This window comes from Schistocerca piceifrons, chromosome 3, assembly GCF_021461385.2.
Source record: "Schistocerca piceifrons isolate TAMUIC-IGC-003096 chromosome 3, iqSchPice1.1, whole genome shotgun sequence".
Classification (NCBI taxonomy): Eukaryota; Metazoa; Arthropoda; class Insecta; order Orthoptera; family Acrididae; genus Schistocerca; species Schistocerca piceifrons.
In genome coordinates this window covers 885,343,919-885,488,097 of record NC_060140.1, presented here as the reverse complement: position 1 = coordinate 885,488,097, position 144,179 = coordinate 885,343,919, and the positions used below count along the sequence as shown (strand labels likewise).

The following is a 144,179-nucleotide window of genomic DNA, read 5'->3' as shown; positions in this document are numbered from 1 at the left end:
TACAACTCTAAAATAATCATTCTTCAAAATACTTCGCAAATAGTGGAACAAGCATCAATCAGTAATGTTAAACTATTGTCCAGAAATACCTTTCTCAGTCCGGAACCACTCATAAACAGGCTCTCATTCAAAGTAAAGTCAGCAGTTATATCTCTACAATTCATGACCTACTTCACATAATATTTAATTACAAAAAAAAGTCATCTCATGCACTTTCCTCAAAAATAACACAGTATTCTGTAAAGATAAAGTAAAATGTTCATCTCAAGCAACTACAAGACACAAGAAACTTCGTTGTAAGTGCAAATTTCCTCAAGAAAAAAATGAGTATCTGAGAACCTCAAAACAAAGTCTACTCTGCTATACCAAGATCTCAAAAGGAAAATTCCAGATCCATGAAATAAGATAATAGTATTACATTTCAATCAAATACTTCAGCAGTAAAGTTAGAATAATACCCACTGAATTCACATTGTTCACAAATGGCTTACCATTCCATATTGTCAAAGTGCAAATATAGATGCAAAACAATTGTCTGACTCCAATGTATTATCAGCTTGTCAGACTATGCTTAGCAAATAGAAAGTGCTCTTCTTCACACAATACAAATCATAGGTCATCAGGATTCTTTAAAATTCCGTAATAAGTAAATTGCCAGTAAGAGATACATTAACAGATACACAGATTAGTTCAATAGTATGAAACACTGCTGAAAGCTAAAGTAAAAAAATGCACTGGAACACCTGGGGCACCTATTTTCGCCACTGTGTATATTTACCAAACTACAGTAAACCACCTAGGGTACTACTGTTTGTACACTTTGATGTGCGATATATGATGAAGACTTCGTGATTTATGTGTGGCTTGACCGTCTGATACAATTAGCTTTCGCTAGTCCATGTTGGTGAAGCAACCTGTATCCCGTAATTTAGCTGCGAAAAATGATTGTGACCAAAACAATAAATTTTCTGAACAGATGAGTTTTCTCTCTACCATAACTCGCATTAGAGTTATTGTGTCCTGCACACATATCTCGTTCACGACGGAAGTCATCAGCATTTCCAAAATTTGTGCGATCATTGTGATTTCGCAAATGCTAATTATTGAAACTACTGGTATCGTTATCGCAACCGAATTTTTCTTCGATACTGGAAAATTGTTCCCGTATCTTTCTTACGTTTATTTTGCTGATTAGTCGTCATCCGACCTTCTTTAAAAAGTTGCAGAGACTGAAATTCTTCGATAACAGTGAACGGAGCCGGCTGAGTACCGTCTGACATTTTATCTGAATCATTGCGTCACTCTCTTGAGTAATTGTGTGACACGTTTTTCAACAGTCATCAACTGATTTTGCGTCTTTGAAACTTCAGTGTTAGACTGTAACTGTAATGACTCGAACTTTTGTGCTAGTTCCTTTATTTGTAATTCCTGTTGTGGCGTCTGTTATCTCAACATTATCAACAGACTGTACATGATCTAGTCTGGAATCCTCACGTACCTGAATTTTAAACCGTTCCGCCATTTTCTTGAATTTACAATATAAATTGTATTTAATCTCATCACAAAACAATTTGAAGTACTCTTCTTGTAGCTTGAAATGTTATTCCTGTCTGCTACTAGATTCTTTGATCTCGACAAGTTGAGCTGCTATTAATTGTATAACATTATTACTGAAAGAGGGGAAAATGAAATTGCTTTGCTCTGTAGAAGTAGAAGCAATACCTGAATCTCTCATAACAAAATCGGATTTGTTAGGGTATTTTGATCGCCTGAATTGCGTGTAGTTCTCTGCACTTCATCACGCATGATCGTAAATAATACCTTATACTCTGATTACCCACAGTATTATTCGAAAGTTCCCTGACTTCATTACTCTGAGAAGCATTTCTTACACCAATGTCTCAAATTCTCCGTGACGTCGTTTGGAGCTACTTCTACTGTCTTGTCCATTCCTTGCTGTGCTCTAGTGTTCATTGCCGTTGCAGCAATAAAGAAAATGCCACAAAGTGCAAAATAGACATCTTAACAAAAACTGTCACCTTCACTGTTACAAAATAAATACTGAACTAGAAAACTGCTGAAATAAATGTTCTGAAGGAACGCGAAGCAGCACGCACGTAACAAAAAAATGCTATGCAACTACTGTCTAAGTACTAATGCATAAAATTTTGCAAATACACTAGAAAGACAAAGCATTCTAACTACGAAATCGTCCAATGAACGAAATCCTGTCAGGCAGGTCGACAGGTGAAACGTGTTCGTGATTATTTTTAAGTTATTGTTATTATTAGTTTTGCTGAAAGATGTATGGAAATGTGTGACGTTGCATCTGACAATACTAGCAATCTCATTGAGAACAAAAAGAAATAGGAACAGAAAATTCATTACTCCTCCCACGAATTATAAAGAAATCAATTCTGAACTACCGGACTGCGAGCTTTAAAAAAATTCTCTAACGTCTCCTAACAACTGTTCTGCAATGCTCCTGTACGTAACAGACAACGTACCTCGTCTTGCCGTTGCAGTTGCGTGATCGGCAACATGCCTAAATATTTTAAATCAAAACTCCAATCCATACCAAATCCAATGCACGGGCTAATTGCAGCAACTACAGTCATATTTTTTATACATTGAAACTAAATGATCAGGAGGGGTTTGGTCAACTAGCCTTAAACGATGTAGACAAAAATGAAAGAAACCAATAAAGACTATTATATTCGCAATATATTATTTAAACACTGACAAACTTTACACAGACTTTTAATTATTCCACAATGTCTATACTCAACTAACACGTTTCTGGCCACAACAAAGATACGAGTATTCCTCTGAATGTATGCCTGCAAAAATCTGACCAAATCCCTCTCGTGCGGTAGCGTTCTCGCTTCCCACGCCCGGGTTCCCGGGTTCGATTCCCGGCGGGGTCAGGGATTTTCTCTGCCTCGTGATGGCTGGGTGTTGTGTGCTGTCCTTAGGTTAGTTAGGTTTAAGTAGTTCTAAGTTCTAGGGGACTTATGACCACAGCAGTTGAGTCCCATAGTGCTCAGAGCCATTTGAACCAAATCCCTCCAGTGCACAAGCAATCAACAGTTACGAGCGGCAGAAAGGCAAATTATCAAAACTCCTCAATTAATACTGAAGTCCCCTCCGGTGTTACAAGCACAATCATGGCAGGCTGCGACTACTCATGTCGCGCGGCCTCTCTCTACCTCACGCTGCGTAGAACCACTTCCGCCTCCCCTCGACAACTGTTCGCTCGACGCTACACGAGATAATAATATCTGAGACTCAGAATTTGTTTATGCACACAGCAGAAACATAGAGTCCAACTTTCAGGGTGAGTGGACTAACTGTCTTTCTTCTTCTTCTTCTTCTTATTCTCGCTCCCATGCTTCGTATGTAAGGTTTATGACTGGGAGACAAGATTGCTGAAGGAATTTGATGGTGAAGTTTGATAACAAACGTGAAGAAGCCGTAGACATTTCACAATTTTGAGGTAACTGCCGAGGAGCACGCAGCTAGATCACATGCACCATGTGCATGGTCAGCAACAGTCAAGTGTTACATTTGATACAGTCATGGACATTATGCTAGACAGCGCACCAAGTCAAGATGGCTCACGATTAGTTGTAAGAATTAGAGGTATTGTTTTAATGCTACAGTTGTCTATGTTGTTGTGCCTTCCATTTTTTTCTCCATTTTAATTCCTGGCGTTGTACAGAGGTTACATAAGGTCTGAGTCAAGCACACTAATAGTTACCACGAAGGTGCTATGACAGGTACCTCAGTTGGGAACTGATGAAACGAAAATACACAGAAAACTGAATGACAGGGCAGAGTTTCGTTCAGTTTGACTGCTACCTGATTAGATTCAGCTTCCATTAGTCCCGTAAGTCGGTTCCCGGCAACGTAGAATGTGTTAGTGTCCATAGATGACGTTCTGTCAGCCGCAAGGTTGGGTTTGCCGATGGAAGTGCAACTGTTGCAGATGACCAAGTTGCGCTTGGCAGTGAAAGCAAAACTATACTTTATGTATCACGAAGGCTCACATTCGAGTAACTCAGTGAACGTATGGTGCACCGTTACAAGAAGCACTTTCTTTAGTGAACAACTAAGCGGGATATCATAGACGAATAAAGAGTCTGTAGAAAATTTTGTGGAGTAAGAACGTTCAACGTCCATCACCTATTGGCTAACGAGGAATGATGAACCGAAAAGAAATGCTTCTTGGTGCCAGAAATAAGCAATACTTTGGTAGGACGACTGAAGGATGTCATTAAGGAAACTTTAAAATAAGAATACTATTTTTATTTATATTTTATTTTCGTTCACCAGCACACGAAAACACACGTGATAAAGCTCACGACAAAACCAAGTGTGATTCCGACCTCATCGACAACAGCTTGCCAACTGTTCTTTTTTCGTTATGCGATCCTTGTTTCCATTACTTCCGATGTCCCATAGATCAGGTAGTAAATGAATCGCATTTAAAATATTTATAGTTCTCTCACTTCTCCATTGCTGTGCACGAGAAACTCACAACAGCAAACAATTAACAAAATAGAAGCCTTTATGTAAGCGCGCAAACTTTCGAACGAAAGCGAAACGATGTTTTTTTTTTTCAGATACGTGACAGAGGAGGTATTGAATAGAATTGGGGAGAAGACAAATTTGTGGCACAACATGACTAGAAGAAGGGATCGGTTGGTAGGACATGTTCTGAGGCATCAAGGGATCACCAATTTAGTATTGGAGGGCAGCGTGGAGGGTAAAAATCGTAGAGGGAGACCAAGAGATGAATACACTAAACAGATTCAGAAAGATGTAGGTTGCAGTAACTACTGGGAGATGAAGAACCTTTCACAGGATAGAGTAACATGGAGAGCTGCATCAAACCAGTATCTGAACTGAAGACCACAACAATAACAACATACGCGCGCAAACTTTCGAACAAAAGCGAAACGATGTTGTTTTGTTCAGATACGTGACAGCAGCGCTGTGCTGAAGAGAAGCAGGAAACAGAGATGACAGCAAGACGAGAAGCAATTAGAGACAACGACAGAGATAGATGTTGTCCGACAATACGAAATATTCTCCACCTTTGGTGGACAACACTGGCAGTTCTGCGGAGGTACGTCAGCACTTACCTGCAATACCAGCAATATTGTCTGGCCATATCTCGAAAACCGTGTATTGCAACCACAGTACAGCAATGTCGACGGCAACGCTATACGGGTCAAATACAGCCCGAGTAAACTAACCTTTTGGAGAGGCAGCTCTCAAAACCTACTGGGTGGATGTAATAAAACTGCAGGTACTCACAGAGAGAGATACAGCGTGGGCTGTTACTACCATATAGCTGAGAAACTTAGTAGATATTCCAATGCCTTAATGTGGAACCGATTTACACTGGAAAAGATTAATTCCGTTTTCGGCCATAAGGTGCAAGTCTAGCGCTGTGAATGCAGGAAAGACGTATAGAAATGTTTGCGTATGTAATGGATTTGGGACCGGACGTGGGCAGGAAAGGTCAAACAAGTGAGAAAGGCGCAATGTTCACGTCCTTATCAACCGCTGCTTACACAACTTTTTCACCTGAGCACCGGAAACATCTACGAGACGTTATACAGCGCCAGGTTTGCACCTGGTAGCTGTAACTGGAACAAATTTTTTTCCAGCATAAATCTATTCCGCATTAACGCATTAGAATATCTATCAAGTTTCCCTGCCTAATTACAGCGCACACTGGCCTCTGTGAGTAGTTGCACTTTAACTACCTAGTGCCATCAGTTCGTCAAGTATAACATTTTAGAAATGTTACATCTACATCTACATTTATACTCCGCAAGCCACCCAACGGTGTGTAGCTGAGGGCACTTTACGTGCCACTGTCATTACCTCCCTTTTCTGTTCCAGTCGCGTATGGTTCGCGGGAAGAACGACTGTCTGAAAACCTCCGTGCGCGCTCGAATCTCTATAATTTTACATTCGTGATCTGCTGGGGAGGTATAAGTAGGGGGAAGCAATATATTCGATACCTCATCCAGAAACGCACCCTCTCGAAACATGGCGAGCAAGCTACACCGCGATGCAGAGCGCCTCTCTTGCAGAGTCTGCCACTTGAGTTTGCTAAACATCTCCGTAACGCTATCACGATTACCAAATAACCCTGTGACGAAACGCGCCGCTCTTCTTTGTATCTTCTCTGTCTCTTCCGTCAACCCGATCTGGTACGGATCCCACACTGATGAGCAATACTCAAGTATAGGTCGAACGAGTGTTTTGTAAGCCACCTCCTTTGTTGATGGACTACATTTTCTAAGGACTCACCCAATGAATCTCAACCTGGTACCCGCCTTACCAACAATTAATTTTATATGATCATTCCACTTCAAATCGTTCCGCACGCATACTCCCAGATATTTTACAGAAGTAACTGTTACCAGTGTTTGTTCCGCTATCATGTAATCATACAATAAACGATCCTTCTTTCTATGTATTCGCTATACATTACATTTGTCTATGTTAAGGGTCAGTTGCCACTCCCTGCACCAAGTGCCTATCCGCTGCAGGTCTTCCTGCATTTCGCTACAATTTTCAAATGCTGCAACTTCTCTGTATACTACAGTATCATCCGCGAAAAGCCGCATGGAACTTCCGACACTATCTACTAGGTCATTTATATATATTGTGAAAAGTAATGGTCCCATAACCTTCCTCTGTGGCACGCCAGAGGTTACTTTAACGTCTGTAGACGTCACTCCATTGATAACAACATGCTGTGTTCTGTTTGTTAAAAATTCTTCAATCCAGCCACACAGCTGGTCTGATATTCCGTAGGCTCTTACTTTGTTTATCAGGCGACAGTGCGGAACTGTATCGAACGCCTTCCGGAAGTCAAGGAAAATAGCATCTACCTGGAAGCCTGTATCTAATATATTCTGGGTCTCATGAACAAATAAAGCGAGTTGGGTCTCACACGATCGCTGTTTCCGGCATCCATGTTGATTCCTACATAGTAGATTCTGGGTTTCCAGAAATGACATGATACGCGAGTAAAAAACATGTTCTTAAATTCTACAACAGTTTCATGTCAGAGATGTAGGCCTATAGTTTTCCGCATCTGCTCGACGACCCTTCTTGAGGACTGGGACTACCTGTGCTCTTTTCCAATCATTTGGAACCTTCCGTTCCTCTAGAGACTTGCGATACACGGCTGTTAAAAGGGGGGCAAGTTCTTTCGCGTACTCTGTGTAGAATCGAATTGATATCCCGTCAGGTCCAGTGGACTTTCCTCTGTTTAATGATTCCAGTTGCTTTTCTATTCCTTGGACACTTATTTCGATGTCAGCCATTTTTTCGTTTGTGCGAGGATTTAGGGAAGGAACTGCAGTGTGGCCTTCCTCTGTGAAACAGCTTTGGAAAAAGGTGTTTAGTATTTCAGCTTTACGTGTGTCATCCTCTGTTTCAATGCCATCATCATCCCGAAGTGTCTGGATATGCTGTTTCGAGCCACTTACTGATTTAACGTAAGACCAGAACTTCCTAGGATTTTCTGTCAAGTAGGTACATAGAATTTTACTTTCGAATTCACTGAACGCTTCACGCATAGCCCTCCTTACGCTAACTTTGACATCGTTTAGCTTCAGTTTGTCTGAGAGGTTTAGGCTGCGTTTAAACTTGCAGTGAAGCTCTCGTTGCTTTCGCAGTAGTTTCCTAGCTTTGTTGTTGAACCACGGTGGGTTTTTCCCGTCCCTCACAGTTTTACTCGGCACGTACCTGTCTAAAACGCATTTTATGATTGCCTTCAACTTTTTCCATAAACACTCAACATTGTCAGTGTCGGAACAGATATTTTCGTTTTGATCTGTTAGGTAGTCTGAAATCTGCCTTCTATTACTCATGTTAAACAGATAAACCTTCCACCCTTTTTTTATATTCCTATTAACGTCAATATTCAGAGTTGCTGCAACGGCCTTATGATCACTGATTCCCTGTTCTGCACTTACAGAGTCGAAAAGTTCGGGTCTGTTTGTTATCAGTAGGTCCAAGATATTATCTCCACGAGTCTGTTCTCCGTTTAATTGCTCGAGGTAATTTTCGGATAGTGCACTCAGTATAATGTCACTCGATGCTCTGTCCCTACCACCCGTCCTAAACATCTGAGTGTCCCAGTCTATATCTGGTAAATCGAAATATACACCTAAGACTATAACATGCTGAGAAAATTTATGTGAAATGTATTCCAAATTTTCTCTCAGTTGTTCTGCCACTAATGCTGCTGAGTCGGGAGGTCGGTAAAAGGAGCCAATTATTAACCTAGCTCGGTTGTTGAGTGTAGCCTACAGCCATAATAATTCACAGGAACTATCCACTTCTACTTCACTACAGGATAAACTACTACTAACAGCAACAAACACGCCACCACCGGTCGCATGCAATCTATCCTTTCTAAACACCGCCTGTGCCTTTGTAAAAATTTCAGCAGAATTTATCTCTTGCTTCAGCCAGCTTTCTGTACCTATAACGATTTCAGCTTCGGTGCTTTCTATCAGCGCTTGAAGTTCCGGTACTTTACCAATGCAGCTTCGACAGTTTACAATTAAAATACCGATTGCTGCTTGATCCCCGTATGTCCTGACTTTGCCCCGCACCCTTTGAGGTTGTTGCCCTTTCTGTACTTGCCCGAGGCCATCTAACCTAAAAAACCACCCAGTCCACGCCACACAACCCCTGCTACCCGTGTAGCCGCTTGCTGCGTGTAGTGGACTCCTGACCTATCCAGCGGTACCCGAAATCCCACCACCCTATGGCGCAAGTCGAGGAATCTGCAGCCCACACGGTCGCAGAACCGTCTCAGCCTCTGATTCATCCCCTCCACTCGGCTCTGTACCAAAGGTCCTCAGTCAGTCCTGTCGACGATGCTGCAGATGGTGAGCTCTGCTTTCATCCCGTTAGCGAGACTGGCAGTCTTCACCAAATCAGATAGCCGCCGGAAGCCAGAGAGGATTTCCTCCGATCCATAGCGACACACATCATTGGTGGCGACATGAGAGGCCACCTGCAGATGGGTGCACCCTGTACCCTTCATGGCATCCAGAAGGACCCTTTCCACATCTGGAATGACTCCCCCCGGTATGCACACGGAGTGCACATTGGTTTTCTTCCCCTCTCTTGCTGCCATATCCCTAAGGGGCATATGTTAAACGTCTCCCACGCGTAAAACAAGAGCAGCACTGCAGTTCTCTTGATTTTTACGCAATACTTAAGCTGTCTACGATTTCACCACTATCTACCATAGAGAATACCCAACGAGACCCACTCCCATTCTCAATTGCCATTCTCATTGCCATCACCACAAGTATACTTGAATTTTCTTGACAAAATGCAGAGCGGCTACTGGTATCGACATAAGCAAACTACGTTATCGTATTTTAACCAAGAGTTCACACGGCAAAAGGCGGTGTCATGCTGACTTGAAATTTACTATCTGTATCAGTCGACAGCTTGATTTCCATTAATAGAGCTGACAAAATACGGTGAGTATGAGATCACCCCACTACACAGAATCTGTAAACGTGCCACCTGACAGAGAAGTGTAATGTCACGTTGAGCACAACTCTGCCGTATCAGTGACGAATCTCGTGATCACGTACAGATATAAAAATATTGATTACGAGTAGCTACTACGTTTATCTCTTCTGGAATTCCGATTTTCTGAAGTACAGGTCGCGTCATCGTAACCATGTTGTCAGCTTTTTCATCTTCCTACAGCTGTGCACTTTCCTCAGCATCGTAAACGACTCTGCCGTATCAGTAACGAATCTCGCGATCACGTGGAGATACAGAAATATTGATTACGAATAGCTACTTCGTTTATCTTTTCTGGAATTCCGATTTTCTGAAGTATAGGTCGCGTCATCGTAACCATGTTGTCAGCTTTTTCATCTTCCTACAGCAGTGCACTTTCCTCAGCATCGTAAACGACACTGCCGTATCAGTAACGAATCTCGCGATCGCGTGGAGATACAAAAATATTGATTACGAATAGCTACTTCGTTTATCGTTTCTGGAATTCCGATTTTCTGAAGTATAGGTCGCGTCATCGTAACCATGTTGTCAGCTGTTTCTTAACTTACACATTGTATCCCTTCTGTGTACCTCTGTGGCTGCTCTTACTCTTCTCAACTGTGGTGGTGATATTGGAGGCCCGACTCCTGTAGCCATGGAGAATCACTTGATGGAACTGAACATAACAAATGGTTACTGTTTGTTGAGCGGTGGAGGACGAGTCTTGGGAGATTCCAAAGACTGCAGTGAAACGTAACAGAGAGTTAAGTGGGTTTTGAGTCTGAGTAAACATTGAGAAAGAGCTAGAAGCTTGAAAATGATTTCCACTAAACCACTGTGGAAAGGGCCTATGGACAATGACGAGATTAGTGCGAACGAGCTACCGGATTTTACCAGCAGGGCAATCACAGGCTGCCGCAGGTCAGCCGCGATGGACTGCAGTAGTTGGACACTAAGGTATAGGGCTGGCTAACGGCAGACACTGAACACACTTTAATAACATGACATGAGGCTAGAAAGACTGGCGCAGTAAATGCAAGAGAATCAGGTCAATCAACAGAGTGCATTACAAACCGCATAAAAAAGTTGCCAACTGAAATCATAAATATATTTACAATTAAATCATTCATTTCATCACAGATGTTTACAGTTAGTGATAAATAATTTTATGATATACAACAAATCATATGGCTAACTTTAGCTCAGAAGGGGGTAAAATTGTTGCCAAAAAAGTCTTTGGTCACTTACCTAATAGCATCAAAAGTCTGACAGATAGCCATATAGCATTTAAAAGGAAATCAAAAGAATTTCTTAATGGCAACTCCTTCTACTCATTAGATGAATTTTTGGATATAGTAAGTGGGTAATTTCCCTTCCCCACAAAAAAATTAAAAATATTGAGTGTTATGTAATATTTTGTGTAATTTAATATCTTGTACAGACGCCTTTTATTAACCAGACACTTCCACATCATTACGAAGTGTCGTATTCATGATCTATGGAACAAGTACTAATCTAATCTAATCTAATCTCTAATTGGCTGAAGTATCATGACGTTGGTGGGTGTTGGTGGTGAAAGAGGTACTCTTTGGAGCATGATAGATGAAGAGAAGCGATAACACCACAGTGTGGGGACGGGAGACTCTGGTTTTCTACCAACGGGGTGCATACAGCGTGACGTGATTGAATGTATGTGGAGACACTTTGGATCAGTTATCGGATATAAGTTACAGGCATATAAGAACGCAGATGAAGAAACTTATGTATACAGTACACCTCGTGGCTAAATCTATGAGGTCACTCTGTCATACTTCGTGGCGCACAGCATAACTGAACGACTGTGATACATTTCAATAGTTATCTTTATTTATGAGTAAAAGTAGTTGTAGGACAACCATTCAGTAGGAGACTGAACCATCCGTTCTTAAAAGTTAAATCTGCAGTGCTGCCTAATTACAAATTTCCTTTTTTTGTTTATGTTCACTAATTTATAATTCTCCAAACTCATCTGCCCTCAACTCTCTAACACCAGGTTCATCTTTTAATAAAATATTTCGTTAAAGCAGACGATGTACCGCTCCTTCCTAAGACATTTACGAGCCAAGCTTAGTTCAGAGCCATACATCTGCCCCACAATCTCACTAGAAGCAGATCAGTAACGTCGCACCCCGTACGTGCTGTCCGGCGTATGCGCATTCTAGCCACCCCTGAGTCAGGTCTGCTAGGGTCACTTAGTTTAATAGTTAAATATCACCATTCTGTTACGCTGTTTTTATCAGTTTTATTACAATAAAATTCTACATCAATTAACATGTTTTCTTGTGGATTACGTTTCTTAATTATCATTCTTAATGGTTGAAATTGTAGATGATAAACTTGAGTATGTGCAGTGTTATGACAGCATATTGCCACGTCTCGAGGTACTAGGAAGGTAACTGCGAACAAGCATTGAGTAACAACAGAAATACTTCAATTTATAGGTGAAGGAAGGAAGTACAATAATATTCATTGAAAGACAGGAATATAGCACTATCAGTCACTTAGTAATGAAATAAGTAAGATGTGCAGGGAAGCCAAGACGAAATGGCTGCAGGAAATATGTGTAGAAATCGAAATAGAAACGATCATGGGAAGGACTGAATCAGCTAGCAGAAAACGCGGAACCGCCTTCAGTGAAATTAAAACCTAGGTTGGGAACATTAAAAGTATGATGGGAATTCCACGAACGCAGGAGAGAACGCATAGTGAAAGCTTCTATTGGGAGGGGGGGGGGGGGGGGGGGGGAGGAAATATCTGAAGACGTGAGAGAAGAGTAAACTTCAGTGATTACGGAAGTGGTAGGGGATCTACGATCAGAGTCAGAATTGAAAAGAACTTTGGAAGACCTGAGATCAAATAAGGCTCTTGGTATAGACAGCCTTACATCAAAATTATTGGGGGTTGTGGCAACGAAACATCTATTCAAGTTGCTGTGCAAAATTTATGTAGAAAAACAACCCATGACGGATAAAGCAAGGCGGACAAAGAAAGCAGACTACAACAGACAAAAACGGCATTTCTGGCCAAGAAAAGAATACTAGTATCAAACGTAACTGTAATTCGAGGAAGACATTTCTAAAAAAGTACGTTTGGAACACAGCATTGTATGGTGGTGAATCATGGACTATGGGAGAGCCGGAGCAGAAGACAATAAAAGCCTTTGAGATGTGATGTTACGGAATAACGATGAAACTCTGGTGGACTGATAACGTAATAAATAGAAATGAGTATGTTTGCCGTAGAATCGGAGGAGAAACGAACATATGGAAAACACTGACAACAAGAATAGATACGATGATACTACATCAGGATATCGCATTGTACTAGCGGGAGCTGTTGAGGGTAAAAACTGTATGGGAAGACAGAAATTGAAATACATCCAACAAATAATTGAGGTTTTGCAAGTAGTTCTCTGAGATGAGGAGAACGTAAAAAAAAGAACAGAAAAATGAGAGGAAGAGATGCTATTAATGGTGAATTGCTAAAATCTGCAGAAATGAGGCTACACCTACGATTGCTACATCTATTAAACACGCTAAAATTTCAAACACAAGCCGTCAGCCCAAATCGGGCACAGTGTCTACACAAAAAGATGAAGTCAATTTTCGACACTGAATAAATATCTACTTTCACTTACTACGGTCACTTGGCAGTAAGTTCTATTAATCCCACTTTCTGTTACTACACATATGTTTCAACAAGGATGCAAAAAAAAATTAAACTTATAGCTATCATTCATATGACCAAAACTATAATTTAACACGACTAAATTTCATTTCTTTAGGACTGTTATTTGTTAACGTTTTACTGACACTAATATTTGTCTGTCTTTCCTTGATGTGGATAAGCAACACGAACAATTACTGTTAAAATTCAGAATGAGATTTTCACCCTGCAGCGGAATGTGCGCTGATATGAAACTTCCTGGCAGATTAAAACTGTATGCCGGGCCGAGACTCTAACTCGGGTTCAAAAAGGGTGGTTCAAATGGCTCTGAGCACTATGGGACTCAACTGCTGAGGTCATTAGTCCCCTAGAACTTAGAACTAGTTAAACCTAACTAACCTAAGGACATCACACACATCCATGCCCGAGGCAGGATTCGAACCTGCGACCGTAGCGGTCTCGCGGTTCCAGACTGCAGCGCCAGAACCGCGCGGCCACTTCGGCCGGCTCGAACTCGGGACCTTTGCCTTTCGCGAGTTCGAGTCTTGGCCTGGCACACAGTTTTAATCTGCCAGGAAGTTTCAATTACTGTTAAAATTGTTGCAGTTAAACAATTATATCACTTTACTTTCAGAAATACTATTGAAAACTTATCCTCATGGTCACTCAAAGCGGTGGCCCTTAAACTGATACGTGCAAACTTTAGTATTTAATAACGATTTTCAGAATTTACTACCAAAACAGTACTCTTGCCAGTAATTTACTATTATTCGAGCCTCAATAAACATCAAGATTCTCGGAATAAATTCGTTTAGGTAATGACCCTACTGAGGTAAATGACATAGGAAAATCACGCTTAAACACAAATGTACATTTAACACATATATTCCACTGATTGAAGATGGATGGGTCACACTGTGATACACTTCTAAATAAAGTACTTTGCATGTTACTGATGTCGAAGGTGGTGTGAGGCGGTGCTGCGTAGTAACATTGCGCAGGTGCGGCTCTTGATGTACATAGCTCTGTCTTGCAAATTTCTGAGCTATTAATTTATTGCCGTACTGCGCCAATCATCTAGAACACGTCCAAGGCCAAAAACCCAGTCTTGCAGGTAAATTCGGGGCCTCTAGTGCTTGACCAACGTAATGCGTGTTCATCACTTGCAGGGCAGCTACTGACTGTGTAAGCCACACTTTCGCGTCAAATCTCACTCGCGCGCCCCACCACCTTTTCCATTCCACCACAGAACGGAGTTCCGTTCTACCTATGATCCCTACACCTTTTCAATTTACACTTCTGCTTACAAAAACCCTAAGTATGAACCATCTACAATTGCATGACAGCATATACATACAAAATTGTCATAATTAATTACAGTTGTACTTGAAATATTACATAATTATTTACAAAATATGTTTTAATACGTTTATTCCACCTATGTCAAAGAGGTTATTGTAAACAGATAAACTACACTTAACAAAAACTTACTCTCGTTATCGTATTTTCTTAATTTTTCAAAATTATTACGGAACAATGGTAGCATTATATTTACAATAGCATTACAAGCTCTCCTGATCGACCCATTCTGGTGTCAGTTCTTCTCTACTAACAGCACAGTACTACCCACCTCCATCTACAGGGTGGTCCATTGATAGTGACCGGGCCAAATATCTCACGAACTAAGCATCAAACGAAAAAACTCAAAGAACGAAACTTGTCTAGCTTGAAGGGGGAAACCAGATGGCGCTATGGTTAGCCCGCTAGATGGCGCTGCCATAGGTCAAACGGATATCAACTGCGTGTTTCTAAAATAGGAACCCCCATTTCTTATTACATATATGTGTAATATGTAAAGAAATATGAATGTTTTAGTTGGACCACTCTTTTCGCTTTGTGGTAGATGGCGCTGTAGTAGTCACAAATGTACAAGTACGTGGTATCACGTAACATTCCGCCAGTGCGGACGGTATTTGCTTCGTGATACATTACCCATGTTAAAATGGACCGTTTACCAATTGCGGAAAAGGTCGATATCGTGTTGATGTATGGTTGTTGTGATCGAAATGCCCAACGGCCTATACTATGTATGCTGCTCGGTATCCTGGGCGACGTCATCAAAGTGTCCTGACCGTTCGCCGGATAGTTACTTTATTTAAGGAAACAGGAAGTGTTCAGTCACATGTGAAACGTCAGCCACGACCTGCAACAAATGATGATGCCCAAGTAGGTCTTTTAGCTGCTGTCGAGGCTAATCCGCACATCAGTAGCAGACAAATTGCGCGAGACTCTGGCATCTCAAAAACATCGGTGCTCAGAATGATACATCAACATAGATTGCACCCGTGCCTTATTTCTATGCACCAATAATTGCATGGCGACGACTTTCAATGTCGTGTACAGTTGTGCCACTGGGCACGAGAAAAATTACGGGACGATGACAGATTTTTTGCACGCGTTCTATTTAGCGACGAAGCGTCATTCACCAACAGCGGTAACATAAACCGGCGTAATATGCACTATTGGGCAACGGAAAATCCACGATGGCTGCGACAAGTGGAACATCAGCGACCTTGGCGGGTTAATGTATGGTGTGGCATTATGGATGGTGGTGCTGGTGGTTAGTGTTTAACGTCCCGTCGACAACGAGGTCATTAGAGACGGAGCGCAAGCTCGGGTTAGGGAAGGATTGGGAAGGAAATCGGCCGTGCCCTTTCAAAGGAACCATCCCGGAATTTGCCTGAAACGATTTAGAGAAATCACAGAAAACCTAAATCAGGATGGCTGGAGACGGGATTGAACCGTCGTCCTCCCGAATCGAGTCCAGTGTGCTAACCACGGCGCCACCTCGCTCGGTGGCGTTATGGGAGGAAGAATAATTGGCCCCCATTTTATCGATGGCAATCTAAATGGTGCATTGTATGCTGATTTCTTACGTAATGTTCTACCGATGTTACTACAAGATGTTTCACTGCATGACAGAGTGGCGATGTACTTCCAGCATGATGGATGTCCGGCACATAGCTCGCCTGCGGTTGAAGCGGTATTGAGAGGTGGATTGGTCGTCGAAGCACCATACCATGGCCGGAACGTTCACCAGATCTGACATCCCCGGATTTCTTTCTGCGAGGAAAGTTGAAGGATATTTGCTATCGTGATCTACCGACAACGCCTGACAACATGCGTCAGCGCATTGCCAATGCATGTGCCAACATTATGGAAGGCCAACTACTCGATCTTGAGAGGAATGTCGTAACACGTATTGCCAAATGCATTGAGGTTGACGGACATAATTTTGAGCATTTATTGTATTAATGTGGTATTTCCAGGTAATCACGCTGTAATAGCATGCGTTCTCAGAAAAAAGTGGCCCAACTAAAATATTCATATTTCTGTACGTACTACACGAATATGTAATAAAATGGGGGTTCCTATTTAAAAAAACGCAGTTGATATCCTATGGCAGCGTCATCTAGCGGGCCAATCACAGCGCCTTCTGCTTTCCCACTTCAAGCTAGACAAGTTTCGTTCTTTGTAGTTTTTTCGTTTGACGCTTATTTCGTGAGATATTTGGCCCGGTCACGATCAATGGACCACGCTGTATACTGGCGGTCCCGCCTCTCTTGACATCTAGTGATCAGTTACGCTTTAGATAGGGGTGTCCGGATACTTTTGAACAAACAGTGTGTGTGCTTTAGTTTCTCCTGAAATAATGAAATGTGAATTTCTATTTTTCTACTTCTATAACGTTAGTTACATTCTGTAACTCCCCCAGTTTTTAAACAGGCACTAGTGATATTTATCATCTTGCTTTGCAGCTCCTTGTGTTGCCCATGTTTGCAGTTAAAATTGTTGGATGTGAGGTCCGCCAGTTATGAAAAACACCGATTTTTCTCAGTACCCACCACTGTGGGTATTTGTTTTTATTTATTCTGTAATGTGAACATTTTTGTTAAATGATTATTATGAAATTTTGTGAATGTTCGTTTAAACACACAACGAGTAGGCAAACATCTACCGTAGGTGGATCATCACAAATGGTGGCTGCAAGGAACCCCAACTTTCAAGCACGGCCTGGAAAATCTCCTAAAATTGCCACCGGTTATGCATGCAGTCTACAAAAATAAAGCCACTATAGGATATTAGGTGGAAATCACAGGTTAAACCAAAGTTGAACTAAATAATGACCCAGCGCTGCAAAAAGCAAATCTACATAATTGTATAAAGAAGAGTATCCGTTTGTTTGTAATTCGTACAAATCTATAGTTTTATTCAGATTCGGATGAAATTTTGTGCACTTAACCTTGAAGACAAGAGGAAGATCACTGTATACATAAGAGTTTATAGTCTGTGTTAAAACGTATGACTATAAAATGTATAAAGGGGAAAGATTGTTACCAAAAGTCTCTAAAGATTCTTGGGCAATTTACTTCGTATTACTAGACGATGCTTTAATGGACATTGGGGCAGACATAGACTACATTTTTAAACATACAAAATATATAAATATGTACATAAAATATAGAGAGGAGACACGTTGATACCAAACACTCGAGAAGTACTTGACCGATTTACTTCAAGTTCTTGGTCGATTTACTTCAAATTTCTACATCCAGTTCAAACAACGAAGAACACTAATCAAAAATTAAAATCCTAACAAACAAAATATATCTTCGAAAACTGACCGTAATTACTATCGGGAGAATAAATTACAGAGGAAATACCTATCTTACAGATAGTACCATGAGATGTCACTAGATCACAGGGCGAGCGAAAGCTCGAGAATTTGACAGAAACGTGAATCCAGACTCTTATCTATTGATGGTTACCGTTGTCACATATGACACATACCCTAGAAGATACTTTAGTGCGTGTTTCACAGTTAAATCCACTGAGTCATACAAACGCTGAGGTAGGTCGTGGGTACAGGACCAACAAAAATCATTACATCGCTGGTCGATCAAAAGAACTCGAGAATTGCTGAACTGTGACGTAAACTGTTCGAACAATTGGAGACATGCTCAACCACAGCCCTACTTGTAACAGTGAAAACAGAGCTGAAACAATAGAAGACTAATTCTCCATAAACACAATGAAATACTTGTCGCAAAATGTAACAGCATATGGTGCTACTAATCATCTTTTCACACAGGTGGAGACGTATTCTTTGCATTCCATTGACACACAGTTTTTCAAATATGCCTTTCGATTTAAAGCGATTACAATTTCCCGTGCAGCATGCTTTCGCTGTAAGTATCAACAAGGCATAGGGCCACCCACTTTGTGTGGTAATTATTAAACGTCCCGGCAACACTGGGTACTGCAGCTAGTCAACTATAAACCTGATATGGTGAACCACGAGGAAAAGGCGGAAACATTGGAAGCCAACAGATTCTGATACCCGTGTAGTTACGACAAGAGGAATGAGCAGGGACTCTGCGGGTTGTATTTGTGGTAAAAACCGTGAAGAGGCCGCATAACACAACCGCTTGGTACAACTGCTCGACAGAAGATATCGTCGATGCTGCAGCGTCACGCCCAGAGTTTGCTGACTACATGGACCGCCGACCTCCGTCACGAGAAGGCGACTTACAAGGAAAATGAAGAAAAATCCATCGTCCGACCAGGATTCAATATCACGACCTTTCGATCTCCAGATACGCTTTATTGCTAGACCATGTAACACTCCGGTTTATTCTTCTGACTTATCCCGCTCGATCGGGATCTGATTAGCAGCCCAAATAGATATTAATTAATGTGACCGTGTGCCTAATGGGGCTGGCAATCGGATTGGACTGCTACGGAGTTGTTACATTCCATTTTGTCCTTCGCAAATACTGTAATAATGTACTGTTTGGTGGCAAGAAGAACAACAAACACAGCTTCACTAAACAAAACCTATATTCTTGTCAAAAACCACAAGATAAGGAGACAGCCACTGCCTTCGTCAATACACTGTTAATAACGGCTAATCTCAGCACAGGCTTCCTCGCTATTCATAATCGTCACACGCAACATACAATCACTGTATCCAACACTGCAATCCAACACTGCAATCCAAATGATGCCGGCGCGGTAGACGCGTAGTTACAAATATCGGCACAAAAATATCACTGATCACTCTATTAATTATACTTTCTCACTTTCCCGTATAATACTAACACAAAGGGGTTGAACCGTGGCGATGGCCACTCCGTTTGTCGGTAATTTCTACCAATTGCTGGCTTCTGCTCAGCTCTGCCCGCCACGCGGGAACCTACAACTCGCACTGACTTGACTCAACTCTCGCTCTCGCGACCCGATACACTAATCGATAGTTGCCCTGTCGACCTGTGTGAGTGCAAACCTAGTAGTAAGGACCTGCGGACCCCTTACAACCACCAGGCACAACATAAATTCTGGTCACGTTTTGCAGCTCTCTGGAGTTGCGGCGGTTGTTTATCTTAGTGGTTTTCCAGCCAGATACTGCCTTCTCTGTTGCTGTCCAGCTCTTACCTCTCATCTTTGCCACGAGATGTCACTCCAAATGCCAATTAAATGAGGAACGGTAGACAATACACACACTCGTCATTACTTAACGGTAATCAATTATATACATAGTGCTAAATCCGTCTGTCTATCGCTGAAAATCATATCAAAATCCCTAAAGTAGTTCTTGAGGGTAGCGTGAGCATAAAGGCAGAACATCTACATCTACGTGCTTACTGTGCTATTCACAATAAAGTGCCTGGCAGAGGGTTCAATAAACCACCCTCATGCTGTCTCTCTACCGTTCCACTCTCGAACGGCACGCGGGAAAAACTAGCACTCAAATTTATCCGTGAGAGCCCTGATTTCTCTTATTTTATCGTGATGATCATTTCTTCCTATGTAGGTGGGTGCCAACAGAATGTTTTTGCAATCGGAGGAGAAAACTGGTGACTGAAATTTCATGAGAAGATCCCGTCCCAACGAAAAACGCCTTTGTTTTAATGATTGCCACTCCAATTCACGTACCATGTCTGTGACACTATCTCCCCTATTTCGCGATAATACAAAACGAGCTGCGATTCTTTGTACTTTTTCGATGTCATCTGTCAGTCCCACTTGATGCGTATCCCACACCGTACAGCAGTACTCCAGAATAGGGCGGACAAGCGTAGTGTAAGCAGTCTCTTTGGTAGACCTATTGCACCTTCTAAGTGTTCTGCCAATGAATCGCAGTCTTTGGTTTGCTCTACCCAAAGTATTATCTATTTGATCGTTCCAATTTAGGTAATTTGTAATTGTAATCCCTAAGTATTTAGTTGAATTTACATCCCTCAGATCTGTGTGACTTATCGCGTAATAGAAATTTAGCTGATTTCATTTAGTACTCATGTGAATAACTTCACACTTTTCCTTATTCAGGGTCAATTGCCACTTTTCGCACCATACAGATATCTTGTCTAAATCATTTTGCAAGTCGTTTTGATCATCTGAAGACTTTACAAGACGGTAAATGACAGCGTCATCTGCAAACAATCTAAGACGGCTACTCAGATTGTCTCCTATGTCGTTAATACAAATCATGAACAATAGAGGGCCTATAATACTTCCTTGGGGAACTCCGGATGTTACTTCTGTTTTACTCGCTGACTTTCCGTCTGTTACTACGAATTGTGACCTTTCTGACCGGAAAGCAGTGATGGAGGATTATAATTTATACTATGTACAGATAAAAGCACATTAAACGCTAAAATGTCGGCTCAACCACCTATTTACAATGCCGAAAAGACTCAAATTTATGTGTATCGAATGTCAAGTCACTACCATCAAAACTATGATATTATAATATCTAAAACCGATCAAGACTAAATATAATAAGAATAGTAAAATAGTATGGTCATCCCTGTGCAATGATGTCTTCTTAAGATGTACCTCCACATCACTGGAAACTGACAGAACAGACTAAAATGAAATGGCGTCTGCTGACCTGCGTATTGGCAGCGCCATACTAACAACCATCCGTGTGCATGGCCCGTACATCTCCAAGAAAGCCACGCTCTGAAGGCAAAAACTGACTTATGTTTTTATAGATGTGAGTGCTGTCTCATGCCACTCACGATGAGCCATCTGGGACATATTACATGAATAATTCGGGTGAAAGGAATGGAAAGAGTACTGGGTGGGAAAGGGATGGGAAGGAAATAAGGATTTCCGGCTGCACAAGGCACTGCAGCAAAGCAACGGCGAGAGTTGAAAATTTGTGGTAAACTAGTGTAACCTCCCCGTTAAATTTGTTTTGGTATGAAATTTATCCCAACTTTACCTACCATTCTATAAAAGTCTACGTATTACCAAAACTATGTATTCACAAACTGTTATCCAGCTTACACTCGTATGCTAACCTTTGATTAAAAAGAACCTAATTTGAAGTGAACTGTAATGCAGCTTGCCTTCGTATTAAATGCACAACAGAAATAAAGCAATTATCTAGTCCTAATCAAAATTTCCACTTATCTCTCGTCTTGACAACAATGTTGCAGATTTCTCGAAAGCAGGCAGCGACTAAGCTACGTTTCTCTTTCTAAATACATACCAGAACTGTTGTATGAGGTAATGCATAATGATAAACAGTGGGTTGGTGAGAGTAACTATTGTTCCTGAATGATATTCCAAGACAACGATTTTAGATGAAAGTATATAATCAAAAAAAAGATAGTGTAAAAGTTCGCGTGACCTTCCCACACAACGTTTTTGTGAACAATACTATGCTTAACAAAGTGAACAGTGATTTAAAAAGAATACATTGTTAACAGATAATTTCTATAAAAAAACAAGTAACTTAATCAGTTAATATGTTATTAATATGTTACTGCATGCCTCAGGGAAGCGAAGCGGAGGAGGAGGGGGGGGGGGGGATGTATTTCTCTCAGCTCTGAGAAAGTTAACTGAGTGACAGTAATCAAAAATGGTTCAAATGGCTCTGAGCACTATGGGACTCAACTGCTGTGGTCATAAGTCCCCTAGAACTTAGAACTACTTAAACCTAACTATCCTAAGGACATCACACACATCCATGCCCGAGGCAGGATTCGAACCTGCGACCGTAGCGGTCGTGCGGTTCCAGACTGAAGCGCCTTTAACCGCGCGGCCACTCTGGCCGGCTAACAGTAATCATTCCGACAAATTAGATAGGCAGTGCTGCAGTCTTACCTCGTACTTCGTCTCTTTAAAATCAGTCACATTACTCAAAATATAGTTTCCATTCGCTTTCGTTGTATATATCATATTCATCCTTGCTCATTTCTTCAACTAACAGATACAATCACAAGTCCACACAGCTGCTACTAAATACGTCCATCACCTACCACAGTACAACTAATAAAGAATCACACTGCTCAGACGCAAAGACTATGCCACAGCAAGACAAAAGATTGTTTAACAGTAACATCACTTGCTCTGTCTCTAATGTGCACATCGGTGACATGCAAAAACCAAATGACATGACCACCTTACACTATGACTCGAAACCAGATGCTCCGCTTCTTTAGAAAGGTTGTCTTAACCACTTCGGTCATCCAGACACGCTTTCCATCAGATCCAAATACCGAGCTACCCGGCGCGCCGCACCACAACGACCCTCGCCCGTTAAACCCCTACTCACCGATTTCTGATTCCCTTAGGAGTTCGGAAGTTGGTGGTGCATCAGCTGTGAAACTTTTTCATCAAAGAGCACAGTATGTTACATTGAGGCGAGAAACGTCATGGGATAGCGCTATGCACATATACAGATGACGGTAATATCGTGTACGCAAGGCACAAAAGGACAGAGCATTGTCGGAGTTGTCATTTGCACTCACATCTTTCATGGGGAAAGGTTCCTGACGTGATGATGGTCGCACGTGGATAATTAACAGACTTTGAACAAGAATGGTAGTTGGGGCTAGACGAGTTGGACATTCCATTTCGGAAATCGTTAGGGAATTAAACATTCCAAGATCTACAGTGTCAAGACATGCTGAGAATATCAAATTTCAGACATTATCTCTCAGCACGGACAACGCGGTGACCGACGGCCTTCGATTAACGACCGAAAGCAGCAGCGTTTAAGTAGAGTTGTCAGTGCTAACAGACAAGCAACATTGAATGAAATAATGTGGAGCATACGACGAACGTATCTGTTCGGAGAGTACGGCGAAATCTGGCGTTGACGGGAAAGGGCAGCAGACGACCGATTCGGGTGCCGTCGCTAATAGCACGACGTCGCCTGCAGCGCATCTCCTGGCCTCGTGACCATATCGGTTGGACCCTACATGGAAAACCGTGGCCTGGTCACATGAGTCCTGATTTCAGCTGGTAAGGGCAGACGATAAGATTGGAATGAGGCGCAGACCCACGAAGCTATGGACGCAAGATGTCAACAAGACACTGTGCAAGCTGGTGATTGCTCCATATGATGTGAGTTATGTTTACATGCAATAGACTGTGTCCCCTGGTCCAACTGAAACGATCATTGGCTGGAAATGGCTATGTTCGGCGACATCGAGACCATTTGCAGCCATCCATTTCCTTTATGTTCCCAAACAAACATGAAATTTTTATGGATGACAGTGCGTCATGTCACCGAACCACAGTTGTTCGCGATTTGTTTGAGGAACATTCTCAACAACTGAAGAGAATAATTTGCCCATTCAGATCGTCAGACATGATTCTATCGACCATTTATGGGACATAATCGGGAGGTCAGTTCGTGCACAAAATTCTGCATTGGCAACATTTTCGCCATTATTGACGGCTATAGAGGCAGCGTGGCTTAATATTTCTGCAGGGAACATACAACGACTTGTTGAATCCATGTCACGTATAATTGCTGCATTACTCCAGGCAAATGTTGGACTGGCACGATATTAAGAGACAACCCATCAAGAACATTTTAAATCAAAGGGAAATGCTTGCGAATACGCTCAGCGCTCTTAGACTCGCAGCATTACTAGTATTCTGAAAATTACCAATGTTAATAGCAAGCTGGAATGCAGCGGACGCATTTCTGCGAGAACTAAAATGCAGAGAACTGAGTTGATTTGTTACAGAGAGAGTCTTTGTCAAATCAAGGCCATGGCGAAAATTTTTATCTCAGGGAAGTTTAAGTCATTAATACTAACGAATCACTGTTAGATTTATTCGAATTTATGTTGGGATTGTCTGAAGAATAAAACTGATTTATATCCAAAAAGGAACGTGTTGATGATTTTTTTTATCTAAACCTTAATTCCTTTTTACGAAGCACTGCGATGTCCTATAGATCGCCCGGATTAATGCAAATTGGATTGGTAGCATGCACCTGCAGACATGGTCAATTTTATTTGGAAGAAGACTGTTGTTCTTTTCTGAGTGGATTAATGAACTCTTCTTGAGGACCTAGAATCCAATTTTCATTAACTACGCTATCATACCAATCGACGGATTCCGGGAGATTCATAGCGAGAGATTAATGACTGTAACGAGGTTTCAGCTTTTGCCGAAAAGTTGCAGTTCCATCGACGAATCAACTAGATTCTCCAGCAAGCTGTATATCCACTGTATTATTCAAACTAGAGCAGAGAATTTTACCCGTTCAGGATACTAAACTCAAGAAGAAAAAATTACTACGGCAACTACAAGCATTCTGAATGTTCCAAGGCTTCTTACGTCCCTGAATACAGTTGAATCCTTATGCAGAGAACTTCAAGTATGAGTCTATATCTGGCAGTTAATACTTTTCGTGAGATTGTTGTCGATCAGTATAAAGTTATTTCAAGTTAGCGTCCATTTCTTTACTTTCATTCCTTTTGACAGGGTGGTGTAGGTCGTATAATTAATGAAGGACACCAGCTGAACTGGAAAGAAAACAAAATTTAGGACACAACTTGACTATAAGAAGGGGTCTGTTGAAATGACACATCCTGAAGCATCAATGAATAGTTTGCTGAGAGAGGGAGGTGTAGGGGGAAAATCCTAGATGCGACCAAGGTTTCACTACAGCTAGAATGTTGAAATGAATGTAAGTTGTCTGCGCAGCGGTTCTAGATGCTTCAGTCCGGAACCGCGCTGCTGCTGTGGCCGCAAGTTCGAATCCTGCCTCGGGCATGGATGTGTGTGATGCCCTTAGGTTAGTTAGGTTTAAGTAGTTCTAAGTCTAGGGGACTGATGACCTCAGATGTTAAGTCCCATAGTGCTCAAAGCCATTTTTTTGTCTGTGCATAGGCTTCGACTGTCGTAGTTTGCTAGTAAATACACTCCTGGAAATTGAAATAAGAACACCGTGAATTCATTGTCCCAGGAAGGGGAAACTTTATTGACACATTCCTGGGGTCAGATACATCACATGATCACACTGACAGAACCACAGGCACATAGACACAGGCAACAGAGCATGCACAATGTCGGCACTAGTACAGTGTATATCCACCTTTCGCAGCAATGCAGGCTGCTATTCTCCCATGGAGACAATCGTAGAGATGCTGGATGTAGTCCTGTAGAACGGCTTGCCATGCCATTTCCACCTGGCGCCTCAGTTGGACCAGCGTTCGTGCTGGACGTGCAGACCGCGTGAGACGACGCTTCATCCAGTCCCAAACATGCTCAATGGGGGACAGATCCGGAGATCTTGCTGGCCAGGGTAGTTGACTTACACCTTCTAGAGCACGTTGGGTGGCACGGGATACATGCGGACGTGCATTGTCCTGTTGGAACAGCAAGTTCCCTTGCCGGTCTAGGAATGGTAGAACGATGGGTTCGATGACGGTTTGGATGTACCGTGCACTATTCAGTGTCCCCACGACGATCACCAGTGGTGTACAGCCAGTGTAGGAGATCGCTCCCCACACCATGATGCCGGGTGTTGGCCCTGTGTGCCTCGGTCGTATGCAGTCCTGATTGTGGCGCTCACCTGCACGGCGCCAAACACGCATACGACCATCATTGGCACCAAGGCAGAAGCGACTCTCATCGCTGAAGACGACACGTCTCCATTCGTCCCTCCATTCACGCCTGTCGCGACACCACTGGAGGCGGGCTGCACGATGTTGGGGCGTGAGCGGAAGACGGCCTAACGGTGTGCGGGACCGTAGCCCAGCTTCATGGAGACGGTTGCGAATGGTCCTCGCCGATACCCCAGGAGCAACAGTGTCCCTAATTTGCTGGGAAGTGGCGGTGCGGTCCCCTACGGCACTGCGTAGGATCCTACGGTCTTGGCGTGCATCCGTGCGTCGCTGCGGTCCGGTCCCAGGTCGACGGGCACGTGCACCTTCCGCCGACCACTGGCGACAACATCGATGTACTGTGGAGACCTCACGCCCCACGTGTTGAGCAATTCGGCGGTACGTCCACCCGGCCTCCCGCATGCCCACTATACGCCCTCGCTCAAAGTCAGTCAACTGCACATACGGTTCACGTCCACGCTGTCGCGGGATGCTACCAGTGTTAAAGACTGCGATGGAGCTCCGTATGCCACGGCAAACTGGCTGACACTGACGGCGGCGGTGCACAAATGCTGCGCAGCTAGCGCCATTCGACGGCCAACACCGCGGTTCCTGGTGTGTCCGCTGTGCCGTGCGTGTGATCATTGCTTGTACAGCCCTCTCGCAGTGTCCGGAGCAAGTATGGTGGGTCTGACACACCGGTGTCAATGTGTTCTTTTTTCCATTTCCAGGAGTGTAGTTTTTCTGAGTCTGGTTCCGTGTCATGTTTGAAAGTAACTGTCAGTGAATAAAACCGATATTTTGGCCAGATCTGCAGTCGAGGAGTCTTCCACTGGATAGAACTGCATCATGTCAGACTCCAAGCTGAAGGCAGTAATAGTAATGACGCAACGAAATGTGAGATAATGCGTTTACCGCAGATTCTCCTTGTTGACCAGAGATGAGTTGTGTAGGAAGCTGACCTGGGTGTGCCGCCTTTATCTCAGTGTGCGTCTGACGTGCCACACAGCCTGCGACGCGTCCTGAGAGGCTTAAATACGGCGTCGTAGCGACGCGGCTGCAGTTTCACCGTACACCGGCTCCTGATAGCTCCGGAAGCAGTTCGGGTCCTGACGAGTGCAGCCTACTAGCTACCTGTGGTAGAAGCTGCTTTCCTTCTGGCTTTGCGTAGGGGCAAACACCGAGGAACCTTGGCGTTACAGGTCAGCAGTTTCTTTTACTGTCCTTCACGCTTTATTTCAGTATGTTACTTGTGTCGCCTGTGCTGCCATTTTCATTCTGTTTACACCTTATTTTCATTAGTCTACTGACTGGTTTGATACAGCTTGCCATTATTTTCTCTCCTTGGCAAACCTCAATTATTTGTTGTACATTAATTTCTGGCATTTGCTACATTTGTTTTCCATCTTCGAGTACCCCTTGTAATGTGGTAGCTATTCCCGAATGTCTCAAAACATATCCCATCATCCTCTTCCTTCTCAAAGTTTATTTTCCACATATATTCCGTTCCTCGTCAACTCCTCATTTTCCATCTTATTTTTCAGCACCCTTCTGCAACATCTCACCTCAAACGCCTTATCTACATCTGTATCTACATACACACTCCACAAGCCACCGTACGGTGCTTGGCGGAGGGTACCCTTTACTTTAATTTCTCGTATCTTATCTTCGTGGTCCTTACGCGAAATATATGTTGCTGTAGGGTCGCTCTCCAGGCAGCTTCAAATACCTGTGCTCTATATTTTCTCAGTAGGGTTCCTCGAAAAGAACGTTGCCTTCGTTCCAGGGATTTCCATCTGGGATCCCAAAGCATCTCTGTAACACTTGCGTGTTGTTCTAACCCACGGCGTGTTATTCGGACCTAACGCTAACAAATCTAGCAGCCCGCCTCTGAATTGCTTCGACCTGGCGTGGAGTCCAAACACTCAAGCAGCACCCAAGAATAGGTCGCACAAGCACCTTACATGCGGTCTCCTTTACAGATGAACTACACTTTTCTAAAATTCTCCCAATAAACCGTAATCGGCCACTCGCCTTCGTATCACAATTCTCACATCCATCTTCTTCGTTTCAAGTACTATAACTAAGATGCAAGATTGTTAAAATTTGCCGTATTACTGGCGGAGACCATCAGTGATTTATTATTTTTAGTGGCATAACAATAAGACCATCAGCCGTATTTACTGGCTCGTTTATATTGACCCGGTTTTAGTAATACAATACACCATCTTCGAGCCCGTCTATGATTCTGGATGATCACGGTGATATCGGAACTCATCACCATACTTTCTGTAGAAAGTCCAGAAGACATCGCCGTCCGCAAAATTCCATATAACTTGTTTTCGTCAGTGGTGTGTATGGCGGCAGCACATCACCTCAATAACTGAGAACCGTAAATGCCCAAGGAAAACCGTCACCGATTTTGAAATTGTTACATATACGCATGTACCTGACATTTGTTGAACTTATGCCGAACCAGCTTTATCTATACATGAACATTCACGAAAATCTGTCTCACCGAATTCTCGGATATTCATTTCTATATGGGCCCATGGCACAAAGCATAATTTTGTAGCTCTGCAGTGCTCCATTGTTATCTGGGATTTGCAACATAGTTTAGTGTCCACATCGTGTACGATGTCCATACTTTACAATGTATCGTCAGTTTAATCTGTTCCTCAAGCCACAGAACGACCTTCATGAAAATTATTGTAACGAAGACTGTGAACTCTTGATATAGGTTATAATTGCATGTCTGGTCCATTTTTTGGTTCTTTTTTATGTTCTAATTCTAGCTTCACATTAATTACAAGCTTTACAACCACACTATATACGGAAATTTTGTGAATTAACGTTGATAATAAATATATTCTTAAATATTAGTTACTTTTTCATAACATAATGCGGATACATTATTTTTTCATAGGAATTATAGCATGTTAAGACTTGATTAAAAACAGTTCAGATCTACGACACTGGCGTTTGGTCTACAAATTTGATTTTCATTGACGACAATTTTTAATCATTGTGCCTATTATCCTGTTTTAGAAGTATGAGGATGGTCTGCTGTTTCACTGGAAGTCGGAGTTTCACTAAAATGACGTACAGTTATTGTGCAAAATCATGGTTCTCCAGACGTAATGAAAAGCTTTATATGCGTTGGTTCAAATGGCTCTGAGCACTATGCGACTTAACTTCTGAGGTCATCAGTCGCCTAGAACTTAGAACTAATTAAACCTAACTAACCTAAGGACATCACACATATCCATGCCCGAGGCAGGATTCGAACCTGCGACCGTAGCGGTCACGCGGTTCCAGACTGAAGCGCCTTTAACCGCACGGCCACACCGGCCGGCTTTATATGCGTTGCCACATCATAGTATTGCAAATTCAGATTTAGGTTCCATGAAGTTTTCCTAAATCATGTGAAGTAAGAGTCCTCATTCTGAGCCAGTGTTCCTTCATTGATGACTTCGACGTTGAGGTGAAGTTCAACCGTAATTAATCCTCAATCCCTCTTTCCGTCCCACGTTACAAACCAACGACGTAACCATTCAAGATCGCAGTAGATGTTCTCTTACTGTGAAAGAACCTAGTAAACAAGATGATAGAGGGTACAGTTCCGTATTCCGCCAGACCGCTCGTTACATAAAACGCACTGGAAGCAATAGCGTTACTGAGGAATTAAATTATTGACTCCTTGGGCTCATAGTTGACGAGAGAAGGATGATTCAGTTGGCTTTGTTTTTAAACTCTAATAACAGCCGTGTTTGGAGGCTACATTATAGGAATTCAGATTTGCCTACCAAGCAAAGTTTATAAATGACATAATCACCGTGTTATGTGATGTTCAAAAGTGTAATTTGCGAGAGCAGTTCCCTATGCAGATGACAAGCTACAATTATACAATAATGTAAAGAGAGTTCAGCAGAACCCAATAGTCCAGAAAATAAGAACTGAGTAAAGGTACCCAGTGACAGTGGTACAAAAGTGCTGAAATCCCTTCGGGCATTTGTAAGTAACAGCTGTTTGCTTAACGGGTAGCCTGAATTCCTATAAACGGATCAGTCAGATTCGTCATTATTTTTGTTAACTGCGCACATCTAGTCATGACAGACGTCTTCCAACTTCGTTAAGGAATTATTTAACAGGATTTAGTACATTTTCAATAACGAAATAGGCTCCTGAGACTGTAGGTGACGCTCCAGTTCCTATTTTAGTTCACAAATTGGCCATATTCACAGCAGGTGCATATCTGGAATGCTGAAATGACATTGACTACCTTGAACAACTATAGCTGTTTAGCGCGACGGAACTATATTAACAGCCATGCATAATATCCCAACTGATAAATCTGTGAAAAGAATATGGAGGCAAAACATAAAGTTCTCTGAAGCTGAGACACATATTTTTTTGAGGAGCGATCTGTTTCTTCTGAGAAGAATACAGAGATACTATAAATGATACATTCGTTTTCAAAGCTGTTTATTTTCCAAAGTATTACGTTTACAGATACACTATGTGATCAAAAGTATCCGAACACCTGGCTCAAAATTACTTACAAGTTCGTGGCGCCCTCCATCGGTAATGCTTGAATTCAAGATGGTGTTGGCCCACCATTAGCCTTGATGACAACTTCCACTCTCGCAGGCATACGTTCAATCAAGTGCTGGAAGGTTTCTTGGGGAATGGCAGCCCATTGTTCAGGGAATGCTGCACTGAGGAGAGGTGTCGATGATGGTCGGTGAGGCCTGGTACGAAGTCGGCGTTCCAAAACATTCAGATCGGATCTCTGTTCAGGCCAGTCGATTACAGGGACGTTATTGTCGCATAACCACTCCGCCACAGTTCGTGCATTACGAACAGGTGCTCGATCGTGTTGAAAGATGCAATCGCCATCCCCGAATTCCTCTTCAACAGTGGGAAGCAAAAAGGTGCTTGAAACATCACTTTAGGCCTGTGCTGTGATAGTGGCATGAAAAACAAGGGGTGCAAGCCCCCTCCATGAAAAACACTACCACACCATAACACCACCGCCTCCGAATTTTACTGTTGGCATTATACACGCTGGCAGATGGCGTTCACCGGGCATTCACCGTATCCACACCCTGCCATCGGATCGCCACATTGTGTACCGTGATTCGTCACTCCACACAACGTTCTTCCACTGTTTAATCGTCGAATGTTTACTCTCCTTACACCAAGCTAGATGTCGTTTGGCATTTACCGGCGTGATGTGTGGCTTATGAGCAGCCACACGACTTTAACATTCAAGTTTTCTCGCCTCTCGTCTAGCTGTCATAGTACTTGCAGTGGGTTTTGACGCAGTTTGGAATTCCTGTGTGGTGGTCTGGACAGATGTCTGCCTGTAACACATAACAACCCTCCTCAACTGTTGACTCTTTATGTCAGTCAACAAACGAGGTCGGCCTGTACGCTTTTGTGCTGTGCGTGTCTTTTCACGTTTCCATTTCACTATCACATCGGAAACAGTGAACCTAGGGATGTTTAGGAGTGTGGAAATCTCACGTACAGACGTATGACACAAGTGACACCCAATCGTCTGACCACGTTCGAAGCCTGTGACATCCGCAAAGTGCCCCATTCTGCTCTCTCACGATATGTAATGACTTTTGAGGTCCCTGATATGGGGTACCTGGCAGTAGGTGGCAGCACAATGCACCTAATATGAAAAACGTATGTTTTTGGGGGTATCCGGATACTTTTGATAACATAGTATATGACTGATGCATGAATAGAACCGTAAACTTACTGAGTCTGTATTGTGCCCACTATTTGGCGTTACGATGTAATGGCTTTAAAAAATGGCATCAGAGCAAGAAAAAAGCTTTTGTGTGTTGAAAATATGAGATGTTTAACTGTTACAACAGAGCAGTTTACTTTCACGAGGAATTATGGAAAAACGCCATATAAACAGAGCGCTTTGTGTTCGTATCGACAGTTTAGGGGAACTGTTGTCTCTATAAACATATGGGGCACGGAACATCATCGTGAAACTGTGGCACATGAACGAGAATCGGCCGAAGGTTGATGTTTGCTGTGAAATGTCACAAACGAAGCTGTATGAGCCGATTTTCAATCAGAAGACTGTGACAGATACCTCTTATCTTGATATGCTGCAGTTGTGGCTGTTTACACAACCGGCTGCTGAATACGAGAATTTCAAAAAATGGCTCTGAGCACTGTGGGACTCAACTTCTGAGGTCATTAGTCCCCTAGAACTTAGAACTAACTGAACCTAACTAACCTAAGGACATGAGCTATGGAAAGGACTTGCCTATTTCTTGGACGAGTGTCGTGTGAGTTGAGGGGCACTCATAGACAATTTGTGAAGTCCAAAATGCAGACACGGTGAGTTCTATTAATGCATCGATCATATCTGCACATGTAATAGTTGGGAAAATATGTAGCTATGAAAATGTATGAATCATTTATAATAGCTCTGAATCTGTGCACCTAAACAGCAGCATCTCCGGCACTGAAATAAACATTTTACACGACACATTTTAAACACATTAGCAGTAAAAAGAGTTTAACACATTATATGTAATTATTGTGAGATAGACCGATTCGGCGTATGTTTTTTTATCGCTCATATCATTTTCGGCTTTCCCTTCCACTCCTGATAAAGACAGTGCTTGAAGTTTTTAGATCGCTGTAGATAAGTAAAGCGTGCTTGTCGTACGAGGACAACACGAAAAAAATATCCAGTGCCAGTTACTTTCTAACTTTTATTTGGCTATCGTTAAACAGAACGATGTGTTTCCCTGTTTCAGCAATGCGTATCACGAATCTTCAATGGGTTCCTCGCAGTGCCTTTGAAATTACGGATAATTACTTATAGACACCCGTGGCCGAACGTAAAAACATCCTCGCACTCATAGAAAGGGGTAGTAGCAGTGCGAGCTCTTTCGGACTCCGCAACGAGGTCGCACGGTTCGCTTGCGGCAATGGTCGGTGGCTGTCGTGTTTATATTCCACCCAGCCGAAGTTCGTGGCCAACTGTACGCTTCGTATCCTCCTGTAAAGTGTTTTGTGGTTATGCAAGCGTTCGCCCGAAAGTCCTATCTTTCTTTCGGTTTTCCTTACGGTCAGGGAAAATCCAAGATTGCAAGTACAGACAGTTGGTTGGTAGAGATGATCAATTTATGAGAGCGATGACGAGACATTTCATCTACAGTACGATTATTTTTATTTATTTATTTATTGTAGATTCTGCTTTTAGCAATGAAATTTGCCCAAGATCTTTTGACACACAGAGAGTACGGATTCAGAAAGTATCGTTCTTGCAAAACACAACTACCGCTTTATTCACACGATGTAATGAGTGCTGTGAACAAAGGAACTAAAATTGATTCCATATTTCTAGTTTTCCAGAAGGCTTTTGAATGGAGTATTATTTCAGTTCTGTGAATGTATTCGTGATTTCCCCCATTCATAGTAAGTGACGAAAAAACATCGAATTAGTAATGTAGGGCAGCTCGTTTTGTGTAATCGCGAAATAGTGGAGAAAGTGGCACGGATCTGATAGGCGAGATGGAATAGCAATCATTAAAACAAGACGTATTTCGTTGCGGCGAGATCTTTTCACGAAATTTAAATCGCCATCTTTCTCCACCGAATGCGAAAACATTTTTTTGCCGCCCTCCTGGATATAAAAAGTTATCATCGCAATAAAATAAGAGAAATCGGAATTCGCACGAAAAGGTGTTTGTTTCTCCTGCGCATTCTTCGAGAGTGGAACGGTAGAGAAATAGTCTGGAGATCGTTCAATGAACCCTCTGCCAAGCACTTAAGTGTGAATTACAGACAACTTTTGTAGACAATGATGTAGATGTAGATAAAAATTTATATTTAAATTGGGCATGTAAGACTCTCTCATAGTTTCTGGTTTCTTTTTGAACACCAGAGCATGCAGCGGAATAATTTATAACCAAGGTATATCTAGCTATAGTGCCTCGAAAAGAGCTATAATGACGAGGAAAATCAACGACCCACGTTTACGATGAGCTGCTGCAACATCCACCTCACATAAAAGTCCCCAAGTTCCCGTCCGACTTGTGGGGCGGCGGGTAAAATATATATAACTTTTACTTGTTAGTTTATGTAGTTAGTGTTTGCAGTTCGCCGTCTTTCTCACTCGAGCCTGGCAACTATTTTTGCCGTCAGCCAGAAAGCGATGGAGAACATGCTGACAATAGTTCCCAGTCTGCACGTCCACATTCTTGTCCAACCAACTGAAAGAAATGTTTCTATTCTCTTTCTGCTTAGCGGGATCAGGGCTATGATAATAAATGAGGGTATATGGTCCAAATGGTTCTGAGCACTATGGGACTTAACATCTGTGGTCAACAGTCCCCTAGAACTTAGAACTACTTAAACCCAACTAACCCAAGGACACCACACACATCCATGCCCGAGGCAGGACTCGAACCTGCGACCGTAGCAGTCCCGCGGTTCCGGACTGAGCGCCTGAACCGCTAGACCACCGCGGCCGGCTAAATGAGGGTATAAAGTTCCAGTTCATACACATATTTAGTAAAGTATCTCACGCACAACATTTTGAAAGCCAAAATGTTCAACTAACAGTAAGTCTTTATATCCTAAACAGCATTGTTATCACTTCAGAGGCGACCTCTACAGTACGTTCCCACCAAATTCTCTTTCGTCCTGACTACTAATACTCGAATAAATGTTCGAAATAAACACTCGCCACACAAGTGGAAGTAATAGCCACCACTTGCCACGCCAATTTGTAGAATTCACGGACGGCGCACTAACAGAGTGCACTATCAGTTAGTACAGAAAATATGCGTTTTGTCACAGTCCTTCTCTGACGTCATCCAAGGCAAAGCGCAATCCGGCGTTTGACAGACGCGGATCTTACAGTGGCTGAGTCCGAAGTGAACTTCTTCCTTTCTTTTTTTGTCTTCCTTTATTACATTTCGATTCCCCCCCCCCCCCCTCCGCGGAGGGGGCGGCGGGGGGGGGGGGCGGGCTGACAGCAGCGTAATAGGTCGCTCTACAGCCTACAGAAAAGTTGAAAAACATAATGAGAATATAAACAAAACAATAAAAACAGGTGATAAAACAGTGGCATTGTAAGAAACTATAAACTGTCGGTATGTTGTGGAATTTAAAATATAAAAACACGTCGTTGGCGCTGCGGACGAAGACACACAGTAAGTAGACAGGTACAATTAAAAAAACACGGCGACAGCCTGGTTTCTTTTCGCACGAGATAAAAAACACAACTAGCAACAGTATGGTGGTTGTTCGCAACATTGACAGGGAACACACAGCGCTGAACATTCACTATAGAGGTGACACAGCACTATAGAGGTGACACGGCTGCAGATGGGGGCAGGGCGGAAGACACGGGAGGGGGGAGGGGAGAGAAAGGAGTCAGAGAGAGGGTAGATGGGGAAAAACAGGATAGAAAGGGGGGTAGAGAGAGCCCGGGAAAAGGACACAGGGAGGGAGGGGGAGGTGAGGATCAGAGTTGATAGGAGGGATAAATGGAAGGAGAGAGGGCATCATCTGGGAGGGGGAATTGATGGAAGGAGTTGAAGGTTGTAGAGCTGTAGAGGTGGACCTCTTCCTGCCTCTCGGACTGTACTTATATATGTGCCGCAGCAGACGGCCAAGGGAACATCTGCTGTCATCTGCCTTATGCACACAGCAGCAGTCCCTGAAAGACCGCTTTCTCGGACACATAATCTGTAATATCAAAGTTATGAATTAATTTAGGATCTTCTTAATTGTCACCTGCATTCAGGTAAGTTGGTAGAAACAAAAGAAAAAGTTTCAGCTCGTTTGAATAAAAAATTTGCCTTCTAGAATTTATAGAGTGGGACTGACAGTAGATCATTACCTCTGAATTCTAACTTTAAAAGCCCTTGTATTGGTTGTTATTAATATTTCGGTTCTAAAATTTGTTGTAGCTCTACTACTTAATAAGTTTTCTAGCATTAAAATTACAGGTACTTAATCTACTACAAATGGGTCTGTTTCAGTTACAAATTTGGTTTTCATTAAATTACTCGAAAACTATTAGAGGTAGCTTAACGTGGTCTCTTAGTTTCTTATTTTATTTTGAACTGAAGCATCATACATATTTTTACATTTCTAAGTCTAATATTTAGCGCCTTCACTTTTTCTTAAAAATGTGGATTCTGAAGATAATTTTTATTCTATCCTATTGAAACTTGCACCATTTATTTCTGACATGCATCGGAACATTATGACCAAATTCTGGCTTTCTGTCTTTATTATTTAGCGCCACTTATTTTTTCTTAAAACGGTATTTTTTATGAAAACTATTGATTTAATTACTTTAAGACTTGACATTTAAAATGTTATTACATTAAAGTATATGTTAACAAAGTGTGATAAAGAAATTTTGACTTTTAATTTTATAATTAATTACTGTGCAATATTTGCGCGCTACGCGCAGACGCATTAAGGTGACGTGGCGCTACTAGCAATAAACTGGGGTAAGTCCCGGCACACCCGCCCGCCTCTGTTACGCTTCAGACTGATCGCTGACCAGGGAAAACGTGCTTCACGCGGAGCTGCCATCTTCCGTGCGCTCCGTCTGGTACGATGCAGTTACGGAAACGATCTCGAAAAAGTGGAAAATATACAAGATCAATCACACGCCTGGCTCACTCTGCGACTACTGCCACGTTAATGAGTCAACGGCATTTAGGATTCCGTCGTCGCATGGAACTGGAGAAGGAAGGGACTGGTGCCATGAACCGCACGGCACCGTTTATCATTGAAATAGCGTGCATTTTAAAGCAGAGTTTTCGATATTTCATGAAATGAAAAAAATCTAAAAGGCAGAATGAAAGTAAAGAAACACGAAGAAGCAGCACTGCACTTTGACTAAAACATGAAGTAACTGCTCTAGTGGAAACATATTTGGGTGACAGAAACATTAGATGTAGGATATCCGTATAGGTTTAGAGGTCCGTTGGACTGTAACTGTAGAGATGAGAGTTTTTTTGGGTGGATTGAGGGGAGGCCAGCCGTAGGCGGCCGAACGGTTCTAGGCGCTTCAATCTGGAACCGCGCGACCGCTACGGTCGCAGGTTCGAATCCTGTCTCGAGTATGGATGTGTGTGATGTCGTTAGGTTAGTTCAGTTTGAGTAGTTCTTAGTTCTAGGGGACTGATGACCTAAGATGTTAAGTCCCATAGTGCTCAGAGCCATTTCGAGCCATTGAAGGGAGACAGAAAAGAAGTAGGAGATTTACCTATGAGGAAGACAGTAGAATGAAGAGGAGAGTGGTAGCGTAAGATGGAAATAGAAGGGGTAGGCTTGATGAAGTGTGAGAGAGGTGGGTTCAAAAATGTTTCAGATGTCTCTGAGCACAATGGGACTTAACATCTGAGGCCATCAGTACCCAAGATCTTAGCACTACTTAAACCTAACTAACCTAAGGACATCACACACATGCATGCCCGAGGCAAGATTCGAACCTGCGACCGTAGCGGTCGTTCGGTTCCACACTGAACCGCCTAGAACCGCTCGGCCACACCGGCCGGCAGAGAGGTGGGAAAGATGGCAGTTGGTAATGTTGTGTCTGTAGTTGATAAGACATAACGAAGACATTACAAACATTTATTAAATGGATGAAACACGACTACACTATATAGAGGATGAATAATTAAGTCCATATCTTTTACACATCTTTTATACACAGCACTTCTCTGTTCCAGCACTTTTCTGGTTTAATCAGTCGCTAGCTGTGCTGTTACCATGAGAAATCGCTGGCTAGCTGTTAATATATTAGTAGCATCGTGTTATGTCCATTTATTCTCAATGCAAGCCTTCCGAGATCTGGGTAGAATTCGGTGTGCGGTGTCTTAAAATGTGCGCAGAGATTTGTATTTGAGGGATGTTGAGACGATGGAGTGTGCCAACAAAGTACAGATGGCTCTGAGCACTATGGGACTTAACATCTGAGGTCATCAGTCCCCTAGAACTTGGAACTACTTAAACCTAACTAACCTAAGGACATCACACAACACCCAGTCATCACGAGGCAGAGAAAATCCCTGACCCCGCCGGGAATCGAACCCGGGAACCCGGGACAAAGTACAGAGGTGTGAGTGAGACGAGATGGGAATTTGATGAAATGATAGAGGATCCTCGTAAGAGAAAGAACGGTCGTGGAAACCGAGGCGGAATGCACGGCGTTCAAGTATTTCGAGGAACTGACAGAAGTTGGGTGGAACGAATACTCATACAACATTGGCATAGCAAAGGATAAGTCGGATCAAGGTTTCGTGTGCGTGAAGGATAGTGGAGGGTTGCAATCCCCTTGTTTGGCCTGCTAGTAGTTTTATTCTACTGGGCGCTTTTGTTGAATTATCAGTAGGTGAGGTTTCCACGTTAGTTTTAAAAAACATACTGCCCGCAGTACGGGAACGGAGTGCGGAACAAGGGTTTGCTTTTCACACAGCGTTTCCATACATCTATAAACATAGTTAGATCCTCGTTTATGTATAGTTTACAAATACACTTACTTACACTCAGTCAGTTACTTTTGTCGTGAACCCCGAAGCCTGTAAAAAGCTTACCTAACACGGCGCGCGCGTCCAAAGACACCTTGCTAAATTTCCGCTGGATGCTGACACCGTTTCTTCTTTTCCTTTTTCCAGACTGCAGATGGCGCTGCTTCTGGAATCCTGGATCGGCGACTTGGTCGTCGTTTTGTCGGCGGCCGTGCTCGCTCTCTACCTGTGGTTCTCCAGTAGCTACAAGTACTGGAAGAACAAGGGAGTGCCGTACGCGGAACCTACTTTCCCGTTTGGAAACTTCACGAGAACCTTTCTCGGCAGGGAAGCTTTCGGTGTGACCATGCAGGGAATATACAATCTACTACCAAGTAAGTAATTTTCGGAGAATTTTCATTGGGCATTATTAAGTGGGATTATAATAGCAGCTGTGTTAATTCTTGCATCTTTTGTGCATTATTTACTGCGAACTGAATCTCCCGCCCGGAATCGCGAGCTCTTCCTGGAGATGAATCACTTATCTTTTGTATTCAGGGCGTGTTGAGAAACCAATGTGCGTACAGAGCAGATTAAGAATCATAGGACTTACTTTATCGGTAAGTTTATAGTACTCAAGAGACGATTTTTTACGGTCTCGATCCGTGAGCTGAGTGAAACGTGTGTTGCTAGAGCCCAGTTATACGTTCCTCGAGTCTGCGGAGTTGCTGAAACTGGCTGCTGCAGTGCCGACGGCAACTCTATTGTATATGTGTGCGTGATAGCGCGTACGATGACACACGATTTATGCCGAGAGAAGCCGAAGCATTCACTTACACGTGTGCTTTCAAACGGCGAGGGCGTCTGTAGCTGTGTGTTCATAAGCTCCCGCGGCGTGCCATCAAAATGATTTCGAACAGAAAGCATGTGATTTCTTTTCATACTCGACCATCGATTATTTAGCACAGTCGATCACGACCACTATCAAGAAACTCATTGACTTTATTAGCTGATAATATGTAATTTCTATAATGTAATACATAAGACATGTTTGTAGTAATAGCAATTCACTGCCGATTGCTTGGTGATTCCGTATTTTAGTCTTCATGAAGAAGTCCATATTTCGAATATTGAATCCAGTTAAATTTAGCACGTCATATTTCCCTACCATAAATTCAGGATCTATAACGACTAAAGATCCTAGTTAGATCATTGCTTTCATGGGACACCTATTCCTTAAGCTAATTACAAAATTGTGTCAAGTATCAACAAGAGAATTTATGGTACAACAACAGAATTCACTAAAATGATCGTTTTGAAAAGTAACGTTCATTCAACCAATGCTACACACCAGAAGAATATGTTTTAAGCAATAAACTGTAACCTAAATGCTTCAGGTGAGTTATTCTTAATAAAATATCAATCTCAAAGTTAAATTCCCCATTGTTGTTGTACCATTCCGTCTGAAGTTTGGTTTGATGCAGCTCTCTATGATATTCTGCCCTGTGCAACCCTTTTCGTCTCCAAATAACTAGTGTAACCTACATCCTTCTGAATCTGCTTACTGCATTCTTCAGTTGCTCTCGGCCCACGATTTTTACCCCCATTGCTAAATTGGTGATCCCTTGATGTCTCAGAACCGATCCCTTCTGCTAGTCAGGCTGTGCCTCAAAATTTTTTTTATCCGTAACTCTATTCAGAACATCCTCATTAGTTATGTAATTTACTCATCTAAACTTCAGCATTCTTCTGTAACAGCAAATCCACGCTCCTATCCGTAGACGCCAGTTTTTTTTCTCCATAAATTCGTAAATATTACAGACTATCAAACTCTAAGGCCGGTTTAGGAATCAACAGAAAAATTCCTATAAGATGAGACATTTTACACATCATTTCACTGTATTTTTAAATTTGGTTAAAATTACACTTTTTGTATTTTATTAATAAGGCAGAAATATTTATGGAACGAATGTATGATAACTATTGTTGCTAACACATTATTACACATTTAGATTACTGTTATGTACAAAGGAGAAGCTATTTTACTTAAAAACTAACATAAACTGAATCGTTGGTAGCCATAAAACTACTTCCACTATGAAGAATGTATTTATACTTTGTTTTTGTGACCTGATATACCCTAAACTGGTGGAGAGAGTCATGCTTACATATAGATGTTTAAACGACGCCACAGGTTGTTTAGGTGACCTTGATGTAGATCATGTGACCGACAAATCGTGCATTTTTGTGATTATCTACCAAAGTTTGGTTGGCACCATTGGAAAAACTTGGTCGAGGCCTGATTTTTGTTGACGCTGTAAATTCTTTTATGTATGGTTGGAGGTAGGGACATTCACCAGCCAAATAATTGTTAATTCACTTTGCTGCTATTTGGGGAGCAAAATAACTGATGATGGTCGAAGTAGAGGGGGATATAAAATGTAAACTGGCAATGGCAAGGAAAGCGTTTCTCAAGAAGGGAAATTTGTTAACATCGAGTATAGATGTAAGTGTCAGGAAGTCATTTCTGAAAGTATTTATATGGAGTGTAGCCATGTATGGAAGTGAAACATGGACGATAAATAGTTTGGACAAGAAGAGAATAGAAGCTTTCGAAATGTGGTGCTACAGAAGAATGCTGAAGATTAGATGGGTAGATCATATAACTAATGGCTGGCTCTGAGCACTATGGGACTCAACATCTTAGGTCATAAGTCCCCTAGAACTTAGAACTACTTAAACCTAACTAACCTAAGGACATCACACACACCCATGCCCGAGGCAGGATTCGAACCTGCGACCGTAGCTGCCTCGCGGTTCCGGACTGCAGCGCCAGAACCGCACGGCCACCGCGGCCGGCTATAACTAATGAAGAGGTATTGAATAGGATTGGGGAGAAGAGAAGTTTGTGGCACAACTTGACTAGAAGAAGGGATCGGTTGGTAGGACATGTTCTGAGGCATCAAGGGATCACCAATTTAGTACTGGAGGGAAGCGTAGAGGGTAAAAATCGTAGAGGGAGACCAAGAGATGAATACACTAAGCAGATTCAGAAGGATGTAGGCTGCAGTAGGTACTGGGAGATGAAGAAGCTGAAGACCACAACAACAACAACAACAACTAGTTTCGGTCAAATGACCATTATCAAGTATGAGCTGGCATGAACGGCTTGAAGGATATACCATAATAAGAGTACTTTCCTCTTTTGAGCCCAGCATAGTAGTAAAAACATTTTTACAATAACAGCTGTGTACAATTGTATGATCTGTATTTACTAATAAAACGCCGTAATATGAATAAAGCTGTTGATTACTGGTTGATACAGCAAACACACTGCCAGCACAAGTGAACCTAGAGACCAAACTCCTTCGAAAGGGCTGCAGCCAGGCTAATTATTTCATCTTGTTATCACGTCCTAAAGTTTTATATGAGAATTTAATTGTTTATGGACGTCGGGTTTAGGAGTCGCCAGTGTGTCCCAACGAAGTGCACAGAACGCGTGAGTGTTTTAGTTCGACAGTATTAACTGAATCAGTCTCTTTTTGACATCAGAAGTAAAAATTAGCTGCTGGTGACACTTGTATGGTCGTGGTCTATGAAACATTTTTGTTGCTGGCGTCTTGTCCAGAGCAGCGCTAGCCATCTTCAGTTTTTGTTTCCGCTGACTCTTGCCTACTGACGGATTTTTTTTTTTTTGTTTTTATTTATTTATATAGATATCAATGTGCGAACAGTCATAGTTAATCAAGACTGGAAAACTAAAACAGAATGAAGACACCATCGAAGATAGTAAACGTAAATAACATGAAAATAAAGCTAGCACTTCGTAGTTGGGCTTCCCAGCGACTGCGCCCACTGATAAAGATTGTTCAATATATGATCGTTTGCAGTTCGTTCTGACCTCATCTGCCATTGCCTGGAACATTCCAGCTACACGGCGGGCTGTGAAAGGCACTCTATAGGTAGTTTGCGAAGCATTGTCGATATCTGTTATGCCCGGAAATAGTGTGATGTCTTTCTTGCAAATAGTGCCAGAAGTCAAGTAAATTCTTGTGTCCGTCACGACAGAGGTAATGGACCGCATGTCCACGTATCCAGGTGACGGAGTTGGTTCGAGTCTTGGGGTAAAATGTCTCATCCGGAAACAATAACGCGGGTGCAGATATATGCTCCGGCCTAACTCGCAAGAGATAAGCCAGCATCTGCCGCACTAGGTGCCAAACCGGTTCCGCCTCTCCACAGCTGAGGCGGTGCTCGTCAGAATTTACCGTATTACAACCCACACAATTGGGAGATTCTGCTATGTGGACATTGTAGAGATGTTCTTGCGTCACCAGCTTCCCATTAACGACTACGTACCATTGGGAAACGACATCGGAATGAAATATGGCATCGTGTACAGTCTTCCACATCACGCGCCACCGTACGTCAGGATATTTTAGTTCGACCACATTTAGGGGGCGGCGTTGCACCATGTCATGATATAGGCGTCGAGTTGTGACCATTTGTGGTGTCGTGAGCGCTACACTGCAATAACTTTGTTCTAAATAGAAACGTCCTATATAAAAGAGGGGCGCTGGGATGTCCTGTAGTCGCACCGGCGCTCTTAGTGAAGTAGGTCGTAGCGCCGTCAGAAGCAAACTCGTGAGGCTCATAGAACAACGGCGCAGCAGACATAAATGTGAGCTAACATCGGACGTCGGAGAGCGAAATAAATACTTTGAAAAAACTTAAATTACAAAATTTTAAAAAACCTGCACAAAAAAATTATCTCTCTCTCTCTCTATGCCGCTAACTAAATTAAAAAAAAAAAAAAAGAATTTATTAGCAGCTATCTTTTCTAGAACAGCACACTTCCGCTATTGCTGGGTATAAGCGTCTTCTGTTTGGCGTCATCTCTTCCAGTCCTGTGCGTCCCACATCCACACCTCAAAATCGCTATGATGTTATAATTACTTATTATGTAAAATATGAAAAACCAATCCGTCTTTAATTAGCCTAACATTGTTAAGGAGGAGTGTTACACTACTGGCCATTAAAATTGCTGCGCCAAGAAGAAATGCAGATGACAAGCGTGTATTCATTGTTCTTGTTGTTGTTGTTGTGGTCTTCAGTCCTGAGACTAGTTTGATGCAGCTCTCCATGCTATTCTATTCTGTGCAAGCTTCTTCATCTCCCAGTACCTACTGCAACCTACATCCTTCTGAATCTGCTTAGTGTATTCATCTCTTGGTCTCCCTCTACGACTTTTACCCTCCACGCTGCCCTCCAATACTAAATTGGTGATCCCTTGATGCCTCAGAACATGTCCTACCAACCGATCACTTCTTCTGGTCAAGTTGTGCCACAAACTTCTCTAATCCCCAATCCTATTCAATACTCCTTCATTGGTTATGTGATCTACCCATCTAATCTTCAGCATTCTTCTGTAGCACCACATTTCGAAAGCTTCTATTCTCTTCTTGTCCAAACTATTTATCGTCCATGTTTCACTTCCATACATGGCTACACTCCATACGAATACTTTCAGAAATGACTTCCTGACACTTAAATCAATACTGCATGTTAACAAATTTCTCTTCTTCAGAAACGCTTTCCTTGCCATTGCCAGTCTACATTTTATATCCTCTCTACTTCGACCATCATCAGTTATTTTGCTCCCCAAATAGCAAAACTCCTTTACTACTTTAAGTGCCTCATTTCCTAATCTAATTCCCTCAGCGTCACCCGACTTAATTAGACTACATTCCATTATCCTTGTTTTGCTTTTGTTGATGTTCATCTTATATCCTCCTTTCAAGACACTGTCCATTCCATTCAACTGCTCTTCCAAGTCCTTTGCTGTCTCTGACAGAATTACAATGTCATCGGCGAACCACAAAGTTTTTATTTCTTCTCCATGAATTTTAATACCTACTCCGAATTTTTCTTTTGTTTCCTTTACTGCTTGCTCAATATACAGATTGAACAATATCGGGGAGAGGCTACAACCCTGTCTTACTCCCTTCCCAACCACTGCTTCCCTTTCATTTCCCTCGACTCTTATAACTGCCATCTGGTTTCTGTACAAATTGTAAATAGCCTTTCACTCCCTGTATTTTACCCCTGCCACCTTTAGAATTTGAAAGAGAGTATTCCAGTCAACATTGTCAAAAGCTTTCTCTAAGTCTACAAATGCTAGAAACGTAGGTTTGCCTTTCCTTAATCTTTCTTCTAAGATAAGTCGTAAGGTCAGTATTGCCTCACGTGTTCCAGTGTTTCTACGGAATCCAAACTGATCTTCCCCGAGGTTGGCTTCTACTAGTTTTTCCATTCGTCTGTAAAGAATTCGTGTTAGTATTTTGCAGCTGTGACTTATTAAACTGATAGTTCGGTAATTTTCACATCTGTCAACACCTGCTTTCTTTGGTATTGGAATTATTATATTCTTCTTGAAGTCAGATCGTATTTCGCCTGTTTCATACATCTTGCTCACCAGATGGTAGAGTTTTGTCAGGACTGGCTCTCCCAAGGCCGTCAGTAGTTCCAATGGAATATTGTCAACTCCAGGGGCCTTTTTCGACTCAGGTCTTTGAGTGCTCTGTCAAACTCTTCACGCAGTATCGTATCTCCCATTTCATCTTCATCTACATCCTCTTCCATTTCCATAATATTGTCCTCAAGTACATCGCCCTTGTATAGACACTCTATATACTCCTTCCACCTTTCTGCTTTCCCTTCTTTGCTTAGAACTGGGTTTCCATCTGAGCTCTTGATATTCATACTAGTCGTTCTCTTATCTCCAAAGGTCTCTTTAATTTTCCTGTAGGCAGTATCTATCTTACCCCTAGTGAGATAGGCCTCTACATCCTTACATTTGTCCTCTAGCCATCCCTGCTTAGCCATTTTGCACTTCCTGTCGATCTCATTTCTGAGACGTTTGTATCCCTTTTTGCCTGCTTCATTTACTGCATTTTTATATTTTCTCCTTTCATCAATTAAATTCAATATTTCTTCTGTTACCCAAAGATTTCTACTAGCCCTCGTCTTTTTACCTACTTGATCCTCTGCTGCCTTCACTACTTCATCCCTCAAAGCTACCCATTCTTCTTCTACTGTATTTCTTTCCCCCATTCCTGTCAATTGTTCCCTTATGCTCTCCCTGAAACTCTGTACAACCTCTGGTTCTTTTAGTTTATCCAGGTCCCATCTCCTTAAATTCCCACCTTTTTGCAGGTTCTTCAGTTTTAATCTACAGGTCATAACCAATAGATTGTGGTCAGAGTCCACATCTGCCCCTGGAAATGTCTTACAATTTAAAACCTGGTTCCTAAATCTCTGTCTTACCATTATATAATCTATCTGATGCCTTTTAGTATCTCCAGGGTTCTTCCAAGTATACAACCTTCTTTCATGATTCTTAAACCAAGTGTATTCATTGGACAAATATATTATACTAGAACTGACATGTAATTACATTTCCACGCAATTTGGGTGCATAGATCCTGAGAAATCAGTACCCAAAACAACCACCTCTGGCCGTAATAACGGCCTTGATACGAACGGGCATTGAGTCAAACAGAGCTTGGATGGCGTGTACAGGTACAGCTGCCCATGCAGCTTTAACATGATACCACAGTTCATCAAGAGTAGAGACTGGCGTATCGTGACGAGCCAGTTGCTCGGCCACCATTGACCAGATGTTTTCCATTGGTGAGAGATCTGGAGAATGTGCTGGCCAGGGCAGCAGTCGAACATTTTCTGTATCCAGAAAGGCCCGTACAGGACCTGCAACATGCGGTCGTGCATTATCCTGTTGAAATGTAGGGTTTCGCAGGAATCGAATGAAGGGTAGAGACACGGATCGTAACACATCTGAAATGTATCGTTCACTGTTCAGAGTGCCGTGAAGGCGAACAAGAGCTGACCGAGACGTGTAACCAATGGCACCCCATACCATTACGCCGGGTGATGCGCCAGGAAATAAAAGAGGAAATATTCACCAGCAACTTCCACGACCGATCATGAAAGCCTTCATCGTAATAATCGGAAGTAAAGATTACCACAAAAGCAAAAAGCTCATTACAGGATTAAATGAAACTTCGCATTTGTTACAAGAGTAGAAGAGAAGAGGCCACAACAAGAGTGGATGAAATTAGAACGGAAAGGAAAACTCTGCGTCAACAACGTATTAATTTCTGTCACATTTATAACGAGCACACACCATCATTAACTTCGGGTATCTACGGAACTAGATATGTATTTTGGTGCTTTGTGTTACACATGCACGAGTGGTACTTGGTGTCATCCATGCCACAGGCCTGAAGATAACGTAATTGGAACGTCGAAACTGGTTGCCTAAGAAAACAATATCAAAATAACGGCTGCTGGTACAGTACCATTACATTTTATCGATCAGCCGCTGTACCACAATCCTGAGCCCAAGATGGAGTTACATTTAAGAGGTGAGAAACTGAAGTGAAGCTGGCAATTATGAAGTTTACGTACAAGAACCTTTTTTTTTTTACAGCTTTCGAATTTCGGTTGTTCACTTGTCAGGAGTCCTGTATATAACACACAGCTAAGAAGGGTTTTCTGAATAAACACAGTCGATTATGTACAGTGAAAAATGGTTATATCTTACAATTATTTAAATTAAGTATTTTTATTACATTCAATGATAAGTCCTCCAAAAGAAGTTCTCCCGTCTGCTAATCCATTTTTTCACCTTTAGTGACGGTTTCTTTTTCATATCCTTCACTGCCACGGCGCACAATGCAGCGGGCTCATAGAAACCAAGAACTGCTGATTTCCTTTCAGCACGCTATCCGCGCAGTACTGACCACGCTACACATTTCCTATTCGCTTTAGCGAGTGCTTCGTTGTGTGAAACTGGACGCTTAGTGATCAGATATACTGCAACGTCCTCGACAATTCCGTGTATCTTCTTTATCTACATCTACATCTACATTGATACTCCGCAAGCCACCCAACGGTGTGTGGCGGAGGGCACTTTACGTGCCACTGTCATTACCTCCCTTTCCTGTTCCAGTCGCGTATGGTTCGCGGGAAAAACGACTGTCTGAAAGCCTCCGTGCGTGCTCTAATCTCTCTAATTTTACATTCGTGATCTCCTCGGGAGGTATAAGTAGGGGGAAGCAATATATTCGATACCTCATCCAGAAACGCACCCTTTCGAAACCTGGCGAGCAAGCTACACCGCGATGCAGAGCGCCTCTCTTGCAGAGTCTGCCACTTGAGTTTATTAAACATCTCCGTAACGCTATCACGGTTACCAAATAACCCTGTGACGAAACGCGCCGCTCTTCTTTGGATCTTCTCTATCTCCTCCGTCAGACCGATCTGGTACGGATCCCACACTGATGAGCAATACTCAAGTATTTTCTACACTCCCTGATGCACGCTGCATTCAACAGAACTCAGTCCAGACAAATCGCGCTAGTCACAGTAACGGCTCGAGGAGTGTGTTAAAGTTACACATTCCGGCTATCACAATAAATCTGTAAGTGGATGTATATAATGGAACAAATCTTGTTGTTGTTGTTGTGGTCTTCAGTCCTGAGACTGGTTTGATGCAGCTCTCCATGCTACTCTATCCTGTGCAAGCTGCTTCATCTCCCAGTGCCTACTGCAGCCTACATCCTCCTGAATCTGTTTAGTGTATTCATCTCTTGGTCTCCCTCTACGATTTTTACCCTCCACACTGCCCTCAAATATTAAATTGGTGCTCTCTTGATGCCTCAGACCATCTCCTACCATCCGATTGCTTCTTCTAGTCAAGTTGTGCCACAAATTTCTCTTCTCCCCAATTCTAGTCAATACCTCCTCATTAGTTGCGTGATCTATCCATCTACAGCATTCTTCTGTAACACCACATTTCGAAAGCTTCTATTCTCTTCTTGTCCAAACCAGTTATTGTCCATGTTTCACTTCCATACATGGCTACACTCCATACAAATACCTTCAAAAACGACTTCCTGACACTTAAATCTATACTGGATGTAACAAATTTCTCTTCTTCAGAAACGCTTTCCTTGCCATTGCCAGTCTACATTTTATATCCTCTCTACTTCGACCATCATCAGTTATTTTGCTCCCCAAATAGCAAAACTCCTTTACTACTTTAAGTGCCTCATTTCCTAATTTAATTCCCTCAGCATCACCCGACTTAATTAGACTACATTCCATTATCCTCGTTTTGCTTTTGTTGATGTTCATCTTATATTCTCCTTTCAAGACACTATCCATTCCGTTCAACTGCTCTTCCAAGTCCTTTGCTGTCTCTGACAGAATTACAATGTCATCGGCGAACCTCAAAGTTTTTATTTTTCTCCATGGATTTTAATGCCTACTCCGAATTTTTCTTTTGTTTCCTTCACTGCTTGCTCAATATACAGATTAAATAACATCGGGGAGAGGTTACAACCCTGTCTGACTCCCTTTCCAACCACTGCTTCCCTTTCATGTCCCTCAACTCTTATAACTGCTATTTGGTTTCTGTACAAACTGTAAATAGCCTTTCGCTCCCTGTATTTTACCCCTGCCACCTTCAGAATTTGAAAGAGAGTATTCCAGTCAACTTTGTCAAAAGCTTTCTCTAAGTCTACAAATGCTAGAAACGTAGGTTTGCCTTTCCTTAATCTGGCTTCTAAGATAAGTCGTAGGGTCAGTACTGCCTCACGTGTTCCAACATTTCTACGGAATCCAAACTGATCTTCCCCGAGGTCGGCTTCTACCAGTTTTTCCATTCGTCTGTATAGAATTCGCGTTAGTATTTTGCATCCGTGAGTTATTAAACTGATTGTTCAGTAGTTTTCACATCTGTCAGCACCTGCTTTCTTTGGGATTGGAATTATTATATTCTTCTTGAAGTCTGAGGGTATTTCGCCTCTCTCATACATCTTGCTCACCAGATGGTAGAGTTTTTTCAGGACTGGCTCTCCCAAGGCCATCAATAGTTCTAATGGAATGTTGTCTACTCGCGGGGCCTTGTTTCGACTCTGGTCTTTCAGTGCTCTGTCAAATTCTTCAAGCAGTATCGTATCTCCCATTTCATCTTCATCTACATCCTCTTCCATTTCCCTAATATATTGTCCTCAAGTACATCGCCCTTGTATAGACCCTCTATATACTCCTTACACCTTTCTGCTTTCCTTTCTTTGCTTAGAACTGGGTTTCCATCTGAGCTCTTGATATTCATACAAGTGGTTCTCTTTTTTCAAAGGTCTCTTTAAATTTCCTGTAGGCAGTATCTATCTTACCCCTAGTGAGATAAGCCTCTGCATACATTTGTGCTCTAGCCAACCCTGCTTAGCCATCTTAATATCACTTATCAGTATACAGCAACATGTTAAGCTTTTCAGTCTTGACAGTAATTTAATATCCTTTTCCTAGTGAAAGAGAGATATTGTAGTGAATGGAAAGAAAAATGTGTTTCACATGTAATGTAAACTGCAGTTGCCATGAAAAATATTGATGTTGTGTTCACCAAATAAGCTTGGTGTCGAACATAAACGTGGTAGCCCTATACCACAGAAAGAAGATGCTGTATTGAAGTGGCTTGCTAAGCACTCAGTAATCATATAGCTTCGTCACAGGGCAAAATGGAACTGTACAGAATAATGGTGGCAACAGAGACTAAGACACAATTAACAATAATTTATTAAAATAACTGTACAATGTCCGCCCGGATAGCCATGCGGGTTAAAGAGGCACATTCGGAAATGCGGATCGAATCCGCCCAGTGGATTAGCGTCGAGGATCGGTGTGCCGTTCAGCGTGGATGTGATTTTTAGGTGGTTTCCTTCATCTCACTGCTTGAATACCAGACTGATACCCAAGCCCCATCTCAGTTACATGATTCCCAGGATTTTAGAAAACTAAAGCGCACTTTCACATCAATAACACTACACACAGACAGTTGTACACGTATTCCGTCCCAGGGGTAACAGGGTGCGATAGGAAGGGCATCTGCACCATTTAAATTAACCATGCCAAATCCGACCCTAATCATGCCAATCATGCGACGATGTGGGCCAAATCGCAAGAAAAATAAGAAGTTTAAAATAACTTTACAAACACTGAACACTGAACCTGAGTATGAAGTTGAGTCATGGCAAGTTTTGTCACCAACTATGAACGCCAGTCTATTCTTGAAGGTAGTTGACCATAATTGTCGCAAAGGAGTGTGACTATAATATGAGTTAAATGTTTATTTGACACTACAGTAGCGACGCTATAGTCACAGTAAATAATTTTTTCTTTAAAAGAATTATGCTTGTGATATATAGTGTTTTGATGTAATACATAGTTAAGATATCTAGTACATAGGACTTTAATTTGTTTTTTCTAATTGTCTGTGTGAAAGACTGTAACATAGGATTTCTTAATGGGAAGCAATAAACTGGTATTTTGTAATGTATGTATAACAATATTTTAGTTGTTATAATGCTGTATATCTTTGTTTTCATACTTTATCGACTATGCTTTTCTATCTAATTTTAAAGCTGTATACCAGTATTTTGGTTTGTGTACCAGTTTTTGGTTTGTGTTTGTGTTTCAACTAGAGACTAGTTTCGTTAAAACTTGACAGTGGCGACATCAAGCGCCTGTTATTTTTATGAAGATCCTGTCTTGTGTTGTGTGTTTCTATACTACAGTCATGCCCCCTAGTCACAGAATGGGTTACCAGGAAAATTGAGCAATGTTATGTTAGCAAGTTAGTAGTGTGTCAGTCCTATATGAGAGTGCAGCGTGTTTTGAAATTCATAGTAAAATTGACATTCATAGTAAAATTATGTGCTGCATTCAATATAGAGCTTGCCATTCTTATTAAACTTATGGTTTGGTTATTACATGTGTTTATCTCATCGGAGTTGGCGCCATGATAATGATTAAATATACATATATGTGTTTAATTTTTCTGGAATCCATCCTCACCCGACGCATCCACCAGCATCTCCGCCAGCACCGCCTCCTTCCCGTTACACAGTGTGGCTTTCGGCCGTCCTTCTCTTCCGATGACCTTCTCCTTCACCTCACTCATCTCCTCTCCGAACAGCTTAATTCCCATCGTTCCGCTCTCTTCCTCTCCCTTGACCTCGAACGAGCCTATGACCGCGTGTGGCATTCCGGTCTCCTCTTCAAGCTCCAAACCTTCGCCCTCCCTATTAACTACGTCCATCTGATCGGCTCCTTTCTTTCCCAACGTCCTTCCTACGTCACCATCCACAACACGGATTCCTACATCTTTTTCCCCTCAGCCAGTGTGCCCCAGGGCTCTGTCCTCTCCCCTCTTCTGTACCTCTTGTATACAGCGGACATGCCGCCGCTTTCACCCCCCCATTTACCTTCTCCAGTACGCCGATGACACTGCCTTCCTTACCCTTGCCCTCACCCTGCAGCGCTCCCAACACCTTCTCCAATCCCATCTTAACCGGTTCACCGCTTGGTGCAACCAGTGGTTGCTTACGGTCAATCCTGCCAAACCCCAGGTGATCATTGTAGGCAAAACCACCCCTTCCTTCCGCCTCCTCGATTTCTACATATCTATGGCCATCCTATCGCCCTCACCTCCACCCTTAAGTACTTTGGTGTCACCTTCGACCGTCGCCTCTCCTGGACCCCCCACCTCTGGACGATCCAAGCCAAGGCACGCTCCCACCTCTGTCTCCTCAAACTCCTTTCCAGCCAAACTTGGGGTCTGGACCCCTACACCATACTCCATACCTATAAATCCCTCATTCGCCCTATCCTTTGCTACGCCCACCCTGCCTGGATCTCCGCTCCCCCTACCTTTTACAAATCCCTTCAGATCCTAGGACGCCATGCTCTTTGCCTCGCCTATCGCATCCCTCTCCCCTCCCCCACACGGATCCTATACGACCTCATTCCCTTCCCCCACCTCCTCCTTTTCCTCGAATGGATACAGATCCTCTACACCTCCCATAAACTCGATCCTCCTCACCCACTGGTCTCTCCCATCCTCTCCCGCCCCTGTCCGCTGCTGCGCCTGTACTTCCATGTCCCAGCTGCTCTCCATCTTTCCACTCTCCACACCCTCTCCCAAGGTGGCTTCCGCCAGCTCCCCCTCCCTGATGATGCCCTCCTCCCCTCCATCTATCCCTCCAACCAACTTTGATCCTCCCTCCCTCCTCCTGTGTCTTGTTCCTATGGGCACCCAGCACCCTCTCTCCCTTCTCTCCCTCCTCCCTTTATCCCCACTCCTCCCCCGGGCTTCCCCTCCCTCTGTTCCTACTCCCGTCTCCTCTGCCATTGGCATCTTTGCTCACCCCTCTCCCTCCCCCTTCCCCTTCTTCCCCTCTTGGCAGGTCCCCGGATTTGTACACACTACATGGACATTCGCGCGCCAGAGATCATCGCCATCAGTGTCTCGTGTGTGTGCCATCATGTTTGTGTTAGTGTTCACCGTCACACTCCAACGTTCACCTGTGCCATCGAATCATGTGTTTGTGCGCTGTGCCAGCGTGTTTCAGTGTAATTTTCGGCGAATGTGAACGGCTCCATGTTTTGTATTTCTGTGTCTACTGTTTTTTGGCTGTCAATCTATCTATTATGTATCTTCTTCATGTTTTTTCTCATTGTCAACTTGAAGGCTGAAGAGCAGCGTAAGATGCTGCTGCCAGCCTACCTATGTATATGTATAGGTATAAAAATTACAATAAAGGAAAAAAATAATTTTTAATCCCTCTGCCAGCGTGCCCCAAGGCTCCATCCTTTCCCCTCTCCTCTATCTCCTGTACACTGCTAATATGCCCAAACCTCCCCTGCCTGTTCATCTCCTCCAATATGCTGATGACACCTCCTTCCTAGCCCTATATCCTACCCTCCAACGGTTCCAACGTTCCCTCCAAACCCACCTTGACCAATTCACTGCTTGGTGCAACCAGTGGTTCCTCCGTATCAACCCCTCCAAGACCCAGGCGATCATCATAGGACGCACCACCCACTCTTTCCATCTCCATGATATCTACCTCACCATTTATGGCCGTCCTATCAACCTCACTCCTACCCGAAAATAGCTTGGCCTCACCCTCGACAGCCACCTCACCTGGACTCCCCATCTCCTTGCCATCCAACACAAAGCTCACAACAGGCTCCACCTCCTGAAACTTCTGTCCGGCCAGACATAGGGTCTGCATCCTTCCACCACCGTTCACATCTACAAATCCTTGATGCGCCCCATCCTCTGTTATGCCAGCATTGTCTGCCTTTCCACCCCTCCCAGGTTCTATAAATCACTACAAATCCTCGAACGCCATGCACTCTGCCTCACCTTCTGCATCCGCAGTCCGCCCCCCACGCGCATCCTCTACGACCTCATCCCCTTCCTCCACCTTCTCCTTTTCCTTGAACACATCCACACACTATATGCTGTCCTTGATCCCCCTCACCCCCTGGTGTCTCCCTTCCTCTCCACCCCCGGCCCATTGCCGCGCCTTTATCATTATATCCCACCCTCTCTCCATCTCCACACCCTCCGCCTCCTTTCCCAATGCAACTTCCACCATCTACCCCTCCTGGATGATGAGCTTTGCCCCAACATCTTACCTTTGCTACCAACTCTAACCCCACATTCCTCCTGCCTCCTCCTCAGGGCTCCCTCTCCTCCCCCTCCCTTCTCCTGAGTGGCTTTCCCCTCCTACTCCCCCTCCCTCTCTTGTGCTCCCCTTCAGTGTCTCTGAGCTTCCTCCCACCTTGTCTTCCCTCTTCCTCTCCTGCCCCACCTGTCTCCTGCCTCTTGACCCCTATTCTCTTTTCATCCCACCCCCTCCCCTGCCGCCCCTTGCTCTCCCCTCCTTTTCCATCTTCTCAGGCGTCTCCCTTGGCAGGTACCACCTGGCAGTTTTATTCTTCATCGTGTGGGCTCCAACTGGGTTTAAAGTGTGTTGTTCTGGAGTGTTTTTAATACTGTGTCCAACTTTTATCCTGTGCAAGTGACTTCAGTGACTTTTTTGTATTCTATGAATCGCCAACTGTGTTCTTTAACTTTTGGTCGACTTTTTTAATTGTCTTCCCATGAACGTCTCCATGTCAGTGTACTTTTACCTCCATTATCTCCCCCTGCTCTGTTTTATGTCACCCTTTTTTTGCCTTATATGTAACATTTTATTCTTGTATTAGTTGTTATATCACTTGGCTGAAGAGCGGCGGATTGTGCCGCTGACAGCCCTCCCCTGCCTATATGGGACAGAGGAATGAATTCACAATAAAGAGAAAAAAATAATTCTTAACAGCCCCCTCTCTTCTATGTCCCCTCCCTCCATCGGGCTCCCCCTTTTCACCGTCATAGTTCTGGGTCACGTATCTAGTGGTGTTATAAGTGAGTGTTCAGTGTTGTGCCTCTCCTCTCAGTGTTGCGATCAGCCACCATACTGTCGCTAGTAGTGTTTTCTTATCTCGTGCAGACAGAAACCAGACTGTCACCATGTTTTTTACTTGTGTCCGTCTACTTCTTCATCCACATCATCACCGCAATGTTTTTTTTATATTTTAAATTCCACACCTTACCGCCATTTTACAGTTTTTTACAATGTCACCGTTTTATCGCCTGTTTTTCTACTTTGTTTCTATTCTCATTATGTGTTTTAACTTTTCTGTAGGCTGTAGAGCAACATATTGCGTTGCTGCCAGCCTCCCCCCTCTTTTGGGAGGGGGGGGGGATTGAAATCCAATAAAGAAAAAAATTTAATTTTTAGATTTATGAATTTGTATCACACAGGATACATTTGCAAGAATCTTTTGCAATTTTTACTGTGATGTAGTTTTTATCTGTTCTACATTAGGATATGGAATGAACGGCTGGGCAAGCATGGGAATAACTTGTGACTTGATAGTGCCGCAATTGCCTCAGTTGCCTGCTATCATAATTTTTCGTAATTGTTGTTAGATGTATGGTCACAATTCCCATTATATATTCTACAACCGATGTTTTACATTTGAAAATGACGTACTTCGTTGAAACCGCTAATGTAACTCCCTATTTTAAAGAAAAATGTTATGTAGTGTGTCTATGGCTTCACTATCGTACTGTCACATAAACAGCTGACTAACTAGTAGAATGTCCAGTATGGCTCTGCCAACAGTGGCAGTATGCAGGGTGATTCAGTGACGACGTTACAAACTTTCAGGAACGATGAAGAACGGTAAGGTATTCTGATCCGGAAACGATCGATTCGAAAGTTATATCAGTGGACCTCTTCTACTGCTGGTGCCTTGCTTTCCGTACTTTGGAAGAAGGTAGTGTTGACTGAAACAAGAAGAAAAATGTACAGTGTATATTGGCTCTAAAACGCATACTTTAAAAGCTATGAGCACTTGTTCAACGGAACGAAGATGTTTCATAGCAAAAAGAAGATGAACAAGTGCTCGTAGCTCTTAAGGTATTCATTTTAGAGCCCATGTTAAGAGACCATTTTTGCTTATTTTATTTACTATTTCTCAAAATATGGAAAGCAGTAGGGAAGGTCCACTGCCAGAGGTACCAGAACGATTTTCGCTTATAACTATTGATCCAGTCGTTTCCAGACCATGGTCCCTTATATCAGACTGATATTTTACACTTCTCCATAATCCTTGAGGGCTCGTAACATCGTGAGGGAATCACCCTGTTTAAGTGCTGGCACAGTCCTTTAGTGCACGCACACTGCTACACTTGAGAAGATACTGCGACGCTGTGAGACTCTGGAGATCACATTATGAGTAAAGCAGTGTGTCCGCTTATATCCACGGATTGAGGACGAATATTTATTTGCAGACTATTTGCCTGATTAAAACTACACGAGCTTTCGGCCAAGCACTCCTTGGCCATTGTCAAGTGGTGTGACTGCCAGTGGGCTGTTGGTGCGCCTTATATACGCTAGCTTCCGGCTGTGACATCACTGGTGCCCGTGACACTGCCATATATGGATATGTTTTGAGTCGGCGTTCGATGTGCCCTCTTTAACCACGCGATCGCTGGATCTCACGCAGCGCAGAGCTGCAAGCCACCGTCTCTATTCAGGGTGTTTGCGGTAATTTTTATTTCAATAGCTTCCTTTATTAAACTGTCCCAGAAGCCATTAGAGCGGGCCACGACAGGGGTATCAGATTTTATGTGGTGACCGTTTTCTAACGCATGCTCAGCTAATGCAGATTTCTCTGGATAGTGTAGGTGATAATACACTGCTGGCCACCGTAAATGCAACACCCTGAAGGAAGCATCCGAATCAAGTGAAATTTACACCATGGGTTTGCAGCGATGAGATATGCAACTGATTAGAATTTCAGCGCAGACGCACATCACGCGCGCCTGTGGCGCCACCTCATAGCGCCATTTAAGGCTTGGCGATTTCGACGAGTGTACGTTCGGCACGTGTGTTTACCTTGTGGTTGTTTCACAAGACGATCAGTTATGCCTCGTAGACAACAGCGAACATCGTTTGATCAAGTATCCGAGTTCGACAGAGGAAGGATAGTGGCTTACCGAGATTGTGTCTTATCATACAGAGAAATCGCTAGTCGTGTTGGATGAAACCAAACAACTGTAATGCGGATATGTGACCGTTGGATGCAGGAGGGTACGACGGACCGACGTGGTCGATCGCATTCACCTCGGTGCACCACTGCACGTGCTGATAGGCAAATTGTGCGCATGGCAGTGACGGATCGCTCAGTGACATCCCGAACCATAGCACAGCACATTGCGTCTGTAATGCATCATCCAGTGTCTGCGCGTACCATTCGACGCCGTTTACAGCAGAGTGGTCTGTCCGCAAGACGTCCATTGCTTCGTCTACGATTGACGCAGAACCACAGACGTCTCCGTCGCCAATGGTGTGATGACAGACGGATGTGGACGGCAGAATGGAATGACGTTGACTTTTCTGACGAGGCACGCTTCTGTCTGCAGCACCACGATGGTCGGATTCGAGTGTGGAGACACCGTGGAGAGAGGATGCTGGACAGCTGCATTATGCACCGCCACACTGGTCTTGCACCGGGTATTATTGTATGGGGCAGTATTGGATATTACTCTCGCACGCCTCTAGTACGCATTGCCGGTACTTTACATAGCCGGCGCTACATATCCGAGGTGCTGGAGCCAGTTGTCCTTCCTTACCTTCAGGGCTCGGCCACAGCCATATTTCAACAGGATAATGCGCGACCACACGTGGCACGCATTGTCCAAAGGTTCTTCGTCAATAACCAGATTGAAGTGCTTCCGTGGCCGGCTCGCTCTCCGGATCTTTCGTCGATAGAAAACATGTGGTCCATGGTTGCTCAACGAGTGACCCAGATTACATCCCCAGCTGCCACACCAGATGATCTTTGGCAACGTGTGGAAGCTGCTTGGGCTGCTGTACCCCAGGAACACATCCAACGTCTGTTTGACTCAATGCCGAGACGTGTGGCAGCGGTGATCTCCAACAATTGCGGCTACTCTGGCTACTGATTCTGGCAGGAACCACATGTCACAGACGTCTGTAAACGTTATCATTTGATACTTGGGCAACATGTTATCTACAAAATAAATTTTGTTGTGCTACCTCTTGTCTTTCTTGGTGTTGCATTTACGCTGACCAGCACTGTACCTCTCATGTTCTTTCCTGCGTTGTTCCACAGTGCGCACTGTTTGTCCGATGTACTTCTGGCCACACTCACAAGGTATTTCGTAGACTACAGGTGTTCTGAGACCTACTGCATCTTTAACTGGTCTCAGTAATTGACGGATTTTCGTTGGAGTCCTGAAGATTGATTCGATCTTGTATATTTACAACAGGCGGCTTATTTTGGCCGACACAGAGCCACAGAATTTCAACAAAGCAGTTTTCTTTCCTGCTCTTTGTCGGTGGTCTTATTCTGATATTTCCCAGAAATCACTTCTTTCACCTGATGGGCGCTGTAGCTGTTATTCCTGAAAACCTTGCGTAGATGGCTCAGTTCATGGGGCAGGTTATCGTCGTCTGATATTACTCTTGCACGATGAGCCAATGTTTGTAAGTCAATATACAATTGAAAAGGTACCCACTACAGGTCTCAACTGGTCATGTACTACCGAGAGCTTGTGTGTATTTAAACGCACTGTCAAGAATTACTAAACTCGTCAGAAATACTTACTCGCTTCCCACTGGAGACTTCTGCTGGCAACCATAAGAACTGCAGTGTCACATGCAGTAACACTGCACCACGGGTCATCTCGTGGCCCTCGAAATCATAATGTGGTCCATTCCAAGCGCCCTCTAAGGAGTTCTGATCGTTACTACCTGGAGCCACACTGTAGACTGGCCTCCCAGAGTAAAGCCCTCTATGTGTATGTATGTCCACCGTATCTAATGCAGGTCACAGCATTTTGACATATGTTTGTTTGTTCTAAATGTGTGTACTGTTTACGCTTAAACGCTTCTTGCATCCTCCAAAAAATGCACAAGCACGAAAACGAGACGAAACACCATTCACTAGCACAAACTGCAGGAGTGGACGGCATGCTACTTAAGAAATACTGTAATATAATCGCTCTTGGATGAAAAATGAAATCCCCCTCCCCCACTTCCACTATCACTTCCTGGAGTGCCGCCCTGGCATCCCCCCTTCCACCTTGCCTTCCTTCCCCCCACTCACCCCTGCTCACTCCCCTCCTGTCTACCTCCACCTGTACTCCCTTTCCCCAGCATCCACACCTGCAATGGCTCCCACTCCTACCCCTGCCTTCACATATGCCTCAGCTGCCACCCCCACTGCAACCTCTCAGATTGTCAGCTTCTCCCTCTCACCCTCCCCCCAACCAATCACTTCATTGCCTGCCTCCCCCTCCCCACCTGCACTGTGTCACACCTGGCCACAACTGACACCACAGAACCAACTGCACTTCCCAGCACCTCCACCATGCCTGACTGATCTCTCTCTCCTCCCAGGCTACCCTCACCAAAGAACACCAGAAGTGTATCAATGCCGACTCTGCTCCTGCCACTTCCAACAAAAGTCACCTCCACCTCCCCCTCCTGCCATCGTCTCCGTGGATACCACCCCTCTTCCTGTCATCCATACCCCAGTCCCCACTTCACACCTTTGTCCTGTGAACCTCGAACCCCAAGTTCATTGATGCCTGCACCCTCACCATGGAGATACAAAAATATCTCCCAGGTGCTCCCATCTCCCAACTGATTCCCCACAGGGACAGTCCTCATCAAATCCCCCTCCTCTCCTTTCATATGGACCTCCTCTGCATCCCTGATACCCTTCCTCTCCTTGTCAGCCCCAGCCTCCCCATTGCCCCCAACCTACACGGCCATGATCAGCAAGCTCAGTCCAATAATCATGGAGGATGAGGTGATGGCTGATATAAACTCCCATCCTGACCTGGAAATCTAGCCTGCCTGCTGTATCCACAATGCCTCCAGTCCCACTTACCTCATGCAGGTCTTTTTGGAGTCCACCCCCTCCATCGACCACCTCTTGACCCAGAGTGCCCAGATTTTTCACAGCTGCCACCAAGATGAATCCTCCAAATCCCCTGTCCCAGACTGGTTTTTCCTCCCTCCCCCCTGAGTCTCTGCACTTCCTCCTCGGCTGTTTTACTCTCCTGTCCTTCCCTCCATGGCCTCCTTCTGGCGCGTCCCCCACACCATCCCCCCTTGTGTCTCCCCTTTACCACTGCCCCTTGTCCCCCTTTCTTCCTTTTTCCCCTCTTATCCCTACCCCTGGCAGATCCCCCCAGTTTGTTCTTCATCAGTGTGCTTCATCAGCGTTGTGTTCGGTGCCATTCTACAGTGACATCAAGTGCTGTTGTTTTAATCTTGTGTTTGAATTGTATATAGTTTTGCTGTCCATGATTGTTCTGCGCTATGTCTCCCATCGCGTGGCTGCTATAATCATTCTGTAACTTTTATGCTCTGTCCATACTTCGTCTTGTGTTCTTTTAATCCTTACAGTGTGTGATTTTTTTGTGTAAAATACCTTTTTAGATTTTTATCTCCATTTTCACAGTCACCCCCTTTTTGATATATGCTCTCTTCCATTATATTTCCCCTTTTTATATCTACGTTCCACCATGTTTTCTCCTTTATCTACATCTACATGGATACTCTGCAAATCACATTTAAGTGCCTGGCAGAGGGTTCATTGAACCACCTTCACGCCGGCCGGAGTGGCCGTGCGGTTCTAGGCGCTACAGTCTGGAACCACGTGACCGCTACGGTCGCAGGTTCGAATCCTGCCTCGGGCATGGATGTGTGTGATGTCCTTAGGTTAGTTAGGTTTAAGTAGTTCTAAGTTCTAGAGAACTGATGGCCACAGCAGTTAACTCCCATAGTGCTCAGAGCCATTTTTGAACCATCTTCACAATTCTCTATTATTCAAATCTTGTATAGCGCGCGGAAAGAATGTACGAGCTCTGATTTCACTTATTTTATCGTGGTGATCGTTCCGGCCAATGTAGGTCGGTGTCAACTAAATATTTTCGCATTCGGAGGAGAAAGTTGGTGATTGGAATTTCGTGAGAAGATTCCGTCGCAACAAAAAACGCCTTTCTTCTAATGATTTCCAGCCAAAATCCTGTATCATTTCAGTGACACTCTATCTCATATTTCACGATAATACGAAACGTGCTGCCTTTCTTTGAACTTTTTCGATGTACTCCGTCAGTCCTATCTGGTAAGGATATCACACGGCGCAGGATATCGCACGGCATATTCTAAAAGGGGACGGAAAAGTGTAGTGTAGGCAGTCTTCATAGTAGGTCTGTTACATTTTCTAAGCGTCCTGCCAATAAAACGCAGCCTTTGGTTAGCCTTTCCCACAACATTTTCTATGTGTTCTTTCCAATTTAAGATGTTCGTAATTGTAATACCTAGGTATTTAGTTGAATTTACGGCTTTTAGATTAGACTGATTCATCGTGTAACCGAAGTTTAACGAGTTTTTTTAGCACTCATGTGGATGACCTCACACTTTTCGTTATTTAAGGTCAATTGCCACTTTTCGCACCATTCAGATATTTTTTCTAAATCGTTTTGCAGTTTGTTTTGATCTTCTGACGACTTTATTAGTCGATAAACGGCAGCGTCATCTGCAAAGAACTGAAGACGGCTGATCTGATTGTCTCCCAAATAGTTTATGTAGATAAGGAACAGCAAAGGGCCTATAACACTACCTTGGGGAACGCCTGAAATCACTTCTGTTTTACTCGATGACTTTCCGTCAATTACTACGAACTGTGACCTCTTTGACAGGAAATCCCGAATCCAGTCACATAACTGAGATGATATTCCATAAGCACGCAATTTTACTACGAGCCGCTTGTGTGGTACAGTGTCAAAATCCTTCCGGAAATCCAGAAATACGGAATCGATCTGAAATCCCTTGTCAATAGCACTCAGCACTTTATGTGAATAAAGAGCTAGTTGTGTTTCACAGGAACGATGTTTCCTAAACCCATGTTGACTGTGTGTCAATAGACCGTTTCCTTCGAGGTAATTCATAATGTTCGCACACAATATATGTTCTAAAATCCTGGTGCATATCGACGTTAACGATATGGGCCTGTAATTTAGTGGCTTACTCCAACTACTTTTCTTGAATATTGGTGTGACCTGTGTAACTTTCCTGTTTTTGGGTACGGATCTTTCGTCGAGCGAACGGTTGTATATGAGTGTTAAGTATGGAGCTAGTGCATCAGCATACTCCGAAAGGAACCTAATTGGTATACAGTCTGGACCAGAAGACTTGCTTTTACTAAGTGATTTGAGTTGCTTCACTACTCCGAGGATATTTACTTCTACGTTACTCATTTTGGCAGCTGTTCTCGATTAGAATTCTGGAATATTTACTTCGTCTTCTTTTGTGAAGGCATTTCGGAAGGCTGTGATTAGTAAATCTGCTTTGGCAGCACTGTCTTCGATAGTATCTCCGTTGCTGTCGCGCAGAGAAGGCACTGATTGTTTCTTGCTGCTAACATACTTCACATACGACCAGAATCTCTGTGGATTTTCTGCCAGGTTTCGAGACAAAGTTTCGTTGTGGAAACTGTTATAGGCGTCTCGCATTGAACTCCGCGCTAAATTTCGAGCTTCTGTAAAGGATCGCCAATCTTGTGGATTTTGCGTCTGTTTAAATTTGGCATGTTTGTTTCATTGTTTCTGCAACAGTGTTCTAACCCGTTCTGTGTACCAAGGAGGATCAGCTCCGTCGTTTGTTAATTTATTTGGTATAAACCTCTCAATTGCTGTCGATACTATTTCTTTGAATTTAAGCCACATCTCGTCTACAGTTGTATTATTAATTTGGAATGAGGAGATTGTCTCTCAGGAAGGCGTCAAGTGAATTTTTATCTGCTTTTCTGAATAGGTATGTTTTTCGCTTATTTTTCGAGGATTTTGAGATTACAGTATCAATCTCGCTACGACAACCCTGTGTTCACTAATCCCTATATCGGTTTTGATGCTGGTTGTTAACTGTGGATTATTTGTTTCTAAGAGGTCAAGGGTGTTTTCACAACCGTTTACTATTAGCATGTGCTCATGAACTAACTGCTCGAAATAATTTTCAGAGAATGCGTTTATGCGTTTATGTTGTTTTAAATGTCTTCCTTTTGTATACTTAATGTCTCTCGGCTGAAGAGCAGCACCTATGCAAGTGCCAGCCTGTCCCAGATGAGGAACTGAAATGCAACAAAGGAAAAAAACACAAAAAGAAAAATGAAGCATTTTAAAGGTATTGGTGGTCGGTCGAGTTCTCCATCTTTCTTGTGACAGATTGGCCATGCGAACACGTTTGTGAACTTGGGCATCCGTAGCATCCAGCAGACCTTCTGGATAGATTGGAAGGCTATGGGGAGCAGTGATAGCGGTCAATTATGGCCCATTAGTACGTAGGGATGCACAATTCGACGTAGGCGGAGCCCCAAGTTTCTGGATATGACTATTACTAGCCTTCTCACGATATTGACGGTTAGCCAAAATCTTTGTGAGGAATGACTTTTCAGTGTCACAACGCATAGTGATCGGTGAAACACACTACAGTTGACCTGACACAGTCAACAGGATATCACGTTCGAGGAAACCGTATCCAACACTGACTGAACAACTTCCTTGGGGTTTTCGAGATTTATCACGTACGTAAAGAAGGGTGGGGCAGCATGAGTGTTTTCAAATGACACTGAAGCGTTGATATGCACGTGTTATTCTATTTTTCTCTTCCATTGACCTAGTTCACACTGAGAGTCAATACGACAATTGTGGTGACCTGTAAGTGTTATTATACGAGCGAGCCGTTAATTCATCTCGTCTCACCCTGCCATTTCAGGTGAGAGGTATGTCGGATTTTATGGACTTGATCGTCCTATGCTGCTTATCCGCGACCCAGACCTGCTTCGCAACGTCCTTGTCAAGGATTTCACGACGTTCCACGACAGGGGAAATTTCATCGACAACGGAGATCCGCTGAACAGGCACCTCGTCGCGTTGGAAGGAAAGGAGTGGCGACGGCTGAGAACCAAGTTAAGCCCCACGTTCACATCGGGCAAACTGAAGGGCATGTTCAAGGTGAGTCGTTATGCGGTGCTAGAGCACGGTGTAATCCCTTTCTGCTACAGATTCAAAGGTCGAGAGACATAACTTATCTTTCGTAGACTGTAAATATTTTTCTTATATCAAGATTGATGGAAGACTGTAGGCAGAATGTGAATCCCGTTAGAATCCATAGGTCCCGAACCGATTGTAGTTTCATTGTTTCCTCAAATCATCACTTGGTAATTTTGGCACTTTCCAGCAGAAAAATGTTTTGCCTTAATCCGCAGTAATGTTTGGACAGACAATGGAAATTATATTTATGTTTCCCTTTAGTGTTTATGCCTCTTATGCAAGTATAAATTAAACCTAACAAATAATAAATTTTAATCTGCATGACGAAATTTGCAACCATTTTATATCGATATTATGGCTTTCCCTGTAGGCTTCACTTGAAAAAATCGGTAGTTCGTACGTCACACTCTTCTAGGCTGATTTCCGTCCATGAGGAAACAGCAGAACTGACTTTTCACATTTTCCAGCTAATTACCCAGTGAATAATTAACCTGAAAACGCCATCTCTCTTTGCTCACAGCTATATTCTCTAAGTAAATTGAAAGTCTCGTGCAGAGCGTAATGTTCCCATTCCATTAATCTATTGCCACCAGCATGTCTGAATGTTAATTTTATACAGTCGTAAGGCGAGAGGTCAGACGTAATCCAGGAAGCCGGCTCACACTCTAGTGAACAGAACAATACTCCAAGGTGTATGTCATAATGATGGAATGATGACTTGATCAAATATTGATTCGCATAAGGTTAGTTTTGGCCTAAAGTTTATAGAGCGTCAAACATGATATATATTATTAGATTCGCCAAACCAATAACAACAAAGTAAATGGAAATCGTGCCTTACTTTAACCTCGAACACTTTTTCGATGGCTTCAGATAAGCGAAGTTGCTAAATTTCAGGCAAAATATTTCATTTGCCTAACTCCGTAACCAAACATTTCCGGACCTAAGTTTATATGAACTTTTTTCTTTCGTTTCACTTGTAGAATAACATATTAAAATATTTGCGTATCTTCGAGAATCATCCTGAGTATTACTTCAAAGTACTTTAGTTAAGTCAAAGGGCATGCCTGGAGGGTCCGCAGCTCGTGGTCGTGCGGTAGCGTTCTCGTTTCCCGCTCCCGGGTTCGATTCCCGGCGGGGTCAGGGATTTTCTCGGCCTCGTGATGACTGGGTGGTGTCCTTAGGTTAGTTAGGTTAAAGTAGTTCTCAGAGCCATTTGAACCATGCCTGGAGGGATTTGCGGTTTGAAACCACCTATTTTTGAATTTAAGGAGGAAAAAAGGACGCAGAAACGAAAAGTAGAACATGTGGAATGGATTGCAGACCTCGCATTTTAAGTGAATTCGACTACACACTACCACAGTAAGATATTGCGAGATGAGACACAAGTCATTTCTGATTTTATGGAGGTGCGTTTAAAAAGAAAATCGCAATGAAAAATTCTGAAGAAAGCACACCGTCAAATTTCCTAATACCACTGGCGTTAAAGAAAACGTGCGGTTTGAAGAATTCATTGTGGCCTTGAAATAATCATATGGACAGTTTTCTAAACGTTTTGTGGACATTTCCCAACTTACACCTGTTTTCGAACTGTTTTGGCTCAAAGGGTTCAAATGGCTCTGAGCACTATGGGACTTAACATCTATGGTCATCAGCCCCATAGAACTTAGAACTACTTAAACCTAACTAACCTAAGGACGTCACACAACACCCAGTCATCACGAGGCAGAGAAAATCCCTGACCCCGCCGGGAATCGAACCCGGGAACCCGGGCGCGGGAAGCGAGAACGCTACCGCACGTCCACGAGCTGTGGACTCGAATTGTTTTCGATACCGTTTGCAGTTTCAGATGAAAGTGCCCCTGTGTATTTACAAATGGAACTGACTGATCTGCAATGTAATTTCTGTTTAAAAGCCAGATTCTTTTACGTTAAAAATGTCCCGGAGGTCTACGTTGTTTCCATCAGAAAGAGTTTGCACATCTCCATAATGAGACTGAAAATGCGGTAGCAATGTATGGATCAATATGAAAGACTTCTTTCCGATTATGAAACTAAATTCATCACGATTATGTGGCAACCAGACTGCGAAAAGCTGTGAAACTGTCTGTGTCACTACGCTGCTGACAGCTTGTAGCAGACAAAACTTGTGTTAAGTCTTCAGCACTCCAAAAATAAATAAAATAACACTAAAAATTTGTTTTGTTTGTGGTCTATAGTGCTGTGAAATTTGGGACTGTATTGCCATTTAAATGCGAAACTTTCGCCGTTTTCCTCTCTTCCCCCTCCTCACGCTGAGACACCGTGGCGTTGCGGTGGGGCTAGTTTGCAACCAGGCAAGAGAGCTATGGCACACAAACAAAAGCAATACTCGCGTGCCGAATTCTTGGTCGTCCCTGATCTACAGGTATGCTGACCAGTACTGCGTGGAGAAGGCAGCGTGGGGGAGGGGGGGTGTCTTTTCACCGATTTCAGATAAAGCACACATGTTCCAGCTGTCCCACCGCTAATTTTCTCTTTCCTACCGCCTTGGCACCCGTGAGAAACTGTCATCTGTTCCACAAATAATTTGTGCGACATCAGGTCTATTATTGGTTGATTTTGCAAACTCCTAGTCTATAGTTTTCTCTGGTTGAAGTGTTCCTTTTGCCGATCAGAATCACCTACCTTTGACTGCAACTGTACTCAAACTGTCAGCGCAACTTTTGTGTGGATGTTCATGAAGTACACCTTCAACTGCATTGCTTACCTAGTTTGATCATCTCTGATCTCAATTCTAATGAGTGATTTTGTTTCTTTTGCACTGCGACGTTTCAGTATTGTGTGTATTTTAGTATTTATATGTCCTTAGCATGGAAGATACACTATGTGATCAAAAGTATCAGGACACCTGACGGGAAGTGGCTTACAACGCCGTCCATCGGTAATGCACGAATAATTCAGTATGGTGTTGTTCCACTTGTAGCCTTGATGACGGCTTCCACTCTCGCAGGCATACGCTCAATCAGGTGCTGGAAGGATTCTTGCGGAATGGCAGCCCATTCTTCAAGGAGAGGTATCGATGTCGGTCGGTGAGGCCTGGCACGAGGTCTGCGTTCCAAGCATCCCAAAGGTGTTCTATAGGATTCGGTTCAGGATTCCGTGCAGGGTCGACCGCTGTGGCCGAGCGGTTCTAAGCGCTTGAGTCTGGAGCCGCGCTGCTGCTCCGGTCGCACGTTAAAATCCTGTCTCGGGCATGGATGTGTGTGATGTCCGTAGGTTAGTTAGGTATAAGTAGTTCTATGTCTAGGGGACTGATGACCTCAGATGTCAAGTTCCATAGTGCTTAGAGCCATTTGACCCATTTGACTCTGTGCAGGCCAGTCCATTATAGGGATGTTATTGTCGTGTAACCACTTCACCACAGGTCGTGCATTATGAACAGGTGCTCGATCGTGTTGAAAGGTGCAATCGTCACCCACGAATTGCTCTTCAACAGTGGAAAGCGAGAAGGTGCCTAAAACATCACTGTATGCCTGTGCTGTGATAGTGCCCCACTAAACAACAAGGGGTGCAAGCCCCCTTCATGAAAAACACGACCACACCATGACACCGCCGCCTCCTAGCTTCACTGTTGGCACAACACTCGCTGTCAGATGACGTTCATCGGGCATTCGCCGTACCCACATCCTGCCATCGGTTCGCCACATAGTATACAGTGATGCGTCACTCCACACAACGTTCTGCCACTGTTCAATCGTCCATTGTTTAAGCTCCTTACACCAAGCTAGGTGTCATTTGGCATTTACCAGAGTGTTGTGTGGCTTACGAGCAGCCGCTCGACCATGAAATCTAAGTTTTCTCACCTCCCACCTAATTGTCGTAGTACTTGCAGTGGATCCTGAGCAGTTTGGAATTCCTGCGTGATGGTCTGGATATATGTCTGTCTATTACACATTACGATCTCTTCAAGTGTCGGCGGCCTCTGTCAGTCAACAGACGAGGTAGGCCTGTACACTATTGTGCTGCTCGTGTCCCTTCACGTTTCACTTCACATATTAAGTATGGAAGTTCAGGAGTGTGGAAATCTCGCGTACAGACGTATGACACAAGTGACACCAAATCGCCTGACCACTTTTGAAGCCTGAGAGTTTCGCAGATCGTCCCATCGCCCCATTCTGCTCTCTCACGATGTCTGATAACTACTGAGGTCGCTGATATGGAGTACGTGGCAGTAGAATGCACCTAATATGAAAAACGTATGTTTTTGGGGGCGTCCAGATACTTTTGATCACAGAGTGTATGTTTCAATTACGTCGAATAAAAAAATGAAATATTTACAGACTCGTTCATAACCCTTTAACATGCTAGTCTGCTGAAGCACGCTATCCTGATATGTACATTGGCAGCGAGACATTTTGTCTGTTTGTCTGACAGATTATCCAGGACTGCGGGAGGGAGATGGCGGACGTGGTGGGGGAAATGGAGGACCGCGGGGAGTCTGTGGAAGTTCGGGAGCTGATAGCGCGGTTCACTACAGACGTCATCTCCTCCGTCGCCTTCGGCCAGGAGTGCAACTGCCTGCGGAACCCAGAGCACGAGTTCCGGCAGTGGGGCAGAAAGATGTTCGAGCCCTCTACGGCCACGGGCATCTTTCTCCTTCTGATGTTTCTCAGACCAACGCTACTTGCCTGCCTCGGGTAAGATCGCTCATACTCCATTACAGCAAAGTAAATAAGTTGATACAAAAGGGCTGATATGATCAGCGAAGTTGCGCAGTGGTTCAAACCCCCATCGAGCTGTGTCACCAAGTGCATCTTAAACTTACCAGTAGATGTCGATAGATCAATGATCTTAACATCCAGCCAGTGGTTCTTACCACGTATGAGGAGCTCGAAGCTGAGGGAACAAAGAGCTTTCAATCGTCAAACAGTAGTTTTCTGCTGTGACACGTGGAATTCAAATTTAACCTACAGCGGGGAACAGAGTTCCTTACAACTATTTGACAACGTGAAACTTTTGTGTTAGCACTCAGATATCACTGTGGCACACATGTCTATGTCAGCATCTAGGACGGTGGCGTATTTCGCTGACAAAAACTGGAGTGATGCTTATTCTGAGGACGTTAGGAATCCAAGAACCCGTTTGTCACATGCGTTACCTCGTCCCTAGCTTCTGGGAGGCACTCTCCGTGGGGAGTTAAGGGAACCACACCCTGCCTATCTATTCCACGTTAATTTAGACAAGTATTTGACCCATTTCAGAAAAAACTATTTGATGCAGGACCTTAATATTTGTACTGTATGTTACATGATGCTAATAGAGTCAACTGTACCAAAATCTGCTTTATCCATTCTATAGATTTTAAGAAATACTTTTTTAAATTTATCAACAAAAAATATTAAGTTTTTTCTGCAGAAAATATTTTTTTGTGAACTTCCTAATGGGTAAACATTAATGAATGTAGTACTAGAGGTGGCTTTTTATGTTATGCAGAGTCTCTGAAAATTTCATTCATTTATCTATGATAGTTTCTGATATAATGGGACACATGTACTGAAAATTTTAGTTTGCGGGAAATTGACTTTAAAGAAAAAACTTCTGAAATTTGTTACTTACAGTTAACTAAAATTGTCCTGCTGCATATGATGGCCCTTCTTTGGCCTCTAGCAGGTCTTCCAGCTTCTTTTTCACCTTCCTGGACGTTTGTCTTGCTTTCTTGGCCATATTAGATGCAGACCTGTCTGCAGCGGCTATCCTCATTTTATCGCAATGCAGCAGTCCAGTGATCATATTTTCACCAGGATTAATTCCCAGCTTTTTCAGTACCCAACACTTTCCAATATTACCACAATTGAATGTAACAACAGCATCATGAACTCCTAGTTTCATTGTATGCATGCCTGCAATTACAGTTTTAGGAAGAGCTGTTCCAAATTATGCTGCTGAAACATTGATTTGGGTTCTGTGTCTGCCCACGCACACATTTCCTTAGAAGGTCAGGATGAGCCAAGTCTCTGAAAATAGGTTTAATTGCTGTAATAACAGCAGCAGGAAGAGAATGCTGGTGAGAATAAGATTCTCTAGTTGCCTGAGCCCTATTGTATTTGCACCACGAGTTTTCTCCTGATGGACACAATCCATGACATGGCGTAGTATCAGTAGAGGACTTATGGAAGAATAGGGCCCAAACATCTCTCTTCATTGCCTCCAGATTTTCTTTATTTCTCCTAATTGCGTGCCCATAGTATACCTGCAAGTTTTCTATTTCAGTTTTAGTTAACCAACCCTGTCTGGTCAACAGTTTTCCATCTTCTAATTTTTTTCCTCGCATATCAGTCTTGTTCCCAAACATTTTTGAACATGGCCTACACATTCTATTTTGCTAATAATGGCATCTCAATATGGCTTAGAGTTGATAGTGGGTGACAGAAAAGTGGGTGTGGCACATAAACACACATGGTAGGAAAATGCTCTCCGAATGCTCGAAAAAATTTTTTTTCAGCAAAATCCTTTTCAGAGTAGTTAAATAAAACCTTAATCTATCTAAATATGATGAAAACAGAAAATCGATTTTTTTTACCTGAACCACGGTGTGGTCCCCTTAATGTTCAGCTGTGTACTCTAAAGAAATGAGGAAACGCATCTTTGCTTTTTTGTGTGGGAGTTTGGGAACTTTTTGTCGCCCTCTCACAATGTGATGATGCGCGGATTTTCTTTGGATGGTACATCCGCCGCGTGTTTGCTCCTAAAGTGTTGGTGCCCTCGTTATGTCTATTATGCGAACCAGCAAAAGCTTGTCTGTATACAAAGTGAAGCACGAGGCACAATAAATCATTTCTGAGATCCTCCAAGTATGCCTCCACTACATAGCCCAAGCATAGCAACCCACTAAGCATAATGCAAATCACGATGATTTCCTTACGATTTCAATTCACATACATATATAGCCTTTCACATCACTCCCAGTGAAAAGTATTTAAGCACTTTTAGAGTTTATCATCCTAACAGTCCGCACCTCTTACACACACCTTAGAATTTGTTATTTTTGTCCACACTGGCATCGTAAGCGTCTATGCTGACACATAGCATCCTTCCTATATTTGTTTAACTGTTGTACCTTTTTTATAAATTATAAAGACTTCTTTGTTAAAACTATTTATTGTAAAGACTCTTTTAATTTCTTGTTTTTCCGAAGATCTTTCTGATTTTCTTTGACATGGAATGCAATCTTCTGTTTCTATTGTGGAGTGAGTTTTTCGTTATGAGATTTTATTGTACGATGTGTTTAGGTATATCTGGATTATTTTCGTTTTTGCTGCCTTCGGTCTTTATTTTCCTTTTAATGGTGTTGGGCTGCATGGGAGCAGAACACTCGCAAGCAATATTTAACGGGAGGCCCCCAACCACTAAGGTGGTTGTCCTCAAGTAATACAGTCTAATGCTAATCCAAAATTGACAGGACGTCTTTCGCCACCCACTTACAGTGGGAGGATTTTTAATTTCTCATTCTGACACGACTTTTTTCTTAAAATAGTCTCTGAGGCAGAGGTGACCGGCTCTGACACAGTACATTAGCACAGAAAGCAAATCTATGCGACTGGTTGACAACTATTGGTCTGTTACCCGCGCCAACGTGAGTTAGACTTTGAGACGGTTTTCCAAGTTCGTTTAGACAGGTCCAGGGGTGATCCCAGATCTCCGATTCTTAAAATACGATACACAAATATTTAAATGCAATAAAAAACAAAACAATGTTTACTCGGATCATAGATATTTGGCGCACGTCATTTCCCTTCCTAAGGTTTGAAACATTTCTCGTATCCTTTCGTGACCAGACTGATTCGCAATCTGAATTTGACAAATACGTTACCGACGAAGACAACGAAAATACTTCGACTGACTGAGAGAAATTATAAAGTCAAACCCTAATTCATAACGATCATTGGCATAACGCATTGTTATAGCAAGTGGCAGTTTACAGGAGTGCGTTATCAAATATTGACTCTGACCTCCGACCAGTACTGCGTCCTTGAAGACTAGTCGCACTTCCTCAGTCTATCATCCCACCTGATCTTACTTCCAGTACGGTTATCAGTATGAATGCACCCTAATTAAGTTTCCAACACGACCACAATTGGGGAAATGTAATAGACCTACAAATGAAGAAAAACTATTTGGGTCAAATGGCTCTGAGCACTATGGGACTTAACATCTGGGGTCATCAGTCCCCTAGAACTTAGATCTACTTAAACCTAACTAACCTAAGGACATCACACACAGGATTCGAACCTGCGACCGTAGCGGTCGCGCGGTTCCAGACTTAAGCGCCTAGGACCGCTCGAAAAACTAATTCCGACAGAAGTTATCGGTATTTTGGAGACCCAGTGGGCCAAGAAAAGTGGTTGTACATTTGTAATTGCATCGAAACTAAACCAAAGATGTCGCTTATCATAATTCATGGAACTTGCTCAAAAGCGAGTATACCGATACCAGTGGTACAAAACCCACACAGTAAAATTTCATTCACGTAAGAATTTATTTTGTATAAATGTCACAGCAAAGCTGATCTACGTTGAGGAGATTCAATTAATGCTCTCTGCCACGCAGGACTCAGCACACCTCTCCAGATTTGTTTGGAAAAGCCGGAAGCAATTGATTAGGTATACTCCAAGGGGAAAAGATCCACTGCAATACAAGTCACGACCAAAATTCCATTATCGACGACAATATCACAACACCGGAAGAGTTAACAGACTGATAGTATGCCGTGCCCAACCTACCATAATAATCGGGAGTGATACTCCGCATACAACATAACTTCACTCCTTAAATACTTTCAGCTAAGCCTTAGTAGTTTCTCACAAGCAGAAATAAACTTAAACACTTAAACACATTCCTAAAGTTCACTGCCCGCGCGACGTTACTTAGACGGCGTAACTACCCATTATGAAAATTAACAAAGCTTACTGTGCAATCAAGATGGAGCGACATTCTACTCGCCCATCCGGTTCAACCTTCGAGCTGTGTCTCTCTTACCCCCAAGGGGCTCACCACACTTTGGTGAGCACGTGTTTGCTACCATGGGGCCCCACCTGTTTCAGCATCACTTCCTCTTTCTCTGCTTGAAACCTATAATTCGACTATCCGTCACTTCTTCCGACATTCCGGCGGATGGTCCTTTCGATGCAGACCGTGCCTGGACATGGTTCACCCTTTTAGTGCAGACCCTGCCAGGAATTGGTTCACGATTTTGGTCTTGATTTCTGGTTTCAGCCCCAGCGCTATCTTCACCTTCTATTAACGATTATATGGTACCCATTATTGGGTTTGACCTTCCATCTTTTCCAAATTTTACAGAATTGCATGTTGTGCAGGGAAAGTCGCTAACTGTGGTATATGCTCCACCTTTGTCCTTCCACCCTGGCACCCTCCCTTACAGTTGTCTTGTCATAGTATGCCCAAAACCCAGCTTGGTAGCCATCCCGTTCTGGGGGTGGGGGAGAGGTCGTCAAATACCTGTACGATGTTAGCCCCCTTCCATGCAGGGATCATACGTTGGTGCCTGCACTGCATACTCACCATGTATGCCATGCAGTATGACAGTGGCTGGGTGATGCCTATGGGGAGAACCCCCATTCGGAACGAGTGGCACCATGGCAGATAGTTAACACATGAAGCTACTTAAACTTTCTCCTGCTGGTGGGCTCACAGTTCTAGCAGTCTCTAAGGATGGAAAGGCCATGTATGATGCAATTAAATACAATCCACATGGATTTCCTTCCGTGGCCACGTTATGGGAGGAACCCAGGAATAGATAACAAGGGGAAAAGTCCTTCCTCCAATACGTGGTCTGTACCAGAATCGATGGGGTCACCTTTATGGCCTCATAGGCCACATTCAAGATAAATACAGCGACGTTGCAGCCCTTTCTCAAACGAAGAGCGGTTCCCTTTTTATTGAAGTGTTATCTTCTGCCCAGTTACAGGCACTGCTCTCTTTTGAAATGTTGTGTAACATTCCTGTAACTGTCACTCCCCACAAGAGTCTCAAAATGGACCAGAGTGTCATCTTTCAGTATGATCTTTTTAATTCTCATCTGTGTCATAGGGTGTCTACTTCATCTGTTGTGTCCAAAGGAGACCAAGGGAAAACAGAGTTGCTACTGGGGCCTTTATCTTGGCTTTAGATGGTGATACATTACCTGAGAAGTTCAAGGCGATTGTCTGCCAGTGTAATGTGAAACCCTATGTTCTTCCTCAAATGAGATGCTTCAGATGTTTTAAGTTCAGACCCCTGTCTGCAAGGATTGTGGACATCTGCTGCATGAAACATTCCTTGTATCACGCTTCCCCCCTCCTCCCCCGATCTGTGTAAACTGTGGCGAACTCCAATCACCCTGCTCACGAGATTACTCCATTTTTAAGTATAAGAAGAAACTCCAGAGGTATAAGACCCTTGACAATCTCATAAGAGGCCAGAAAAAAGTATGGGCATCTTAATTCGATACAAATGACACAATCTTACCATACAGGTGCAACATCGTCGCCTTCTCTATCGATGGTGCCTTCATCTGTTGGACCTCTTACAGTGAGCCCTCAGAGCTGCCCGCTGATACCTGCCCCACCAGGAGATTGGGTGCCCTTCTTGTGTTCTACTGCACCCACTTCAGGCACATTGCCTCTCCATCTGCCGAGGACACTGGTCACCATCCCCCAGCTGAAGACTCCATATCCTCCTCTGGCTTCTCAGGCTAGGAAGAGGCACCTCAGAACTCTCCTACAGGCTCCTACAGGTCCACAGTCAGATTCCAGCTGGTGGTTGAAGGAACCACGGCTGCTGGCTGTTGGACTTCTCATTCTTCCTCTTGCCACGAAACCAAATTGGGGACACCTTTCTAATCATGGTTCCCAGGAACTCTAATGCCTGCCCTTCATGGATCCCAAGGTTAATTTAAGAATCATACTATGAGAGCACATCAGGCAGAGTTTGTGTTTATATGCAGGACTCTCTATATAGCGACCTTATCCCTCTTAATATACCTTTGGGGGCTATAGCTGTTTGGGTAGGGCCCATCAGGATTTTACCATCTTTAACGTTTATCTCCCTCCCAATGATATCATGCTCCAGGATGCACTGTCTGCATTACTCTCTCAGCTCCTCCCACCTTTTTTAGTCTTATGCAACTTCAACGCCCACTACTCTTTGTGGGGTGGCACAATGATCACTGGCCATGGTAACGACATTGAAACTTTACTGGCATGGGTCGACCTTCGTCTCTTGAACTCTATTGCTCAACACACTTCAGTGTGGAACACTGCAATTATTTGGCCATTGATCTCTCATTTTACAGCCCTGGTCTTCTACCATCTGCACACTGCAGGTTCCATGATGACCTGTGTGGTAGTAACTACTTCTCCGTCAACCTGTCCCTCCCTCAGCGTTGCTCAGCTGGGCCCCCACCCAGATGGGTTCTCCATAATGCTGACTGAGATGGTTCACCTCTGCTGTTGTCCTTGGCTCCCCATCACATGGGAGCATTGACGCGGCTGTTTAGCATACAGTGGCAGCCATTCTTTTGGCAGCCATCAAGCCATCCTCTCTTCCTTATTATCTCCCTGTCATAAGATAGTACCATGGTGGACCTAAAGGATTGCTGCAGCCGTTAGAGATCATAGGCAGGCTCTCCAACACCATGAACGGCGCGCTACACTAGAGCTCCTCACTGCCTTCAAAATGGCTCTGTGCCTGCTTTCACTGTCTCATAAAACAACAAAAGCAAAAATCCTGGGAATGGTACATTTACACTATTGGACCATATACATCTCCATCATAGGTACAGGTAAAGATCAGATACCTTTATAGCGTCCAGTCCCCTACAGTTGTATCAAGTATTTCCTTAGATGGGGCTGTTTATACTGATCCAGACTCTGTCGCTGATCATTTTGCTGAGAATTATGCTTGTGCATCTGTGTCTGAGGTCTACCACCCCACACTTGGCACATAAAACAGCGAGTGGAGCAAATGCACCATCTTTTAGTACCCACCATCTGGAACCAAATAATCCTACATTCAGTGAATGGGAATTCTCCAGTGCCCCAGCCCATTGTCCTGATACTCCCACAGGGCCAAATCACATCCAGAATCAAATGCTGAAACATTTCTCAGGGGATTGTCAGTGTCACATCCTTGCGCTCTTTAAATGGACATAGAACAAGGGTGAGTTCCCATCTCAGTGGCGAGTAAGCGGGATAGTTCCGGTACTGAAACCAAGCAAGAACCTCCTAGAGATGAACAGTTATCGCCCGATCAGCCTTACCAACGTTCTCTGTAAGTTGCTCGACTGCATGGTGAGCATGCAGCTGTGTTGGCTCCTTGAGTTTCAAGGCCTTTTGGCTACATCTCAGGCTGGTTTTCGCAAAGGCAGCTCCACTGCTGATAATTTGGTTCACCTGGACTCCACCACCCAGACGGACGGGCTTTCCACGTCGTCAGCATGTCATCGCTGTCTTTTTCGACATTCAGAAGGTTTATGTCACGACATGGAGTCACCACATCCTTAGTACGTTACACGAGTAGGGTCTCAAAGATCACGATTTTTGCCAAAAACTTCCTGCCATACTGTATGTTCCAGGTTCAAGTGGGTGCTTCACTCAGTACCCCTCACATCCAAGATAACATGGTACTGCTGGGCACTATGCGCGTATCTTCCGCTTTCTGGTGGTAGCTGTGAGGTCTTCGGTATCACCCTCCTTATATGTTGATGATTTTTGCTTTTATTATTGGCCCTTTATCATGGGTGTTCCTGAGAGTCACCTAAACGGTGCCTTGCAAAAGGCGCAGTCATGGGCTCTCACCCATGGCTTCCGTTTTCAGCTCACAAGACTCATGCCATGCACTTCTGTTGCTATCGTACTGCCCATCCACATCCAGATCTTCTCCTAGTTGTGAATTGTATTTGAGATACACCGCTTTTTAGGACTGGTCTCTGGTTCCCAGCTTTCGTGGCTGATCACTCTATTCTTTTGTGGCTCTACAAAGCCTTGATTCTCTTCCATCTTGATTGCGGGAGTCTTGTCTGTGGTTCAGCATCACCCTTAGCATTACGGCTGCTAAACCCCCTTGATGATTCTGTTCTTTTCCCTATAAGCGAGCTTCATCTCACACACCAGTGACCCAGAACTGCGCCTACAGTTGTTGCATGCCTGCAATGTCTCTTTCCAGAAGTGTAGCTCCCTCCACTGTCGCCTCTGGTGAGGAAGAAAGCGCATCTGCCCCCACACAAGGTTGCACTCCAACTTCGCATTTGTCTCGAAATCCCCATTGGTCCTGCAGAGTGCAGTTAACTCCGCTCTCTGCCAAACGGGTGCAGTGTGTTCACTGGTGAATTGATGGCCATAAAACTAGCCCTTAGTCATGTTCGTTCTTGCATTGGCAAGGGTATCCTAATCTGTAGTGATACCTTTAGCAACCTTCAGGCTATAGACTAATACTACTCTCCTCATCCACTGGTTACTGCTATCCAGGATCTTGGCTCACAGTTCCATGAAGCAGGATGACCAGTCGTATTGGTCTGGACCCCAAGTCATGGTGGCATTTCGGGAATTGAACGAGATGAACAGTTAGTGAAGCTGTCCACCAGGATGCCAAGTCTGGAAATGGGGCTCCCAGAACTGGACCTTTGGTCTTTTATACACCATCGACTGCTGGAAGTCTGGAATTCTGTATGGTCTACCCCAATCTCCCCATAAAAATTGAGGACAGTTAAGGAGACCACAGCCACATGCCAGTCTTTCCTGCGAAAGTCTCACAGGGATTCATCATCCTCCATAGACTCTCCATTGGCCACACTTGGCTGACTCATGGCCACATTCTCTGGTGTGAGAATACCCTTCACTGCTGATTCAAAGCCCCGTGACAGTGGCTCACTTTCCCATAGACTGCTGTCATTTGGCTGTTTTGAGAGGGAATCTCAATCTTCCTGGCACGCTACCTCTGGTGCTAACAGACTAGGCCAAAACAGCTGATCTGGTGTTATGTCTCGCTCACAAAGGTAGTCTCTATTTATCCCTGTAAGGTAGTTCGTTCTGGCCTCATTGTCAACCTGAGAGGTTGGTGGCACCCTCTCATGCTCCCACCCTCCCTTCCACGAGTGCCTTGGCAGACCTTCCTCGGTGTCCCAGCCTGGATTCTACCTTTCCACCTTTTTATCCTCTTTATTCCTTTTAATTTCCTGGTTTTAATACCTTGCCTTGACTGATCTTTTAACGACTTGCCTGTGCTGTTTTTTTTCTGGTTTTTATATATGGCTTTTTATTGTGTTAGCTAACCTTAGCGTTTCCATGATTTACCTTTCGCTTCCTGCCTTTGGCGACTACTCCTGATCTGTCACTTAGCGGATGAAGGGACTGATGACCTTGCAGTTTAGTCTCCTCCAGTCCAAACCAACCAATCAACCTGTGTCTATCTTGATAGTGGCGTATCGCCCCACTACTCACGATTCTTGGTGGCAGTGAAGTCAAACACCACAGTTTCCAAATATTTTCAATTATAATGATGTGGCAAAATTCATGGGAAGGCAATATGCACATATACAGATGGCGGCAGTACCACATACACAAAGTATAAAAGGGCTGTGCGCTGGCATAGCTGTCATTTGTACTCAGGTGATACATCTGAACAGGTTTCCGACGTTGTTATGGCTGCAGTACGGGAATTAACAGACTTGAATGTGGAATGATAGTTGGCGCTAGATGCTTGGGACATTCCGTTTCGGAAATCGTTACGAAATTTAGTATTCCACGATCCACAGTGTCGAGAGCGTGCTGAAAATACCAGATTTCAGGCATCACCTCTCACCACGGACACGCAGTGGCCGAGGGCCTCCACTTAACGATTGAAAGCAGCGCTGTTTGCGTAGAGCTGTCTTTGTTAATGGACAAACAACACTGCGTGAAATAACCGCAGAAATCGATGTTGGACGTACGACGAATGTATCCGTTGGGACAGTCCGGCTAAATTTGCCGTTAATGGGCTATGGCAGCAGACGACCAACACGAGTGCCTTTTCTAACAGCACAACATCGCCTTCAATGCCTGTCCTGGGTTCGTTAGCATATCAGTTGGACCCTACACGTCTGGAATATCGTGGTGTGGTCAGATGAGCCTCGATTTCAGTTGGTAAGAACTGATGGTAGGGTTCGAGTGTAGCGAGACCCCACGAAGCCATGGAATCAGGTTGTCCTTAAATGGTGTGGGCTATGTTTACGTGGAACTGACTGGAACCTCTGGCCCAGCTCAACCGACCATTCTCTGGAAATGCTTATTTTAAGCTACCTGGAGACATTTGCAGCCATTTATGGACTTCCCCTTCTCAAACAACGATGTTGTGTCACTAGGACACAATTATTCGCGATTGCTGGGAAGAAAATTCTGGGAAACTCGAGAGTATGATTTGGCCACCCAAACCTCCAGGCAAACTCATTGTACATCTACGGTACGTAACCGAGAGTTCAGTTCCTGCCCGAAATTCTGCACTGGCAGCACTTTCGCAATTATGGATGGCTATAGACACAGACTTGCTGAGTATTTCTGCAATGGACTTCCAACGACTTGTACAGTCAGTGCCACATCAGTTGATGCACTAAACCAGGCCAAAGCAGGTCCCATATGACATTAGGAAGTATCCTATGACTTCTGTACATCAGTCCCTACGACTGACCGACATGGAGACAAAGTCTAAATGTTACTTTATTTACTTTAATAAACACTGCAGATTCTCTACTGTCCACAACAATAAAACTTAGCGTGGATTGTTTAACCTTTGGCCTGGGTTCACTTCTGGAGTCGTCCACAGGATCCAACGTGAAAGGGTGGAAACTAGGTCTTATACTCCGAATCCTTTTTCAGTATCCCTGCACCCGCTCCTCCACTTTCGAGACATAGCTCATCATGCTGACTTGCAGTTCTGGGTACACTGGCTGCTCCTACCCCTGAACGCGCTGTCTTGCCTTCTCGCGCTTCAGCCGCTGCCGACTAAATTGTGGTAGGCTCCAGGAATTAAAATTCAAATATGTCGACTACGTATACTGCGATCCTTATTCTGTTTTCGCTATTCTTATTATAATATAATACTGCCTCAGTTTTCTAGATAATTTCTTTTCTTAATTATTACATTACTGGCTACACTACTGGATAAAGAACTTAAGTCTTCTGATGAAGAATTATACTGATTTCTAAAGATAAATGACTAGTTGCATACTTAATTTCAATTTCTTTGAATGTAACAGTAGCTATTTTATGCTTTAATTCAGTTATAGATAGGTGACAGTGCACAAGAAGCCTAAAACAAATGCAAAAAACCACTTTACGTTACAAATATAAACTACACTACTGACCATTAAAATTGCTACACCACGAAGATGACATGCTACAGACACGAAATTTAACCGACAGGAAGAAGAAGCTGTGATATGCAAATGATTACCTTTTCAGAGCATTCACACAAGGTTGGCGCCGGTGGCGACACCTAAAACGTGCCGACATGAGGAAAAAAAAGGTCAAATGTGAGTGAAATCTTATGGAACTTAACTGCTGAGGTTATCAGTCCCTAACCTTACACTCCTTAACCTAAATTATCCTAAGAACAAACACACACATTCATGCCCGAGGGAGGACTCGAACATCTGCCGGGAACAGCCGCACAGTCCATGACTGCAGCGTGGCATGAGGAAAGTTTCCAACCGATTATTTCTCACACACATACAGCAGTTGACCGGCGTTGCCTGGTGAAACGTTGTTGTGATGCCTCGTTTAAGGTAGAGAAATGCATACCATCAAATTTCCGACTTTGATAAAGGCCGCATTGTAGCCTATCGCAATTGCGGTTTATCGCATCGCGACATTGCTGCTCGCGTTGGTCGAGATCTAATGATTGTTAGCAGATTATGGAATCGGTGGGTTCAGGAGGGTAATATGGAACGCCGTGCTGCAGCCCAACAGCCTCGTATCACAGGCATCTTATCCGCATGGCTGTAACGGATCGTGCAGCCACGTCTCGATCCCTGAGTTAACAGATGGGGACGTTTGCAAGACAACAACCATCTGCACGAACACTTCGACGACGTTTGCGGCAGCATGGACTATCAGCTCGGAGACCATGGCTGCGATTACCCTTGACGCTGCATCACAGACAGGAGCGCCTGCGATGGTGTACTCAACGACGAACCTGGCTGCACGAATGGAAAAAAGTCATTTTTTCGGATGAATCCAGGTTCTGTTTACAGCATCATGATGGTCGCATCCGTGTTTGGCGTCATCGCGGTGAACGCACATTGGAAGCGTGTATTCGTCATCGCCATACTAGCGTATTGCCCGGCGTGATGGTATGGGGTGCCATTGGTTACACGTCTCGGTCACCTCTTGTTCGCATTGACGGCGCTTTGAACAGTAGACGTTACATTTCAGATGTGTTACGACCCGTGGCTCTACCCTTCATTCGATCAATGTGAAACCTTACATTTCAGCAGGATAATGCACGACCGCATGTTGCAGGTCGTGTAAGAGCCTTCCTGGATACGGAAAATGTTTGACTGCTGCCCTGGCCAGCACATTCTCCAGATCTCTCACCAACTGAAAACGTCTGGTCAATGGTGGCCAAGCAACTGGCTCGTCACGATACGCCAGTCAATGCTCTTGATGAACTGTAGTATCGCGTTGTAGCTGCATGGGCAGCTGTACTTGTACAAGCCATCCAAGCTCTGTTTGACTCAATGCCCAGGCGTATCAAGGCCGTTATTACGGCCAGAGGTGGTTGTTCTGGGTACTAATTTCTCAGGATCTATGCACCCAAATTGCGTGAAAATGTAATCACATGTCAGTTCTAATATAATATATTTGTCCAATAAATACCCGTTCATCATCTGCATTTCTTCTTGGTGTAGCAATTTTAATGGCCAGTAGGGTATACTTAATTGTTTACGTCGTTTACTTATCAATTTGGGTGTCGTGGTGTTTTGTTACCATAGTGACACATCTCAGGTTAACTAACTTCTGTGGGGACAGGAAGGGCAACTACCCACAAAGACAAAGCAAAATAAATTTGATAAATAATGAAAAACCAGAGGACCCTCGTAGAACGGTATTAACTATAGAAAAGAAAAAGACTCTTTGAGATAGTGGTTATCTCTGCTCTAGAGTCTACATGTATGTGGAGGCATCGTTCGTGCAAATGATGACCTTGATACCAGAGTCTTGGGAAGAAAAAGTTCTTATTGTACCTCCAGACTGCGTTGTTGACGACCCTTATCACGCCATGTGAGCTCCGGTGTAGTGCACTGTTTGTGCATACGGTACGACTTTCATCGCAAGGGCTCTTGTGGCGCCTCGTCTTTATTGTAACACTCTGGGCAGACCCTACTTCCTTAGTTAGTAGCTCTCTGTCTTTTGAAGATGGCCGAGTGATATACTTTATTTAATGTAAGCGAAACCAGACCGGAATCACTGGTAAAAGTATACTGGCATTGGTTACTGGACAACAGCCAACTCATCGACAGAATACAGGAACAAGCGCATCGAGATTCAATGTCCAACCCCGAAACAGCATCAGTAGTCATCAGAATGACATGCTGGTGGCAGAAACGTCTGGAATACACGAGCTGACAGTACGACATGAGGTGGTTGTTTTGATAGGGCGTCAATAGTTAATGTAGTGGTGTTGCTGGGCCTAGGGTATCTGGTTATGACAGAGAACAAAAGACTGCTTGCATCGCGAACTGTGCAGTTCGGTGACCCTATCGATAGACACTACTGATGTCGAAGGAGGTAGAAATATCACTCCTCCTTGGAACCCAGGCAAGTGGTAAGAAATGGCCGGGTTTATGTTGAGGAATGCTGGGAGGCAACCAGTGAATATGTATTATAATTCGAAGCTGGTTCTTATTGTAAGAGGGCTTTTTTTCAGCCTCCAACTGTTCGCGAAATGCAAACCACGGTAAAAACAAAAATGCTTCATATGCAACATTTAGCTACACATTCAAGTTGCTTCACTAGATAGCCACCGCTTCGACTTAGACATTTGTCGTAGCGTGGTACCAGCATTCCAATAGCCTAGCCATAAAAGGTAGTCGCCTGTGATCTCCGCTAACTGCGTAAGCTGCTCTGTAGCTCGTTGTCTGTGCCAAAATGCTATGCTCATAGCCAGCGATTCACATGAGCGAAGAAATGAAAATCAGGGGAAGCCAACACTAGATAAATGTATTCTGGGTGATTTACTCGCCACGTATTATGCTGTATCAACCCATTTGCACAGTTTTTAACTGTAATGCTTGTCTAATTGCGTTAAATCTCTTATGTACGATTATAGCTGTTAATGAGTAGGTTACGACAGTATTTTAAATTTTTAAAATTTGTCAGTAATTATATGAGATACTGAAAAACAGTTTCTTTTTCCACTGGGAGCCATTAGATAGACAACGTACAACTGCAGTGATGTTGATGGACCTGAGAATACCTAAAACACGAATCCAAAACAACCCAATAAAATAAAAATTTGACCATCCACTACACAGATCCTCTTTAGTTCTCAGTGATTTTTTTAAAAAAAAAAGAACTTTCGCATGCTGTCGTTCCCCTCCCCATACCGTGGAGCGCTGGGGAATAATTTTCGTTGTTTCTGGACCATGCCGAAGGTGACGCACCTCAGGGAGCTCAAAGTTCGTTAGCTGGGTACGTAGGGAACTCAACCTTCGTTGGCTTGGTAGAGATGTGGTGAATATGGTTTTTCCTACCTGGGGAGTGGTGAGCGCCGACATTCTTCTGTAGCCGCAAACTGTGGGCATCCTTCAGTGACTACGAAGTGGCGCGGAGGTGAAACCTTGTGTGGTACAGGGTACATTTTAGGAGTTGTTGTATTAATATTAATTAACTGTTACTTTTCCATTGCAGGTTAAAAGGTGGACCGTCGGCAGTCAGCAAATATTTTCAACAGATGGTTGTAGACACTGTCGCTTACAGAGAGAAGAATAACTTTAGACGGAAAGATTTCATGGATCTTCTTATTCAGCTCAAAAATAAGGGGTTCGTCGATCCTGACAAAGGACAGGAAGCGGAGGGTGAGCAACATGAGGACATCGCCACTACCGACAGTAAGTTGTTCTGTTTTATTGCATTGCGGCTTTGTGGTATATTCACAGTACCAGTAGACTTGCGGTAGCGTTCCCTCTTCTCGCGCACGGGGTTCCGGGTTCGATTCCCTGCGGGATCAGGGATTTTCCCTGCCTCGAGATGACTGGGTGATGTTGTGTCATCATCATCATTCATCCCCATTACGGTCGGACGAAGACAATGGCAAACCACCTCCGCTAGGACCTTGCCTAGTAAGGCGGTGCGGGTTTCCCGCATCGTCCCCTACGCTCCTCGGAGTATGGGACCTCATCATCATCATCAATACCTCCTGTTGCTTCTATGTCTTCACTGTCTATAGGAAGAGGATGTGGGAGGCGGAGGTAAAACGATGTACACCGTTTGTTTAAGGGTCGTATAAATCCTGTTCCATGTATTTTCAAGTTCTACAGGTTATCTGCTGCACTCCTGTATTGGATATTGGGAAAGAGTCCAGCATTTAGCATAACACATATAACAAAATTCCTCAAACCACAAACAGGACATGCCAGTGGAACCGTCGTGAATGGGTCGTTAATTCTATCCTAGACTCGGTCACCTACGTGTCTACTCAGAGATGAGCACTTAGGTATAAAAACGTACAATGTGCTTATTATATAAACTGCTTTCACATATCACACACTCGTAGCTTTCCAAGTAGTGTGTTACGACACAATATTTTTTCTCATCAGCCTCATTTATTTCTCGGATTTAGAGCTATGGGCCTTTAGGTAGAAAAGTGTCTTGGAAGAAGCAGTATGAAAATCTCCATTCCCAAGAGTGTAGCTATGTACGAAAAGTACAGTTAGTAAGTGTTACTTAAATCCTACACACTGTATCTCCTTATAATTTAGCCTAATTAATTCTAGAAAACATTTAACGAAATTCAGTTGCAGCAGGTAATTGTGTCAGGTAGTTGTGATATAAGTTACTGTTATATCTTAGCTTTAGTTTGGCCACTGACAACAAAATGAAAGGCACAGCTTCCGCAGAATAACGTGGCATTTGTACAGAAACGCAGGCGCGTCATGTGTGCTGGCCGATTCCAGCCAGTCTTTTCGAAAGGGGTGACATTCTGTTGCTGACCTGCTCACATTAACAGTGCTCGATGCTGTCTGCGGGGCGGCTGGTGGATTTTATGCTGTTATATAATGTTTGGTTTATAATGTAATGTAGAAAAGATGCATTTCCCGGCCGATTAACCTTATGTGGGGCGGCGAGTGGAATTAATTGTTATATAAATGTTCCTATTATTTATGCTGCCTTTTGCCGTTCTCAACACTGGCTCTCTAACTACAATATTGGTAACCAGAAAGTGATTAGCAAAACGTGAAGCCTGTAATTATAATTCCTAGTGCCCACTTCATCTGAGAAATACACTTATAGCTCTGAGGAATTAGGAGATTGACTGGGATTCATAATCAAAAACGATCCTGTAAAAACGTTCGCTATATTCTGAAAGTCACAGATCAAAAAAAAAAAAAAGAATCCACACAATCCAACTACTAGAGCAGTTCAGAGTGTAATTCGCTGATGCAACTATAACTGTCCAAATTAAATGTTTAAGTGAATGCTCGCCATAATTTGATGATAATGTTCATCAAACGCCATACTAAATAATGGTAGAATGTTTGTCCCGCGGCGGCACGTGAAAATACGACATACGCAAACTGAAGATAGATCATTAAAGTCATCCCAGAATTAACACTTCACTCGAAAATGATTTAATGGTTATGCGTATCCCGAGTAACTCAATACGGCATCCGAGGCTGTTTATAGCAATGATACCGACGCGACGCGACTCCCGACACAGATGGTGTGCTATTCAGCGTCTGGAGAGAACTGGGGCCTTTCTTCCTCGCGCAGCGTTCTTATATATAAAGCCGCGGTGCGGACGGCTAAGGGAACGCCTCATCAAATCGGCTCTCCCGACTAGCCGCTGGGCTAGTAATGCACCACTTTAAGTTATCGAATAAATCATTGCTTCCTTTGCTGATGGACGATGAAGCTCTCAATTTAAATGTGCAATCAGCACACAGGTAAGTAATCATAATAAAAGTCTGACGTGGCTAAGTCAATTATTTTGGGCGAGAGAATTAATTTAATTACACTACACGCAGTAGACGAGCTCTGAACTTGCCCTTTGGCGATACGCTATCGCTGTAGTTCTATAGTTATTCAATTGAAACTTCTCACATCTTTATGATTATAGCGGATCTCCATTCTACTTAACTTTAAACATCCTAGCCTTATTTATTAGCCTACTTAATCTATCTTGCTTCCTTAATTTTTAAGACAAAAACCAGAAAATATTGAATTTCAACTAAAATCTTAATTTGTGAGATCCAGAAGACTGTTTCTACTAAATTATTATGAAAAAGGAATCTAAATACAAATTTTTAATTCTCTAGCTCTTTTCTGTTGCGCCAATCATTTTTACAGAAAAACGTCCAAATTTCGAAAATGGTTAAAGTTATTGAACTCACATTCAACACATATTGTTTTAGTATTACTCCTGACATGCTAGAAACGTTTCAGGTTATTTACTTGATTTTTAAAGTATTGCGCAACATTTATGACGTCAGAGCTAGTTACAGTGGACTAGGCTGGCACACAATGGAAAGACGGATGTGAATTTTATACAGCGTGAGTAGGCTGCTTTCCTACATGTCCCTTTACGACATACCACTGCACCGCAATCTTCACAGCAGAGTATGTTCTTCATAATCATCCACCTATGATTATACACAGAATTGGGGAGAAGAGCAATCTGTGGCACAACTTGACTAGAAGAAGGGTCGGTTGGTAGAACACGTTCTGAGGCATCAAGGGATCACCAATTTAGTGGTGGTGGTGGTGGTTGTTGGGATGTATAAGGGGGACTAAACAGCTAAGGTCATCAGTCCCCCAACCAATTTAGTACTGGAGGGAAGCGTGGAGGGTAAAAATCGTAGAGGGAGAGTAAGAGATGAATACGCTAAGCAGATTTGGAAGGATGTAAGTTGCAGTAGTTGTCCGGAGATGAAGAGACTTGCACAGAATAGGGTAGCATGGGGAGCTGCATCAAACCTGTGTGTGGACTGAAGACCAGAACAACAACACGATTATATCTGACGCCACTAGATTTTCTTCGGAGAAGCAAACGAGAAAGCAGATTTGTGTGACGTATCGCGTAATCGAAATTTGGTGGATTTCTTTTAGTACTCGTGTGAATAATTTCACACTTTTCTTTGTTTAGGGTCAATTTCCCCTTTTCCCACCATACAGATATCTCATCTAAACGATTTTGCAAATCGTTTTGTTCATCTGATGAATTTACAAGACGATAAGTGACAGCATTATCTGCAAACAATCTAAGACTACTACTCAGATTGCCTCCTATGTCGTTAATATACACTCCTGGAAATGGAAAAAAGAACACATTGACACCGGTGTGTCAGACCCACCATACTTGCTCCGGACACTGCGAGAGGGCTGTACAAGCAATGATCACACGCACGGCACAGCGGACACACCAGGAACTGCGGTGTTGGCCGTCGAATGGCGCTAGCTGCGCAGCATTTGTGCACCGCCGCCGTCAGTGTCAGCCAGTTTGCCGTGGCATACGGAGCTCCATCGCAGTCTTTAACACTGGTAGCATGCCGCGACAGCGTGGACGTGAACCATATGTGCAGTTGACGGACTTTGAGCGAGGGCGTATAGTGGGCATGCGGGAGGCCGGGTGGACGTACCGCCGAATTGCTCAACACGTGGGGCGTGAGGTCTCCACAGTACATCGATGTTGTCGCCAGTGGTCGGCGGAAGGTGCACGTGCCCGTCGACCTGGGACCGGACCGCAGCGACGCACGGATGCACGCCAAGACCGTAGGATCCTACGCAGTGCCGTAGGGGACCGCACCGCCACTTCCCAGCAAATTAGGGACACTGTTGCTGCTGGGGTATCGGCGAGGACCATTCGCAACCGTCTCCATGAAGCTGGGCTACGGTCCCGCACACCGTTAGGCCGTCTTCCGCTCACGCCCCAACATCGTGCAGCCCGCCTCCAGTGGTGTCGCGACAGGCGTGAATGGAGGGACGAATGGAGACGTGTCGTCTTCAGCGATGAGAGTCGCTTCTGCCTTGGTGCCAATGATGGTCGTATGTGTGTTTGGCGCCGTGCAGGTGAGCGCCACAATCAGGACTGCATACGACCGTGGCACACAGGGCCAACACCCGGCATCATGGTGTGGGGAGCGATCTCCTACACTGGCCGTACACCACTGGTGATCGTCGAGGGGACACTGAATAGTGCACGGTACATCCAAACCGTCATCAAACCCATCGTTCTACCATTCCTAGACCGGCAAGGGAACTTGCTGTTCCAACAGGACAATGCACGTCCGCATGTATCCCGTGCCACCCAACGTGCTCTAGAAGGTGTAAGTCATCTACCCTGGCCAGCAAGATCTCCGGATCTGTCCCCCATTGAGCATGTTTGGGAGTGGATGAAGCGTCGTCTCACGCGGTCTGCACGTCCAGCACGAACGCTGGTCCAACTGAGGAGCCAGGTGGAAATGGCATGGCAAGCTGTTCCACAGGACTACATCCAGCATCTCTACGATCGTCTCCATGGGAGAATAGCAGCCTGCATTGCTGCGAAAGGTGGATATACACTGTACTAGTGCCGACATTGTGCATGCTCTGTTGCCTGTGTCTATGTGCCTGTGGTTCTGTCGGTGTGATCATGTGATGTATCTGACCCCAGGAATGTGTCAATAAAGTTTCCCCTTCCTGGGACAATAAATTCACGGTGTTCTTATTTCAATTTCCAGGAGTGTAGATCAGGAACAGTAGAGAGCCTAGAACACTTCCTTGAGCAACGCCGGATATTGCTTCTGTTTTAATCGATGGCTTTCTGTCTGTTATTACCAACTGTGACCTTTCTGATAGGAAATCACGAATCAAGTCGCACAACAGAGGCGATATTCCATAGGCACTCAGTTTGGTTAGAAGACGCATGTGAGGAACGCTGTCGAAAGCCTTCTGGAAATCTAAAAATACGGAATCAATTTGACATTCCCTGTTGATAGCACTCATTACTTCATGAGTATAAAGAGCTAGTCGTTTTTCGCAAGAACGATATTTTCTGAATCCGTTCTGACTATGTGTCAATAGCTCGTTTTCTTCGAGGTACTTCATAATGTTCGAATACAGTGTATGTTCCAAAACCCTACTGCAAATCGACGTTAGTGATATGGGCCTGTAATTCAGCGGATTACTCCTATTTCCATTTTTGGGTATTGGTGTGACTTGAGCAATTTTCCATTCTTTAAAAAAAATGGCTCTGAGCACTATGGGACTTAACTTCTAAGGTCATCAGTCCCCTAGAACTTAGAACTACTTAAACCTAACTAACCTAAGAACATTACACACATGCATGCCCGAGGCAGGATTCTAACATGCGACCGTAGCGGTCGCGCGGTTCCAGGCTGTAGCGCCTAGAGCCGCTCGGCCACGCTGGCCGGCTCCATTCTTTAGGACGGATCTTTCAGTGAGCGAGCGGGTTGTATATAATTGCTAAATATGGAGCTATTGTATCAGCATACTGTCAGAGGAACATGACTGGTATACCATCTGGATCGGAAGCCTTGCCTTTATTAAGTGATTTAAGCTGCTGTGCTACACCGAAGATACCTACTTCTATGTTTCTCATCTTAGCAGTTGTTCTTGATTTGAATTCAGGAATATTTACTTCGTCTTCCTTGGTGATGGACTTTTGGAAAACCGTGTTTAACAACGCTGATTTGGTGGCACTACTCTTACTCATCCAAACATAAATAAATAAATAAATCAAAAATAGACTTTTTCCTCTACAGACGTGCCTTCTACTTATCATCAAAAAAAAAATCTCCCACTATGAATCTACACAGTATTTACCAACACTGCTCGAACACCATATCTGTCTTGATAATTAAAGGAAGCTCTTGTTGCTATCTTGCAGTATATTTAGAAAACGAATTCAGTGTTATACGTCACAAACGCCAATGACCAGCTCCGATAATACTCTCGACAAACGTTTACGTAGACCATTTAATTAACCACAATCATAAAAAAATTCTTCGCAGTTAATGTCGAGATATTCTACGATTCACTTTGAAGACGGCTTGTAGCTTCTGTGGTCCATGTTATCTTTTGTAGGTGGCTCTGTTGTCATACCTGACTGAGTCAGAAAATGACACATGTAACATAGTTACACCCACTGTTAATATACATTTATAAGATCCAAGTTTATCCATTCCGTAATTTTCCGCAAAGCAAATAAGTCTAATCAGCGGTTAGACGTTCCGACGGGTGGAAAAGTACTAATGACACTTACTGAGATCAGACTTACAAAGCTGGATCTTACGTTATATGATGGAACTATTCTCGGATTTGAAATGAATTTATTAGTCTTAATTTTCTGCTTTCTCCCGACCTCTCAAAAAATCACCTACTAGGAAATTTTCATTCTCAGTTATATGTAGTCCGTACATCTAATCGACAATACTGATATTATTTACTTTCATTTCACTATCGAATCATAAAACAGTTAAGCCCTGGTAAGGCTACACTACTACCTTACTTGTTGGAGGTATATTTTAAAAGAAATTGCGCAGGTTTCAATAGAATAAAGCACTACCTCAAAGGAGCTACAGTATTAACTATTTCACCAACTGATGTGCTATGTCAGATGTGATTGGATAACACTGTCTCAGATCATAATTTTAGGCTCTAAAATGTTTCTGATCAATTTCATACGAAGTTGACCTACACCAAATGACACTGCCGTTCACATTTCCATGTTTAAGTATCGTCTGTCTTTTTGCAGAATTATCGATGGGAGACTTGGCTGCACAGGCGTTTATCTTCTTTGGGGCGGGCTTCGAGACGTCTTCGACAGCGACGAGCTTTACTCTGCACGAGTTGGCTTTCAACCCTGACATACAGAGCAAACTACACGATGAAATCGACACAGTGCTCAGGGAAAACGACGGCGAAATTACTTACGACGCCATCGCCAGAATGACCTACCTTGACAAGGTTTTATCAGGTAAGGAAAAGCAATCTTTAAATCATAGTTGGCTATCAGTTCTTAAGCGTTTACCTTCTTTTCAAACCATTAAAAGCGCAACATTTTGTCCTAAATATTTTCACACTATGCATAGTTTACTCTTCGTGCACAGATAGGACAGAATAAAAGACATCATCAGTCAGAGCTGAGCTGGGAGGGGGGGAGGGGGAGGTAATTGGTGGTGGAGGGGATGGGGGGGGGGAGTGTGGTTCTTCAACACTTAGGTTAAATGGCGGGAGGAGAATGGAAGGTCATAGACTAAACGTTCCGTCAACGTCTACTTCTTCGCATACTGAGCATTAGCTCGGATTTAAGTCTTATTTGGTGAACCTTCTCATCACTGAACCCATTCACAAAAATCATAGAAAACAAATTACAAGAAACTGTAGCGACGTCTATACGCGGGTTAAAGTAGCCAAACTTTTAATTAGAGCTCAGATAACAAGCAAGCGATGAGTACACTTGGAATGTGTAAGAAAGATGGATAGATAAACTATAGATATAATGTTAAAAATAACAGTAATTTCACTGGGAAACCTTGAAAGATTAATATGTAAGTTGAAAGTGGAACAGGGGGGGAGAGAAGGGAAAGGGTTTACTGATGTCAGCTGCATCAGGACAACACGCGGAATCATCAGAAGTGACTTGTGAAAACGTGTACCGTACCAGAGATCGCCAGCTTACTGTGCAGGTGCGTTAACCATTGCGCCACCCGGACACAGTTTTTATCGCAACTGCGCGCACTATTCGGCACGCCCCCCGGCCGACCCAAACTCCCCCCGAGCGCCACCTATCCGCAATCCCTGTCCAGTTCCTTCACGCTCGTTACTCTCAGCAGATCAGACGGACTTGTGCATCCACACTGAAGAAGGTGGATCCATTCCTCATTTGTTGTTGTTGTTGTTGTCATCAGTCCAGAGAATGGTTTGATGCAGCTCTCCATGCTACCCTATCCTGTGCAAGCTTCTTCATCTCCAAGTACCTACTGTAACCTACATCCTTCTGATTCTGCTTAGTGTATTCATCTCTTGGCCTCCCTCTACAATTTTTATCCTCCACGCTGCCCTCCAATACTAAATTGGTGATCCCTTGATGCCTCTTCTCCCCAATCCTGTTCAGTACCTCCTCATTAGTTACGTGATACGTCCATCTAATATTCAGCATTCTTTTGTAGCACCACATTTCGAAAGCTTCTACTCTCTTCTTGTCTCAACTGTTTATCGTCTACGTTTCACTTCCATACTCCACACAAATACTTTCAGAAATGACTTTCTGACACTTAAATTTATTCTCGATGTTAACAAATTTCTCTTCTTCAGAAACGCTTTCCTTACCATAACCAGTCTACATTTCATATCCTCTCTACTTGGATCATCATCAATTATTTTGCTCCCCAAATAGTAAAACTCATATACTACTTTAAGTGTCTCATTTCCTAATCTAATTCCCTCAGCATCACCTGATTTAATTCGACTATATTCCATTATCCTCGTTTTGCTTTGTTGATGTTCATCTTACATCCTCCTTTCAAGACATTGTCCATTCTGTTCAACTGCTCTTCCAGGTCCTTTGCTGTCTCTGACAGAATTACAATGTCATCGACAAATCTCGAAGTTGTAATTTTTTCTCCATGGATTTTAATTCCTACTCCAAATTTTTCTTTTATTTCCAATATTGCTTGCTCAATATAAAGATTGAATAACATCGGGGATAGACTACAACCCTGTCTCACTCCCTTCCCAACCACTGCTTCTCTTCCATATCAGCCGGCCGAAGTAGCCGCGCGGTTCTGGCGCTGCAGTCTGGAACCGCGAGACCGCTACGGTCGCAGGTTCGAATCCTGCTTCGGGCATGGATGTTTGTGATGTCCTTAGGTTAGTTAGGTTTAACTAGTTCTAAGTTCTAGGGGACTGGTGACCTCAGCAGTTGAGTCCCATAGTGCTCAGAGCCATTTGAACCATTTCTTCCATATCCCTCGACTCTTATAACTGCTATCTGGTTTCTCTACAAATTGTAAATAGACTTTCGTTCCCTGAATTTCATCCCTGCCACTTTCAAAATTCAAAAGAGAATATTCCAGTCAACATTGTAGAAAGCTTTCTCTACGTTTACAAATGCTAGAATTGTTGGTTTGCCTTTCCTTAATCTGTCTTCCAAGATAAGTCGTAGGGTCAGTATTGCCTCGTGTGTTCCAACATTTCTACGGAATCGAAACTGATCTTCCCCAAGGTCGGCTTCTACCAGTTTTTCCATTCGTCTGTAAGGAATTCGCGTTAGTATTTTGCAACCGTTACTTATTAAACTGCTAGTTCGGTAATTTTGACACCTGTCAACACCTGCTTTCTTTGGGGTTGGAATTATTATATTCTTCTTGAAGTCTGAGGGTATTTCGCGAGTCTCATACATCTTGCCCACGAGATGGTAGGGTTTTGTCAGGGCTGGTTGTCGCAAGGCTGTCAGTAGTTCTAATGGAATGTTGTCTACTCCTCATCTAGGAGAATCAATTACATGAATGCATGGTGTCTATTCTTTCGGACATGTCTTAAAGAACAGACACCACTCATTCACATAATTGAAAGAGTAAATTAGTAGTTACAGACCGTTCTTTGACCATAGCGTTACCGTGCTGTGGCGATGCCTCGTGACCTTGATAATTAGAAATGATGATAAATGATTGAGTTATGTTAGCTTTTGGTCCCATTCAGCTCGTGGTCTACTGAAGAAAATACTGTCTACCATGAAACGTCTCAAGGGCTGTCCCTATTTAGTGAATGATAATGACCGCCAGTGACAGCCAGAAACTGTTGGAAGCAATACACAAATCTCTCTTGCCAACGTGACATGACGATTTAATGCTTGAATTAAACAATCTTTTCCCTGCCACATATGCGCTCTATGGCACTGATCCACAAAACTATGGCGTTCGACTCGGAAATAAGCGACTAGTTGCCTGGCGTGATGAAGTATTTGTCTTTTTATCAGTCAAACAGACATGTTGCTTGCCTTATGATTTTTTCCTGTCTATTTTTGGTTCCAGAGTCTCTTAGGAAGAACCCACCATTGACCACTCTGATCAGAGAGTGTAACCAAGATTACAAGATTCCAGACAGCGACGTCGTTCTAGAGAAAGGAACTAAAATAGCGGTGTCTGTGTTGGGCCTTCACCGTGACCCCAAGTATTACCCTGACCCTGAACGTTTCGACCCTGAGAGATTCTCCGAAGAGGCCAAAGCTCAGCGACAGCCATATACCTACCTGCCTTTTGGGGATGGACCACGTAATTGCATAGGTAAGTACGTTGTCGGATGCTGCCTGCTCTAAGATCGATACTTACGTTGACTCGGATTTTTACTGTGTCGATTCCTCACCTTTGTTCGAATCCTGGATCGGTTTGGGCTTTATCACCGTTTATCTTAGAAAAGATGGGGCACACAGTGTGTAGCCATACTTACAGATTACATCAGTACAAAATATGTTACCCCGTACGAATTTTTCCAAGCTACAGAAAGATTATAAGGTCTTTAGACATGACAGTGAGTGGAAATGAGGGTAGCGAGGTAAGACTGTTATGCTTACAGTTTACATGCCGCGGTAGTGACGATCGCTTCCCCTACCAACGCCCAGTCTTCACAGTTGGTCGCCACCCCTAAATCTACCTCATCAGTCACCACCTCGAGAGCAAGCGAACAGTCACCTCCCACGTCCTGTGGGAAAGATAATAAACATTTTGATCAGTGTTCTATGCTGTTAATCAAGAATTTTTGTTAATGTCACTGGATACTATCTGTTACGGAATGGGAGGTACAGGGGTTGGACAAAAATATGAAAACAGAACACATTACCATACACTCTAAGATAAAGTAAACGACGCACCACGAACGAGTAATCAGAATAGAACAAAAATCGGTAGATGTAATATACATGTACAGAGACACAAATGATTATAATTTCAGAAAAAATGCACAGTTCGTAATTTACTCGAGAAAAAGAGCTTCACAAGACGAGCAAGTGAATAATGCGTTGCCACTTATACCATCAGTTATTCAGCTTGACATTGATTGATAGAGTGTTGGACGTCCACCTACAGGATATCGTGCCCCATACTGCCCAACTGGCGCTTTATGTCGTCAAAATCTCGAGGTGGCTGGAGGGCGCTGCTCATAATGCTCCAAACGTTCTCAGTTTGGTATCTCACCACTGTCCAGGGCGTGTCCAGACACGTTCTCACTGGTCATCAGGCTCACTCCGAAGTGCGACTCATCACTGAAGACAATTTTACTCCAGTCAGGCCGAAGATGTGTCTCGAGATTCCAGGCCAAAGACGTGTCTACAGGCGCCCCAGACAGTGGTAGGATACCAGCCTGAGTGTCGCACGCCATACGGCGCGACATCCAGGAGTGATGCTCTGGGGTGAAATTTCTTCTCATAGCATGATCTCTTTGGTTGTTATCCGTGACACCCTTACAGCACTGCGATGCGTCGTCGCCGCTATTCTACGCCCCGTTTTGTTGTCCTTCATGGCAAGCCATCCTGGGCTTAATTTCGGCATTATAATGCCCGCTCATACGTAGCGAGGGCTAACACTGCTTGTTTTCGTGCTCGCCAAACGCCACCTTGGCTAACAAGGTCGCCGGATTTCTCCCCAATTGAGAAGGTTTGGACCATTATGGGCACAGCCCTCAAATCAGCTATAGATTTTGACGATCTAAAGCTCCAATTGGACAGAATTTGACGCTATATCCCTCAAGAGGACATCCAACAAAGCTATCAATCAATGCCAAGCATAAGGCGCAGAAGAGGGCAGAGAAGTGTCCTACTTAGGCTATCTGGAGCCTTCGGTACCACCTCAGCGGATGCACTGTGTGTGGTGCTCGGAATATGCCCCATAGATATCACAATCAAATACAGAGCTGCAAGGTACTGGTTAAAGCTGGGGAGACTAGATAAGGTACACACAATAACCGGTGTGCCGATAGAGACGATACGTCACCTTAAAAGTTGGCGTTTGGATACATGGCAAGGTGAGTGGGATGTAAGTGATAAGGGACGTAGACTGCAGGACTTCCTCCCTGACATAAGGGAGCGGTTGAGAATGAGACATATCGATCCCAGCCGCGGTATGGTACATTTCTTAACCGGACACGGACCTCATCCCACGCACTTAAACCGCGTGAGTCTGAGGCAGACACCCACATGCACATGCGGGGAAGAAAGTTCCCCAGAACACACAGTCTTTTTCTGCGGGCAATACGCGAACAATAGACATACACTACACTTAGACTATACAGATACAGCCATAGATATACACACAGCAATAAGAAACGAAGAACAATGGGCACAATTAAACGCACTGACAAACGGTATTCCAAAAACAACACATGAAGAGTACATGCGGACACGATATTACAGACATGCCTATGTGCAGCGTAACAACAATCTCCAGAGGATGGACAGTTATACCCACAGTGACAGCAAAAATAGAGACAATGAGGAGGAACAGGAGGAGGAAGCTGAGATGTGACAGTAAATAAGCAAAACTGCTGGCGATCTAGCCAAGAAAACACCAAATGCTGTACATGGATGGACACCTAAAGTAGTTAATATATAGGATTAGTAATAAATAGGATATCCAACATTATTTCTCTACTAATAACCATTTCTGTGTGTGTGTGTGTGTGTGTGTGTGTGTGGTGTGTGTGTGTGTGTGTGTGAGTGTGACTGGCGGTCAACGGCTCGAAGAAACCATTCCGAGGTATTCAGCGTCAGTCACATTCGGTGATGGTACTAACAAATCTCTCCTGTATCCTATCTTCCTTTTATATTCTTCTTAAAAAAACAACAAAATTTTATTTATATTTCAACCTCAGATTATTGTTATTTTGAAAAGTATAATTCTTTGTGAATGTTGTAGATAAAACAAAAGAAAATAAAACTGTAAAAAGGTGAAAAACGAAAATTGTAAGATGTACGACCTGTTTTAAACATCATGTAACAGGTCTATAATTTGGCAATAAATAAATAAATAAAAATAAATAAGGCTCAGAGTTAGGACAACGCGTTATTGGCTTCTCAATTTGGGAATTCCTTTTTCTTGATTAAATCGACCATTTTTTCTCAAATTGTAATACTCAATTTGTGCATGTAAAGCACATCTACCAATCGATCTCTGCCCTATTCAGATAATTCCTTCGTGGTGTGTCGGTTTTTTCCCCCTTAGAGAGTACAATGTAGCAAAACCGTTGGAGTACTAAACAACATCACTGAATGGATAAACACAGGTCGTATATCGTTTTCAAGCACATCTTTAGCATTCTTCCCGCAACACAGTGGCAAGTTCAGGGAACGATGATGGAGGTGTATGGCGATCACACACTCTTCTCTCCAAAGTAGACTACAAAGGCTCAGAAATATTAAGAACTGGTGATTCTGGTGCCCAGGGGAGCCGTGACAATTGATCCTCTTGCTCGCAAATCCAGCCCTGGATGATGTGAGCTTTGTGGAACCGCGTAACAATTGGGTATCAAACATTGCACCATGGAATCAGCCAAAATAGTCACATAATCCTTGACAGTATTGCGACCTTGCAGATTAACCATGAGGTCTGTGGAATACCACGATATGGCTGCCCAAATCCTCACCGAACCGCCCTCTATGCTTCACACTTGAGACATAAACTCGGCCAGAAGTTGGAAGGAGTCTGGAACAAGATTCATCTGATCTAATAACTTTCTTCCATTGCTTCATACAGGGCGAGTCGAGAACATGTCTCCATACAACCCCCCTCCCCCGCCCTTGCCCCGCTTACCCTACCATTCTCGTCAGTTTCCGCTACTAATTGGGATGCAGTGTATACAGATCTTGCACTCGGACGCCCCTATCAGTCTGGAGAGCAAAGCGGCCGCTACTAACTGTGATACGTCATGTATAGAAATGTTACAGTAGTGGGGTCTCTGTCGCTCCTTTCAGCTTGGCAACCCAAGCAGCAGCTTTTGTCCCTTGGGATCTTACGCCGACATTGGCTCCACAGTCCACGTTTTATGGCTTCGGCACTTTTTTTTCAGTAACGGGAATCAGTATCACTGATGAGTGATTTCGGAAATCCAGTGGGCCCTACAGTTTCCTGCTTATGGAGCTCCTTTCGTTTTGGCGATGGCAGGGTCCACTAGTGCGTCATTCAGTGCCACAATGACTTTTGTAGCTCTCGTCATCTTAGTTTTCGACACAATCCTCTTCGATGACCGCCCGTCACGATCACAAAACAAACACCTTCATCAACGTTGGTACTAACCGGATGATGTTTTACCACTTTCCCTATACGCGGTATAAGTCTTCGTTATAGTGCATCATGACACACCAAACACCTCGGCTCCCTTGATTAGGCAAGCACCTGCCGTATAAGCATCAGCAATTTGCCCACGTTCGAATACACTTAGCTCCGACATACGAGGGCTGTCCAGAAAATAAGTTACGATCGGTCGCGAAATGGAAACGACTATGAAAATCCGATAAAGCTTTGCAAAGATGTGTTGGGCAGTGTCTCTAGTATGACTCTAGGTAGAATTATGTCGCTCTTTTCATTCCTGAGCTCTTAGTGAGCGCGTAAAGATGTTATAGAAAATAGTGTCTCCCGCCAAGTACGAGGGCCTGGTGAGAATTTTCCCCTGAAGCTATGCAACCAACATTACATAACTGTCGTGCGGTTTCTTCTTCAAGACAATTCTCAGCCTCATTCTGCAGGGGCAATGAAGATGTTCCTGCATCTTTTCAATTTGAAATGTTTGGTTACCCACAATACAGCCCGTAATTGTCTCCCACTGAGTTTCATCTCTGTTCAAACGAACCGCTGGCTACGAAGACAACATTTTGGCACAGACAACGAGCTTTAGGCCAGCGTAGGGAATTGGCGGAAACCACTGGCTGCTGCCTTCTGTGATGAGGGTATTGGAAAGTTGGTACAACGCTACGACGAATGTCTGAGTCAGAACGGCGACTAAGTAGAGAAGTAGCTGAAAGGTGTAGCTAACTGTTGCAAATGAAACATTTCTGATTTTCACTGTGATTTTCATTTCGCGATCAATCGTAACTTACTTTCTGGACAGCCCTCGTACAATAATGTGACTAAAGTCATTGGTTAGCGATATGTTCATATACATACGGCGATAGTATCGCGTGCAGAAGTTGTAAAAGGGCAGTGCATTGGCGGAGTTGTCTTTCATAACAAGGTTTCGACGTGATTATGGCCCCACGACGGGAATTAATAGGCTTCGAACGCGGAATGGTAGTTGGAGCTAGACGCACGGGATATTCCATTTTGGAGATCGTGAGAGGCTTCAGTATTCCTAGATCCACAGTGTCAAGAGTGTGCCGAGAATACCAAAGTTATGACGTTGGCTCTCATCAAGCACAACGCTGTGACCGACGGCCTTCACATAACGACCGAAAGCAGCGGTCTGCCTAGAGTTTTCCAAGCTAACAAACAAGCAATACTGCGTGAAATAACCACTGAAACGTGTGACATACGACTGACGTACCCGGTTGGACAGTGCAGTGAAATTTGGCATTACTGGGCTATAGCAGCAAACGACTGAGCGAGTTACCAACCGTGCACAGACAGGGTGACGACCCCAGAGAGCGACCAAATGGTGTAAATTGTCCTGAAGATGACTCCATCGCGGGTTGAAACCGGTAGGCGGCAAAATAAATAATGCGATTGTGACTGTCATTTTGAATAATTGATTATAAGTAAATTAATCGCTGTTTATCTCCATACAACTATGTTGTCTAAAAAAATTTACGCGAGTGTCCTTGTTAACAGTACGGCATCGCCTGCAGTGCCTCTCCTGGGCTCGTGATCATATCGGTCGGATCCTATGCGACTGAAAAACAGTGGTGTGTTCAGATGAGTTCCGATTTTAGATGGACAGAGCTGATCGCCCGTGGTCTAGGGGTAGCGAGTCAAAAAGTCCTCGGTCCCAGGTTCGAAAGTTGCCAGCCCTTGAATTTTGATGAGAATTGTGGGCCGAAGACTTCCGGCATGAGAAGTCACCCTCATTCTGCCAATGGCCTTGTCAAAGAGGGTGGAGGAACCTACAGAGCTTCAGGGCACTTTCTTGTCCTTGGGTTGGGGAATTAGAACCATTGTATAAAGGACACGCAACGTGTATCCACAGGACATGCGGCCTGTAATTCAAAAAGTGCCATGAAGATCTCTCCACTGGAAAAATATTTCGGAATCGCTCCCCCCCCCCCCCCCCCCCCCCCATGCGGATCCCCGTCACGGAACTGCCAAGGGGGAGGTGACCATGATAAAAAGACCGAATAATCACCAAAAGGATAACGTTCTGCAAGTCGGTTCATGGAATGTTAAAAGCTTGAGCATGGTAGGGAAGCTAGACAATATGAAAAGGGAAATGCAAAGGCACAATCTAGATATAGTAGGGGTCCGTGAGGTGAAATGGAAGGAAGGCAAAGATTTCTGATCAGATGAATATAAATTTCAACAGCAGCAGAATATGGTATAACGGGCGTAGGATTCGTTATGAATAGGAAAGTAGGGCAGAGAGTGTGCTACTGTGAAGAGCTCAGTGATAGGATAGTACTTATCAGAATCGACTGCAAACCAACACCGACAACTATGGTTCAGCTATACATACCGACGTCACAAGCTGAAGATGAAGAGATAAAGAAAGTATATGAGGATATTGAAACGGTAATACAGTACGTCAAGGGAGATGAAAATCTGATAACCGTGGGGGACTGGAATGCAGTTGTAGAGGAAGGAGTAGAAGAAAAGGCTACACGAGAACATGGACTGCGAAAAAGAATAAGAGCGGAGACAGACTAATTGAGTTCCGTAATGAACTACAGCTAGTAATAGTGAATACTCTGTACAAGAATCACAAGAGGAGGAAAAGGCCGCGTGATACAGAAAGATTTCAGTTAGATTACGGCAGGGTCAGACAAGTATTGTAAGGTGTACCCAGGTGCAGATATAGACTGAAACCACAATTTAGTAGTAATGAAGAGTAGGCTGGAGTTTGAGGTTAGTCAGGAAGCATCAATACGCAAAGAAGCGCGATAAAGAACTACTGTGGAATGAGGAGATATACTTGAAGTTCTCTAAGGCTACAGATACAGCAATAAGGAATAGCTCAGTAGGCAGTACAGTTCATGAAAAATGGACATATCTAAAAACAGCAATTACAGAAGTTGGAATGAAAGACATGGGTACAAAGAAGGTAGCTGCAAAGAAACCATGGTTAACAGTAGAAATAATTTAGTTGATCGATGAAAAAGAAAAGATAAAAATGTTCAGGGAAATTGAGGAATACAGAAATACAAGTCGCTGAGGAATGAAATAGAATGTGCAGGGAAACTAAGACGAAATGGCTGCATGAAACGTGTGAAGAAATCGAAAAAGAAACGATTGTCGGAGGAATGACTCAGCATACAGGAACCTCAAAACAACTTTCTGTGAAATTTAAAGTAAGGGTGGTAACGTTAAGAGTGCAACCGGAATTCCATTGTTAAATGTAGACGACATAGCGGATAGGTGGATAGGGTACATATAAGGCCACTATAAGTGGAAAGATCTGTCTGATGTGATAGAAGAGAAAAAACAGGAGTCGATTTAGAAGAGATAGGGGATCCAGTATTAGAATCAGAATTTAAGAGGGCTTTGGAGGACTGGCAAATTAGGCAGAAGGGATAGATAACATTCCATCAGAATTTCTAAAGTCATTGGGGGAAGTGGCAACAAAACGACTGTTCACTTTGGTGTGTCGAATGTATGAGTCTGGCGGCATACCGTCTGACTTTTGTACAAACATCATCTATACAATTCCGAAGATTTCAAAAGCTGACAAGTGCGAAAATTATCACACAATCAGCTAACAGATCATGCTCCAAGTTCCTTAAAGGAATAATAAACAGAAGAAAGGAAAAGAAAATTCAGCATGTATTAGATGACGATCAGTTTGGCTTTAGGATAGCAAAGGCACCAGAGAGTCAATCTTGACGTTGCGGTTGATAATGGAAGCAAGGCTAAAGAAAAATGAAGACACGTTCGTAGGATATATCGCTCAGGAAAAAGCGTTCGATAATGTAAACTGGTGCAAGATGTTCGAAATTCTGAGAAAAATAGGCTAACCTATAGGGAGAGACGAGTAATATAAAATATGTACAAGAGCCAAGAGGGAATAATAAGACTGGACGACCAAGAACGAAATGCTCGGATTAAAAAGGGTGTAAGACAGCAATGTAATCTTCCTCGTCCCTATTGTTCAATCTGTACATCGAGGAAGCAATGATGGAAATAGATGAAAGATTGAGGAGTGGAATTAAAACTCAAGGTGAAAGGATACCAATGATACGATTCGCTGATGACATTGCTATCCTGAGTGAAAGTGAAGAAGAATTACATGATTTGGCGAATGGAATCAACAGTCTGATGAGTGCAGAATGTGGATTGAGAGTGAATCGAAGAAAGACGAAAGTAATGAGAAGTAGCAAAAATGAGAACAGCCAGAATCTTATCATCAGGATTGTTGGTCATAAAGTAGATGACGTTAATACCTAGGAAGCAAATTAACCAATGACGGTTGGAGCAAGAATAACATCAAAAGTAGACTAGCACTGGCAAAAAGGCCATTTCTGGCCAGAAATGTCTACTAGCATCAAATGTAGGCCTCAATTCGAGGAAGAAATTTCTGAGAATGTACTTTTGGGGCACAGTACTGTATGGTAGTGAAACATGGACTGTGGGAAAACCGGAACAGAAGAGAATCGAAGCATTTGAGATGTGGTGCTGCAGACTAATGTTGAAAATTAGATGGACTTATAAGGGAGGAATGAAGAGGCTCTGCGCAGGATCAGAGAGGAAAGAATTACCAGGGTTGACCAGAAAGTAATGCACCGCATTTTTTTTCTCAGCCGAAAACAACGCTATGAATGCGAAACTTTAAGTATATACACTCCTGGAAATTGAAATAAGAACACCGTGAATTCATTGTCCCAGGAAGGGGAAACTTTATTGACACATTCCTGGGGTCAGATACATCACATGATCACACTGACAGAACCGCAGGCACATAGACACAGGCAACAGAGCATGCACAATGTCGGCACTAGTACAGTGTATATCCACCTTTCGCAGCAATGCAGGCTGCTGTTCTCCCATGGAGACGATCGTAGAGATGCTGGATGTAGTCCTGTGGAACGGTTTGCCATGCCATTTCCACCTGGCGCCTCAGTTGGACCAGCGTTCGTGCTGGACGTGCAGACCGCGTGAGACGACGCTTCATCCAGTCCCAAACATGCTCAATGGGGGACAGATCTGGAGATCTTGCTGGCCAGGGTAGTTGACTTACACCTTCTAGAGCACGTTGGGTGGCACGGGATACATGCGGACGTGCATTGTCCTGTTGGAACAGCAAGTTCCCTTGCCGGTGTAGGAATGGTAGAACGATGGGTTCGATGACGGTTTGGATGTACCGTGCACTATTCAGTGTCCCCTCGACGATCACCAGTGGTATACGGCCAGTGTAGGAGATCGCTCCCCACACCATGATGCCGGGTGTTGGCCCTGTGTGCCTCGGTCGTATGCAGTCCTGATTGTGGCGCTCACCTGCAAGGCGCCAAACACGCATACGACCATCATTGGCACCAAGGCAGAAGCGACTCTCATCGCTGAAGACGACACGTCTCCATTCGTCCCTCCATTCACGCCTGCCGCGACATCACTGGAGGCGGGCTGCACGATGTTGGGGCGTGAGCGGAAGACGGCCTAACGGTGTGCGGGACCGTAGCCCAGCTGCATGGAGACGGTTGCGAATGGTCCTCGCCGATACCCCAGGAGCAACAGTGTCCCTAATTTGCTGGGAAGTGGCGGTGCGGTCCCCTACGGCACTGCGTAGGATCCTACCGTCTTGGCGTGCATCCGTGCGTCGCTGCGGTCCGGTCCCAGGTCGACGGGCACGTGCACCTTCCGCCGACCACTGGCGACAACATCGATGTACTGTGGAGACCTCACGCCCCACGTGTTGAGCAATTTGGCGGTACGTCCACCCGGCCTCCCGCATGCCCACTATACGCCCTCGCTCAAAGTCCGTCAACTGCACATACGGTTCACGTCCACGCTGTCGCGGCATGCTACCAGTGTTAAAGACTGCGATGGAGCTCCGTATGCCACGGCAAACTGGCTGACACTGACGGCGGCGGTGCACAAATGCTGCGCAGCTAGCGCCATTCGACGGCCAACACCGCGGTTCCTGGTGTGTCCGCTGTGCCGTGCGTGTGATCATTGCTTGTACAGCCCTCTCGCAGTGTCCGGAGCAAGTATGGTGGGTCTGACACACCGGTGTCAATGTGTTCTTTTTCCCATTTCCAGGAGTGTATTATGTGTAGTCTCCTGAGTGAGAGCGCCAAGCTCCGTCACTTCCGACAGATAGCATACCTCTAGGACAGTTTTAAAATGGCATCTCTAGGTGACGTACGTTACAAACAACGTGCCGTCATTGAATTTCTCACTGCAGAGAAAGAAACTGTGGGGAATATTCACAAACATTCCCTAAAAGTAACTTACCTTCCTGCATGATCAAGGGTCGTTCCAGCCTCGTTTCATGACTGTCTGCAGGGAACTTCAGTTCCACTTCTCACCAGTAGAAGTTTAGTTTCTAAATTCGCTGGTACATCTCCACCACTGAAAATCTTGCGCAATTGGTATACCATCCTGTTAATGTTGGGATGGTTAAATTATCCTTTCATCTCGCACCTCATCTGTGTGAATGTTATCCCTCTTTCCTAATATGAAACCAATAGCCGTCATTTCTGTTTCTTCCCGACTGCTGAAACCTGCAGAAATCGAGAGTTGCTCCTATTTCAGTGTTCTGGATTTTGAAGTTTAACAATGTCAAACTCTTTTTACTGAATACGTGTAGATTGAAAAATTCTGGATAGGTCACTGAAGGAAAAGTCACTGAGTGAATGCAAAACGACTTTATCAGTTCAATATTACGCATTTCAGCGTTTCCCTTCATACTTATCACTTAAAATATAATAAATTATATAGCTACATATGAAATAAAAATTGGTTACAGGCCCAACGTAGATATAGAAATAAAAACATTGTAGTCGTAAGACGACACGCACCGTGGAACTTCAGGTAACCAGCGGATAAATGTTGTAGTGGTAACAAACGAGACCATTACACAAGCATACAAATTTGTAAGCCATATGTAATTCCTGCGATGACACTGTAGAGCGCCACACCCATTTTTGCAATGCCGTCTGGTGTTCTAATCGGCATCCTTGCATAATGGTCAGTACTCTTGTTTGTCATGTTTGTTACCACTACAACATGTAATTATTATGTCCACTGATTACTTGAAGTCCCAAGGTACGAGCCTTTTTTCGACTGAGTTTATCTCACAGGAATTACTCAAACTACATTTGCAACTGACTAGTAAGTTCACTTCTTCTCCCTGGGATTAGATTGATGGTGTCACCTGGGTGTCAGCTGATTCCGCCCATAAGAAGGCTACGGGACGTCAAACAGCTAAGTTCTCACGTCTCCTTGACAAACCATCTCTGCAGGTTCCGTGCAAGACTGTCATCAATTTGAGTGACATGGTGTTGAGTGATGATGCGGTCTCGGTTTTGCAGAAAGGTCTCAATTTCGCTCCCACCCCCAAGTTCACTCCGGTCGCAGAAATTGTTAGTGCTGTTGAACAGGTTGCAGCTCGACTTCCGCCAGAATCAGCCGAGGAAATACGTCGTGAAACTTGCCGTGCGTTGACAAAATCCAAGCCGATGAAGTCAAATATCAGCAGTAAAGAGAGGGCGGCCATTCGTGATCTGAGGGAGCGTTCTGAAATTGTTGTCTTACCGGCTGACAAAGGCAATGCTACAGTTGTTGTCTCCCGTAAGGACTACACTGATAAGATGCAGAGCCTGCTAAATGACGATTCCTACCGGAAGATCAGCGTTGACCCTACAAAGAAGGTGGAGAACAAGACGAGGGCGCTTCTCAAGGACGCAGATTTACCGGAGGGTGACGCTAAGAAATTGTTACCCCAAGGTCCGGTACCGCCTAGGCTATATGGACTCCCGAAGGTTCACAAAGAGGGGGTACCATTACGCCCCATTGTCAGCAACATCAGGGCACCTACATATTTGTTGGCCAAATACCTGACGGGAATATTAAGTCCTTACGTGGGTAAATGCCCTCATCACATCCGTAATTCCGTGGATTTTGTTAAACGCCTTGATAGCTTCAGGTTGGATGAGTCAGATATCATGGTGAGTTTTGACGTCGTTTCCTTGTTTACGAGGGTACCCCTGCGAGAGTCACTAGAATTGATTAGTCAGAAGTTTGACGAGAAGACCACTGAACTTTTTAGGCATGTCTTGACTTCCACGTATTTTCTTTTTAATGGAGAATACTACGAACAAACGGTAGGAGTCGCCATGGGTAGCCCACTCTCACCGGTGGTAGCGAATTTGTACATGGAGAACTTCGAGGAGGAAGCCCTGTCGTCATCCGTATGGAAACCTACTTGCTTTTTCCGTTACGTGGACGACACGTTCGTCATCTGGCCACATGGTATGGATAAACTCCTTGACTTCCTTACACATCTAAACTCCATACACCCCAACATCAAATTCACTATGGAGGGTAAATTACCTTTCCTTGACGTCTTGGTCAAGAGAAGGGCTGACGGCACCCTAGGTCATGGGGTGTATCGGAAGACAACGCACACTGATCTGTATTTGCACGCAGACAGCTGCCACCACCCTTCACAGAGGAATGGGGTACTTAAAACTCTAGTAAATAGGGCGCGCACTATCTCGACACAGAGAGTCTACCCCAGGAATTGGAACATCTGAGAACTGTATTTCGAAAAAATGGGTACTCAGAGTGGCAGATTCAACGTGCTCTCCGCCCAACCACTGCAGCACAACCTGTTGAGATGGATGAAGTCCCGAGGGAGGAGGTAGGCACTGCATTTATTCCATACACAGGCGCACTCTCGGGGAAAATCGCCCGCATTCTGAAGAAACACCGGGTCGGAACTGTGTTTTGTCCTCCAAATAAAACTCGTGCACTGGTGGGGAGCGCCAAAGATGACCTCGGTTTGAGGAACGCCGGCGTGTGCCAGATTCCGTGTCAATGTGGCAAGTCGTATATTGGTCAGACGATGCGTACCGTCGAGGATCGATGCCGTGAACACCAGAGGCACACTCGACTGATGTATCCGAGCAAGTCGGCGGTCGCTGAACATTGTTTGTCGGAAAATCACGCCATGGGGTGTGACCGCACGAGGAATCTGGTACAGACGTCGAGATACTGGAACAGCGTTGTTAGAGAGGCCATCGAAATTCGCACCAATGACGACCTCATAAACCGTGACTGTGGCTATAATCTTAGCAAGTCTTGGGAACCAGCGATTGGATTAATCAAGAGTAAATCGAGCAAATGTATAGTTGTGACGACCACGGTGGACAGAGCCATCACACCGACGTCATCTCAGACGCCGTCGCAATCTGTTCCACCGCGCGACCGTGGCGCGGGGGGCGGACGGCGGAGGGAGCGCGCCGCGGGCGGAGGGTATTTAAATCTGCCGCCGCCGCGACCGAACCCAGTTCCCTCTGAGCAGCCATAGCGTACGGATCTCCGTGCCGCCACGTTCACAGGAGCTCAGTCCGTCAGTTCACCTGATGATGGCGACATGTATGATCGCCGAAATATTGTGCCCGTTGGACACTATAGACCGGCAGCACACTCGTGGATATTTTGATTGTAATATTTTTATTTGTATCTCTACGTTGGTTTTGTAACGTATTTTTATTTCATATGTGATTTTGTGATCTATTTTATTTTAGTTCTACAGATATCTGGTGATGGCAAACGTCGAAACGCGTAATATTCAATTAATAAAGTCACTTTGCATTCATTCAACGACTTTTCCCTCAACGACCTATTCAGCATTTTGCAGACTACAAATATTTTTCAACATGGTGGCATACCTCCTTCGTGACTTTGTAGGGCTTTCCTATATATAATTGGACCAGCACACACAGTGCAATTGTTCTTAAATGATTTACGTGCATTCGAGGAACATTTCGTGTTGATGATAATCTCGTATTCAGTGAATCCACTGAGCAAATTACGTTTCACTTCTTGAGAACCTTATTATCCTATTTTATGGGCGACAATATGGACCCTGCTGCACTGTTTCCTTCCGTACACCGTTTATATAGTGACGTTTTCACCTTTCCTTCGATCCCGACGTCACTATAAACAAACGTAGTGCCTTGCTTTTGACAACGATTGCTATGCAGCTTTTAAGCATCCCGTTTCGATGACTCTGTTTAACCGTCTGATTTTTGTGTTTTTCAGGTATGAGGCTCGGCCTGTTGCAAACCAAAGTGGGTCTCGTGAACTTGCTATCAAAGTACAACGTGCGACCCACCGGGAAGACGAAAGCAAATCTGGATTTCCACCCTAGGTCCGCCATCCTCATGTCTAAAACTGGCATCCACGTTCAGTTTGAAAAGCGAATCTAGGACGACAACATTAAATAACAATATAAAATTGCAGGGTGTCAAATTTTGTGTCTTAAACTGTGGTACACTGTTTCTGTTGTGACCATGTTATTCTATGCTTTATGACTTGCAGAGGACTACAAATTCCTCACATATTGGCTTTCCGGAAAGAATGAATTGTTTATGATTGTATAGCAAACAAGTGTTCAGCACTGGCCAGCCTGTATTACGTCTTTGCGCTTATTGCAAATAAATATACACGTTTCTCTAGTCTAGGCATTAAAACTTTTTCTATTTGGGTAAGATAATGGTTATTATTCCATCTGCTTTTCGGAAGATTATGAAAATGTAAATATCCAGATGTCATTGTCTGGTCCTGCCACCGGAAGGCAATTTTATGCAACCGTCTCTCTGTTGAATGCATAGGCCAGTTGAAATTGTGAGATGCCAGGCTCACTTGAAAACAGGTGCGTCAGGTGGTCAAAAGTCTACGATTTTGTAAAACACCATTCGAAAGCGATTTTGTGATTTTATTAAAAGGATATTTGCGGAAAAGAGGGTTTTTAAATGACGGGGCTATTTTCTAAATCAGAGGCAGTCTATCTTTTTTACGTAGCACGAAATTTTGTACCTTTACTGGTAGCAAAATTTTCTAAGCGCCCACCAGTTCCACAGTAACAATGTTTTACAAAGTACTGAACTAAACTTAACCTTAGAAAATTTATAAAGCAGAGTTACAGGAAGTTAAACACATAATAAAAGTTACTTACCAAATACTTTACATTAAAATTTTACGAAAACGTTATGAAAAATATTTAAAACCCTACCGCCGACCAATCCTCCATCAAAGCTTGAACGCCGACTAGTTGGACGAAGGGACAAAGTTGACTACCACTGCTCCAAAGTGTATACTATAAACATCAGGAACTATTGCTGAAATTAATACTTTATCACTTCCGAGAGGTGATCAGTTATTTATAAATATAATTTCAATAATGGTATGAACATGTAGGTTCTTATATTTAGAAATAATTCTGAAAATCTATGACAATTTTCTTAAACTCATTTTACTGGAGCTTCATTAACTGCACGCATGTAAGTGGCGGAGGGAGGGGGGGGGGTAGGAGGGGGTGGTCTTTGATCCAACAGATAGGGGCAATTTCGATTTCTTACAACAAAGAAGCAAGATTCATGATATTGTGTCGACAGAGAAGTCAACGCTGCCATTTACCTGTATGCCAGTGTATAACAACCTCAATATTACACTCAAATTGACCTGAGTGGTAGACTAATGACAATGAACCCTTTATGTGTCTTGTATATTGTTGTGGCGTACCTTTGTATACCTTAAATTAACGTCCTAGGTGCTAAACTGACAAGCAGGAGAAATCTCAGCATCTGGAACTACTGTATTTTCAAATAAAATATGGAATTGATTAAACAAATAGTTATCATCATTTCCTATGGTTCATTTAGAATATTAAAACTTTAGTATATGCAATAGTGACAACAAAACTAAACACAAGGATGTTTTTTTTATTTTTTAGATTTTCTGTTGATGGCATAACAGGTATGCAGCAACGAAACGTAAGAAAGAATACGAAAATTAGCAATCGGGCAGTACATCTTAGCTGACTATAAACACATATTCTATACAGTAATAAATAAGATATTTTTCTTTCTTTCATCTGCCAAATTTTAAACAAGTTATCCTGAGTGTTTCAGCACATACATCTACCTGTTGTAAACGAAAGAATAACAAAACCTGTTATTGACATAAAGAACAGTTTGTATAAATGTTTGCATTTTCCACCTGAGAAAACATGTGAAGGAAATTTTTGAAAATTTTGTGATGTGTTTTGTACAAGGTTGAATAGTGACGAAATAGTAGAATGTGCAGTGAGGAAAACAAAAGCAAATAAACATTTTCATTGCGTCTTTAAAAGGACCGCGATGGCTACGCAAAGACTTCTGTTTCTGGTAAAAGTATCAAGCAGTAGCATTCTGCAGCGGACTGGTAATATGATGATGTGTGCTTAGAATGTAGTGATATGAAGACGTGATATTTGGAATTGTGTTATTGCAGTGACGACATATTAAGGTGGGAAGAAGAAATTTATTGACGTGTGTGACAAGATGTAAAAGAGCCACAGAGATGCCACTAAGATATGTGACGTCCACGTCAGGAATGCGACGGATGCATCGACTTGTAACAAGCATTATAAGTCCATTTGTAGTTATTTGGTCTACTGTTGTAACTTTGCAGATTTTTTCTTTTAGGTTTTCTCTTTGTTTTCTTTGGCAGTTCTTTGTTGCTTGCCGTTGTAGAAGTGTATTTTATAATCCTAAAAATAAATCAATGTATTCGGTTATGGGAATACTAGTGAACTGTTGCTGTGTGTCTTATGGAAGACTCTTATAAATTAGTGACATCTGGAACACAAAGGAACATAGAAACCCGAGTTAACGAACTATGTTCAGAATGACTTCGCATAACTACAGACAGGTTCAAAAGGAAAAACAACTTATACGAAACGTAGAAGATCTGCAAAAGCAGTTTAGTAACCTCCAAACTCAGATTGTAACACGCAGTGAAGTTATTCCCCCAAGCAGCGAGACAGACGGCAAATAAGACAAACAATACACCCGCCGAAACCAGGGCAGTTTCCAGACTTCTAATGAAAGAAGACATTCTGAAATTCCTATCTGACAACACAACTTTGTGTGAACGCCACGACTAACAATACAGATCTCGGTTCTGGTTTCTCACAAGGGAACCTCCCCATCGCACCCCCCTCAGATTTAGTTATAAGTTGGCACAGTGGATAGGCCTTGAAAAACTGAACACAGATCAATCGAGAAAACAGGAAGAAGTTCTGTGGAACTATGAAAAAAAGAAGCAAAATATACAAACTGTGTAGTCCATGGCAAGATAGGAAACATCAAGGATAGAATGGGCTCAGCAGCGCTGTGGTCCTGTGGTTAGCGTGTGCAGCTGCGTAACGAGAGGTCCATGGTTCAAGTCTTCGCTCGAGTGAAAAGTTAACTTTTTTTATTTTCGCAAAGCTATGATCTGTCCGTTCGTTCACTGACATCTCTGTTCACTGTAATAAGTTTAGTGTCTGTGTTTTGCGACCGCACCGCAAAACCGTGCGATTAGTAGACGAAAGGGCAAGCCTCTCCAATGGGAACCGAAAACATTTGATCGCAAGGTCATAGGTCAACCGATTCCTGCACGGGTAAACACGTCTGATATATTCTATACGACACTGGTGACGGCATGTGCGTCACATGACAGGAATATGTTGTCGACCCACCTAACTTGTACACTTGACGAATGGGTAAAAAGATTCTTCTACCTTGCCCGATTTAGGTTTTCTTGTGGATGTGATAATCACTCCCAAAAAATTGATGAAAACATACGAGTTTGTCACATAAACTGAAAATAAAAAAGTAAGCTTTTCACTCGAGGGAAGACTGGAACCAAGGACCTCTCGTTCCACAGCTGCTCACGCTAACCACGAGACCACGGCGCTCCTGAGTTCACGCTATCCTTGATGTTGCTTATCTTCCCATGGACTACTCAGTTTGTATATTTTGCTTATTTTTTCATAGTTCCACATAACTTCTTCCTGTTTTCTCGATTGATCTGTGTTCAGTTTTTCAAGGCCTATCCACTTTGCCAACTTATAACTAAATCTGAAGGGGGTGGGATGGGGAGGTTCCCTTGTGAGAAACCAGAACCGAGATCTGCATTGTTAGTCGTGGCGTTCACACAAAGTTATGCTACTAGCGATCACATAAAATTTGCCGTGGCAGTTAACATCTTGGATATACGAGCAGTCACAATGATTTCGCACATTATATTAAAACCACCCTCGCAACACAAATGTCCCCACCTGAGAGACACCTTAGTCAGCCGTATGTATAAATCAGTGAACCAGCGCATGTGAACAAGTATTCCTGTTCAAACGCAGATAAACATTTTACTTCTTTAACATCAGTAGCAGAAAAAGTTCGTCCAATGATGTAACAGGCAAACACTTTGCTGGTGACGCAAGCAAGTGATGGCGTCAGCCTTTATGACACCGCTGCTATACGACACGAGCAGCAATTAAACATTAACGAACAGCTCCGGGGTCTGCAATGTCAAATGGACACAACTTCAGAAGCAGTCGTTGACAATGACGGTAAACAAGTGGGCCCACACAAGGAAGGATAAAGAAGATAGTCGCTCGCTGAGCCGGAGGACCAAACGGCAGAAGGGAAACAACGTACAGATACCCCAGGCGTTTTGAAGGTCAGCCCACAGTCTGCACGTCTCCATGCTCGTTCGCAGCGGCCTACAGTACAGGCACAGCTCCAGCTCGCCTCACTGTTGCACAAAAGCGCCAGTCGTAAACGAAGAAGCCATCGTTAGGCCTGGAATCGCCACCGGCCACATAACCAAAAGAAACCGTGACACCGCACTCAATATTGGCCCAGTTATCTACAACAAATCAGCTATGAGCACACGCGCAGAGAATCACGCATCTTTGTTAACAACATCGCTTTTTGTATGTGTGATGACGAGGCAAGTAAACCGTTGCTTCCTTATCGACTCAGATTCGGATATGCAGGGTGACAATTATTGAACTATATGAAAAAAACGTAAATTGGTTACAAATTATGGCGTGTACACACTTCATTCAACATGTAAACATCTCTACAAATATTCGGATTTAGTTTATGACATATTCGATATGTCTGCCGTCACTGGTGATGATGTGGCCCAGACGAACAGCAAAATTCTGCATTTTTGGGACAATAATTTTATATCAGCTGGTCTGCTTGATGTATCGTTATATCCAATTGGTTTATAAATGGCTCTGAGCACTATGCGACTTAACTTCTGAGGTCATCAGTCGCCTAGAACTTAGAACTACTTAAACATAACTAACCTAAGGACATCACACACATCCACGCCCGAGGCAGGATTCGAACCTGCCACTCGGGCCGGCAGGTTTATAAATGTTAATCTACATTCATGTATGTGATACTGCACCATTAGCGTGTATACGGGGTGGTCCATTGATAGTGACCGGGCCAAATATCTCACGGTATAAGCGTCAAACGAAAAAACTACAAACAACGAAACTCATCTAGCTTGCAGGGGGAAACCAGATGGCGCTACGGTTGGCCCGCTAGGTGGCGCTGCCATAGGTCAAACGGATATCAACTGCCTTTTTTAAATAGAAACCCCCATATTTATTACATATTCGTGTAGTACGTAAATAAATATGAATGTTTCAGTTGGATCACTTTTTTCGCTTTGTGACAGATGGCACTGTAATAGTCACAAACGTGTAAGTACGCGGTATCACGTAACATTCCTCCAGTTTGAACGGTATTTGCTTCGTGATACATTACCCGTGTTAAAATGGACCGTTTACCAACTGCAGAAAAGGTCGATATCGTGTTGATGTATGGATATTGTGATCAAAATGCCCAACGGGCGTATGCTATGTATGCTGCTCGGTATCCTGGACGACATCATGTTGTTGAGAGGAATGTCGTTACACGTATTGCCAAATGCATTGAGGTTGACGGACATCGTTTTGAGCATTTATTGCATTAATCTGGTATTTAGAGGTAATCACGCTTTAACAGCATGCATTCTCAGAAATGATAAGTTCACAAAGGCACATGTATCACGTTGGAACAACCGAAATAAAATGTTCAAACTTATCTACGTTCTGTAATTTTATTTAAAAAACCTACCTGTCGAAAATTGTCAGCCATCTGTTTGTGACTATTACAGCGCCATCTATCACAAAGCAAAAAAAGTGGTCCAACTAAAACGTTGATATTTCTTTACGTACTACACGAGTATGTAATAAAAAATGGGGGTTCCTATTTTAAAAAACGCAGTTGATATCCGTTTGACCTTTGGCAGCGCCATCTAGCGGGCCAACCATAGCGCCATCTGGTTTCCCTCTTCAGCTAGACAAGTTTTGTTCTTTGTAGTTTTTTCGTTTGACGCTTATTTCGTTGTTATATCTTCACGGATCCGATGATGGCATCTTTAGTGTCTTGAAACCGGTTATCCAGTAAACAGTATTTAAGCGATCTTGGCTTTTGAATTATTTCAGCTATTTATTTATCATGCTCAGCTTGCAGTTGTTGCATTTGAGATTAAAACAGTTAGCTAGTTCGTTTGATATTTCTCCGCTGACCCAAATTGACGGGAGCGTTTTGAAGCGAGCTGCATTCCACACATCCAAGCCCACTTAGGAAGTGGATCGGCAGTGGTCATGTTTCATTGAAGAATATTTTTGACAACTCTGTGATATCCTGTTTCTTCCTGAAGGGGTACAGAATTGTCTTGTTAAATATGTTTGATGTTTTCTTGTCATTTCCATAAATAACGCAAGTAATTTTCATGTAAGATGAGATTTTGGGTTATCAGATTTATGGTTTGAGTTCCAAAACGTTATTTCACACAGAAAATAAAGCTAATCTATTCTTTTATATCGCTAATTATCTACCATATCGATCACCGTGGCAGTAACAGAGGAGAGGTTACATTAATGGCTCGCTAGCTTAGTGACGTCAGCAGGAAAGCACAGCGTGTTCGCTCGCGGGACTGGCCACTCCATGTAAAATGAAAGCTGAATGAAGTTTTCATCGACGGAGTGAAAGAGGTGTCATACCATAACGACACAAAACTGCTAGCGGAAAATGACGAACAAACAGACAGGTAATAACGGAGAAAAGGTGGTGTTGTGGCTGTCATCTGAAGTAACGGCTGTATTATGTGTTGGGTCGAAACTCGCTGGAAGACTAATATCCTGCATCTGCGAGCCATCAGACCGAAACTTGACAAAGGAATGTTAAGGAAATGCTGCATCTTAATTTTTCTCATAAACTTGATTCAGTAACTTGCAGATCTAAAGATGAAAAACTTACAAAATTATTGAATTATGCGCTAGTTACAATCAGAATGTTTCTGCTTCAGCCAACAGAATTTTAAAGTTTTGTGAATGTATAACTGCATTAATTACTGAGTTGCACTGAACAATTTTTTAAAGTAGGTAGACAATTTTTTCTGTAGCAGACTGAGACCTCATCGTAGAAGCAGTTAGTAACAAGTTTGGACAATCTCCCCACCTTGAACCCCCTAGTGTGATTAAAGATCCTGGCACCAAAACCAGTTCATTGTGACTCTTAGTTCTCCTAGTTCTATTTGTCCCTACGTGGCAAACAGATTCCTAATACATGTCATGAACTTTTTGTTTTCTTAGTTACACGGCTCGTGTCCACATTCGCGAATGTCAATGCAGTCCCAATGCGATGAGGTATGCAGTCTCAATATACGTGGAAATTATGCTATTATGGGAAAAATTTATTCGCAGACCTGGATCAGCTCTCCTGGGTATTAACGAAATTGTTTAGACAAGAGACAACTACCTCGCCTTGACCCGCGAGACGAGGATAAAGAACGTCACCTCACTTTTAATCTCTTTATATTCAGTCAAGCTCCTAAGCCCTATCACTAGAGTGGAAACATATATCGCCACTACATGCTATTTGACTCCCAAATTTAACACCACAACATTATTGACAAGTGTCATCAAAGAACAGTCTCCGAACCAATGTTCAAAGCAAGAAAATCCCGTACTGACAAGAAGCCAAACACATCACTTCTCACGGAAACAATATAGTTCTTTTTTTTTCTTTTTCTAAGAAGTTTCCTATGCCCAGTTAGTTACACGAATGGGTGCCTTCTATAATACTTCGGTTTCTTCTACTCACCACACACTCTACTTACAACTATAAAGTTTCCGCGATCAGCCATCACTACCCGAAGCTGCCGTAAAGTCTTTCATCTCTGCACTAAATAACAAGACTCGCCTTCAGAAGTCGGAAACTAATAGCGAATCTCCACGCCTCACTTCAGAAATCGATATGCTGCCGAAATGAATCACTGTATCGTGCATCTCTCTTGACGCAAAGACCTCTCTTACACCTTCGACTCGTGTGTGTATGTATCTGTGTGTGTGTGTGTGTGTGTGTGTGTGTGTGTGTGTGTAAGAGTGAGTAAGTGAGTCAGCTTGTGTGTTCGTGTCCGCATTCACAGGAAAGGGATGGAGAGAGACACAGAGTAAGAGAGATAGATAGAGAAAGAGAGAGAAAAAGAAGAAGAAGGAGGGAAGCAAAGAGGAAGAGATGTGAAATAGAAGGGGAGAGAGATAGCAACGAATGGGGAGGGAGGTAGAACTGCGAAACAAAAGATTCAAAAGTAATCAAAATTGACGTTAAAGAGAAGTATATCATAATTCCATTTATGTTAAAGGAGAGAGGAAAGGATACGAGGAACGGATAAATTTGAGACTGAAGAATCGGTAATGTGATAGGGGATTTAAAACTAAGTATTTCCTAGATTTTAATGTTAATGATAGGGAAGGAAAGTAAAAGAGGGGTGAGTGAGTGAGAGAGAGAGAGAGAGAGAGAGAGAGAGAGAGAGAGAAAGGGATTAAGAGAAAAAGTGCAATTTAAACAATTTAAACTAAAACTTCTGGATTTTTTTAATTTTTAATTTTTTTTATTTTTGAAAGCATGGGGTTAAAGGGGAAGGGAGGAGTGTGTGTGTGTGTGTTTCAGAGAGAGAGAGAGAGAGAGAGAGAGAGAGAGCCAAAGGGGAGAGGAGAAATTCAAGCTCAATTCTTTCATTTAGATATCGCTCTCCGAAATTTTATTTTAGTTCAAATGGTTCAAATGCCTCTAACCACTACGTGACTTAAACATCTGAGGTCATCAGTCCCCTAGACTTAGAACTACTTAAACCTAACCTAAGGACATCACACACATCCATGCCTGAGGCAGGATTCGAACCTGCGACCGTAGCGGCAGCGCGGTTCCAGACTGAAGCGCCTACATTTATTTTAGTGATTGGATACATTTTTAACATATGATACCATATCTCTCAGTGTCCCCTGAAGAAGAAAAATTCTTGAGTTAGACTGCAACCCATATTCAATAACACTCTACCATTCGACTGCACAGTTTGACAACATTCTCCTAAATTTCGCGGTCTTTTTTTTTCTAGTGAATTCGTTCCCCGAAATGGTAAAAATCTCTGCATTTTCGGATGACCACTACCACAACCACTACTCCACTCCGTAAACCATTACGCCGGGCGAAAGTAAAGACGAGAGAGTGTTTCCACGATCACAGGATCATACTCGAAGCAGGTAATTTATTGGCGTTTGTTTGTATTCCAAAACGTGCAAAGTCATTATTTCAGTTCTGAAAAAGACGGAGAAAGGTGATTTTAGCAAGAAACATGTGGGTATTATTAGACATTCAGCTTTAGTTATTCCCAATTACGCAGTTAATTCTAAGCAGCAAATAGTTAGTCCTTATAAACGCATTCTTTAAAGTTTTACATCTGTCATGCTTCACATGTGTTGGTATCGAGTTGCTGTCGTCGCTTTCAGAACGTTCAGCCAGGCCCATAATCCGTCTTGTGCTCAGCAGTCGCGTTAAAGCGCCCTCTTCGAGCCAGCCAAGTAACCAGTCCTTACAGTGTGAACACTGCACATCGCACATCTCCTGGATTATGATTCTGTCTCTCTGCCTGACGTCACGATCTGAACCGGTTTTTCCGCTACTATTGCCAAATGCTCCACATTTTCTGTAGTTTTACCCATAATGCCTAAATTTATTTGCTGTTGAGTGTACGTTACGTGCTTTTTCAGTTTGTGTAACATTAGATATCCTCAACACACTTTGCAATCTGTATTGAACATGGTAAACTTTAGGCCTTTATTCGAGTTCATAACTTAGTAAGAGCACTTGGGAATCAATATCCAATTTTGATTCAGCCATCCAAATTTTCAGACTGCGTTGCTCTCTTACCCATCAAATAATATTTCGAGTATTAATGCTAATAAATGTTGATTCTTCTTTGTTTATTATATATGGATGGTCAGTTGGTGCGTTGAGCAAGGTTTGCATATGAAACATGAAATTTTTTATTTACTTCTTGAACCATCTCGTATTAAGTGTACATATAATTTGGTATTCTTACGAACTTATTTCTCAGTCCATTCTCTGTATTCGAGTTAACCTTTAGAGTGTTCCGTATGTCTACAAGTATTCTCGCAAAAACTGAGTTCTGGTACGTGCTACGTCAGCTTTAACTACATTTAAAGCCGAGAGAAGTATGCTACTTTTAATTTAAATGAAATTTTCAGCTATGCTAGTTAGTTCATGTTGTTGTTGAACTTCATGTCTGTACAGATAAAATTCTGCTACCACACTAGCTCGGGTCTTTACCATTTGCTGTAGGATACAGAGTACAACCACATTTTCATCGCAGGAATCACATATATAGGGCGTATTTCATACACACGTTTAATGAGTAGCTGCATGAGATCTGTCGTAGGGGATATGGTTTGCTAGAAACTCTTCAGTCCAGTCACACAGCTGGCCTGATTTAGTATGCACGTCTTTTTTCCGGCGACTGGATGTTTGTGTTGTCCTCATCACATCATAATCATCATCATCCGTGACACGATCTAGATTGGACTGTGGAAAAAAAATTAGACTGTGGAAAAATTGTGACTTTGTACGGTCGCTGATGACCGTTGAGCGGCCTGCGAACCAAACAACATCATCACCGTCTTTTTTTCGTTTGGCGGCGGCACGGAACTGTATGGAATGCATTCCGGAAGTCAAGAAGTACAGCATCTCACTGGGCGCTTGTATCTAATGCTTTCTGGGTCTCGTGAACGAACAGAGTGAGCTGGGTTTCCCACGATCGTCGTTTCCGGAACCCATCTTTCTTTCTACAAAGGAAATTTTCGGCCCCCGTGAATGTCATAATACACGACCATAATACATGTTTCATAATTCTGCAATTGACCGAAATGAGAGCTATAGATAGGCGTATAGTTTTGTGCTACTGTTCGCCGCCCTTCCTGAAAACGGGAGTGATCCGTGCTTTTTCCCAGTCATCAGGAACACTTCGCACTTCCAACACCTATGGTACGCTACTGCTGGAAGAGGGACAACTTCTTTTGCATGCTCTGTTTAGAACAGTTATGGTATCTCGTCAGGTCCAGTGACCTTCCCTCCGTTGAGCAATTTTAGCTGCTTTTCTATCGCGTATCTGTCATTTTGTAGTTAAAAAGAGACACTACAGTGCAATCTTCCGCTGTGAAAGGGTTCTGAAAAACAATGTTTAGTATTTCGGCCTTTCTTGTGTCGTCCTGAGTTTCACTGCTGTTATGGCCACAAAACGTCTGGATAGACGGCTTCGATCCGTCTACTGATTTGAAATGATCATATGGCGTCGTTGGTCGCGAAGCCCCATTAGCGGAAGTTCGGCCTCCAAGTGCAAGTCTTATTTCATTCGACGCCATATTGAGCGACTTGCGCGCCGGTGATGAGGATGAAATGATGATGAGTACCACACAATACCCAGTCCACGAGCGGAGAAAATCGCCAACGCGGTCGGGAATCGAACCTGGACCCACTTTGTTGGGAGGCGTCCATTGATACTCAACGTTGTCAGCGCTGGAGAGGAAAGTTGGTGCTGATCGGTGAAGTAATCTGAAATTAGTTCTTTCTCGCTCTTGCAAAGCAGGAAGATGATCCTGCCTTTCTTTGTATTATTATTTACAGCACTATTCAGTGATGCTGTACTAGTAACAGCTTTGTGACCACTGATATCCTGTTCTGAGCTGAGTAGAAAAGATCGGGTCTGTCATTAAGTTATCTCCACTAGTTGGTTCTGTGAAAAACTGCCAAGGTAATTCTCTGTCCCTACCACCCGTCGTAATCAGTTGAGCCTGCCAGTCTGTAGGTGGTAGGTGAAAATCCCCACCTACAACTACAATATGACAAGGAAGTTGATGCGAAATATTCTCCAAGTTTCTTCTCTACTACTGTTGGTGAGGCAGGGGGTCTGTGAAAGCATCAAAATGGCTCTGGGCACTGTGGGACTTAGCTTCTGGGGTCATCAGTCCCCTAGAACTTACAACTGCTTAAACCTAACCTAAGGACATCACACAGAACCATGCCCGAGGCAGGATTCCAACCTGCGACCGTAGCGGTAGCGCGGTTCCAGACTGTAGCGCCTAGAACCGCTCGGCCACACCGGCCGGCGTGAAAGCATCCAATGACCATGTGTGATCCACTTTTTAAGCCTTGTTGTCACTAAAATTATTCTGCATTCGGAATCTGTACTAATCTCACTAGGCATTGTCCTCTTTTTTCTTTAGTATAAACACGCCTCCACCATCAGCGTTCAACCTATCTTTGCGATGAACATTGCAATCGGAATTTATAATTCCATTACTGTTGACTTTCGGTTTCAAACAGCCTTCTGTCCCTAGTACTTTGTCGACGTTCTTACCGTTTATACGAGGCGAGGCTAGTTCTGGGATCTCTGCATAGACACTCCTGCAGTTAACTAAAAGTATGTTAACATTTTCTATATCCAATCTGTTGTGACGAATGTTACGCTGTCTGATCTCAGAAGGTAACTCAGAGGACCTACGAAGGGATTTCTCTGTCTTGAAAAAGCCACACTGGCACGCCAAATTTACCCTGCTAATGTAGTGCATGCCTGACCTAATAAGGGGAAACCTACAATTCTCCACCCTTTAGCAGGGGGGAGGGGGTAGTGGGGAGAGGGGTCGAAAAATGTGCCTCCTATATTGTAGCAGAAAGGTCTTAACCTCTGCTTTACACCTTCCACTCTGCTACAAAACAGAGGGGTCAGTTCTAGGAATGATGCTGCAAAACGATAGCTCTGATTCCATCCCGCAAGTCAGACCAGCAGTCTTCACCAAACAGTAAACTGCCTGTGGGAACCGAGGAGGCAAACGTCAATCGTGTCTACATGAGCCGCCATCTGCAGCAGGGTGTACCGACTGTGGAAAACAAATCCCGGCAGAACCTCTTCTACATCTCAGATGACACAACACCCCCTCTCCCGATCTGCCATATTTGTTGCTGAGGGATTCCCAACACTGAAGTTCGCAATGACAGACCGTCACATTGTCTGCGGTCGTCCAGACCTCTCAGGAAGATCGACCGTAGTTCCAACAAATGAGGCGTCCACTGTTGACCCAGCAGGAGCAGGCAATGCCTCAAACTTGCTTTCAAAGCGTAATGGGATAGCTGTGCGATTGGTACCCTCTTTTGCCTTCCACCCAGAGGTTCGCGACCCAGCCTCTGTTCGCCAGTCACAGTCAAGTAAGTGTCGATCAGCGGGGGCGCGCGAATCGAGAGACGCAGCAGCATCAGAGATCTTAGGTGGCGCTGTCGCCTCCAGAGGCGCCAGGACATTCGTTTATGCCCAAACGCCACGGCAGCCCAGGGCAGCAGCCTGAAGCTGGTCGACCATGGCCGGCATCTGCAGCAGGGTGCACCGACTGTGGAAAACCGCTTCCGGTAGAGCCTCTTCTACATCTCAGATGAGACAACACCGGCTGTTAATGACAGTGCTGAACTACCATTCATCCGTACACAACAGGCGCGGTCCCTATCCATCTTTAATCAGTAATCGTCTGAACCAAGGTAATGTAACGTGGCCCTAACCAAGGAAAACTGAATTCCCTCAACAATGGAAAAATACGCCACCTCTTACAATAAAAATTAACAGCTGTACTAAAAACAGCTAAATAACCACCTACTGTTCACTACTGTTTGCTTCTACTCTACAGTCCAGACTGTATACCTGACTGCAGATTCCTTTCAGAGTATGCTGATACAATAGCTCCATATTTGGTAAACATAAACAAGCGCTCATCAACAACCAAGAAAGGAAATAGGAGTAAACCACTGAACTACAGACTCATACCATTAACATCTATTTTAAATAGGATTTTGGAACATATGCTGTGTTCGAACATTCTGAATTACCTTGAAGGAAACGATTGATTGACAAATAGTCAAACGGATACAGAAAATATCGTTCTTGCAAAACACCACAACTACTTGTTTATTCTCGCAGAGTAACGAGTGCTATCGACAGGGGATATCAAATTGGTTCCATATTTTTAGATTTCCAGAAGGCTTTTTGACACCGTTCCTCACAAGCAACTTCTAATCAAATTCCGTGCCTATGGAGTGCGACTGGATTACTGACTTCCTGTCAAAAAGCTCACAGTTTGTAGTAACTGACGGAAAGTCGTCGAGCAAAATAGAAGTAATATCTGGCGGTCCCCAAGGAAGTGCAGTAGACCTTCTGCTGTTCCTGATCTATATAAACGAGACAGGAAAATATCTGAAGAGCCCACTTAGAGTGTTGACAGATGATGCTGTCACATAACGGTTTGTAAAGTGATCATATGATCAAAACCAATTGCAAAATCATTTCAGACAAAATATATGCAGAGTGCGAAAAGTGAAAACTGACTCTAAATAATGAAAATTGTGAAGTCATCCAAACCATTACTAAAACAAACATTTCGGTTACACGATAAATCACACATCTAAAGGCTGTAAATTCAGCTAAATATTAGAATTTACAATTACGAAGAACTCAAAGTGGTAATGTTGTGGGTGAAGCTAACCAAAGACTGCGGTTTACTGTCAGAAATACGTAGAAAGTGCAACAGGTCTACTAAAGAAATTGCTTATACCAAGCTTGTCCATGCTCTTCTAGAGTATTGCAGTGCAGTGTGGAAACCGCATCAGATGGGACGACTGGCAGAGGACATCGTCAAAGTTCAAAGAAGGGCAGCTCGTTTTGTATTATTGCGAAACAGGGGAGAGAGTGCCACAGATATGATAGGTGAATTGTGGTGGCAATCTAAAACAAACGCGATTTTCGCTGTGCATGATCTCGTGAAATTTCAATCATCAACTTTCTCCTCCGATTGTGAAGATATTTTGTTGTTACCCACCTACATACGGAAACATTATTTTGATAAAAGAAGAGAAATCAGAGCTCGCACAAAATATTTAAGTGCTCTGTTTTCCCGTACACCGTTCGAGCGTGTAACGGTAGAGAAATTCGCTTAAAGGTGGTTCTATGAACCCTCTACCATTTCGTGTAATCATGTTGATGTAGATGCAGATGTAGATGTAGAAGTAAGTATGAATATCACTAACCTAAAAGATATATATGATCTGCATACAGACGATAAACTGCTAGCTTAGTTCCCCTGTGATAGGAGGCTGGAGATCTACTGAATACTTGCTGTTTGCAACAGTCGCGGAATCAATTAAGTAAAGTGACACTTGCGACTTACGCGGCGGGAAGCTAAACAACAAAGTAAACGCATCCAACACAAAGGGTCGAAAAATACGATAGCCCTCACAAGAAAAATAAATAGCACTGCTAAAAACAGGTAAATAAACAGCTGCTGTTGACTTCTGCTCAGAAGTAAGTTAGAGTAACACTAAACTAAAGTTGTATATTGAATACGTATAATAGAAACGCTGCTACAGCTGCTGGCTCCACCGTGTTAGGAGGCTGGAGGTTACTGTGAATGTTTGGCTGTCTCGGACCAGGAGGAATATAATGATTTAACGCCTTGCCGATGACGAGTTCATTAGCCACGAATCACGAGTTCGGTTTAGAGAAGCACAGGCAGTAATATGCCAGCGCACTTTTCAAACGGAAGCCGCAGAAAACCAAAGTGTGGGTGGACCGGCTGGGATCTGAGACCACGTCGTCCCGAACGTAAGTTCAGTGTCTTTCTCGCAGCACCATGTCGCTCGTTGAGATTTAGGGAGAAGGTTTCTTATGCACCGCGTTTGCAGAAAGAAAATTAGGGGAGAATGTGTTACACTACCAGTAGGATACTCTGCATAGGAACACCCATGTTTCGTGGTTAGCCGGCCGCTGTGACCGAGCGGTTCTAGGCGGTTCAGTCTGGAACCGCGCTGCTGCTACGGTCGCAGGTTCGAACCCTGCCTCGGGAATGGCTGTGTGCGATGTCCTTAGGTTAGTTGGGTTTAAGTAGTTCTAAGTCTAGGTGACTGATGACCTCAGATGTTAAGTCCCATAGTGCTTAGAGCCATTTGAACCATTTTTTGTTTCGTGTTTAGTACTTCTGTGCAGCGACTGATTTTAGACTCATATGAAGGAATGCACACTAGAGACTGCCTATGCAGTTTACGCTATTTGCTACAGTTCTTGATGTAGGTAGGCATGGCGTTGTGTTTTGCGCAACATTTGTAAATATTTCACCTCTTCAAATGTAAGAGCTGCATAATACATGAAAGCTGTTTGGAATATGTTGTTAATTCTTCAGTCACGGACTTTTATGGTGTGTAAAATGCTATATATTTTTATAACTTTTAATATAACAGGTGGAGAATTAAGCCATAGTTCATCGGTCGTACACCTTCTTGTATCTTCAAAAAGAAAACGTTTTACCATGAAACACGTGATACTTGCAAATGAACTAACTTTCTTTACCCTCTTAACAAGATAACTTATCTTGTAAATGGAAATTTGTATTATTTTCCAATACCTTCTATTTTCAAAGACATATGACTTGTAAATGGGTTTTGATAATACTTATCCTTGATTTGATATCACTTACTGATCATTTTTGTGCTTTAAAGTAAGAATATAACCTACAGACTATTAAGTACAGAACTGATAGTATTTTCTCCACTGCAACATTTCTAAATTTTAATCGAGTATTTGTTCCTATGTACATGAACATGTTGTATCTTTAGAATTGTATATTAATACCTTCAGCTGCTGACGGGCGTTGATATATATCAACGGGGACACGTGAAAAATGTGTGCTTACATAGCAGACGCTCTATCCACTGAGCCACCGAGGGCACAGAGGAGAGTGCGACTGCAGTGACTATCTCGTACACACCTCCCGCGCCTTTCGGACATGTCCGAAAGAACAGACACCATATCTATATATGTTGTTCAAATGGTTCAAATGGCTCTGAGCACTATGGGACTCAACATCTGTGGTCATCAGTCCCCTAGAACTTAGAACTACTTAAACCTAACTAACCTAAGGACATTACACACATCCATGCCCGAGGCAGGATTCGAACCTGAGACCGTAGCGGTCACGCGGCTCCAGACTGACGCGCCTAGAACCGCACGGCCACACCGGCCGGCCATATATGTTGTATCTTGGTCACTGTTTACACATTTTGAGGAACCTTAATTTTCCGCAGTGACTTTTTCTCTTTTAAGGAAAAGACTGCAGCATGAAAAAAGTGAATGCCATCTTTTAAAAATGGACTAATAAACTATTTTAACTTCTTTAACATGGTCAGTGCGCACGTCGGAAAATTTGCTAAGGTAGAACATATTTCCCCTACTAGAATCACAGAAGTGCACAAACAGGCATAGGTGTGGTAATTGGCAGTTATTTTGTCAAATAAGAGACGCAGTTTGGCCAGGAGTGTCTGTTTATTATGCGCTACAAGGCTAATTGACAAGTAGAGAAAGCGAAAGCAGGGTCCGTGGAGAGTCCGTCGCGGGCGTCGGTGAGCAGTGGCGGGTGGGGGGCGGCGCCGCCTCAGCCCAGCAGGTAGTACCCGTACGGGTAGTACGAGTAGGCGTACGGGTAGTAGAACTGCTCGCTGGCGCGCAGCGACTCGCGGGGCGCTGCGGGGGCGGCGGGGGCGGCCGGCACGGGGCCGGGCAGCGGCAGCGGCAGCGGGACGCACAGCGCCACGCCCACCAGGGCCGCCACCAGCACCAACAGCGTCTGCAACACCACAGCTCTGTCAGACCCCTGCTCCACTACCGGCGTCTGCCCCACACTCTCCGCCATCAACAACAGGTAGCAACAGAACCTAAATTATCAACTTGAGCGTATTACACGGTGTAATTCAAGCGGCGCAGTCCCCTTCTCCTCTGCTGTTGAATTTATATATCGAATATCGAGAGAAGAAAATAGAAGAAAGACGATTAAAATTTGGGATGAATGGATATCCACGATATCTGAATCCTTTTTGCACTTTAAGTACTTTGTAGGATTTACGGAAGTCATATATCGTTTATTTTTCAGTCGGAATTGCTCTTGTTTTTTTATGACAGCCTGACTAGTTTCGATTTTCCTGTCTCATCTTCAGTCTGATTTACTCATATCAGCAACCCATCGTGTCTGTATCGGAATTAAACATCAGAACAGTTCGGATACAGACGTGACAGGTAGCTGACATAACTATATAGAACCAAAGACAATCCAGAGATATCTAAACTAGTCATACTGTTGTAAAAAACGTGCAACTGCGACGCAAATAAAACGATACGTAAAAAATTTTAAATATCAGTACAGTCACTGAATTCTCTCACGGAAAAGATATCTCCTATACCGAATTTCATAAGATGTAGCTGTACACCCAAAAGGACTATAATGATACGGACACTGTCCACAGAAGTATACATGTTATTTCCATAACTCCGTAATGACATTACTATACTAGTGCAAGCGAAAAAGAGTTATAGTAGTAGCAGAAAACTGATGAAAATTGGATGAAACATAATGGAGAAAGTAAAGGAAATCTGCTATTTTGCAAGCAAAGACGGACGACGCAAGGGGAGGATAAGAAGCTGAATAGATTAGGAATAAAGAGCAGTCTCCTCCAAAAAGAGTCTACTAGCACCTTACATAAGCCTTACCTAAGGAAGAAATTTCTGTGAATGTACGTTTGGAACCCGAAATGAATCATCTGCTGTGGAAAAATCGTAGATTAAGAGAATCGAAGCGCTTAAGGTGTCACTGAAGAACGCTGACAGTTAAGTAGACAGTTACGAAATGAGGAGGTCCTCTACGGAAACGGCGAGGAAATGACCATGTGGAAAACACTTAGTACAAAAAGGGGCAAAATGACAGTACAGGCATAAAGATATGAACGAATAACTCCCATGGTAGAATAATGAGGCGTACCGGGCAAAAATTGTAGGGAGAAATACACTCCTGGAAATGGAAAAAAGAACACATTGACACCGGTGTGTCAGACCCACCATACTTGCTCCGGACACTGCGAGAGGGCTGTACAAGCAATGATCACACGCACGGCACAGCGGACACACCAGGAACCGCGGTGTTGGCCGTCGAATGGCGCTAGCTGCGCAGCATTTGTGCACCGCCGCCGTCAGTGTCAGCCAGTTTGTCGTGGCATACGGAGCTCCATCGCAGTCTTTAACACTGGTAGCATGCCGCGACATCGTGGACGTGAACCGTATGTGCAGTTGACGGACTTTGAGCGAGGGCGTATAGTGGGCATGCGGGAGGCCGGGTGGACGTACCGCCGAATTGCTCAACACGTGGGGCGTGAGGTCTCCACAGTACATCGATGTTGTCGCCAGTGGTCGGCGGAAGGTGCACGTGCCCGTCGACCTGGGACCGGACCGCAGCGACGCACGGATGCACGCCAAGACCGTAGGATCCTACGCAGTGCCGTAGGGGACCGCACCGCCACTTCCCAGCAAATTAGGGACACTGTTGCTCCTGGGGTATCGGCGAGGACCATTCGCAACCGTCTCCATGAAGCTGGGCTACGGTCCCGCACACCGTTAGGCCGTCTTCCGCTCACGCCCCAACATCGTGCAGCCCGCCTCCAGTGGTGTCGCGACAGGCGTGAATGGAGGGACGAATGGAGACGTGTCGTCTTCAGCGATGAGAGTCGCTTCTGCCTTGGTGCCAATGATGGTCGTATGCGTGTTTGGCGCCGTGCAGGTGAGCGCCACAATCAGGACTGCATACGACCGAGGCACACAGGGCCAACACCCGGCATCGTGGTGTGGGGAGCGATCTCCTACACTGGCCGTACACCACTGGTGATCGTCGAGGGGACACTGAATAGTGCACGGTACATCCAAACCGTCATCGAACCCATCGTTCTACCATTCCTAGACCGGCAAGGGAACTTGCTGTTCCAACAGGACAATGCACGTCCGCATGTATCCTGTGCCACCCAACGTTCTCTAGAAGGTGTAAGTCAACTACCCTGGCCAGCAAGATCTCCGGATCTGTCCCCCATTGAGCATGTTTGGGACTGGATGAAGCGTCGTCTCACGCGGTCTGCACGTCCAGCACGAACGCTGGTCCAACTGAGGCGCCAGGTGGAAGTGGCATGGCAAGCCGTTCCACAGGACTACATCCAGCATCTCTACGATCGTCTCCATGGGAGAATAGCAGCCTGCATTGCTGCGAAAGGTGGATATACACTGTACTATTGCCGACATTGTACATGCTCTGTTGCCTGTGTCTATGTGCCTGTGGTTCTGTCAGTGTGATCATGTGATGTATCTGACCCCAGGAATGTGTCAATAAAGTTTCCCCTTCCTGGGACAATGAATTCACGGTGTTCTTATTTCAATTTCCAGGAGTGTATATCCAATAAACGATCCACGATTAGGTGTGCTCTCAGATGAAAAGGTTGGTACATAAGAGGTAGTCGTGACGAACCATATCAAACAAGCCAGAAGTCTGATGATGCGAAAGAAAAGTTAATCTCAGATGAGTTGTTCTGGTTGACGAGACGATACGTTGACATAAGGAAGTAATTTTTTATCTAGGAAGTTCCTAGATATGAAAGAGGATACGCAGGAAGATAAAGGGTGATACACTGTGATGTGGTTCAAGGAGAAGTAATAAATGCAGAAGGTCTGATTAAGGTACACGCGAAATGAGGAGGAGAAAGAGGAGTATGGATAACAGGAAACTTGGAGATAAGAAAAGGAAAGGAATCCTACTCAGCAAGCCAGATTTCTGTATCTTGTGGTGACTATTTCTTGTACTGTGTTTTGCTCCCTTTCCTCTCCCAGTCGCTAACAGTCTAAGTGGAGAATTAATGTCAGTAAGCCTCAGTTTGAGCGTAAATTTCTCTGCCTTTCACCTCAGTATTATTTTGCGCACTTAGGAGGAAGCAGAAAACAGTATAACAGAAGTACCATTTGTTCTGAATAGGAAGGTAGGTCGGAGAGCGAGTTACTTTGAACTGCTCAGTGATAAGATTGGTACAACAATAGATAAAATATATATGCCGACATCGCAAACAGATGAAGAGTCAGAGAAGGTAGCTGAGGATATTGAATGGGTAATTCGGCAGAATAGACGAAAATCTAATAATAACTGGGGACTGGAACTCGCTAGTAGGGGAAGGAATTGAAAAAATGTGTGAAGGGGGAGTATGGGTTTGGTATCAGGAATGCGACAGGAAAAAGATTAATTGAGTTACGCAATAAATTTCAGGTAGTAACAGCGAATACATTGTTCAAAAATCCAAGATGAGGAAGTATACTTGATACAGGACTGGAGATAGAGGAAGATTCCAGATGGATTATATCGTGGTGAAACAGAGGTTCTGGAATCAGATTTTGGAACCGACGAACAGATGTAGACTCGAGTCGTAATTTAGGAATGATGAAGAGTAGGTTGAAGTTTCAGAGACTCGTCCCGAAGAATCAGTGTGCAAAGGTGTATAATACTAAAGTACTGGGGAATGATGAGATTCGTTTGAAGCACTGAGGCTGCAGTTACAGCGATAATAAATACCACAGTAAGCAGCTCAGCTGAAGAGGAATGGAAGTATCTAAAAATGGCAGTTGCAAAAGGTGGAGACTCTAACACAGGTACAAGAAAGGTAACAGCGTGAAACCTCGGGCAAGGAAAGAAGTGTTTCAGTTGATCGAAAGGTTGATTGAAAGGGTAATACAGTACGTACAGGGAGATGAAAATCTGGTAGTCATGGAGTACTGGAATGCAGTTGTAGTGGAAGGTGTAGATGAAAAGGTTACAGCAGAATATGGGCTGGGGAAAAGGAATAAGAGAGGAGAAAGACTTTTGAGTTCTGTAATAAATTTCAGGTAGTAATAGTAAATACTCTGTTCAAGAATCACAAGAGGAGGAGGTATATTTGGAAAAGACCGGATAATACGGAAAGATTTCAGTTGGATTAAATATAGTCAGACAGAGATGCGCAAGGAAATGAGATACGGAAGGAGTAACGGAAGGAGTAACGAGATACCCTGAAGTTCTCTCAGGTTATAAATGCAGCAATAAGGAATAGCTCAGTAGACAGTACAGTTGAAGAGGAATGGACTCTCCAAAAAAGGTCAATCACAGAAGTTGGAAAGAAAAACATAGGAACAAAGAAGTAACTGCGAACAAATCATGTGTAACAGAAGCGGTACTTCAGCTGATCGATGAAAGAAGGCAGTACAAACTTTTCGGGAAAATTTAGAAATACCGTAATATAAGTCACTTAGCAAAAACAGGAATCAAAGAAGAAACGGCAGCAGAAAAGACGTGAAGAAGTCGAAAAAGAAATGGTCGTCGGAGGGAGTAAATCACCATACAGAAAGTCAAACCAGTCTTCAGTGAAACTGAAAGCAGATGCGTGAACATTACGAGTGCAACAGGAACTCCACTGTTATTTGCAGAGGAGAGCGGATAGGTGGAAAGAGAACACTGAATGCCTCTGCGAGGTGGAGGCCTTTGACGATGTGATTAAGGAGAAACTGGAATGCGTATGGAAGAAGCTCATTGTAACGTTTGAGATGCGGTGCTATAGAAAGGTAATGGAAGTTAGGTAGGCGACGGATGCATAAGTGTGGAGCTGCGACAATGTCGCAAGGTTACAAATTGCAAAAGTAACATTGTAATTGACGGTTTTATGTTTAAGATGACTAGCAAATATGCAAGAGTTCAATACGTCTGTGGTAGGACGGAAATTTGGTGAGAACGACAGAGGATTCTCGTTGGCGAGGATAAACGGATGAGGCAATTAAGTAAGATGTCATGTATGACGTTCAAGGATATATAAGCGTTAAATTTTTTGAGAGAGCAAATACGGGTGAAATGGACTGTACTGACAGTGAAGTGGATACAGATTTCAGAGGTGTGGAGGACGGGCGAATGATGTAGTGTGCGTGTTCGGCTTCGAGGTTTGGTCGATTATTGGCATTATTGGGGTTGATTTGTGGGTGAGATGCATTCGCACTGGCTTTCTGTCGAGTTTTAGGCTCCAACTGTAACAGTGTACTACGTATACTGAAGTGAAATCTTACTCTCCATTATTACGGCCAAAGTGTTAATGCTAGTAATTTTATTGGTGTAAGGTCGGTTGGTTCTAAAATTAAGTAGTAGTTTCTTGGTACATGTCTAAAAGTAACAACAATGTCCGTTTTAATGTAATCGGATATTCCTCGACTACAAACGCCAGATATGCTAGGCGTTCTGCGTTCTCTGCCTGGACCATGTTTTCCTTTTCCTTCTTCTTCTACAGAACTCGAGACGAAACGACGCATGGTTAGTGCAAGTAGACATTAACAGCGTCAAGACTGTTCCGAGTCATCTGACCACATAGAATACACCACTTCATTGTTCTGTGATAAAAAGGACTTCTTACTCAATTTCTAACTTACAGTGACAATATACCGTGAATTGACTATATCATTAAAGCCCAGTCCATCACTATACTCAATTTCGTGCAAGATCAAATACTTTTTAACTGAAAAAAATGTAGCATTAACGTCTGTATTCCATACGTAGTGTTGTGCTTGAGCATAGGTGAATTCCGCAATGCGTTCTTGGTAAGATATGAAGGGAACCGGTGTGACATTGGCTTTCACCAACTTGGCAGTGAAGTATTGTAGAGTGTGCTTATACAGTGAAGTGCTGTGTTTGCGTTGAGCCTATGGATGAGTATAAAACTGTAGTGGTTTGCGGAGTATATAGTAGATGAAGTCATAAAGTCAATTGATGGTGATGTCTTTTTATTAAGAACAACTGGAAACATCGGCTGACTAAGCGGCAGTGCCGGTCGGTGTGGCCGTGCGGTTCTAGGCGCTACAGTCTGGAGCCGAGCGACCGCTACGGTCGCAGGTTCGAATCCTGCCTCGGGCATGGATGTGTGTGATGTCCTTAAGCTAGTTAGGTTTAATTAGTTCTAAGTTCTAGGCGACTGATGACCTTAGAAGTTAAGTCGCATAGTGCTCAGAGCCATTTGAACCATTTTTTTAGCGGCAAATATAAACGTAAGTTCAAAAATAGTCTTGCAGTTGCAAAATTAATTAGTTTACTATACAGAGCACCCAACGTCTGTGGAACGGGAAGTGGGTATTGACAGGTTTGATTTATGGCAGTGAGATATGGACTTTTACGCAAAACAGATCAAACACAGAGGATTTCTCTCCGAGAAATGAGTGCTGCGTGATGGGAATTACTGGGAGAGAGAGGGATATACTGTTACCTAATGGACAAAATACAAACGTATGGAATGTCACACAAGTCTTGTGATTGGGTTAAAAATATCCTAGAATTAGAACACAACATCTCATTCTTAACGAAGAGCAATCTTGAAACGTCAAAGTAACTTCGCCCGTGTCCCAATAGATTGCTGTAGAAACAGTAATGTTCGAAATATACAGTATATAAATTACGAATTAGATGACGCCGACAACTGCATGATGTTTTCTGCTAATAATGCTGCGGTATATAGAGAATCGCAACGCTAGGAAACTGTAGCGAAACATAGAAGGACTTCCAGGGGATAGACCTTTGGTGCAGGAATTGGAAGTTGACCCTCATCATAAACGTAACGCATCGCATACAAACAGGCAGGAAGACACTCTATTGTATGATCACACAATTGCCGAACAGTCACTGGATGCAGTCACATCAATTAGATACCTGAGAGTAAGAGTACGGAGCGATTTAAGGAGCGACGACCATTTAAAACCGATCGCAGTTTAGGCAGATGCCAGTCTGAGACTCATTGGAAGAATCCTCAGGACGTATAGTCGACACACAAACTGAACGCTAAGTCTGTCAAAAATGACTCAAAGGACTCTAAGCACTATGGAACTTAACGTCTGAAGTCATCGGTCCCCTAGACTTAGAACTACTTAAACCTAACTACCCTAAGGACATCACACACACATCCATGCCCGTAAGTCTGTCATTGCAAGATTACTCTATTAAGGAGAAACCTGACTTAGAGGGAATTTAAGTAATAATGAGAAGCGTTATAACATATTCACGCAATGCACCCTGGATCAAGATGTAACCAATATACCAGTTTAACGCAGCTACTATATGCTCTTAATTATCGACTTGGAACGGAATCCTGATTGCATTAAAAATGGGAGAAAACGAGGAAAAGAGCTCCTTATATTCACAGTTATAAATAAAAAGCAAAGAAAGAGATTCAAATGGCCAAACTGAAAACTTCGTATTAGAAATCCCTTCGCTGCTAAAACTCTTGTTCAGGAGTTTCTGCAAATTGCAAACTTACAGTGATGGGCCAGACATTGAAATTGGTTATAACGTGCTTGGAGGAAGATGAACATATCTTAACCAGCATAAGTATAGAACCAGACGAACGAATGAACCAGATTCAAATGAAGAAAGGATTGGAATAGTTTACTGCCATTCAGAACAGAATGTTTTAAAAACGCCTTAAAAGTACAATAACAATAATATCAGGTCTACAACTTTGCTTTCATCGATTGCAATAGATGGCAATAGTGGCAAGTGCTAATGCAGATGGTACGTCGCAAGTGTCATACAATTAGCGTAGGCGTTTGTAAACATAACGCCATCAGAATATTAGCTAATTTATGATTGCATTATAAAATTATTCTCGATGGAGTAAGTCAACTTAAGAGCCAAATTCTCGTGATTCGCGTTAAGTTTTAATTTTCTGCTTTGTTGTTGTGGTCTTCAGTCCAGAGACTGCTTTAACATTGATAAATCTGCATCTGAGGCTCATAAAATGCTGGGTAAGACCTGTGGTGAGCCACATATTAGTGAAAGAACGTACAGAGAATGGTATCAGTGCTTCAAGAAACTTGATTTTGATGTGGAAGACTGGCACGGAGGTAGAAGAGATAAGGTATTCGAAGCTACTGAAACCGACGGAAACAAACGGAGATCATTAGCGAAAGCAGTTGTTGCGTTTGAGCCGATCACTGAAAGCTACAAACAGCAACAGACATGAAAAGGTGATTTTTCAGCATGACAGTGTTCGCCCTATGTCGCAAAAACCTATCAAAACATACTTGTAAACATTTCAAAGGGAAGTTCTACCACACCCGCCGTATTCTGCAGACATTGCTCCCTCTAACCACCACCGTTTTCAATCAGTGGTGCACGACCGGGCTGACTAGCTCTTCCGGTCATAAGAACAAGTTCAAAATTGGATCGATTCGTGGATCTCCTCAAAACACCCTTAATTTTCCGCCATAGAATTAGTATGCCGCCCGAACGATGGGAGAAAGTAATGGCTTTTGAATCGTAAGGGTTTCGTAAGTATTTCACAATAAAGCCTTGAAATTCGAGAGAAAGCGGCGGATGCAAAAGTCGTAGACTCAGTAATAATAATATTTTAAAAAATGCATCAGTCTGAGCTATTACCAAGGAATACTGATAGAAGAAATCGTGAAGATCCGAACAAGAACAACGGCTTTCATTATACGTACGTTCGTTTAGATCAGTGGTGCATGAGCGGGCGGACCAGATCTTCCGGTCATAAGACCAAGTGCAAAATTGGATCGATTCGTGGATCTCCTCAAAAGACTCTTGCTTTTAAATTCCGAGATCGTACGTTCCTAGAAGCATCAGCAAATATAACGCTTCCTCCTAGATATATCTCTCGAAAAGACTATGGAGATAGAGAGGTTTGAGCTCATACGAAAGCTTATCAGCAATCATTCTTACCCCGCACCATTCACGATTGGAAAAGAAAGGGGAGGAAATGACAGTAGAACACAAAGTACCCTCCCCCACACACCATATAATGGCGTTTGGAATATACATATCGATGCAGATATATTACGACAAAACAGATAGAGACGCATACAGGCAGCAAACCAGTAGGAATACATATGAGCATTTAAAACGGAAAAAATGGAAGCAGATGGGCAAGAGGACATGACGGTGACAAAAAGAAAAGGTAGGCACCTGAAAAGAGAAAGAAAATAAAGTGTGGTTGAGGTGAAGCAAGTCTAAGAGTTGGCTGGTTGGTGACCATTCGAATTACCCCAATGGCAACACAGTCGCAAATTTCCTGAAAACAGCTTAGAATTGTTGATGCAAGTACTGTGAGAATCAGCATTTCCAGTTACTCGAGACCGGTGGTGAGCGATCAGTGCAGAGAACAGTACTCACCAGAGTCCTCATCTCGAGACTGGAAGAGCCGCTCGTGCAGACGGGTCGGACTGTAAGTGGGATGGGCGCTGTCCTCTCTTATATAGTCGCATCTGCCGGGGCAGCACGTGGGGCGACTGCCGATGGCGATGGCGAGCGGCGATGAGACTACTGTGGGGAATTTCGCGAGCGCCAAGGCCGCGAGCCTTCACGCCCCACGAACGCTGTTGGACGCACGCCGCTGCACGCCGTGCTCTGGTCGTGACCTGCCCGCTGCGCCGTCTCTACGTCCCAACCTGCAAGTCCCCACACAACTTTTAGGCAGGTTAAAAATGCGTGCTTGGCCGAGACTCGAAGCAGAGACCTTGCCTCCCGCGGACATCGATTGTAGTAACTGAGCTCTCCGTGTATAAGCTCACCGCCGGCCGCTTTGGCCGATCGCTTCTAGGTGCTCAGTCTGGAACCTCGTGACCGCTACGGTCGCAGGTTCAAATCCTGCCTCGGGAATGGATGTGCGTGATGTCCTTAGGTTAGTTAGGCCTAAGTACACTATCGGCCATTAAAATTGCTACACCACGAAGATGACGTGCTACAGACGCGAAATTTAAACGACAGGAAGAAGATGCTGTGATATGCAAATGATTAGCTTTTCAGAGCATTCACACAATGTTGGCGCCGGTGGTGACACCTACAACGTACTGACATGAGGAATGTTCCAAACGATTTCTCATACACAAACAGCAGTTGTCCGGCGTTGCCTGGTGAAACGTTGTTGTGATGGGTAATACAGACCGCCGTGCTGGAGCCCAACGGCCTCTTATCACTAGCAGTCGAGGTGACAGGCATCTTATTCGCATGGCTGTAACGGATCGTGCAGCCACGTCACGAACCCCGAGTCAACAGATGGGGACGTTTGCAAGACAACAACCATTTGCACGAACAGTTCGACGACATTTGCAGCACCATGGACTCTCAACTCGGAGACCATGGCTGCGGTTACCCTTGACGCTGCATCACAGAAAGGAGCGCCTGCGATGGTGTACTCAACGACGAACCTGGGTGCACGATTGGCAAAACGTCATTTTTTCGGATGAATCCAGGTTCTGTTTACATCATCATGATGGTCGCATCCGTGTTTGACGACATCGCGGTGAACGCACATTGGAAGCGTCTATTTGTCATCGCCATACTGGCGTACCACCCGCGTGATGGTGCCATTGGTTGCACGTCTCGGTCACCTATTGTTCGCATTGACGGAACTTTGAACAGTGGACGTTACATTTCAGATGTGTTACGACCCGTGGCTCTACCCTTCATTCGATCCCTATGACACCCTACATTTCAGCAGAATAATGCACTACCGCATGTTGCAGGTCCTGTACGGGCCTTTCTGGATATAGAAAATGTACGACTGCTGCCTTGGCCAGCACGTTCTCCAGATGTCTCACCAATTGAAAACGTCTGTTCAATGGTGGCCGAGCAACTGGGCCATCACAATACGCCAGTCACTGCTCTTGATGAACTGTGGTATCGTGTTGAAGCTGTATGGGCAGCTGTACCTGTACACGCCATCCAAGCTCTGTTTGACTCAATGCCCACGCGTATCGGCCGTTATTACGGCCGGAGGTGGTTGTTCTGGGTACTGATTTCTCAGGATCTATGCATCCAAATTGCGTGAAAATGTAATCAAAAAATGTTCAAATGTGTGTGAAATCTTATGGGACTTAACTGCTAAGGTCAGTAGTCCCTAAGCTTACACACTACTTAACCTAAATTATCCTAAGGACAAACTCACACACCCATGCCCGAGGGAGAACTCGAACCTCCGCCGGGACCAGCTGCACAGTCCATGACTGCAGCGTTTTAGACCGCTCGACTAATCCCACGCGGCGAATATGTAATCACATGACAGTTCTACTGTAATATATTTGTCCAATGAATACCCGTTTATTATCTGCATTTCTTCTTGGTGTAGCGATTTTAATGGCCAGTAGTGTAATTCAGGAAGTAATGTAGGCAGAGAGGTAAATTTGACACACTTGTCTGAAATGACACGGGGTTTTACTGAAACCAAAAGCGAGTGTAAAAACTTAGCAGCAGATGGCGTTGGGCAGAAATGCTTCAGTGAAGCCGCACGTGAATCTTGTATAAAATGAGCTCTACTCAGAGGGCGAGTAGTTCGTGCCTAGCGTGGCTGATGAACACCTGCTGGAAGGTTCATTTTTTGTGCAGGATGCCACTCCATTCCATACTGCTACACGTGTGAAAGATCTGTTAATCACATCATTTCGTGAGGATCGCGTGCTGAGCCACCACTTCCGTCGTGCCTGCCCTCTCAGATTCCCAGACCTCAATCAGTGCGATTATTGGCTGTGGTATTAACCTGAAGCCTCCAGTCTCCGATGGTCGCTCGACCTCTTTAGGGATGCTGAAAGAGAACTTCCGACAGCAGTTTCTAACCGCACCTACCAATATGCTGCACAGTCCTTTTCTCAGTATTGTCCCTCGACAACAGGTATTGTTGATGGATGACGGCCAACATGTTGAGCCTTTGTTATGAGGAACATCGTCTTTGCTAAAAACCAACTGTTATGCTAAATATTGCTTTAGTATCATATGAAGCGCCATATGCTGTTCATTTTGTGCACTTTTTTGGTTTCAATAAGGTCCAATGTCATTTCAAGGGTGTGTGCCAATTTTTATCTTTCTGCCCACATTATTCCATGAAGTATTAAATTTTCGAATGTCTTGAATAAAAATACACAATGTGTGATACAGCAACCACTGGAAGCAATGTGAAAGAACATACATTCTTCGTTGCAAAACCGGATTTTTTATTTTATTTATCTTTCAACGACGCCTTTAACCTCACAGAAGGCCTCTTCAGATTGGTCTACGAGAGAAAAAATGTAACCTGTCATATAAATAGAATGGCCCCGATTTTGCAAAAATTGACTAGTAAGAAAAAATTAAGCAAATTACTGGCAACATACGGTGTTAAGCACATAGGATGCCGAACATACAAATGTCCTAGTAGGAAGCCGCCGTGGTCAGAATTTGAAAAAAACATTGTGTGGTGTTCCATCAGATAAGAGAAAAAGATAACGGAATGTAGCCGATAAAATATTCAGAAGCCAGTAAACAGTGTAATGCACTGAAAGCCGAAAACATACTAAAACAAAATTTAAAAATTTGAAATATATAAAAAAACAACTTATTGATGTAGAAGATGTCAAATACACGGTAAACCGCGTCTAAAACACATGAAACCCCGGTAGATAGTTGCTCTTGTATTTTTTTTTTTTGTTCAAAAAAAGAAAAAAAGGCCTCACGCGATTTCCTATACAACACATCAATCGAGAACAGCAGCCGAAAAGTATTCAACAGCAAACAACTGGCTTAGACTCACAAAGAGTACGTATATCTGTATAAATAGACACCAAATTACCTTGTCAGATATGCGACGCCGTCCGTGTACGCTAAAACAGTATCAAGCCTACGTAGATGCATCGCACAGCAAAACCTGCTGCCTATTTATACAGATGTACGTACTTCACGTGAGACTAAGTCGGCTGTTTGCTGCTGAACACTTCCTGGCTATTCTCGAGGTAATGTGTTGTGTAGGAGGCCACGTGAGGCCTTTTTTTTTAAGAAACAATTGTCGAGGGCAACTGTCTACTAGAGTTTCATGTGTTTTAGGAGCAGTCTCCCGTGTATTTAACATCTTGTACATCATTAAGTTGCTTTTTACATATTTTAAATTTTTAAATTTTGTTTGAGTATGTTCTGGGCTTTTAGTGCATTACACTTTTTACTGGCTCCTGAACATTTTATCGGCCATATTCCGATATATTTCACTTTTATCTTATGGGACACCACACAATGTGTTTTTGAAATTCTGACCACGGCGATTCCTGCTGCGACATTGCGACATTTTTATGCACGGCAACCTATGAGCCTTAACACCATATTTTTCCATTAAGTTGTTTTTTTTTCTGGTCCAATTTTGCTAAATCAGGATTATGCCATTTATATGAAAGGCTGTATTATTTTCTTATGGATGAATCTGAAGACGCCTTGTATGAAGTGAAACGCGTTATTGGAGGATGAATGCAATAAAAAGTCGCATTTTGCAGCCAAGAGTGTTGTTCTCTCATATGGGATTATTTTATTTTAAGGCGTTCCTCACAGAAACTGAAAGAAACATTGGATCAAAGTTTTACCATGACGTTTTGTACACACAATGTTAAAATGTATGTAAATTCTCCTTTCTGAATACATGTTGGTGTCTACAGGCTTGAAAATAGTGAAGATGGGCTTTTACCTCTGGATTTAGTAGTGTATCAGTTCCTGTGAGTTAATTGCTTTCCACCCAACACATCTTTTAACGTTTACGTGTAGCCTGGGTTTAGCGATCGGACGTCATTTTGCATTGTGCCGTGCTGCAACTTTCGTACACGAATAATTCTTTTCTCATAGTTTCACAGAGAAATAAGTAAAACCTTTTGCTTTTGGCAACACTGGCCGTTATATTTTCCACATACGTCTTTCTATTACAGAGGGCTATCTCTCAACATCTCATCGCCGATAGATGACGCTAATTATAAACACAGAATGTAGCCTACTTGTCAACTTTCATTTGCTGTTTCACAAATGCTATGTTATGTCTTTGGTTCTTATTACTCTGTACAATCCATCGTAAGCTCTTATAAGACAATAAAGTATATCGTCAAAACAAAAGAAAAAATACGACCTTTCTTCTTTTGTTAGGTTTAGGTACATTATATGTGCCCTCACCGGACAATGGCAACGATCACTACAGTTTTTTCAGTGACAGTATGCAGTATAGATACGACATTTTGTGTATGAACGTCACATTTAAAAATTATCCAGTCTTACAATATGAAATCTTACTACGCATATAACGTGGTGTGCGAATTTAATCCTTTATTACTTGACCAGTGGATGAGAGTGGTTGTTAGGATTTGTATTTTTGACCAGACACGGGATAGCCCTTATTGATAACTAAAATTTAAATGTTCGTTACTTCATACATTAGAATTTCTACAACTCACAGCTGCATATGGTTTTCTTGTGTTTGCTATCCTACACTGAAGTGCCAAATAAACTAGTGTAGGCAAACATATTTCAATACAGAAATATTTAAACAGGCAGAATACGGTGTTGCGGTCGGCAACACCTATATAATACAACGAGTGTTTAGCGCAGTTGTTGGATCGGTTACTGCTGCTGCAACGGCAGGTTATCAAGATTTAAGTGAGTCTGAACGTGGTGTTATAATAGGCGCACAAGCAATGGGACGCAGCATCTCCGAGGCAGCGATGAAGTAGGGATTTTCCCCTACGACCATTTCACGAGTTTACCGTGAATATCAGGAGCCCGGTAAAACAACAAATCTCAGTCATCGCTGCGGCCACAAAAATACCCTGCAACACCGCGACCAATGAAGACCGTCTCTTCGGTTGTTCAATGTGACAGAAGCGCAACCCTTCCGCGAATTGTTGAAGATTTCAATACCGGGCTATCAAAACGTGTTAGCGTGCGAACCATTCAATGAAACATTACCGATATGATCTTTCAGAGCCGAGGGCCCAGTCGTGTACTCTTGATGATTGCATGACACAAAGTTTTACGCCTCGCCTGTCTCCATCAAAACCGACATTGGACTGTTGGTGATTGGAAACATGTTGCCTCGTCGGACTATGCTCGTTTCATATTGTATCGGGGGGGATGGACGTGTACGATATTGAGACAATCTCATGAACACATGGACCCTGCATGTCAGTGGGGGACCACTGTTCCAGCTGGTGGAGGCTCCGTAATGGTGTGAGTCGTGTGCAGTTGGAATGATATGTAACCCCTGATACGTCTAGATGAGACTCTGACAGTTGACCCGTACGTAAGCATCCTGTCTGATCACATGCATCCATTCATGTCGATCGTGCATTCCGACGGACTTGAGCATTTCCAGCAGAACAATGCGACACCCCAAACTTCCAAAACTGCAGTGTGGCTCCAGGAACACTCTTCTGAGTTTAAGCACTTCCGATGGCCACTAAACTCCCCAGACATGAACATCATTGAGCATATCTGGAATGGCTCGCAACATAGGATCTACACCACCTCGTTCTTTTACGGATTTATGGACAGCACTGCAGGATTCATGGCGTCAGTTCCTCCAGGCTCTACTTCAGACATTAGTCGTGTCCATGACCCGTCATTTTGCGGCATTTTTTCGCGCTCGCAGGGGCCCTACACTGTATTAGGCAGGAGTACCAGTTTCTTTGGCTGTTCAGTGTATTCACTAACGAGTATTCTTACTTAGTCTTGATTATACGAATTTAGTGTCCACCCATCATTTATGGAAGGCTTTATCACTTTTAGTCGGCAATGGGGGTATACTGTCGGCAGCTGAGCCGTATTGTTCGACTTTCGTTTCTGTTAAGCCGTATTGTCTGGGTCCAACCGCGAGAACTGCAGTGTTGCCAGCTTGTTAGCTGACAGGAGTAAGCTCGCACCTAGCAGTGCCAGTTCGTCCCACAGTATGTCCGCAGTGGTCTGGTGTCCAATAACGATTTCTCCCAAGTGATACGACGGGTCATCTGTGCCGAACAACCCGAAGAAGACGCCAGAACTGGTCCATACACGCTGAACCTTCATGGGGTAGATTCTCTACACGATTATCAGCAGTTTTTGAAGCGATAGTTCGCCCCTTCCCAACTGTCGTAGTGTACAGGGCACACTTCGTCGTACACTCCTTGCGGATCGTATCACAGAAGTCTGTGCTCCATAATTTGTACCGTTTAACACATTTTTAACACGAAGAATTTAAAACACTTCAGAGTCATGTCACAATTTCAGTTTATTGTCCAATTTCTTCTGGAGGCATAAGAATCGTTCCACATTTTCTGTGCACCTGTACACCACTTTCACATACAAATCCATTACAATACAGATTTCTATATATGTTTACTCTAAAATACATATTACTATAATATTACTACATGCACATTGTACCTAAATATTTTGAAAGCAACATTTTTATAGAAGGGGAGGGCTTTCCACGAGCCTCTCTTCTTTATATTACATTGTTTTAAGGATAGAAGGAAATGCGAAAGTTTACTTAGGGTAATTCATGGTTCTTTCCTATTTCAGGCGAAACGACACATTTTATTCTGTCAATTCCCCGCTATACATCACGATTGTCATCAGAATTCTATCTGCACCTATAACTACATTCAACAGCATCTAAGAAAGGATTTCTACAGCATCTACTTACAAGCTGCGATAGAGTTGGATGTGTCCGATCGTACATTTCAGTAGATAGTGTATTACCCTACTAAGAAAATAATATTTTTTAATAATACAAAGGAAAAAAGTAATACAGTGTAATATAATCTTAAAGTACTCTACGATGTGTTATGTACATATTTACATGGACAAGTTCGATAAGGAATCGGCACTGTGTCCTCCTTCTGCATTGTCAAAGTTTCGTTGTTTGTATTTACAAAAGATATGATTTGCATCGTCTCAGTTTCACTGTTCCATTTGTATAGGCACAAATGTTAATTCTTATTTCTTTATTATTATACAAGCGAATATTTGTCCTGAGTCAGATTTACCTTAATTATCCTTACTACTATAGATATTTACAGAGTTACACCATTGCTTATTTGGCATATTTTCTTGAAGCAAATCTCAAATGCATTTTCGTAAATAATGTGTGTTTGACTCTCTCGCTAAGTTAATATTTTTATATGATAACAGTATACAACTGAGCTCATATAATGTAACAAACAGTGCAAGACAAGACTATATCTTGTGTAATTCCTTTGACGTTCATAGGTGTTTATTGTACCACAGTGCATTATATAAATATGCAAATGCTCGCACCTGTGTTAGGGGAGACGGGGTTCTTTGTTAGAATTTATTTTCTACTCTGACGAACGTTACCAACTGATTTACAATTCAATGCTTTCGTGACCCAGTGCGAGTGT

The 144,179-nt window shown here is 43.4% G+C and overlaps 2 protein-coding genes across 2 annotated transcripts; one reads left to right on the top strand and one right to left on the bottom strand.

The window, feature by feature from the left end:
- Positions 1–27,197: 27,197 nt before the first annotated feature.
- LOC124789156 (cytochrome P450 6k1-like) lies at positions 27,198–109,784 on the top strand. Its single transcript, XM_047256450.1, has 8 exons — positions 27,198–27,400; positions 38,891–39,117; positions 64,021–64,259; positions 68,714–68,976; positions 84,220–84,419; positions 91,283–91,504; positions 94,563–94,814; positions 108,924–109,784. The coding sequence occupies exons 2-8, from the start codon at positions 38,898–38,900 to the stop codon at positions 109,088–109,090; spliced, it is 1,563 nt and encodes a 520-aa protein (XP_047112406.1). The 5' UTR covers positions 27,198–27,400; positions 38,891–38,897; the 3' UTR covers positions 109,091–109,784.
- A 16,505-nt stretch (positions 109,785–126,289) lies between these two features.
- LOC124789155 lies at positions 126,290–139,671 on the bottom strand. Its single transcript, XM_047256449.1, has 3 exons — positions 139,610–139,671; positions 136,183–136,367; positions 126,290–126,768 (listed from the first exon to the last, which is right to left on the bottom strand). Exons 1-3 carry the CDS (start codon positions 139,669–139,671, stop codon positions 126,305–126,307), a joined length of 711 nt encoding a protein of 236 aa, XP_047112405.1. The 3' UTR covers positions 126,290–126,304.
- Positions 139,672–144,179: the final 4,508 nt, after the last annotated feature.

Bases quoted from the DNA above. Each gene is read 5' to 3' on its own strand.
- LOC124789156 (XM_047256450.1), top strand. From the start codon at position 38,898: ATGGCGCTGCTTCTGGAATCCTGGATCGGCGACTTGGTCGTCGTTTTG. The intron at 84,420-91,282 runs GTAAGTTGTTCT...GTCTTTTTGCAG, and splicing joins GGACATCGCCACTACCGACA to AATTATCGATGGGAGACTTG. The intron at 91,505-94,562 runs GTAAGGAAAAGC...TTTTGGTTCCAG, and splicing joins CCTTGACAAGGTTTTATCAG to AGTCTCTTAGGAAGAACCCA.
- LOC124789155 (XM_047256449.1), bottom strand. From the start codon at position 139,671: ATGCATCTACGTAGGCTTGATACTGTTTTAGCGTACACGGACGGCGTC. The intron at 136,368-139,609 runs GTAATTTGGTGT...TGGGGCGTGAAG, and splicing joins GGCGTCGCATATCTGACAAG to GCTCGCGGCCTTGGCGCTCG. The intron at 126,769-136,182 runs GTGAGTACTGTT...GTGGTGTTGCAG, and splicing joins GTCTCGAGATGAGGACTCTG to ACGCTGTTGGTGCTGGTGGC.